General features: G+C 38.4%; 2 protein-coding genes across 3 annotated transcripts in view; both read left to right on the plus strand.

Moving 5' to 3' along the window:
* Nucleotides 1-45,220: 45,220 nt before the first annotated feature.
* RP1 (RP1 axonemal microtubule associated) lies at nt 45,221-96,899 on the plus strand. 2 transcript variants are annotated; one of them, XM_073892775.1, is made up of 5 exons: nt 45,233-45,340; nt 46,910-47,115; nt 87,608-88,246; nt 89,132-89,303; nt 91,264-96,899. In XM_073892775.1, exons 3-5 carry the CDS (start codon nt 87,620-87,622, stop codon nt 96,897-96,899), a joined length of 6,435 nt encoding a protein of 2,144 aa, XP_073748876.1. In that variant the 5' UTR covers nt 45,233-45,340; nt 46,910-47,115; nt 87,608-87,619. The 2 variants fall into 2 exon arrangements, with proteins under 2 accessions (XP_025727213.2, XP_073748876.1); XM_025871428.2 differs by lacking the exon at nt 46,910-47,115 and having other exon boundaries at nt 45,221-45,340.
* Nucleotides 96,900-141,372: 44,473 nt separating this feature from the next.
* LOC141372876 (uncharacterized) overlaps nt 141,373-142,350 on the plus strand; it is a 109,264-nt gene continuing 108,286 nt past the window's right edge. Inside the window, exon 1 of the mRNA XM_073893464.1 lies at nt 141,373-141,456. Coding sequence (XP_073749565.1) covers nt 141,373-141,456 — 84 coding nt within the window. The remainder of the gene's footprint in view (nt 141,457-142,350) is intronic.

The raw sequence follows: 142,350 nt of genomic DNA on the forward strand, positions 1-142,350 counted from the left end.
AATAATCTTTCAAAACAGGAAGCACCAAACCCAAATGGGTTATTTCATGAATTTTATACCAAAAATATAAGGGAGAAATTATGTCAATTCTCTACAATCTTTTTCATAGGACAAAAGCAGAGGAAATGTTTTCTAACTCATTCTATGAGGCCATTGTCATGCTAATACCAAACCAGAAAAAGACATTGCAAGAAAACTGCAGACTAATATCTATGATGAATATAGATGCAAAAATCCTCAACAAAGGATTAGCAAATCAAATCCAACAATCTATAAAATGACACACTCCAACCAAGTGGGATTTATTCCAGGTATGCAAGTCTGGTTCAACATTCAAAAATCAATAAAGCATACACTTGAAACTAATATAACAACATGTCAACTACACTTCAATGAAAACAAATTTAAAAAGTCAATAGTGAAATCTATCTTGGGACACCTGGGTGGCTCAGTCGATTAAGGGTCTGCCTTCAGCTCGGGTCATGATCCCTCGGTCCTGGGATCGAGTCCCACATCGGGCTCCTTGCTAGTGAGGAGTCTGCTTCTCCCTCTCCTTCTGCCCCTGTTTGTGCTCTCTCTCTAACAAATAAATAAAATCTTAGAAAAAAAATAATGAAATCTCTCACATCAATAGGCTAAAAATGAAAAAACACATAATCATATCAATAGATGCAAAAAAAATTTGACAAAATCTATTATCCATTCATGTTAAAAACTCTCAGTAAACTAAGGATAGAGGGGAATTTCCTCAACTTAATAAAGGTTATCTATAAAAACCCTACAACTAATAGCATATTTGATGGTGAAAAACTTGAAGCTTTCCCACTAAGATCAGATACAAGGCAAGGAAGTCTTCTGTAATCACTCCTCTTAAACAATGTACCAGAAATCTTTGTTTATGTAATAAGAAAAGAAAAGAAAAGTAAATAAAGCATATACAGATTGAAAGGAAAAAATAAAATTGTCTTTGTTTGCAGATGACATGATCCTCTATGTAGAAAATCTGAAAGAGTTAGCATAAAAAACCCTTCTGGAACAAATAAGTGATAATAGCAAGGTTGTGGGATACAAGATTAATATACAAAAGTCACAACTGCTTTCCTAAATATTAATAATGAACAAGTGGAATTTGAAATTAAAAACACAATATCATTTATATTAGCACCCAAAAAACAAAATAGATATAAATAGAAAAAATATACATAAAATCTATATGAGGAAACTACAAAACTCTAATGAGAGAAATAAAAAAAAACCAAAATAATTTTAGGAAGACTCAATATTGTCAAGATGACAGTTTTTCCCAACTTGATCATCAGATTTAATGCAAATCCCAATCAAAATCCCAGCAAGTTATTTTGTGGATATCAATAAACTCATTCTAAAGTTAATATGGAGAGGTAAAAGACCCAGAATAGCCAACACAGTATTACAGTATTGAAAGAGAAGGACAGACACTACCTGACTTCAAGAATTACTCTAAGGCTATAGTAATCAAGACAGTGTGGTATTGGTGAAAGAATAGACAAATAGATTAGTGAAACAGAATAGAGAGCCCAGAAATAGACTCCCATAAATATAGTCTGATCTTTGACAAAGGAACATAGGCAATACAATGGAACAAAGATAATCTTTTCAACAAATGGTGCTGGAACAACTGGACATCCATGTGCAAAAAAATGGATCTAAACACACATCTTACATCCTTCACAACAACTAACTCAAAGTGGATCACAAAAATAAACATAAAATGCAAAACTATAAAACTCCTAGAAGGTAACCCAGGAGAAAACCTAGATAACTTTAGGTAAGGTGATGACTTTTCAGGTACAACACCAAAGGCATGATTCATGAAAGACATAAATGACAAACTTGTCCTCATTAAATAAAAAAATTATGCTCTGCAAAAGATAATGTCAAGAGAACTAGAAATCAAACCACTGATTGGGAGAAAATATTTGCAGAAGACACGTGATAAAGGATCATTATGCTAAATATATGAAGAAAACTTGAAAATCAACAGTAAAAAAATAAACCTGATTAAAGATGGGCCAAAGACCTTAACAGACAACTCACCAACGCAGGTATACCAGATGGGAAATAAACATAAAGATAGTCCATGTCACATCATCAGGGAAATACAAATTCCAACAATAAGATACCACTATACACCTATTAAAATTGCCAAAATCTGGAACACTGACAACATCAGATGCCAACCAGGATGTGGAGCAACAGAAATTCTCACTCATTGCTGGTGAGAATGCAAAATGGTACAGCCATTTTGGAAGACAGTGTGGCAGTTTTTTACAAAACTGAACATACTCTGACCATACAATACAGCAATTGGGTTCCTTGTTATTTATCCAATGGACTTGAAAAGATGTGTCCACATAAAACCTGCACATTTATAGCAGTTTTACTCATAATTGCCAAAACCTGGAGCAACCAAGATGTCCTTCAACAGGCAAATGGATAAATAAATTTTGTTACAACCAGACAATGGGGGCACCTGGGTGGCTCAATCACTCAAATGTCTGCCTTCGGCTCAGGTCATGATCCCAGGGTTCTGGGATTGAGCCCTGCATCGGTCTCCCTCCTCGGAGGGGAGCCTGCTTCTCCTTCTCCTTCTGCCTGCCACTCCCCCTGCTTGTGCTTGTTTTTGCTCTCTTTCTGCCAAATAAATAAATAAATAAATAAAATCTTTAAAAACAACAACAACAAAAAAACCAGACAATGGGATATCACTTAGTGCTGAAAAGAAATGAGCTATTAAGCCATGGAAAACATAGAGGAAACTTAAATGCCTATTACTAAGTGAAAGAAATCAATCTGAAAAGGCTATGTAATATATGATTCCAATTATATGACATTCTGGAAAAGGCAAGACTCTGTAGACAGTAAAACAAATCAGTGGTTGCCAGGGTTATGGTAGAGGAGGGGAAATTCTGGGAGGGGTGCATAGGCAGAGCACAGAATATTTTTAGAGCAGTGAAAATATTCCATATATACTACAATGATGGATATATGCATGTTTGTCCAAACTCAGAATGTAAACACCAAGAGTGAACCCTAATGTAAACTATGGTCTTTGAGTAATTTTGTTATGTCAATGTTCATCAGTTGTAACAAATGTACCACTCTGGTGTAGGATGTTGATAAGGGGGTTTGCTATGCACATGTTGGGGCAGAGAGTATATGGGAAATCTCTGTACTTTCCTCTCAATTTTGCTGTGAACCTAAAATGGCTTTAAAATATTATAGTTTAATAAACAAAAACCTGAGTCACCATTTGAAGCTCAGGGTATTTCAAATAAAGATTTAGATTTTCAGTTTCTTTTTCTAAATTAGAGAAGTCTGGTAGCACTGGCCCAGCCTTGGTCATAACTATAATCAGGTGAGCTGAGTAGTGTGTACTCCCTTTAGGGAGATCTGCTCTGTTATGCTCATTTCCCCACTGGCTTTACTCAGTTCCATTTCCTTCTTGGGCTCTATGTGATTAAGAGGCAGACCCATCCCCTGCAGATTCTGAACCAGTTACCCCACTAAGAACTCAGTTAAAGGGAGCACAGCAGGAATTGTGTTGTCAGAAGTAAGTAAAAGGAAGAGACTGAGTGGAAGCAACCCAGTGTCTATTAGCAGATAAATGGATAAACAAAAGTGACATGAACATAAAAGGGGATATCATTCAACCTTTAAAAGGAGGAACATTCTGACACAATATGGATGAAACTTGATAGCATCATGCTAAGTGAAATGAGCCTGTCACAAAAAGGTAAGTATTATAGGATTCCACTTTTAATATGAGATACCTAGAGTAGTGAAAATCATAGAGACAGAAAGTAGAATTGTGGCCAGGGGGCTATGGGATGGAGGCAATGCAGTAGTGACTAATGGGCATAGAGTTTCCAAGAAGAGTTGTTGATTTTTCAGTCTGTTCTACTTTTTACTTGTTGTTTGGGAAGACTGATGACTTCCAAGCTCCTTACATTTGGAACTAGAAACTGGAAATCAGAACTTCCTACTTGGTTTTTGAAAGCACTGACTAAATAAAATGAGTCTGCAAACCTCATTTGGCTGTCAGGCCTTCAGTTTGTGACTTCTACTCTAGGGTTAGGTGTCCAATCTTACTCTCACAGGATTAGTTAGTGATACTTCTGAAACCTACTCCTGACATGGGCATGGGCAGATCTTCTCAGTTCCATTTCCTGGTTGGAGTTGAGAACTGAGCCTGGTGCCTGCTCCTGGGTTCCACACTGCCATGCTCTGACCATAGCAATGAGATCCAGTGCTGGAAAGGTGGACTTGGGGTCACCCCTCAGCTGTGGCATCACTAACTAGAGGTTCCCAGGGGGCATTTTGGAAAATGGAATGAGTGTGGACTTTGAAGTCACATCAAAGAAGAATCCTCTGAAAGTGATAGTCTTAAAATTATGTGTGAAAATTCTTAGTTTAACATCAGGCATCTGGGAAGCACCACTTTTATAGGGATAGTGGTAGTCATCTTTTAAGGCTGGGATAAAGATTACATGAGGTCACATGACAAAAAGCATCCTACACCATGCACTTGACATAACACCCAAGTTCAAGAGAAAGATCAGTTGCTAACTAGATCCTGGTACATGAGCCCTAAATGACTACATTCAGGAATTTGATACATTTCTGAAAAGAAAATGAATATAGTAATAAATAGTTGACAGTTGTTTTAAAAGGGTGACTTCCAATAAATTCATACATATTTATGAATGCCTACTATAAGCTCCCAACTATGATGATGAGAAGAATAATAAGATGCTAACATATAGCTGAAGGTTTAGGTGGGGCAGAAAAAATTAAATATAAAGTACTGATAAACAATTCAAGGAAATACATAGTGAATCTTTCTATCATAGGGTATTTTATGGATTTTGCAGGCTTTACTGTATAACATGAGTGTTTAAGAAATTGTAACAATTGACAACAGCCCTCTTTCTTTCTTTTTTTTAAAAAATATTTTATTTATTTATTTGAGAGGGAGAGAATGAGAGATAGAGAGCATGAGAGGGAAGAGGGTCAGAGGGAGAAGTATACTCTCCGCTGAGCAGGGAGCCCGATGCGGGACTCGATCCTGGGACTACAGGATCATGACCTGAGCCAAAGGCAGTCCCTTAACCAACTGAGCCACCCAGGTGCCCAACAGCCCTCTTTCTAACATAAGAGCTGAATCATTCTTCCAGATTGTATGTTAGGTTGTGATATGCCTGTCAAAAGTAGCACTGTTCAGGGGCACCTGGGTGGCTCAGTCAGTTAAGCAGCCGACTCTTGATTTTATTATCTCAGGGTCTTGGGGTTTAGCCCTGCATCAGGCTCCCTGCTCAGGGGGAAGTCTGTTTGTCTCCCTCTCCCTCTGCCCCTCCCCCCCACCTCTGGTCACACGTGAGCACTCTCTCTCTCTCTCCCAATAATAAATAAGCAAATCTTAAAAAGAAGTAACACTGTTCAGTATGATCAATACTATTATTTATATTTGAGAGAGGAAAATTTTCTTTATTTTTGAGCTCTTAAGTAACATAGAACACTAAATCTAATGAAATATTTAAATATTTTGACTCAGAATTAGGTATGTAACATTTTTACGAGGATTGTTTTTAGTGGTCACATAATATTTCATAGTGTTGCTATCCCATTAATTTATTAAACTATTCCTCAATTACTAAGAAATGGGTGGTTTCTTGACATTCAGAGTTAAATTTTAATACAATTGCAACTGACATATGACTGTTTAAATATAGCACAACTGGGTAGGGTTTGTGGATGAAATATAAGGTGGCTCATCATTAGAAGGTATATTAAACTTATTATATTTAAAATTTAAGGGAAAAATCATGATTATATCAACAGATGACATAAAAAGCAAATAATTAAATTTAGGAGTAAGTTCTAATTCCTTTTTAAAAAAAGGTTTGAGTAAAATATGAATCAAAGAAAATTACCTTGAAAATAAAGAAACACAGTTATTAGGTGGAGATATGACAATATTCCTAAAAATCTAATGAATTCAACAGAAATTGTTAAGCTATTAAGAGGATAAGGTGGCTATATGTAAGACAAAATACAGAAATAAGTATTGCTTTCCTTTTTATTAGTATTGGACAATTAGAAACTGAAATAAGCAAAGTCATATTTAAGATAGAGTCAAAAGTAGTCTGTAAAACACCTAAGAATTTATTAATAAGATAATTATATTTTTATTAAAGGATGTATAATAGGACTAAAATAAATAGATAACAATAATTCCTCATGGAAAGATGAAATAGCTTACAGGTGCTAGTGCTTCTCAAATTAATGCACAACTATAATGCAAATTTGATTAGTATTCCAAGAAATTATTTTGGGAAGTAAGCAAGTTGATTTTTTTTTTTTTTAATTTGAGAGAGAGAGAGAGCACATGCACAAATGGGGGGGAGGGGTAGATGGAGAGGGAGAAGCAGACTCCTTGCTGAGCAGGGAGCCCAAGTGGGTGCTCAACTGAAGGACCCTGGGATCATGACCTGAGCCAAAGGTAGACCCTTAATCAACTGAGCCACACGGGTACCCCAAGCAAATTGATTCTAAAGTTTATTTGGAAGAATAAAGTAAGAGTTTGAAAAAGAAGAATCATGAGGGAAAATTTTCTCTTTAAGATATTAAAATATATAATTATTTAAATCAAAATAGTTGAGTAATGATACAAAAATAGATAAATAGATCAGTGGTACATTACAGAGAACGCAGAAACAGACATATTTGTATATATTGGTTTAATATTATGATAATGAAGGTATTTTAAAGAAAAAAAATTTCTCCTACATTGCACACTGTTATAAAAATTATAGATGAACTGAGCATCTAAATGTAGAAAAAATTATATGGTATTATGTTTAGGTAACTATGTGTAATAGCAAAAACATCTTAGGATCACAGTAACTTAACATAGGAAAGAGTCTTTTTTTTTAAGATTTATTTATTTATTTGAGAGAGAGATTGAGAGGTGGGGGATGGGGCAGAGGGAGAGGGAGAGAGAATCCCAAGGAGACTCCCTGCCGAGTGTGGAGCCCAATGTGGGGCTCAATCTCACGACCCCAAGATCACAATCTGAGCCAAAACCAAGAGTTGGATCTTTTTTTAAAATTTATTTTATTTATTTTTATTTTTTTAAAAGATTTTATTTATTTTTTGACAGAGACAGCGAGAGAGGGAACACAAGCAGGGGGAGTGGGAGAGGGAGAAGCAGGCTTCCCGCTGAGCAAGGAGCCTGATGTGAGGCTCGATCCCAGGACCCTGGGATCATGACCCAAGCCGAAGGCAGATGCTTAATGATTGAGCCACCCAGGCACCCCAAGAGTTGGATTTTTAACCAACTAAGCCACCCAGTCACCCCAAGAAAGGGTCTTAATTAAGCAGAGTCTGAAGTGAATCTGAAGACTCCCCCTTGGCAGTTCCTTCCAGGTAATGATTGTTCCAATGGTTCCTGTGCAATTTGGAATATTTGGTTTTGAGGTGAGAAGAGAGGGATGGAGGGTCAGCCAGAGGTATTCATGGTCAAGAGTAGAAATGACATAGACTGTATGTGTCACTTCTGTCCTCACCCCATTAGCTGACAGTAGTGATCTACTTATAACCTAATTCTAAAACAGGCTGGAAAATGTGGTAAAACACATGGAAATTCAGTCAACATTAAATGTCTCCATCAAAAAAGTATTACAACAAATATAGATAACACATTTTTATAAACTCAGGGTTGGAAGAATTTCTTATGATTGTCTAGGGAAAAAAAGCAATAAAAGGAAAAATAGATTTGACTACAAAAATGTTTAAAAGCATTAAACATTAAACAGTGAAAGATACCTACAACAAACTTAAAAGGAAAGTGACAGATTGAGAGAAGCTATTTGTCACATACATAAATGGCAAAACATTAAAATTCCTAATGTGCAGACTTTCTATAGAAAAAATGACAAACCAATAGAGAACATAGCAGAAGATGTTAAAAATTCAAAGTATGGATGATCAGTCACGTATGCATAAGGAAGTACATTGCAGTATTGTGGTAATAGCATAAAAATTGAAAACAATTTAATTTTTAATAGGAGTCTCACTGAATTGTATATGGTGTATCCATACAATAGAGTACTGTGCAGTCATTACAAGAGAACGAGGTAGTTCTCCACACTGATATGATCACATGTGTATGATACATAAATGAAAACAAAAGAGATGTAGATCACTATAGACAATGTGACTATAGAAATTAGTGACATAGATAGGTGATTGATAAATAATCTAGATAAATAAATAATATAATATGATGAAATAGGGAAGAATATGGACAAAACTGTGAACATTGTTTTTCTCTGAAAAGTAGAGAAGGTGATACTCACTTTGGAAGTCACATAGTATTCTAAGTAGCAGCTTTTATCTTTTTGATATTTACTGCATTATTTAAATTAAAAAAACATCGATAATTTTAATTCATTTATTCATTTATTCCTCCATTCATCTACCTACCCATACATTCAACCATCTACCCACCCATCTATTATTCACTTATGCATCTATCATTCTATCCATTCAGTCATACTCAAGCAACATTCAGTAAGTACCTATTCTCCGACATTGTGTTTGCTGTGCATATTACAATTAATATTGTTTTGCTCAGCTTAGAATAAAAAGAAGGATAACCAAATGTTTTTTCCTCCTTCTAGTTGACTGTTTATTTAAAAACAAACCAACAAAACATCAAGATTCTGGCCCCAGATTCCTTGAACACACCATCTGGCTTGGCTTCCCTAGTTTCTGGCCCTTGTCTGCCCTGTAGATGACAGATTAGTGAGGAACATCCTTTATAGTAGGAAATGGAGGTCAATAAAATTTGCACCAGGCTTTCCAATTTAGTATCATCCCTGGCAGGACATCCCAAAATAAAATTTGTTTCAAAAATAGATCTAGGAGGAGAAAAAGTCAGGATTGAAAACAAACAATTAATCCTCTTATGTCATTGATTCTGTGAGAAAACTAGATTTAAAAAAAAATCAGTTTCTTGTTCAGGTGCAAAGATTCTGTTGGTAGAAAAAAAGCAAAACAAAAATAGTGCAGTCAAAGAGTCCAGTGTGATAAATGATACTATAGAGCAAAACAGGAAGTTGTTTAATGGAAGAGAATAATTGACCTCAGAGCCTGAGACACAAATAGATCCTTGGATGCAAAGGTTTTTGCATTTGCAAAGCATCATATTGAAGCTTTATTGATCAGAATTGACTTGTACACCATGTATTCTTTTGTGGTGATCCATTGACTTACCTACCAGGTGAAGAGGTGGCATCCACAATGTTGAATGATAAAGCATTCCAAGGTCATTACATTACACATTGGTTTCTATTCTAATACATGTAACTTCCAGATACACATATCTGCGTGTGCATGCTAGTGTGCATCATAGGCATGTGAGATTTTTGTGCAATAGGGATTTTAATTGATGTTATGAGCAATTGGACAGGAATCCCAAATCAATCTGATTTTTCTTCTTGCTATAATCTTTAAAAAGTAAGAGCTACATCATAGAAATATATATTTTTTCTTAATTTTTTCAAACTGTTAAGGAATGTATGTTCAAAGTATCTATGCTCAAAAGGGAGAAAATTTTTTCTTCCTGATATTCCATATGATTGGTTCATGTAGTGCTACTCTGGGAAAATACCAATCTAGAGCCGTTTCCTCTGGGAGAACTTGTCTCAATGCCAAGACTGTTACACTTAAAAATTCTCTTCATATAACTTAAATCCATAGCCTGATAATTCGGGCAGAACTTCTCCTTAAATGAGGTAAAGGAAAGTGGTGGAGGCTGCTCCAGAGATTTTTTTAATCTCCATTTCCATTTTACAGGGGAGGAAATTAACATTCACTGAGATTCTGTAACTTGTTAGAGATAGAGCCGTGGTGGCAGCGCTGATCTCAAACCAGGTAACACCAACCCCCAAACACTGGCAAATGTGCTCTTCACATGAGATCTAAAAAGCTTATGTATGAGTCTGTTGACTTGCTGTCTTCTGTGATCCTAGCTGTCTGTAGCGACAGCCTCATGTGCCCCTCAAACTCATGCAGACAGCAAGGAAATAATTCCAAGACTGAGGACTTAGAGTCCTTGGAAGAGAAGAGCATTGTCTTGTTTTGTTAGTTGTTGTTTTCCTGGGATAGGTCCTTGTCAACACGTTCAGATACATAGCGGCTGTTTCCTGGAAGTTGGTCCCTGAAAAGGACCTGCCTTTCTACCCTTTTGTGGGGGCTGCAGGCTGAGCCTCTGCCCCATCCAAGGAGAGCGAGCTGAACAGATGGCAGCTGACACCGAGAGGGCACGTGTAGGAACACCGGCCCCAGCAGGCTTCCTGAGCTGCAGTTCAGAGTCCCTCCCTTGCCAAGGCAGCCGGGGGAACCTGATGACTTGGCTTGGGACCAGTGGACTGGTAGCCAAAGGGCAGTAAATCAAAGTGAAAAAGGGGTGATATTTTAAAAGCAAATGACATATTTGTTTGTTTGTTTTAGAGGGCAGAGAGAAATAAGTTATTGTAGTGGCAAAATGGTAGATGATATAAAACAACACTGTTTAGAAGAACTTAAAGTTGTTTGTAAAAGCCCTTTCTTGAATGAGTATGTGCTATTCTTACTAAGCGAGATTCCTAATATTTCTCTAGATGAGGATGGAAAATGCATACATTCTGGTTTTACCTGGAAATTGGTGATCTAGTGTTGTGAGGTTCTTATCACTCTGAAATAAATAGAATATTCTAGTTCATAATCTCCACCGGGGTACTAAAATGTTTTCTGTGTAAAATTTTTGGCCCCCAAATCTTTCTTTCTTATCCTAATTCAAGTTCTGTTTCCTCTGCCCTTGATGAGTTTTTTCACCTGGACACTCAGACACAGAAAAATGTTCCTAAATTCTCACCTCCTGCAATCAGCTGAGAATGGCTTGGCATCCCCAGAGAAGGATGTGTGGGGAAGTCAGAACTGGAGATCAGAAAGCAATATTACAGGAACACAGATCTGGGGGTGCATTTCCACAGAACCCAGGGGACATCAAGGCATTTGCTTGTTTATCATGATTGTAACTTTAATTGTTTTTACTTAAAAGTATAAAATGTTTCAGAAACATAAAAAATGTATAAAGAATAATATTATGAACACCCAGGTACTCATCAACTTGATTAAGAAATAAAGATTACACTTTAATTATAGGGGAAAAATACCATGTCACCAAAGCATGAATTGAAAGCAATATATCATGACAAAGTGGAAAGAATGCTAGATTTATTGTTCCTTTAGATTTACTAGCCACCTTTATTGAGCTCCTGTTTCTGCCCGGCACTGGGGCTACGATGTGAAAGATACTCTTGCTGACTCAGATGTGATGGGATAATGAAGGAAAAAAGGAAAACCCATAACACAATATACTCTTGGAAGGGCTGTGGCATATAGAAGCTCCTGGAGCTAAGGGCTACAAAGAAGGAGAATCTAGGGTCACCTGGGTGCTCAGTTGGTTAAGCATCTGTCTTCGGCTCAGGTCAGGACCCTGGGATTGAGCCGCACACGGGGCTCCTTGCTCAGCGGGGAGCCTGCTTCTTTTTTTCTAAATTTTTTAGATTTTTAAATTTTTTTAAATTAACATATAATGTATTATTTGTTTCAGGGGTACAGGTCTATGATTCATCAGCCTCACACAATTCACAGCCCTCACCATAGCACATACCCTCCCCAATGTCCATCACCCAGCCACCCCATCCCTCCCACCCCCCTCCACTCCAGCAACCCTCAGTTTGTTTCCTGAGATTAAGAGTCTCTTATGGTTTGTCTCCCTCTCTGGTTTCTCCTTGTTTCATTTTTCCCTCCCTTCCCCTATGATCCTCTGTCTTGTTTCTCAAATTCCTCAAATCAGTGAGATCACATGATACTGTCTTTCTCTGATTGACTTATTTTGCTTAGCATAATACCCTCTAGTTCTATCCATGTCGTTGCAAATGGCAAGATCTCATTGTTTTGATGGCTGCATAATATTCTTGTGTGTGTGTGTGTGTGTGTGTATACACACACACACACACACACATATACATACCACATCTTCTTTATCCATTCATCTGTTGATGGACACCTAGGCTCTTTCCATAGTTTGGCTATTGTGGACATTGCTGCTATAAACATTGGGGTGCACATGTCCCTTTGGATCACTACATTTGTATCTTTGGGGTAAATACCCATAGTGCAATTGCTGGGTGGTAGGGTAGCTCTATTTTCAACTTTCTGAGGAACCAGGGAGACTGCTTCTCCCTCTCCCTCTGCTGCTCCCCCTCCCCCTGCTTTTGTGCACATACTCTCTCTTTCTGTGTCAAATAAATAAAATCTTTTTAAAAAGAAAAAAAAAGAAGGAGACTCTAATTCAGAATGGAAGGTGGGGATAGGGGTGAGTGATCAGAAAAAGTTTCTCAGGGAGAATGATCCTTGAACTGAGTATGGAAGTGGAGGGTTGAGCCAGGCCCCCAGGAGAGGAAGGCTGTGTCAGGCAGGGGAAGTGCCATCTACAGACTGAGGTGTACAGAGCACTGGCATACAGGGCAACTGTTAAGGCTTTGGTTAGCTGTAATAAACTGTGTTAAAGACTGGGACTTTCAAGAGGGGATTTCAAATGATCACATCTGCATTTTAGAACAAGCCCTTTGCTCAGAGACTAGGGTAGGGTTTCCTAGCTAGAAGTGTCTGTGGAGGGCTTTAGGGGTTCTGTGAGGCCTTTGAAATCGTATGCCGTGGGGTAGGAACATCTGAGAGTGGGTATGCACTCATGTATCCATGTTTGCCCCTCAGAAAGTCCAGCTTTCTTTCCATCTTAAAATGTTTCCTTAACTCTCACAAGGGGTAAAAATCTCTACTAGGGTAGAAGACGGTGGTCAGATTGGAAGATGACTGCAATAACTGAGATTACAAGCAATGGAGTCCCGCATTGAGAAAGTTACTCTAGGGGGCCGCCTGGGTGGCTCAGTCATTAAGCGTCTGCCTTCGTTCGGCTCAGGTCAGGATCCCAGGGTCCTGGGATTGAGCCCCGCGTCGGGCTCCCTGCTCCGCGGGAAGCCTGCTTCTCCCTCTCCCACTCCCCCTGCTTGTGCTCCCTCTTTCACTGTGTCTCTCTGTGTCAAATAAATAAATAAAATCTTAAAAAAATAAAAAAAAAAGAAAGTTACTCTAGGGATAGAAGGCAAGGGGAATTTCTGAGACCCCTAAGAGATGACGTGATAGGATTCATTATCCAGTTGGATTTGCAGCAGGAGTGAGGAAGAACAACAGTCCAGTGCAAGGCCTCTCAAACTCTAACATGCACTGAATTACCTGGGGATCCTGCTGTAATGTAGGTTCTGACTGACAGGTCTGGGGAGGACCAGAGATCCCACATGGACAACAAGCTCCCTGGTGACAGAGATGTCATGCTGTGGTTGGGAACTACATTTTGAGTAGCAAGGAATGAGGTAACATACTCTAGGTCCATTTTTCTCAACCGCAGTTGTTGACATTTTGGGGCCACAAATGTCTTTGTTATGAGGGGGTGGGGAGATGGGGAGACTTTGTAGGATATAGCATCAGGCCACTAGATAACAGTATCACTCCCCCAGTGGAACAACCGAAAATATCTCCTGTATCACCAAGTTGCAGGTGGCTGTGGTGATGGGGAGATGGGAATAGGGGGTGGTAGCCCGTCCTGCTCTAGTGGTTCACAGCCCTGCTAAATATTAAAACTATTAGTGCCTGACCTCACCCAGATTGATTATATTCTAATCTCTGGTGGGGGCGGGGCAGGACACCAGGCAGTTTTTGGGAAACCCAATGTGCCAGGAACTTTGCTGTGTAGCCTGGCCAGGGGGCAATGCTGTTCCTGGAGCCAGAGCTGGGAACTTTGCTGGTAGAGGAGCAGTGGGGGCAGGGAGGTGGAGTGAAGGGTAGAGATAAGATTACAGATTCAAATGTTGATGAACTTGGTGCGCCTGGGGGTCCTTTAGATGGAGATGCTTACTTTGATTTTCTAGGTCCTGAAAAGCTGTGTGTCCTTGGGTCAATCAAATATATTTCCAGGTTTTTATTTTCCTCATCTGCCAACTGATAATATTTACTCTATCTTAAAAAGTGATGAAAGGTAAAATAAATTAATGGTGTAGATACAAGTAAAAGACATCTCACACTTTACACACACACACACACACACACACAAACACACACACACACATACACTCTCCGCTCAAGGTAGATCTTAATTTTTTTTTTTTTAAGATTTTATTTATTTATTTGAGAGATAGAGAGCACGAGAGGGAAGAGGGTCAGAGGTAGAAGCAGACTCCCTGCTGAGCAGGGAGCCCGAGGCGGGACTCGATCCCGGGACTCCAGGATCATGACCTGAGCTGAAGGCAGTCGCTTAACCAACTGAGCCACCCAGGCGCCCAAGGTAGATCTTAATTTTATTGAAAAAAATATTTTGAAAGCCTTGGAAAGAATGGGGCAACATTTTATAAAATCACAGCAATGAGTGATTTTTGGGGAAAAAGAACAACAAGCACACAGATCACAAATTGTAATTAATACATTCAACTTAAAAATAAACTTTTAGTGTAGTACTCCCCATTATCAGCTGTTTTGCTCTCTTTGGTTTCATATACCGGCAGTCAACTGCTGTCTGGAAGCAGATGCTTTTACTTGACACAAATCATCAGAAGGTCAGTAGTAGCCTAGGGCCGCAGCACAATGCCTACCTCATTGACTTCATTCACCTCATTCCATCTCTTCGGGTAGGCATTTTACTGTGTCACATCCTCCCAAGAAGAAGGGTGAGTATAGTACAATCGGATATTCTGAGAGAGACCACATTCATATAACTTTTATTATAGTATTTGTTATAATTGTTCTATTTTATTATTATTGTTGTTTATCTCTTACTGTGCCTAATTTATAAATTAAACTTATCATAGTAGGTATATATAGGAAAAAGCAGAGTATATACAGGTTTGGTACAATCCACAGTTTCAGGCATCCACAAGGGGTCTTGGAATGGCTGTATCCCCTGTGGATAAGGAGGGACTATTGTACATCAAAAGGTACCTTCAGCAAAGTTAAAAAACAAAACACTGGAAAAAAATATTTCACTGAATAAATGGACAAAGCTTAACTATAAAAAAATAAGCAATAAATGCCTAAAAATTAAGAAAGACAAACAACCCAACAGAAAATAGGCAGAAGATATATATAGGCAAGTCACAGAAGAGGGAATTGGAATGGCTATAAACATAATACTTAGATGCTCAACCTCCCCGTTTATTAGCCAGTTGAAGCTGTAGTATATAGTATTTCTCACCCACTACATAGGCAAAAATGTACTAAAATTGTAAGGCAAAAGAAACTCATGCTGCTTGCAGGGAGGGGAATATAGATTGGTATTACTACTTTCTGGGCAATTTGATAAAATTAAAAATCCCTAATAATCTGTTACACCATAATTCCATTCTTAGGTAAGGTATATATGCATAAAGATGATCACTGTAGCAAAATAAAAAATTGGAAAGGTTCAAAATGTCCATCAGTAGGAGAATGGATAAGTAAATTGTGCTCCTTTTTATATAATGGAATAATATATACTTTTATGAAAATAAATAAACAGAGCTCTAATTATTAACATAGGTAAATATCAAAGGTGATGTTGGACAAAATGGTAAGTTACAGAAGTATGCAGAGTATCCTCTGTTTAAAGTGTAAAAAATACACAACAGTACTATACTCTAATTAAAATTATATGCATTCTTACTTCAAAAAAAAAAAAAAAGACCAAATGAGTGCATGGGAATATTAAAAACCAAATCCAGGATGTTGATTCTTTTCAAGGGAGGGAAAGAAATGAGACTGGGGAAGGTTGCGGGAACGGAGAGGTTGAGTAATTTGACCCTTCCCCTCCAGCCAATGGTTAGAGAGTCTTGAGCCAGGTTTGCTCCCAGAATTCAGCAGTGGAAGAAGTACTGCTGCTCTTTGCTCTGCATCTCTTTGCTCTATGTGCATCTTAAATTTACACTGTCACCTCCATATCCGGAAGAAGTTTTTCTGGATGAGCTGTTGTGTTCAATCCATTTATGATGATTTAACTGGGGATTTAAATTTTGTGACTTAGTTTTAAAATATTTAAATATTTAAAATATTCCTAGCACAGCATATCTGTATTAGCATATGGTGTAATTATGTAACTACTTCATTTTTTAAAACTATATTTGCTCTATAACATACTGACAAAAATATAATTTTCTATCATTAAGGGTCAAGGATTCAGTACAATTATTCTTCTTAATTTTAATTTTTATTTTTTTAAAGATTTTATTTATTCATTTGAGACACAGAGATACAGAGAGAGAGAGAGAAAGAGCGTGAGCAGGGGGAGAGGCAGAGGGAAAGGGAGAAGCAGGCTCCCCACTGAACCAGGAGCCTGATGTGGGGCTCGATCCCAGGACCCTGGGATCATGACCTGAGCCAAAGGCAGACACTTAACGGATTGAGCCACCCAGGCACCCTGATGCTTCTTAATTTTTAAATCAGCTATTTATTCCTTTTTTTTTCTTAAAAAAAAAAACTAGTTTTCTACTCTTAAAAATTCTAGTTTAATGAGATTACATTTGGTGAGCTTTAAACAAAATTTCTTTATACTAAAGAAAGAGGTCCATAATTCTTGGGTTTGAGCCTATGTTATGGTTGTTTGGCCCCTAGAATTGTTTGAAATAGAAAGCAACAATCACATGGAACTTCACTATTTTGAAAGTTCTCTTGAATATACGATTCTAAATCCTTCAACTTGAGGACTTTTTGGGGTCAGTAAGTGCATATTGCTTCTCTCATCAATTTGCAATTGAGACTAAAGAGCAGTGGTCTTAACTGATTTGCTCGGAGACCCACTAACCTTGTAGGGACTGGAGCCAGCATTCTGATAGGAAGGGCCTGGCATGACTACTTGGGCTCAGTCCATGACAACCTGCTACTTAGCCCTCACAGACCATGGCTTACTGATCTGGTCCCCTCCTCTGAACTGGAATGGCTCTTCCAGGCCACTAGTGGCATGCCCTGCACACCCTCCTTCTGTGTAGAACAGCAACAGCTCTTGGCACAGTTGGTCACTCCCACTTCTGTTCTTGCCCTTTCCTAGTCTCTGCCACTTGCAAACATCTAAATATTGTACATGTAAGGGTGTTATTTTTGAATTGCTCCTACACCTACATGCATTTGTTATTTTCTGATCTCAAAATATCATAAATAAATACATAGTGAATAAAGAAGGGAAGTATATGAAAGATCTTGGCTTTTGATTTGTGTGCCTCACCACTACCATGATGTTGAGAGCTAAATTATTCTCAAAAAACAATCAGTGGCTGATTTTTTTATTATACTTTGGATGATGTCAATGCCAGAAGTGGTACTATAAGAGTCAGACTTAGTGAAGCCTTCGGAAACTAGTTTTTCCCCTCTAGCTGATCCCAACCTCAAGTTACGGGCCAGCTTAGGAGCTGGAATACTAGGCGAAGTTCAAACGGCTGAAATTCAGCAATTTTACCTGCAAGTTAAGGGGAGGGGGGAGAGCATTAAATGAGGCCTTTTCTAAATCTTTGGGAGACTGTGTCTTCACCTTCAAGTTAGGCAGCAGATAAGAAACCTGGAATATACTAAGCACCATTCTAGGTGCTGGGGATACATAGCTAGCAAAGTAGATCAAGTTGGAAGAGACAGACAATAAAATAGGTAAATAAATTTATACTATATCAGTTGATGGTAAGTCCTAAGAAAAACAAATCATGGGATTGACCATGATGGTGTGAAAGTACCATTTTTTAAATAGAGTGCTCCTGGAAGGACTAAAGGTGATGTTTGACAGAAGACTTGAATGAAAAGAGGTTAAGCTAGGTTTGAAATGCCCATTAGACAACTATACCGAGCTTCAGGAGGCAGTTTGACATGCATATCTGGTTAGCAGGAGGGGTCTGAACTGGAGACACAGATTTAGGAGTGGTTGGTAGATAGCAGGTATTAAAAGCAGTGGGGCAAGATGAATGAGGTCACCTAGTGCGTCTGCAGAGGCTGAGAAAAGAACAAGGTCTCCAAGAGAAAAGTGGGGCATCTCAAAGGAAGTGCCCCAAAGCTGACTACAATGGAGGGACCAAGCAGGGAGGTGAGAAATATAAGTGGAGTGTCAAGGAAGGCAAAATAACAGTGTTTCAAGAAAGAGGGCCTAGTTACTTTGTTGTTGCTGTTTCCAGTAAAGTAGAACTGTGAACTAGCCAAAATAGCAGATAGCTTCAAAGATGGCCTCTGTCAATTTCTTCTTTCCCGTGTACACGTGCTTCTCCTTATAACGAATAGGTGGACTTTGATTTCCCATCCCTTGAATCAGGGCTGGCCTTCCTGACTCATCTGGACAACAGAATGAAGGAAAATGAGATTGTGACTTGCAAGGCCAGGTTCTAAGAAGACTTGCAGCTTCAGCCTGGATTTCCTAGAGCACTTGCTTTTGAGAGCCCCCTCTTGGAAGTCAGCTGCCATGCAATGAGAAACCAAAGTCACATGCTGAGGCCACAGATAGGAACTCTGATGGACAGTCACAGTTGACCTTCCAGAGAAAAATCAGCATCAACTGCCAACTTGGTAAGTGAGCCATCTTGGTTGTCCAACCCTGTAGAGCTTTCAGATAATTGTAGCACAACTGCAACTTCATGAGGGACCTCACAGAGAGCCACCTGGATGAGCCCAGTCAGCGCACAGACTGTGAGATCATACGGAATTGTAATTTTAAGACAATATGTTTGCGGGTATTTTGTTAAGCAGAAATACATAACTGGCAAAATATGGTGGCCTAGGGCTTGCAGACCAGAACAATGTCAATGGACTAGTGGGCACCTCGGAGGAGTGGAGTGAGGAGAGATGAGAGGTGAGAAGGTGGAGGCAATAATTCTCTCAAGGATCTTTGCTCTGATGGGAACAAAGAAATGGGATGAGAGCTGAAGGTAGATTGGGGGAAAAGGAGGTATTTCTTTTTTTCTTTTTTAAAATAGGAAGTTCTGGAGTATGTTCGATACAATCGAGAAGGAACAATAGATGATATAGGTTGTCGGTGGAATTCAAAAGTGAAAGAGCACAAGGCCTTTGATGGAGTATTTAATGTTAGTAATAGAATGGAGTGCACAGTATGGGTACAGAAGCAAGTGGATGGCTTTTTGGCAGATGGAAGATGAAGGCTCTCCTACCTGATGATTCCTATTTTCCCCATGAGGCAATGTTAACATCTGTTGGGGAAGGGTATGTATTTTTTTTAAAGATTTTATTTATTTATTTGACAGAGAAAGACACAGCGAGAGAGGGAACACAAGCAGAGGGAGTGGGAGAGGGAGAAGCAGGCTTCCTGCTGAGCAGGGAGCCTGATGTGGGGCTCTATCCCAGGATCCTGGGATCATGACCTGAGCTGAAAGCAGATGCTTAAGGACTGAGCCACCCAGATGCCCTGAAGGGTATGTATTTTTATAAGAGATTTGAGACAAGAGAAACAAACAGAAGGAAGAAAAAACCCCAATCCCCAATCCCCCATTTTATTTTCATCATATGAGAAGCTCAGGCTCATAAAATATTAGTACCCATTTTTATATCAAGCAAAAATATTTGAATTTGAGTCAGAGTGCAGATCCTTAGAATTTCACTGTTAGGTTTTTAAATTTACTTTCCTGTTCTTAACACTCACTTAATTTCATTTTTATGTTCAATGAAAAAATTTAAACACATTCCAAATCATAGTGTTATTAATTTTTTAAAAATATAGCTTATTAAGAAATTATCACATAGAAGTGCTTGTCATTTATGTTTAGTAACTGGAATGCCAGTCCCTGCTCCCCTCCATTTTGGGAAGAAAAAACTATCTTATGGGTCTTAGAATGAGATTTTCATGAGAGCCAACATGGTGTCCATACTTGTTTATGGACATGGTTGAAGTGTGTAAAGAAAGTATCCATTGAGGGGCGCCTGGGTGGCTCAGTCGTTCAGTGTCTGCCTTCAGCTCAGGTCATGATCCCAGAGTCCTGGGATTGAGCCCCACATCGGGTTCCCTGCTTAGTGGGAAGCCTGCTTCTCCCACTCCTGCTCGCCCTGCTTGTGTTCCCTCTCTCCCTGTGTCTTTCTCTGCCAAATAAATAAATGAAATCTTAAAAAAAAAAGTATCCATGATAATTTATCAGGATTTAAAAAAAATCATGTGTGTTGGAAATCCATGGTGGAGTCAGCTAAAACATGCTACAGGACATCAGGTATGTCTTAGGAGTATTGGTTTCCCCTGTTTTGTGGGATTTGAGCTGTAGAGTTTTGTCTGATCACTTGTAAGAATTGGTTAGGGTATAAGAGTGTCAGGGTAAGTAAGAAAATGTTCATGAAACAATATTCATGTCCTTGCAACTTTCTTTTTAAAATGTTTATTAGTAGTGATGAAGAATTTAACATGCTTTATTTTGGAAAGAGGAAAACAGAAAAAATTTATTTTAGATTTCAGTTAGTATTCACAGTGAGGGAGAGTTTTCTGTGCAATTATACTGTTGTGGTCACCAAATAAACTCCTCAGTGAAGAGTTTCATCTGTGCCTGATACTAGAGTCCAATTTTCTGGTGGGCATCTTGTGTTGTTTTTCTTCATTCAGGGATATCCACATGGAGGAGGTTTGAGAAAATCAGAATCGACACAAATGTTCTGAACAGTTTTTACTGCCAGAAGTTCTAAATGTTCTAAAGCCTGTTTTTCCTAGTGTTGATGTTTAGGGGGAAATGGGATAGGGTTCTAGTTTTGACTCCATATGTGATGTTGCACAAGCCATTTTGTAAAACAAGAAGGCAGAACTAATATCTCATGTCTCTTCCAGTTGTGTGATTCTAGTTCTGTATAAATTATGTTTCCATATGTCACTCAAATATAAGAATTAACTGCTAAAGTTATTCTGGATTTGCCAATCTTACTTTATCATAAAGTCACACTAAAATATTAGAAACCAAAAGTTCAGCGAAAGTATTCAAAATAAAAAAGACAATACCTGAAAATGAAGGGAAAAGATATCTTGACCAGGTTCATTAGGGTAGCTCCAGTGTTCCATTTTGAAGGGTATAAAAGGTAATAAAAGATGTCTCACTGATATTCTCTCACATGATTTTGAATTAGCAAAATTAAGAAGGACCCATGTGTCTGACAGTCTATGTACCCAAATGTGACTTCTATAACGTTTCTGTTTGAGAGAAGCAAAGACCATGAAGGCCTACCTCTCACCAGACACATGAGTAAATTGTTCAGAATTTAAATTTACTGACTCAAAAACCTGAGGAATGCACTAATATTGTCCCTGTTTTAATGTTGCAAATAGGAGGATTTCCTAGTATGTTACTTAATTATTTCTTAGTTTTTCATCTGAAAAATTATTGTGAGGCACCTGGCTGGCTCAGTTGGTAGAGCATGTGACCCTGGATCTCAGGGTTGTGAATTTAAGGCACAGAATACAGAAAAAAATTTATCGTACCTACATAGGACTATTTGGAGGACTATTTGAAGATTAAGTGAATATATGTATACTAGGACTATTTGAAGATTAAGTGAATATATGTATACTATAGGTAAGTCTTTAGTATTAAAGTCATTTATTATTATTGACTCTCCCCCAACACTATTTCCTGTGTCATTGCATCATTCTTGTGGAGGCCTTTGTGTATCCATAAATAATAGTATGTGCTTTAAAAATTTATATAGTTGTTATACATTTTTTATAACTTGTTTTCTTTTTTTTTAAGATTTTATTTATTTATTTTAGAGAGAATGAGAGAGAGCATGAGCTGGGGGAGAGAAAGGAGAGGGAGAAGCAGACTCCTCGCTAAGCAGGGAGTCCAACATGGGGCTCAATCCCAGGACCCTGAGATCATGACCTGAGCCGAAGGTAGACACTTAACTGACTGAACCACCCAGGCACCCCATAACTTGTTTTCAGTCTGCAAAATGTTTTTGAGATTTGTTTATGTTGATATATATACGTCTATATTGATATATGTACATTTGTTGATTTTCACTAATGTGTGACATGGAATTTACTTGTTGCCAATTGATGCACATTTAGACAATTATATTTTTTTCTTTTAAAGATTTATTTATTTATTTATTCATTTTAGAGAGATAGAGTGAGAGCATGAGCAGGAGGGGTAGAGGAAGAGGGAGAGAGAATCTCCGGCAGACTTTGTGTTGAGTGCGGAGCTGGACACGGGCTCAATCCCAGGACCCGGAGATCAGGACCTGAACCAAAACCAAGAGTCAGATGCTTAACCAACTGTACCACCTAGGCATACCTAGACACTTTTTTTTTTTAACTTAGTGAGCCAATAATGATCTTATACATTTTTCATTGGGCTCTCTAAGGTGTTTAGCTAGATGTAGATTTCTTGGGTCATAGGAATTATACATTATCAAACATAATAGATACTGCCATATGCTCTCCAAGTTAGTTAAACAAAGTTACAATTCCAACAACAATGCATGTAGGAGAGTTCTATTTTCTCCAACTTTTTGTCAATGTTAGTACTGTATTTTTGCTAATTTGGTAGGTGAGAAAAGACATCCCATAGCTTTATTTTGCATTTTCCTTGGGAAGAGGGAAGTTGCGTATCTTTTCATATTTATTGGCACTTCAGATATTTCTGCATCTTGCCTTTTTGCATACTTTGCCATTTTTCTATTAGATTGTTTATCTTTTCTTTTTGATTTGTAGGTCTTTATTGACTCATGAAAGTACAGCTGATTCTCAATATTTTCAGTAGCTGTGTTCTACAAAGTCACTGTGAGCACTGAATTAGTGAATATTGAACCATTGCTCCTAAGGGGGAATACAGGGTTAGGTTCCTGTGAGTCTTTCACCACTACATTTTTGTCAACTGATCAATATGTAACTTTGTTTTATGTGTGTTTTTGTTTAAAGACACCTTATTTAATATATATTGTTGATTCATTAACATAAATGAGTCAGCACTCTAACCCAAGACCAACAGCATTATAATTTATGCCTGAATGAATCTTCTCTAACACATGTGTTTTCTCCATAAGGCGCATCATAGCCTTCTTGCACTTAGAAACACTAGACAGCACTTCAACACCATGCTCAGGGAACATCTGAAACAATAAAACACCAACAATCCCCAAATTGGGAAAATGAGGCAATAGAATCTCAAGGACACTTATTTACAGTATGAGAGCTGAAGAAAGAAGGCAGAACATAGCCTGGTTGGGAATGTCATGTTGGATGATTCAAAATTTTTACTTCTCTGTGCATGACTGTGAATGACTATGAAAGTGCCACAGGTATTGATTTGGGGTTACAAATGAATTTTAGCAAGCATTGGTGAATTCACAAATGTGGAATCTACAAATAATGAGGATTGACTGTAATTCTTTGTCCATTACACACAATTCAAATATTTCCCCCCAGACTCTAATTTGTCTTTTAACAATATTTATGGTGTCTTTTGTTACATAAAAAAATTTATTTTAACTTTGTCAATTTTACTAATCTTTCTTTTTCTATGGTTTATGGGTTTCGTCTTGTTTTGACATCTTTCCTTACTTGGGTATCAGGGAAATAGTCTCATATATTGTCTTCTAGAAGTTTTGTAGTTTTGCCTTTCCCATTTAGATCTTTAATCTATTAACATTTTTTTTTTTAGTAAAAGATGAATAGGATTCAGATAAATGACTTTCCAGAATTATTTACTAAGTAGAGATTTGATTTGATTTATAATATGACTTCCGTTATATACCACATTCCCATGCTTTGTTTCTAGGCTCTCTTTTGTTTTCCAACAAGTTTGTCTGTGTGTTCTTCCAACAGCCCTAAACTTACAAAAAATATTATGGCTTTATAATAAGTTTTAATGTTTGGTGGGAAATGTTCCTTATTCTTTCTCCCGCTTTACTATTCTTCAAAATTGCATCTTACTTCTTCAAATGAATTATAAGATTTGTCAACTTCCTTGAAAAATATGGTTAGTATCATGATTAGAATAGCATTAGATTTACAGGTCTACTTTGGGGAAATTACCTTTGTAGAGATAGTGAGTTTTCCTGTCCATGAACGTAGTATTTTCCTTCCTAAGTCTTCTGTAATAGCCTTCAAAAAAGTAATTATAATTTTTCTCAATATAGATCTTACACATCCTTTGTTAGATTTCTAGGTACCTTGTATCTTTGGTTGTACTTTGAATAAAATTTTTAAAAGGTGACATTCCTGATAGATTTTTGCAGGTGTATAGTAAATTATTAACCTTTCTCCAGCAACCTTGCTGAAGAACTCATTATTTCTAATCATTTGTCTATATATTCTCTTGGATTTTTATATAGATAATTATATTATCTATCAAAAATAATTTTGTTTTCTCTTCAGCAGTCAAAATTATTTCTTTTTATTATTTTGTTGTGTTGGCTAGTATTTTTATTTTGGTGCAGCTGTGTACCTGCACTGTAGCAGCTCTGTGTCCTTAAATGACCAACTGGAACCAGGTTTATTCTCCATTCATAGTCTGCATGAGGCTTCCCTATTACCAAAGTCTGGAACACTGCCTGGTTTCATATCATGGGCAAATAGTAACCACTTTACTGTCCTTACTATTATAGGCATAATAATAGTATCCTCTTGATGAGGTTGTTTTGAAGACTAAGTAAGTTAACACTTATAATACCCTTATAGCAAGAGAAATGGGGAGCTGTTCTTCTATTGGTATAGTTTCAGTTATGCTGAATAAATAAGTTCTAGAGATTTGCTGTACAACATAGTGCCTATGGTTAACAATATGGTGTTGCACACTTCAAAGTTTGTTGAGGGCAGATCTCATATTAAATGTTCTTAACATGCACACACACACACACACACACAGAGAGAATAAAAAGACTAAAGGACACAAGAAGAGTGGGAAGTGTTGGATATGTCTGTTACCTTGATTATGGCAATGGTATCATGGGTGTTCACATATGTCTAAACTCACCAAATTTTATACATTGAATATGTGCAGTTCTTCATATATCAATTATATCTCAATAAAGCTGTTAGAAAACAACAATAACAATAAAACATGTTATAGTGGTGCCTGAAATGTATAAAGAACTAATAGATTTTCTCAATTAGTACTACTACTACTACTACTACTACTACTACATAAAAATGAGATTGGCTGATGAGCTTCCTTTCTCATACTATTCCATCTGTTTTTGGTATCAAGATTTATAAACTTCCTAAAGTGAGTTGTTTAGTTTTCATTCTCTTTCTAATTTCTTGAATGGGTTAGTGTAAAAAATAGGAATTATCTGTTTCTTAAAGTTCTGGTAAAACTCACATTTAAAACTTTTTAGTCCTGGAAATTTTCTGATATTGATAATTGATTCAATTTCTGTAATGTTTATGTCTACTCATATTTTCAATTTCTTTTTGAGTTATATTTGGTAGTTCATATTTCCCATCCCACTTAAGTTGTCAAATTTATTGGCATAAAGTTGTTCAGGGTATTCTTTTATGATGTCTTAAAGTTTATTTTACCTTTAATGACCTATTTTTTATGGAAAGAGTCATTTCCATCATCATTTTTCATTAAGTCGATATTCAGTGTTTGCCTTATTATATAGATATGTAAGTATTATTCACAGAAGAGCTATGTAGCATACTGTGATTACATTTCCTGTTTTGGTGATCTTTTCCCTTCTTTTTAAAAAGATTTTATTTATTTATTAGAGAGAGAGAGAGGGAGGGAGGATAGGAGACTGGAAATTACCCAGTCAGAGGAGCAAAGAGGAAAAAGAATGAAAGAGAGTAAAGAAAGTTTATGAGCACTATGGAACACAATGAAAAGAAACAATATTCACATTATGGGAATTCCAGAAGGAGAAGAAAAAGAGAAAGGGACAGAAACTATATTTAAAGCGATAATGACTAAAACTTTCTAAACCCTGGGAAAGAAATGAACATCCCCACCCATGAGGCACAAAGGACCCCAAATAAGTTGTGTGCTTGCTTTATAGTTTCTAAAATGTGTGTGTGTGTGTGTGTGTGTGTGTGTGTGTGTGTGTGTGTTGGGGGGTATTGGCAATCTTTTTGTTACTGATTTTTAATATTACTGAATTTTGATCAGATAATGTGATCAATATATAATTTTTAAAATATTTATTGTATTTCCTTTTGATATACTGTGTGTTTTTCTTAATATCTCATGTGTGCTTGAAACAGAGGAATATTTTCTATTCATTGGGGGCAGTGTTTTATATGTACTTCCATTAGATCAAGCCTATTAATGGGGAGAAACACTTTATGCTTCACTAGTGATTTGTCATTTTGATCTATCATTTGCTGGGAGAGTTGTGTTCAGTTATCCCAGCCACATATTCTCTTGTACAGTCTTTTTTTAGTCAACCACTCCTTGCACCCTTAACTCCTGATCCTCTTTCTGTACAGTCTTGCTTTTCAGAATGTCATATAAATGGAATCTTACATTATGAAGTCTTTGGGGTCTGGCTTCTTTCATTTAGGAAAATTCATCTAAATTTTATTGTGTTGTATGAATCAACAGTTGTTCCTTTTTATTGCTGAGTTGTATTAGTCTACTGTGGATGTATCATAATTTATCAGCCACCTGTGGAAGCACATCTGGGTTGTTGCCACTGTGGGGGGTATGAATAAAGGTGTTACAAATATTTACATAGAGGTTTTTAGGTGAACATAGGTCTGTTTAGCTTTGTAAGAAATTGTTGAACTGTTTTCCAAAATGGCATGTCATTTGCGTTCCCACTGATAAAAAATGCAGATTCCTGTTGCTCTGTATCCTTGCAAGTCTTGGCATTGTTAATTTTAAAATTTTAGCCATTCTAGGTATGTGATGGTACCTCTTTATGATACTAATTTAACTTTCTTAATGACCATTAATGTTGAACATCTTTTCATGTGCTTATTTTCCAGCTGTATATTTTCTTTGGAGAAATTTCTTTCCATATGTTTTGCTCACATTTTTAAAAAAGATTTTATTTATTTATTTGACAGAGAGAGAGAAAGCCAGAGAGTACAAGCAGGGAGAACAGCAGAGGAAGCAGGAGAAGCAGGCTCCCTGTTGAGCAGAGAGCCAGAGGTGGGGCTCGATCCCAGGACCCTGGGATCATGACCTGAGCCAAACACAGACGCTTAACTAACTGAGCCATCTAGGAACCTCTGTTTTGCTCATTTTTATAAGGGGGTTATTTGTTTCTTATTGTTGAGCTTTAAGAGTTCTTTATATATTCTACAAGGGTATAACTCCTTTATCAGATACCGGATATATACGTTTTTTTCCTCCAAGTCTGTGGCTTTTCTTCATTCTCCTAACTGTCTTCTACAGAGCAAAAGTTTTTAATTTTTTCAAAGTCCAATTTATCAATTTTTCTTTTATGGCTCATGTTTTTAGTGTCATACCTAAAAATTTATCACCATACCCAAGGTCACACAGATTTACTGTTTTTTTCTAGAAGTTTTAAAGTTTTAGATTTAGAATTAGGTCAATGATTTATTTTGAGTTAATTTTTATAGAAGGTATGAAGTATGTGTCCACCTTCTTTTTTTTTTCCTTTTTTGCACATGGATATTCAATTGTTCCAGCAATATTGTTGAAAAGATAAAACTTTCTCCATTTAATTGCCTGTGTACCTTTGCCAAAAATCAACTGACTATATTTGTGTGGGTACATTTCTGGGCCCTTTATTCTATTTCATTGTAATATGTCTACATCCTTTCACCAATATTATACTGTCTAGATAACTGTAGCTTTATAGTAAAAATTGAAATCAGGTACAGTGAGTCTTCTAACTTTTTCCTTTTTTTCTCATAATTATTTTGGCTTTTCTTGTTCCTTTGCTTTTCCATGTAAATTTTAGAATTAAGTCATGTATATCTCCAAAAACCTTGCTAGAATTTTGATTTGGATTGCACTATGGATAGTGCATAAATGGTATTTATTTAATCATAATTTCTTTTATTAGTGTTTTATACTTTTCAACATCCAGACCTTGCAAATATTTTACTATATTTATACATAAGTATTTCATTTTTAGTGCTATTGTAAATGGTATTTTTGAATTTCAAATCTTGATTGTTCATTGCTATATGTAGCTCATTGCTATGTGAAGACAACTGACTTTTATATATTGACCATGTATCCTGCAACCTTGTTAAATTCACTTTTGTAGTTTGAAGAGATCTTTTGTAGATTCTTCAGGATTTTCTCAATAGACAATGATTTTCCATTTTTAATAGTCTTCATTTCTTTGTGTAGACCCAAGTTTCTGACCTATATTATACTCCTTCTGACTTAAGAACTTTTAACATTTCTTGTGCATTTGGACTGCTGGTAATGAGGTTGCTGCCCACTCCTTGCTCCCATGTCATCTGTAGCCCCCAGGGTTTCAAACTCATTCAGCCTCTGCACTTGGCTTTCAGGAATTCATTAAAAATTTCTAGCCAAATCTTCTTATTGGCTTATATAGCATCTGATGACATCTGCCCCAAGTAGGAAAAGCTTGGGTCCTGTTTCCTCCTGCAAGCACCTGTCTCTGAGGATTTCCAGTTAGTTGTTTGCTCTTGTGACCCTGGCTGTCTCCAAGGGAGATTCAAGGAAAGTCATTAATTTGCAGTTTGTCCAGCATTTTTCTTGTTGTAAGGGTGGGTGTGCCTGTTCCCCAGCTCTCTGCATCTCCATGCTGAATCTAGAAATTTAAAGAATCTGTTTTAAAAATGTCTACATATCTGCTTTTTTCTCAAATATTCTTGATTTTTAAAAATGCTGTCCTGCCTTTTGTTATTGTTTATGTTCCTTTTTTAGTTTATATAAGTTTAAATTTATCTTTTTAATGGTGTTTTTCAGATTTTCCTATTTCGTCTCATTCCTAAGCTCTAATTCCTTTCAAGGTGGTTCCTCATGTAGTTTTTTTTTTTTTTTTTTTTTTAAGATTTTATTTGACAGAGAGAGAGACAGCCAGAGAGGGAACACAAGCGGGGCAGGGGGGGGAGTGGGAGAGGGAGAAGCAGGCTTCCCGCTGAGCACAGAGCCCGATGTGGGGCTTGATCCCAGGACCCTGGGATCCTGACCTGAGCCGAAGGGAGACGCGTAAGGACTGAGCCATCCAGGTGCCCCCCCTCTTGTAGTTTTGATGGTGTTTGCATGTGGGGTTTTGATTATGTCACTTTGAATGTTGATTTATGGTCAGTAAGAGTTCTTCTGTGGGGGATCTATATGCTCTGGGCTACACAAGTTTTCCTAGGGAGCAGTTTTATATTTGCTTTCCCTAGGATCTCAGAATTCAACTCTCCTGAACCAATCTTCATGTTTAAATCTCAAGTTGTGATTCCTGCACCCTGCAGGTGGTGTAAATTCACATTCACACATGAGATAGCCTGATGTTTTGATTTCTTAGAAGCAATTTGCTTTATACAAGGTGGCTTAGACTGAAAGTTTCCTTGCTGCTTTTTTTTTTTTAAGATTTTATTTATTTTATTCGACAGAAAGAGACAAAGTGAGAGAGTACAAGCAAGGGGAATAGCAGAGGGAGAGGGGGAAGCAGGCTCCCTTCCTGGGCAGGGAGCCTGATGTGGGGCTTGATCCCAAGACCCCGGGATCATGATCTGAGCCGAAGGCAGATGCTTAACCTACTGAGCCACCCACGCGCCCTCCTTAGGACAAGTGCACAGAATTTTCTTGACTGATCTTCAGTCTGGCCAGCCCTTCAATACATCTGGACATTATGCAGATGGCACCATCCCAGCTCCCTCCTTTTTTCTTCTCCTGTCCTTCCCTTGGCATTAAGATCCATGTTCTCAGGCCTAGTCTGAAATCCTTGTGGATCCCCATGGCAACAGCTTCTGCACACTGTTTTGAGTCTTCTTTTCATTTCTGGAGTCTAGGGATTTCCATTATTCAAGCACATTGTTAACAAAAAGTGGTATTATATCCTACAATTCTATTAGTGTTTTTTGGAGAACCCCTCCTCACCATTGCCCCAGTGCACTCACTCTGCCAGTCAGTCAGCCATGTTGCTGGAAGGTGGACTAAGCACAACTTCCAAATGACTAGAATTCTGATGTCAGCTAAAATGCAGTGTCTCCCTCCAGTTTCTTTAAGAAAGAGAGCTTTATGTCAAAGCCAATTTTAAACCTCTCCCTCCTTAGTTACTTCGAATAAAGGTATAGAATTTAGCGATATTTTCTTCTTTCTTCTTTCTCACTTGAATGATTTGTAAATACAATGGTTATACTTGATTTTTATTGTTCACATAACAATGAAAAGCCATTTTGCTTTATATTTGAGGAGTTTGGACTAGATCCTTAGTTTATTTGAATGCACAGGCAAACACTACCCATGCTTACTTAAATCAACCAGCTTGCTACTCACATTAAAAAAAAAGTCACCTTCCCAAGATCACTAGCAATTCCTATTGGTGGTGCTTTTTCAAATTCCCAAATAATTAACAGTAGAGGAAGATTCTGAATCAAGTGTCTCAAATTTCTGCTCTTTCGGTTTCATGAAGTTGCTTTGCAGGAGTTTAGGCATGCTTCCTTTCCTTGATAATGTCCTCAGGAGGGATGTGACCAATGGAGATGAAATGGAAGAGAGACAAGATGTTCTTATATCATTAAATCCTTAAATTATCCTAGTGAAATAAAAATATAAATGTTAAGTAGAGACAGTCTCTTTGGTAAGGGATTGAATTTCCTGGTGTTTTACTAATTATTAACATGCTTGACTATATATTTTTACTTTATTGACTTTCTTCCAGTAAAGGACAGACCTCCAAAGGGAGCTTGACTTGGTAAAGCAGTGTGTCTTTAATCTGTAAGATGTGGTTTATTAGGACTTCATATTGTATTTCTCTGGCCCTTTAAAGCAGTCTCATCCAGCAATTAGCTTGGAGATGAGTGTCATAGACAGAAGAAAGTGGAAAGGCTTTGCATGAGGATGCACTGCTTAGTTGGCCAGGGTTTTTCTCATCTGTAAAATAAGGTGCTTTATTAAATTGGCTTTTAGGTTGTTTCAAGGTTAAGAAAGAACTATAGTCATATATCAAAAGTCAGAAGCATTATGGGGTTGAGGTGCTATAATTCTGGAGTTGATAGACTAAATTGATAAAGATTACCAGATAAAATGCCTCCGTTTGGTTCCTGAAAGGGACACCAGGGAGAACTTGCCAGATCCCACTTCTGCCTGCTCTCTCTCTCTCTCTCTCTTTTAAGATTTTATTTATTTATTTGAGAGAGAGAACACAAGTAGGAGTGGGGTGGAAGGGCAGAGAAGGGAGCCTGATGCGGGGCTTGATCCCAGGACACTGAGATCATGACCTGGGCCAAAGGCAGATGCTTAACTGACTGAGACACCCAGGCACCCCTCTGCTCTTGTTTTAGGGAGTCTATTTCAAGAGTTTTAGGAACAGGTTTAATTACTCATTTACATATAGGCAGACAGTAACTTCTGTAGGATTCAGGTCTCATTGTTTTCTTGAGCCTTAAAACTTACCACAGTACATCTTTATTGACTGAATAAATGACAGTACTGTTTTTCTCACATTTGTACTGCCAGATCATGAGTTCTAAGTTTGGTTTGGGAAACACAGTCATACTCCTGATACTGGTAACCCCAGGTGACTATTGCTCCTCATAATTTTCAGCTCTCTCTTACCATCCTTAACCCTAACAGGCCCTACATGTGCACTCCTGGCTGATCCTTACTTTCTAACCCAGATTATTAGTCATCATCATTAAAACCACAATGAAGACTTGTACCTGATTGTGTGTTTGAATTGTTTCCTTGGTCCTAACTGTCTTGCATCCTAGAAGGAAATAGAAACTGAGTCACTTGGGAAAGGCAGCACCACCGTATAGCTGAAGGAGATCAGATCCAGGTGTGGGAGAAGCAGGCCAGAGTGACCAGGGCATCAATGCCAGCATCAGTCAAGATTATGAGGAGGCTGCTTGGCCAGTATAGCATTGCTTCCCTATTTATAAATACTCATATTAAATCCAAGATTCCTTAAAGATAATTTCCAAGGCATGGAAGAAGAGGAATTTTTTCTTTCAAACTGGCAACTATGGATGGAAGAAAGGACTAAAAAAATTTTCTCTTTACCTTTGTAGCTCATTAAAACATTTTTTCCAGGCCACTAATTAAATACAGATAGGGTGTTACATTTATTCATTAACAGTGGTGAACAAAAGGAACAAGGTCAGTCTGATTTTACTTTGAGGCATTATGAGAAGAAAAGCTCCGCTGGGCAGATCAAGAGAGTGATGCCTGTGCTCCCTAAGCCCCTTTGTGCCACTGACCTACCTCTCCATAAATGCCTCCTCTGTTTTCAGTCATTGAGGTGCACTGCACTGATGCTTATGCACCACAAGATGGAGCCTTCAAAGCAGCTTATTTTGCAGTGCTTCCTTCCCATTTCCCCCTTTGGACAGTGAAGATCTGGGTCTGTTTGGGAAAGCAGAGCCAATACAGCAGTGAGTGCGCGCACAGACTTGGAGGGGATCTAGAGTATTGTTCTAGTCATTGTCATAATGAAAACTGATTGGGCCTTGGTGCTATCCTGATGAACATTGTTATCAGCATCTTACAGGAAGATGCAAGAGGCATGCTTAGCAAGCGTGTGATTGACACAAAGCTAGGGAGGATAATTGGTGCATTTGGATGATATTGCAAAGATTCTGAAAGTTTTCAATGGGCTGAAATCTACAAGATGAAAGTGAACAGGAATAAGTCATTCTAACACAGTGTTACTTGGAGTGTGGTCCACAGACCACCATTTGCCGAACTTCTTGTTGCCTATCCTTGACAAGATAAGGAGCTCCTGCCAGGGTGTCAGTGAATTTTATTACAAAGCACATTGTTCAGCAAAGACAAACAAACAAAACTTCCCTGGTGAAGGAAGCGGGGCACCGGCCTACATTCCAGCATGAACTCTTCATCTCATGGAGGGTATGCCCGATGAGTGGCATGTGCCTGGACCAAACTGCCTTGGTCTCTTCATCTGATGGATGGTAACAATCATATTTAACATAAAGGGTTGTCACGGTGAAGGTTAGAAGTATCATGCACATTATGTTTCCTCACACATGGTATGTGCTCACTACATGGAAATAAGTATGACTGTGTTTCTCCTTAAATACTTCTTTGAAGAAAATACTGTTGTTACCCCTACTTTGTAGGTGAGGCACTGAAGTGAGCATCAGTGAAGCTTAATCATGTCCTGTGGTCATGCAATTCCTAGGTGCCAGAGCCAAGACTTGAAACCAGTGATTTCAAATAAGTGCTTATCTGTTATATAGCACATTGCTTGTTTCTGGTTGGACTAGACCATTGGCTTTAAAATTTTTTGACCAAAACTTAATTATGATCATAATTTAGTATGTACATGTGTGCACACGTACATAGAAATGTGCATATATAAATCTGAAACGCAAGTTTCATGAAATAATACTTGCCATTCGTAGGTGCAATGCACTCTGATATGTCTTACTCTATTTTATTTTTGTTTTATTTTTAATTTCAATTCATTTTTTAATGTTTTATTCATTTTTAAAAGAAAAAGCTGGCAGTGACCTATTGATTTCATGGCCCACAAATGTGCTGTAACCCACAATGCATACTAGCAATATCAACAGACTATTTAGTTCTAAAGTTCTCTGATTCTCCTAGAAAACAAACAAATGAAACAAACAAAAGCCTTCCAACCCAATTCCTTTAGTCTAAAACAGAAGACATGGGCTTGGGAGAGGTTCATGTGAAGAAAGGGTAAGGATTTTATTTAATTAATTAATTTATTTTTTAAGATTTTATTTATTTATTTGACAGAGAGAGACAGCGAGAGAGGGAACACAAGCAGGGGGAGGGGGAGAAGAAGAAGCAGGCCTCCTGCTGAGCAGGGAACCCGATGCAGGGCTCAATCCCAGGACCCTGGGACCATGACCTGAGCCGAAGGCAGATGCTTAACGACTGAGCCACCCAGGCGCCCCAAGAGTAAGGATTTTAGCCTAGGTCAGTATATGGAAACACAGCAGCATGGGGGCAAAAAACTCACTTCAAGTCTCTCTCAGGAGTCCTGCATTCCCTCTTGGGTGCTGTACTTTGACAGAAATCAACAACCTGACACAGTCAAGGTGGGGAAGGGTCTGAAACTATTTAAGGAGCCAGGAATGTTTAATTCAATTTTGAAGGAAAAGAGTCTGTAAAGAGTTATTTATATATACACCTACATCTGTCTATCTATCAACTATCAACTATCTATCTATCTATCATTTATCTATCTATCTATTATCTATCATCTATCTATCTATCTATCTATCTATCTATTATCTATCTATCTATCTATCTATCTATCTATCTATCTATCTATCTATATCATCTGTTTATCTAGATACAAAATAGTAATAGATCCCTAAGTTAGTAGAATTATCTTGCAGGACTCAATAGGTCTTGGCCAGTCTGATCATTATCTCACAGAAAGCTTACTTCCATTGCATTTTTGGATTTTGGTGTCTAAAGTGAGAATCCTGCAGAATGATTGTTACTCCACTTCCCTCCTGTAGAGGCCACAAAAGGCAGGAAACTGCTCCTCCCAAGGTGAGAGGAGGAGCTCCCCTGCTTGGGGTTGGCAAGACTTTTGCTCAGCCTTAAAGGGGTTTGCAAGGGTGATGGCAGACTCCAGCCCAGGTTGTGCTTTGGAACAGGGACATTCCTTTGCCTAGAGCTTGGCCTGGCCTTGTGGGAAAGCCCCCAGTTCCTGGTACTTTGAGCTGGTAGGAAGCACTTGCTGGTTGTTTCCCTCCCTTGTCAGCTCTGCAGAGAGCTGATTCTCCATGTGAGTCAGGAAAGGAGGCGCTGAAAGGCTGGAACAGTCCCTCTGCAGGTTGCATGGGGCCTCAGGAATGCCTGGAGCTGGAAATCCCCCTGGAAGGTGGTTACAACAATAGAGGTTTGCACTGCTGCCACTGGGGTAGGGCATCACATTGGAACAAGTAGCAGATTTGTTGGTAGTTTATTCAGGAAGGAAAATTCAGGAAGGAAAGGGGAGAGGGGAGTCAAGAATGACTCAAAGGTTATGTGGTTGGGAAATCAGGGAGCAATGTAAGGTCACCAAAACAAAGTGGAAAAACAGAAGTGGTGTAAATTGTGAGGAGAAAGGATGGATACTTTTGATGGCACTATGTGTGTGATTTAGAGTCAGAGCTGTGTTTGTGAAAGTTTGAAATGAAGCTGGAGGGGTTAAAATATATCAATCTTGCTGTTGAACTGCCTACTATCCAATGTTAAGTTCAGACACTTGGAGCCAAATGTGATCATATTTGTGAGGTGACTCTTAACGATGTTGAAACTGCTTGGATAACATATTAATTAATTCATTCATTCATCCATTCATTATCTGTTGGCATCTCACATTAACTTTCAGAATATATAACTGACACATTCATTTTTGGTGGTTCTTTACATAGAATTAAACAGGCCAGGGGGCACCTGGGTGGCTCAGTTAAGCGTCTGCCTTTGGCTCAGGTCATGATCCTTGAGTCCCGGGATGGAGCCCCATGTTGGGCTCCCTGCTCAGCGGGGAGCCTGAGCTCTCTTTCTTACTCTCTCTCCCTCTCTCAAATAAATAAAATCTTTAAAAAAAATAAACAAGCTAATGAGATGCTTTCTGAAAATGACTGTCTACATTTTATTTCTGATCTCTCAGGCAGATGGAGTCAAATGACACTGGTTATTCTATCTAGACTGAGTCATGTCAGGTGACATGGAGGGAGGGCTGCTGGAGCAGAGGAGGTCTTATGCATGTGTGCCTTGTGGACAAAGTGGGGAGAGATGAACTGATGGATATAATGATGATAAAAGCAGCAGTTAACATTTATCAGGCATTCCTTATATGCTCAGTGGCATTCTAAGCACTATATATAATTATCTAATTTGATGTTCAACAACCCAATTAAATAATTACTATTAATACCCTCCTTTTATAATTAAGGGAACTAAAGCACAGAGAGACTAGTGCATTTGCCCAAGGTTGCAGAGCTGGGATGGCCTGACCACTGAGCCACACCATGAACACTAAGTAGGAAGGTATTGTTTTTGCCTGGCTTGATAAAGTGATGCAACTAGAAGGTCAAGCAGTAGTCAGAAGAGAGGAAAAAACTTTTTTTAAGATTATTTATTTATTTATTTGACAGAGAGTGAGAGAGAGTGCACAAGCAGGGGGAGCAGGAGAGGGAGAAGCAAGCCCAATGTGGGGCTTGATCCCAGGACCTGGGGATCATGACCTGAGCTGAAGACAGATGCTTAATCGACTGAGCCACTAAGGCGCCCCACATAAGGTGCCCCAAGAAACTGTTTTCTTAGAGACAGTGTTGCTTCGAGTACCCAGCTGAAAATGTGTGATTCAGCATTGAGGAGACGGACATTCTCCTCTCTTCCAAAGATCGTAGGCAGGTTGTGGGCTTCCAGCAGGGAAAGCCATAGCCCTTTGAGAAACCGCACACGTACAGAGAGCCAGCAGCCCAGTCTCAGAAGGAGCCTCTTTCAAGTGCTCCTGTGCAGTGATTTCCATTAGGAAGTGAGGATTCATTGATTCGGGCCTGCGTAGCCTTACCCTGGACTCACCTCATAAACCCAAGGGGACCATGGAGGAGGACAGTTAGAAGCTTGCCAAGAACTAAGATTCTGTAGCCACTAAAGTAAGGCCTCCCAAGCTAGCAAACCTCAGGAAAATGCGACTCAATTGTACCCACAAGCAGGTGAAGTCTAGCTGTATGCTGAAAGAATGAAGACTATGCATTCTAAAAATAAATCTTTATTCAATTTTATTCTATTATTCTAAGTTCCTAAAGCCTGTTCAAAAGAACAAATGAGAGACTACTTTCTATTGGGAAAATAACCTTGCCTTAGTTGTCAAATGTTTTTGGAGGAGCAGGAACTCTTTACAGCCTGTTTCTCTACCATGTGTATGTGCCCAGAGCCTAATATGCCATAGTCAATGGCACATAACACGTGCTCAACAAATGGCCATTAGCCTGAACGTTTCACATATAAGTGGAATATGAAATATAGTTGTTTTTTTTTTTAAGTAACCTCTACCCCCAACGTGGGGCTTAAACTCATGACCCAGAAATTGAGAGTCTCACGCTCTACCACTGAGCTAGCCAGGCGCTCCTGAAATGTAGGTATTTCAGGGGACAAATGTAAGGTTCTTCCCTGAAGCTTTTTAGATGCTACACGAGGAAATGCTAATAGGAAACATCTGGACAGTGACCCAACAAGCAGTTATTACATAAAGATGAAAAATTCAGTCACTGTAATAAAATAGCAAATAGAGATGAAGAGACACAACACTTTTAAGCCAGAGCAGGGGGAGAGAAGGCAATAGCACATTTAAATTCTGCAGAGAAATGTCTTTGAGAGATAATTCAGGTTTTAAAGTTTTCACCAAAAATTCCAATCTCATTTTATAGGGGAAAAAAAAGTCCATCAACCAGGATTCTACTACTCCAACACATCAGCTAAATTTAACCATGTTTTCTTACTGGACAGGTGCCCAATCAGTTTGGGTGGAACCTCTAGTTGTAAAATTCTATTTACCTTCTGAGCCAGAATGGCCACTCCTGAAAACCAGGTTTCTCCGTGAAGACAGCAGAACATCTTCAGAAGGTGATGCTGGGTGGCAGAAGCCCCTTCCTGTCTAAGGGCTCCTTGCAACTGCCAAGGAGGGGATAGCTAGGTGCCCCACTGTTTCACTCCCCACCACTGGCAGCTGTCCCTGGCCCCATTTGAGGGAGTGGAGAAGGGAAGCTATTGATTAAATTGGAAAAGTGTCCCTCCTTGAGCTCAGATTAAATTAGTCCACAAGTGACCCAAGGGAGCTTTCTTTTTTTAAATTGTGGCAAAAAAGACACATTGCATAAAATTGACCATCTTAACCATGTTTAAATGCACAGTGCAGTGGCATTAAATACACTGCCATTGTTGTGCCACCAACACCCATCCATCCCCAGAACTGTTTTCATCTTGCAAAACTGAAACTCTGTCCCAGGGAGCCTTTGGTACCACTGTCTCTTAAACTTTTTTTTTTTTTTAACCGAACTTTGCTTTCTGGTTACTTTCAAAAAATCTTGCAAGAAAAGACGGTAGCAATATGAAATGTACTGTTTTTCATAGATGTGGTTATCATGTTTGGAACAAATGTATTTGTTGAGACCCATTTTAAGCCTGCACACTTACAAATGAAACATGATTTCTAAAAAGGCTCAAGGATACCTTTATTAAGAGCCATTCAAAATCAACCAAAGCTTCCAGGGGTTATGGTAGTGCAAATGCAACATTTCCTGTGAAAAGAACTGTGTTATACTAAAAAATTTGTCTGGTCTTTGTCCTGGGTTTCTGATTGTCGGGGGTTGTCTTTGTTATGCTAACGAGATGACTCACAGGAGCTCCTAGAAAGCTTCAGAATGGGGGCTAGTCAGCAGAAAGACCAACCTTCTGATTAGTGGGTTGGGATTCTCAGCCGCCTAACCTCTGGCAGGGAGAGAAAGGCTGAAGATTGAGTTCAATCACATTGCCAATAATTTAATCATGCCTGCATAATGAAATTCCAATAAATAACACTGGACACGAAGCTCGGTGGCATTTCCTGGTTGGTGAACATGGATATGCAGGGAAGGTAATGTGCCCTGACTCCACAGAAATGCAAGGCTTCATTACTTCCTACCCAGAGCTTTACACGTGGTATGTGTATTAGTCTGGGTTCTCCAGAAAAACTGAACCAATAGGAGATTATACATACATACATATATGTGTAATGAAATTTTCTGGAATTGGCTTACATGATCATGTAGGCTAAGAAGTCCCAAGATCTGTAGTTGGCAAGCTGGGTATCCAGGAGAGCCAATGGTATAGTTCCAGTCTGAGTCCAAGTCTGATGGGAGGAGAGAAGACCCATGTCCCAAGTAGAAGACAGGCAGACAGAAAGAGTGAATTCTACCTTTCTCAGCCTTTTTGTTCCATTCAGGCCTTTAATCTTTAAGGTATTGGATGAAGTACACCTACATGGGGGAGTGCGATCTGTTTTACTCAGTCTACCCATTAAAATGTTAATCTTATCCAGACACACCTCACAGACACACCCAGGGTGATGTTTAAGCAAATATCTGGGCACCTGATGGCCCAGTCAAGTTGACTCATAAAATTCACTACCACAGTAGCCAACTGTTTGCTATTGCTGCTGTAATAAATTACCACAAACTTAGTGGCTCAAAACAACATAGATTTATCATTTTACAGTTCTGGAGGTCAACAGTCCAAAATGGATCTTCGTGGGCTAAAATCAAGGTGTCTAAGGACTGTATTCCTGCTGGAGGCTCTAGGGGAGGATCAATTCCTTGCCTGTTTTAGCTTCTAGGAACTGCCTGCCTTCCTTGGATTGTGGACCCTTCCTCCATCTTTAAAACACAGCATCTTCCAATCTCTCTCTGTCTTTGGCCCTCCTGTTTCCCTCTTATAAGAATTCTTGTGTGGCACCTGGGTGGCTCAGTCAGTTAAGTGTCCGGCTCTTGGTTTTGGCTCAGGTCATGATCTCCAGGTCTGGAGATGAGCCCCATGCAGGCACAGGGCTCTGTGCTCAACAGGGAGTCTGCTTCCCCTCTCCCTCTGCACTGCCCCCCATCCCCCACCATGTACTCTCTCAATCTCTCTCTAGAATAAAGAAATCTTTAAAAAAAAAAAAATCCTTGTGATTACACAGGGCTCACCTAGATGACCTAGGATAATCCTCCCATCTCAAGATTCTTGGCTTAATCATGTTTGCAGTGTCTCTCTGGACATCTTTTGGGGGCTATTCTTCTGTCTACCACAGCAATCAATAAATACTGTTGAATTAATGAACGATGAGTATAGTCACTTAACTGGTTTCTTTATATTCAGTTTCACTGCCTTCAAGCTCAACCATATCATCAGAATGGTAGCTATAAAAAAAAAAATACCATGTACCTCCTCTGTTGAAATTCTTTAGTGGCTTCTCAGAGGCTGTAGTATAAATCCAAACTCCCATCATGGGGTGGCCCCTGCTTACCTTTCTAGCAGCCTCTCTCATTGCCTCTTTATATGTAGATAATGTTAAATGACATGAAATTACTGGAAACTGACGATTTTTGACTTAACAAAAATCAGAATTTATACAGTTCAACCTAATACCACCATTAGCCACACTGATATACTGTACTTAATTGTCTCAGTGCACCAAGCTTCTCTGGCTCCCATGTTTTTGCAGTTTCTGTTCTCTCTTCTACCTTCCCTGATATAAATATATCCCAAGCAAATTGCTGCACAAATTATGAGTACCTAATGTGGTAAGATTGTGCATTTTTTTTATTTGAGCTTCAGTACACAATACAGTCTGAGCATTGCTTTATCTGTACTATGTCTTTAAATATTATAATTGTGCCTCCTATGATTACATCAGGACCCTTGCCCTCCTGTGAAGACTGGGGTCAGGCTGGCCTTCAGTAACTATGCAGAGAGCAGGAGGAGGTTGATGGAGTTTTTTCAAGCATCTATAGATCTGTTTGGGAGCCCATTGAATTTGTAATCCTCAGAATGTGTGTATCCAGTCAAACAGGTCCTCAATAAATGTTTGTTGAGTGAAGGAATGAAAATAATTTCCTTTGTCCCATTGTTTACTTAGATCATGAACCGTGACCACGTGGGTATAGTAGCTGCTTTTCAGTGGATTAAACAGTCAAGGCTTTGAGATCAGACTCAGCTACTAAGGGGTGTCTGATCTCAGAAAAAAGCTCTATCTCTCTGGGCCCAATGTCTGTATCCGTGAGGCCAAGTGCCCTTCACTTTAACCCTTTGTATTATTCTTTAGTCTGCCAGCTAGTCAGTGATTTTTTCTGTTGCCTGGAGCTATTGGGGGGTGGGGGGTGGGGGTGTCCCTCAGCACCCTCAGTGCCTGGCTGTTGTGTAACTGGATCCTGAGGAGGGTGGAGGGAGTGGTGTATTTTTGGTCCCTGTGTGCTTTCTTTGCTTGATGGGGTTGTAAGTATAGGCTGGAATGTTTTCTGTGTACACTGCCCCTTGCATCATTCTTTGTTGTGACACACCATTAAGAATCTGACTCTATTGTCTGGCCATGTAGCTGTTTTCTAAAGTCAGAAGTCATGCTTTGTATCAGAGTGCACCAAAACGTATTATTGGAAGCTTTTCCAAATATTCACTAAACTCTAATTCTAATTCATGACGATCTAGTAGGCATATCCTCTTTATGATTGATACTTTTCTGGGAGCTATCAATTATCCTGTCTAAGAATCAGAAAAATATCCTACCAGGAGGGACTATTAGCCCCATTTTAAAACAGAGGTTTAGAGAAATTAAGGGCATTGTCAAGATAAGAGACAAATTCCTGGTGCATATATGTGATTTCTTTTACAATACGTAAAATAGACAAATAGATAAACAAATCAAAAAAATATGTTCAATACCTACCACTCATTAAAAATATTCTTCAGAGGGCGCCTGGGTGGCTCAGATGGTTAAGCGTCTGCCTTCGGCTCAGGTCATGATCCCAGAGTCCTGGGATCGAGTCCCGCGTCGGGCTCCCTGTTCCTTGGGAGCCTGCTTCTCCCTCTGCCTCTCTCTCTCTCTCTCTCTTTCATGAATAAATAAATAAAATCTTAAAAAAAAATAAATAAAATATTAAAAAAATATTCTTCAGAACATCCTTGGAAGATAGGTCAGAAATATATATTTTTTAAGATTTTATTTACTTGAGAGAGAGAGAGAGAGCACAAGCAGGGGCAGAGGCAGGTGGGAGGGGGAGAAGCAGGCCTCCCGCTCAGTAGGGAGCCCAAAGAGGGGCTGGACCCCAGGACCCTGGATCATGACTTAAGCGGAAGGCAGACACTCAACTGACTGAGCCACCCAGGCATCCCAGAAATATTTTCTTCATTCTATAGTTTGTGGGGTGTTTTGGACAAGGTAAAAATGAAATCATTTGTCCACCTGCATGTCAGTTAAAAAACCTGGCTATTTAGAAATTACATTCTTCTAAGTAAATTAGTAATATTGTTTTAGACAGTGCTAAATGCCCCAAATGAAATAAAACAGAGTGACATGCTGTTCAGTGACTGGGGGAGGGTGAGGCAATATTGGCCAGGGTGGCCTCAGAGGAGTGACGTCAGAGCAGAACCTTAACTGGGGAGGAGGCAAAAAGCAACCCAGCATGTGCAACGTCCTTGAAAGAGTCAGGACTAGTAAAGGAGAGGTCAGGCAGAAGGCCAGTGGTGGTTTATTTGTAGTGTTCAGCACTGTCTGAAACAACATGACTCACGAAATGACTTGTAAATTGCCTACATCCCTGTAAGAACATAAACTCTATCTAAATGGCCAGGTCTGTTCCAGCACCTAACACAATGTCGGGCAAGTAGGTATGCAATAATATTACTGAATGAAAGAAAAATATGCTGGGTGTAGGAAAGTCTATCCAATCCAGCTCCTTACTTTGTATACTGGTTTAATAGGGGCAGCAGAGGGGAAACCAGTCCTAGTTTTCGGCCGGTCAGCCTCTGATCATTCTTGCTGCACCATCCTGCCCCCTGCTGCTTAACTTATCAAGAACCGCCAAGTTTTTCAAATGCACGAGTTCTATCAGATAGAATTTCTTGCTCTCTGGAATTGACATTCTGTGGTCACCTTTGAAGGAACTTTGCTTCTTGTTTGTTCCACCTCACAAAAAAGATAATTTTTGCATTGAGGAGAAAACCAAACAGATTGTGTCTTTGCTCTAAGCATTAAAACAATATGAGACTACCACTAAATAGCAAAAATATCCAAATAACCCAATAAAGAAATGGGTAAAGGACTTGAACAGACATTTCTTCAAAGAAGATATACAAATGGCCAATAGGGATATGAAGAGATGCTCAACACCATTAATTATCAGAAATCTGTGAATCAAAACTACAATGAGACATCACCTCACATCTGTTGGGATGGCTATTATTATTATTATTATTATTTTATTTTATTTGAGAGAGAATGAGAGATAGAAATCACGAGAGGGAAGAGGGTCAGAGGGAGAAGCAGACTCCCCGCTGAGCTGGGAGCCAGATGTGGGACTCGATGACGGGACTCCAGGATCATGACCTGAGCCGAAGGCAGTCGCTCAACCAACTGAGCCACCCAGGCGCCATGGGATGGCTATTATTAAAAAAAAAAAAAAAGAACAAGTGTTGGTGAGGATGTGGAGAAACCGGAACCCTTGTACTCTGTTGGTGAGAATGTAAATTGGCATAGCCACTATGGAAAACAGTATGGCGATTTATCAAAAAATTAAAAATATAGAACTACCATCTAGGCCAGCAATCCCACTTCTGGTTATTTATCCAAAAGAATTGAAATCAGGATCACAAAGAGATATCTGCACTCCCATGTTCACTGCAGCATTATTCACAATAGCCAAGACATGGCAACATTCAAATGTCCATTGACAGATAAATGCAAAAAGAAAATATGACACCTATACACATATATAAAATGGATTATTATTCAGCTTTAAATTTGCAACAACATGAACCTGGAGGACATTATGCTAAGTGAAATGAACTAGTCAAAGAAGGACAAATAATGCATGATTCCACTCATATGAGATAACTAAAATAGTCAAACTGATAAAAGGAGAGAACTTGATAGTGACTGCCAGGGCCTGGTGGTGGTGGTGGGGGGAAATGGAGAGTTGTTGCTCAGTGGTGATAGTTTCAGTTATGCTAGATGAATAAATTCTAGAGATCTTTGTACAACATAGTGCCTACAATGAACATATGGTATGGTGCACTTCAACATTTGAGGGTTAAATACTTAACATGAGATCTACCCTCTTAAAAAACAAACTAACAGACAAAAACAAAGGGAAACAAGGGAACTTCGGGAGGTGGTGGATATGTCTGTTCTCTTGATTGTGAGGAATGTTTCATGGGTGTTTGTATATGTCCAAACTCATCTAATTGTGCCCATTAAACATGTGCAGTTCTTTATATATCAGTTATACTTCAATAAAGGCGTTCAAAAACCCCCAGAAAACAATATAAGACCTTCGACCAGGGGTTCTGGTGACCAAAATGAAGGTAATGATGATGACAAGTGATTTGATACATTTATCACCTTCTGGGGCCCCTCCTCCTTCAGCTGTAGCATTGCTCAGAGTCCATCTCTGCCTGGCCAGAATAGGTACTTATATAGTTGTCGAGAGAATAAGTGAAAATAGAGTTAATATGTGCATTTGGTAGTCATCTAGAACAAAAAGTAACTGACTTGTGAACTCTTTGAAGTCAGACTTTTCTTTTTTTTTGGCAGACACATGTCTTAAATGGAGCAGCAACTCACTTATTACGGGGACTTACCTCTACGTCGTAGTGTCTAGATGAAAACATGCTTTTCAAGATAAATATTCAAAATATCAACTTCAAAATAAGGTAAAAAGCTCATAGGCTCATATGCCAATTATATTTATATGCCACAAAAGATCTATTGATTAGGGGCACCTGGGTGGCTCAGCTGGTTAAGCGACTGCCTTCGGCTCAGGTCATGATCCTGGAGTCCTGGGATCGAGTCCCACATCGGGCTCCCTGCTCAGCAGGGAGTCTGCTTCCCCCTCTGAACCTCTTCCCTCTCATGCTCTCTACCTCTCATTCTCTCTCTCTCAAATAAATAAAATCTTAAAAAAAAAATCTATTGATTAGAAAAAGAACAAAATAGTTTCTTTTGTGGCCATTTAATAAAATTGAATTTTATCTAGAATGGGTTATTTACCTGATATTATAGGCAACTGGAAAGACAAGGGAAAACATTTATGTGTGCTGTAGTTTGTACAATTTTTTTTTCTGTCAGAATAAGGGAATCTACTCACTGATCCATGATAACAGTCCTGAATCTCAACCCAGCTCTATCCTTTGTCATTGCGTGGCTTGGGAGTTATGTGAAGTGTTTGCTGTTGCTACAGATTATGCATGTGACAGTGCAAACATTGCTCTTTCCTTTGACCAGCACAAACGAAGATCAGGTTTACTCCTAAGCAGCATCTGAGCAACAGGGTCCCTGTGATGCCAGGCCCTTTGCTCTGATTCTTTTAAACTGTAGCCATCTTGATTAAGACATTCTGGAAGCAACTGATGACTTTCTACATACACTTTGGATGTTACAGGTAAAGTACATGATATTTTTTCTCCGTTGTTTTTTTTTTTTTTTTTTGGTGGGGAATGATAATTAAAATTTAAGTTTTATAAAACTTTATTAGGTTTTTAAATGGGAGGATATCTTTAACTTTTATTTAAATGAGGAAGATTGCTCACTGGTGTGGAAAATATGCCAAAGATAGGCAAAGAAAGCAGGAAAGGCCTGAGCTAAATAATTTTTAGTCTTGGTTGCTGTGGCGGAGGTGAGTGAACTAATTTTTCTTGTGAAGCATTTTTGCAGATGTTTCTGAGATATTCTAGTTTTGAGAGACTGTTTGGACACTTCTCCTTAAGTTCAAGAGCCTGTGGGCTAGCACAGGACTTGGGAGTTAATCCTTAAAGCCCTGGGGATAACTTGGAGTGTGTAAGGCAGAGAAATATTATGAGCAATCTTTGTTTTTAGAAGTAACAACTGACATTTATTAACTATGGAGGCAAATAGGAGAGTAGCTTATGATGGGGCAGGACTAGATATATGCCTGAAGACCACTTAGGAGGCTATCCAGATATGTGCAGATAGTCTAATATGGGATGACAGGGATAAAATTAAAGAATAGGAAAAGAATATTCGGAGAACAAGATGGAGTGGGGTTATATTTAGGAACTCAGTCCCCGAATGGGAGAAGGAGTTTAATATGGCTTCTCACGTGGAAATTTCTAACTTGGTGTGTAACGTGGATGACATTAGTTTCTCATATTCTTGCAATTGCAATTTTTCATGTTCAATAAGTTAACATTCAAGCTGCAAACATCTTCCTAGTTTGCAGAATGGGTAGACTGGGAAGAGAAGCTTGGATGCCTCATGGCAAATTCACAGGAAGTGGAGTCAGAGCATGTGGGCCGGAGCTGGAAGCCCTGGGATGTGACTGCAGGCAAGTCCCTCCGGGCTCCTCACACTCTATAAACTGAAGTGCTGCATGAATGTTAGTTATTATCTTAGTTTTTTTTTCCTTATCAGTTCAGGCGGAAGTTTGTTTTCATTTTGATAAGTGACTAGCTGTTCTGACAGCTGTGGAGGTGGCTGGAACAAGGAGGGTTGCACAGGGGCCACCAGGCTCAGTCCACTTATTTGCTAGATACGCAGGCGAGAAGCCTCTCCTACCTCGCTCAGTGCTGTGTTCCCTGTACATTCTCCCTAGTAAGAAGAATGCAGCTGGCCCCACGGTCTCTGCACCGAGGTTTCGGCTCAGAACGCCTGCTCCAAGTCCTCCAAGCCTGTGCAAATTATTCCACCTCCTCCTTCCTGTTTCCATCTGTAAATTGGGAATAGTAAGGGCAGGGCTGTGGAAGGCCACCACATACAGTGCTTAGCACATTGCGAGCACCCAATATATAAACAGATCAATCTTACTTGTTCTGGGTCTGACATGCTGACATCCTTTGAGCAGGGAGACCCACACTGTCTAGCATATTTGGTGTCATCCCTATGTGGGTAGTTTTCAGTGGCTTTATGTGGGGCTACAGCTGGAGCCTCCATGTAGGGAATGTGGGCACATTGCTGGCTCTGGGCACATTGCTGGCTCTTACACTCCCCATAGCGCTGGAGAGAGGGTTACTCTGTAGCCTCAAGACCTATGACAAAAATTTGGACACTAGAGAGACTGGACCTGATTTCGAGAGGACCACATAGTGAAACTGCTTGAGATCGGAATGGCAGGACCAGATGAGCCCCATTAACCCAGAAGGTGGATCCTCAGAAGAAGGTTCTGTCAGTCTGACCCCATAGACTGAAAACCCAGTCCAGGTAAACCTTTTTACTGCTAAAGCTTCTTAATAAATCCCCAGTCTCCTTATTTCATTTGGTATATTTGAAATTAATGGCATAACATTTTCATAAGAACACAGTGTAACATCACTTTCTTCCTTTTGGACAATCACAATGTATGTATTTAAAATTTGTAATGTAGATTCTGAGGAGACTCAAAGTGATCGCTAAATTACTTGTCATTGGTGCCATAGCAATAGGTGTTTAGTTTCTGTTTGTATTTACTTTATTCAGTATCTAAGAATCATTTAATAGCAACATAACATAAAAGCCAAACAGCACCCTTAGAAACATAAACACGATGAAGACTGGGGCAATACTACAGGGATTCCTTTGGTACAAGCAAACGCCAGAGAGGTTTGGCAGGCATGACTTACCTGGTCAAGTCAGACAGAAAGTGATCAGCACAGACCATCAGCTTATAAAAAAAGAAGTTGTGGTGTTTCAAATATTAGTGCTAGAGTGTATAAAGTCCGGCCAATGGATTATTTTATTCCAGGTTGACTTACTTAGTCACAAAAGAATTTTAGTAACTAGGAAACAGAAAAAGGATCAACAGCCATCATTGCTAGAACAATCTATGTGTACACTTCTGCTTTCCATGCATGGTTGGTGAAAGCCAAATTCCAGTTAATTATACACCCTGATAATACATGAATTAATATCAGAATATCATACATGCAATAACTGTACTCAAAGGAAATACAGATCAGTACAAATGAAAATTTTTCCTTTGAGAAAGCATTTCAAAATTTTATAGCATATCAGGGACATTAAAATAAATATCACTTATCACAACAAAGTACCATAGCTAAGAAGGTATATGAGATTGCCTGTCAAATGAATGGATGGTTCCCAACATGTCTAGATAAAGATGAGACCCTAATTGTTAATATTAAGTAATTTAAAATGAATCTTCCTAAAAAACTCAGCAGCTTTTCTATTATTCACAGGATTCAAAGCTAAGAATTTCAAATTTCTTGTCTTACATTCATATGTAAAACTAGTGAATATGGGTGTAACATTTTTATGCCCATTAAGAAAATGAAGACTGACTGATGAGTGCTTTGTTTTAAAGTATTTTTGTTAAGATTTTATTATTTACGTGAGAGAGAGAGAGAAAGCAGAGGGAGAGGCAGAAGCAGGCTCCCCGCTGAGCAGGGAGCCCAATGTGGGGCTGGATCCCAGGACCCTGGGATCATGACCGGAGCTGAAGGCAGACACTTAACCGACTGAGCCACCCAGGCGCCCCGAGTGCTTTGCTTTAAACAATTGCATTCTTCACATCTGAAGTTACTTGATGTTTCAGAGACGGCTTTCCTAAAGAGCATATTGAAATGATAACATTTACTTATTATACATAAACTGGTTTCTGGAGTGAGTTAAAAGAAACATTTTTAGTAATATTAGGGTTGCTGAATTTAGAATTATTCAGATATCAATATTAATTGATTAAAAAAATTAAAACCTATAGGCAGTAATGTTGGCCATTTCATCACAAATGTGGGTAAATGCATTCCAGGAGGAGCTACCTCAAGATAAGCTGATATGACAGATTCGGTGGCCATGGTGGCTTTTCCTCACAGAAATGATGCCTCTCCCCAGAACATTTCAGTCCTGTGAGTAGGGCTTGGCAGCTTTCCTCCCTGTCCTGGTATTCTTTTTTTTTTTTTTTCTTTCTGTCCTGGTATTCTTGATAGGACTGGTCAGCTCAAGGAACAGATATTTTTCGAGATTGACAGCAGTGGTCTTCAACTTGTGGAGGCCTGTTTTCTTATCGTAGTCTTCTTTACCAGAAGGATTTCTCCGATTTGGTCATGACAGGGTCTGATGGTGATACTAAAATGAATGCTACCAAGTGCCAGGTACCTGCCACGGTTTATGACAGAGGTGGGGGTGGAGTATGGAGCCCAAGCCTGGCCTGGGTTGGAAAGATAGACCCACACTTCATGGTGCAAGCACGGAGAGTACCCAAGCTCTCTAAACCACAGTGTCCTTTATGTAACATGGAGAGAAGAGTAGGAGTGGCCTCAGAAGGTGGTCATCAGGATTGCCTTATTCTTCCCATGGGCATGATGAGAGACAATTCACAAAGTCCTTCAACAGAAGACTTGTGGGTAAGGATTTGAGAGGAACACAGCCCTTCACTGTTACTCTCTGGGGGGCACAAAGCCAGGCTTGGAGGGCCCTGGGCTCTATTTTATTTTATTTTTTAAAATTTTTATGAGACTGATTTTAATTTTTTTTAAAGATTTTTATTTATTTGACAGAGAGAGAGACACACACAGCAAGAGACGGAACACAAGCAGGGGGAGCGCGAGAGGGAGAAGCAGGCTTCCCGTGGAGCAGGGAGCCGGATGCGGGGCTCCTGGGATCATGGAGGGCCCTGGACTCTAAACAGGCCTGACTACTTGGCTTGTTCAGGGCCTGTGTCTTGTTAGTTAGACACCTTCTGTAGTAGTGTCCTAGGGCTGCCGTAATGAAGCACAGTGAATTGGGTTGTTAAAGCAACAGAAATTTGTTATCTCAGAGTCTGGAGACTAGAAGCTGAAGATCAGGGTATAGCAGCGTTGGTTCCTTCTGACCGTTGTAAGGGAGAAGTCTCTTCCATGTCTGGTGCCTGCTGGCAATATTTGATGTACCTCGGCTTATAGACTATCACTCCAATCTCTGCCATCATCTCTGGCGTTCCTGGTTTGTTTGTGTGTGTGTGTGTGTGTGTGTGTGTGTGTGTGTGTGTGTGTGTGTGTATCCAAATTTCCCTTTATTATAAAGTACCAGTTGTATGGGATGAGGGGCCCACCCTATCCAGTATCACTTCATCTTGACTAATTATATCTGCAATGACCCTATTTTCAACTAAGGTCACATTCCAAGGACTGTGTGTTAGGCCTTCAACAATATATGAATTTGGGGGTGGGGACAGGACACAATTCAACCCATTATGCCTTCCCTTTTCTTAACAATAATCTTTGACTCTTTTCAACACAAACTTAATCAATGTTCTCCTGATAAGGGAGGGAGACAGAAAGACTTGAATCTCTACTTCAAGAGGCAGTGAGCTTACCCAAGGCTCTCCTAGAGGTCGGTGAGGATGCTAAAACTTAATATAGGTCCTCTGCATTCCTCTTTCCAAATCAAAGGAAAGCTCATGTGTTTCCGGCTGTGCTCTCTAGGAGAGTGAAGGACCTCACCAGGCAGAGCCCTAACCCTCTTATTTCCTTCTCCACTGTGGGAAGGATTGACCAGAACAGGTGCTGGTCAGATGGAAGCCATTCAGTTTGAGAATCTCCATCTGGTGGCTGCCTTGTTCTGCCTTTCTCATTAAGTGCTGCCTCAGTTCAGTTGGCTTTGCCTCTCCTGTTTGAGCTGTAGTTTATATAACCTAAGGCTGGCTCCAGAGAGCTATGGTCAGTGGGCAGTAAAGAGCCAGAGCTGAGCTCAGAGCTCTTCTATCTCCTCAGATTCTGGCCTCCACCCCACTTGTCTGGAAGTGAAATAAAGGGAAAAGATAAGAGATTTAATGCTAATTATTTACAAAGGGCTCAAACCTGCAACCACTATAAGCCACAAAGACAAAACCACCTTACAGGACCAGGGTCAGTATGCTGAATTTGACAGAACCGAGTAGGGGTGTTCACAGGGCTTGAAGTGCGCTGTGGGGAGCGCTGTCTGAGAAAAACGGCGAAGGTGAAACATTCAAGCTCACTTGGTCCTGCACACCCTCTGGTCTGACTCTACTGGGAGCTCTGGGAAGGAGGGGAAACAGAGCTGACCAACCCTCTTGCAAATCCTGGTTGCCTCTCTGGGTTCACCCTCAGCCTTGGGTGTTCCCGGCTTTTCTTACAGTTGATTTGAATACTTAAATCCCTGTAGCTCAAAAGGCAATCTGACTTTTGCTTTCCAAAGAGAAATCTCCCATCTTCGGTATAGGCAATTATTTTGTCTCCTTACATCTCAATGCCTGTTTGACATATTTTGTCAAACTTCCCTTTAGTCACAGAATGTACTATTGTTATTCATCAGTTAAGGGCTTTAGATTACAGAGGGATGCCTACACTGGGCAAAATGAGTAGAGAACTTCCATTATATTCTTGTAAAAGGGCTAATTTAATATGGGCATCAATATCTAAGCAATTTTTTTTTATACCCTCAGATCCAAATACCCTTCAGGAATCCACAAAAGGCTTTATTTTAACAGCATAATTCAAAGCTTATCAAGGTCACAGACATTTCACTTACTCTCAAGAGGCTTTCTGAGGAAAAGTAAAAATATAGGCATGCAGGCTTCCAGAACTTTATTTTTTAACAGGTAGGATGGAGAAGGAAAAATGTTACCACTGGTTTTGAGGTAATTATTTTCAGCATAATGGTCTTTAAATGCAGTAAGCAATGGGAAGCTAGACCTCACTTTGTAGATTCAGGGAAAAAAAAAACCATTGTGTGTGGCAGAAGAACCTATTAAAAAGTCATGGATTTGAGAATGTTTCACAAAATTTCAGGGTCCTCTGAGCATTTCTGTACAATTTTTAGAAGAAATGTTTAAGGTCAGTGTGATCTATTTGTGATTGCTTCATTAGATCAGGCATTGCTGAAATACCCAAACTTTATTTTCTGTCTGTATGTGTGTATTGGGGGTGGGGGAGGTGGAGGGAGATTTGTTTCTAGTGTAATGCATGGCAAATAGTAGGTGTTTTTCTTAGATTATTTTTGCTGCACATAACTAAAACATGAAAAATAGACTCAAAAGCATTTCTTTCTTGTTAAAAAATGTGACTATACAGTCCAGGGTTGATATAGTAAATCTATAACGCTGAGACTCAGGGTTCTTCTAACTTATCATTCTACTGTGACTGACTACCATTCCCAGGATCACCCTGTGGTCCAAGATGACTGCTAGAGCTCCACCCATTGAACCACATTTTAGGACGGAAAGAAGGAAGGGGAAATGAGTCTTCCTGAAAGAACCATACAACACTTCTGTTTCCACCTCAGTGGTTAGAACAGTGACATGGTCACAGGTGGCCGCAACAGACACTGGGAAATATACTTGAATCCTTTTACAAAAATAAAGGAAAAAATGGATTTGGAGATACAACTAGCAATCCTTGCTCTACAGATGAAAAAATATTTGTTTAATTGGGATCAACCGGCCAGGACTGGGGTACATGAGGTATTTTGTTAACTGATACTCTCTCATGAAAAACTAGGTAGGAAGCTTCTTATCATACCTTGCAGTGTGATAAGCATGGGATTTGGGAGAGAGAATGCTGGTCCTGAACACACCTCGGGCTGACCTTGACTTCCTGTGGGCAAGGAGGTTAGAACTCTTGTGTTCTTTTATTCTTCAAGAAGTTGGGTGTGAACATGAATAGTGTGAGACAAATGCTTTCAAGTTCCATCAAATGAAAATCAAATGCTCTGAGGGTGAATGGGATTCATCTAACCTCTCCAGTTTCCTCCATATAGTCAGCACATGGGACAAAATCTAGGGAAGACTCCTGCTCCCTCATGAATTCAGAGTGTTCTCATCACTCTTTAGAAACAAATTCAGTGAGTATTTAGTGTTCTGTGTATCTTTCCTTTTGTGTTGTTTAAAGTAGTTGTCAAAGTGTTCTTAGCTATTTTTAAATAAACAAGTAAGTACACAAATAAGAACACACCCTCTCATAGGAACCTAATGACCAAAACTTGTTGAAAAGTAAAATGGCTTTGTAGTCTAGATTAAGTCATACGTGCTTATTCATAATTTCCGTTTTCAGCCTACTAAACTCCGATTTTAAATAGAAAACAGAAAGAATGTCATTAGGCCCAACGGAAATCTAAATATAATTGAAGTCAGGCACACAGTAGGTGGCTCATGATGTGAGTCTTGATGGTAGGATTCCTCTGAAACTCACACTACTGCCTCTGCTTTCAGCCTCATCTCCTTAGCCCTGTGTGGTCTTGATGGTCTGTGACTGATGGCCATTGCTGTATCATGCTGTATCATGTTCACTCCTTTACTTGCTAGCCCTCCATTCTCCCCGTTCTGGCTGTCTAGGCTGTCCCTTCCCTTGAGAATGGTGGATGGTGCGAGCCCTGGAGCATGCACACAACATCCTCTCACCCCACCTTTCTTTGTTGGGGTGCTAATCCCTCACCCTCATTCCCTTCTCTTTGTTTGCTCATGGAAGTCTCCCCTGGCCCACACCCTAATCTCATTTTCCCAGGGCAGTCTCTGTGTCTGCATAGCACACATCACACTTGTCATTACTTGTTTAGAGCTGATCTTCCCTGGGAGACTTGGATTCAGGGTCACAGGGACTATGTCTTCTAGTTCATGGCTGTGTTCCATGCTCAGGCTGGTACCTGACACGTAATAAGTGCTTAGTGAGTATTTGTTCATTGTCTGTCTCCCCTCTCATTATCGCAGACAGGTTCCCAGGGCAAGGCATGCACTTGGAGCCCCTGTCCACGCCTATATAGAACAGACATATTGGTCCCCAAGGGCTGGTGAGATCAATTAGTTTGCTCCCTCCTTTTTTCAGATGAAGCAATGGTTTTAGTTTCCTAGGTCTGACAAACAAATTACCACAAGCTGGGTGGTTTAGATGACAGAAAATTATTGTTTCAACAGTTCTGGAGACTAGAAGCCCAAGATCAAGATGCCTGTAGGCATGTTTCCTTCTGAGGGCAGAGGGAGAAGGATTGGTTTCCTGCCTCTCTCCTAGCTTCTGGTGTTTGCTGGCAATCCTTGGTGTTCCTTGGCTTGTGGAAGCATCACCTCGATCTCTGCCTTCATCTTCACATGGTGTTCTCCTTAGGACATGTTAGTCTACAAATTTCCCCTTTTTATGAGGACACCAGTCATATGGGTTGAAGGCCCACACTAGTGATCTTATTTTAATCTGGTCATCTGCACAGATCCTGCTGCCATGCAAGGTCACATTCACAAGTACTGGGGGTTAGGGACACAATTAGCACACAGCAATGACTCAGTGTCCCCACTGTTGAAAGATAGTGCTACTGCCTCACCATTTTTGGAACATGGGGGTTGGGTTATTTTCCAAGGTCTAGTCTTATTTGTTGTCTATTGTGAGCAAGAACAGTATGAGGAAAACTTGGGTTATAAATTAAGAGGTTAGTTCACTCAGGTAATAGAGCTTGTTTGCTAGGTTTGGAAAATGGTCTTCACACAGTGGTTTCAACTGATTGACATTACACCCACTTGGCTGCATATCTACCAAGAAGCACAGGCACAAGAGTTCATTTATTCTCATGGATCAGTAAACAATTATTTAGAGAAAGTGACTTTGTCAACAATTTAATTAAAGTCACCCAACCTTTGAAATGAGAAATAATTCAAGTTTGGCCACATATTAGCTGTATGGCCCTAGGCAAGTCACTTAATTGTCTGGACCTCAGCATGCTATCTGTAAAGCTCTGATACTGGATTAGGTAACCTCCAAGGACCCTTCTGGCTGGAATCTTCTTTGGATTATGTGGTTCTTTTAGTGTTGAGAGCAGAATAGACCTCTAAGGAATTGGGCTGTGCAAAGTATAAAAAGGAATCAATTGTTGAAACATTTTTCCTATTCATTATCATCAGTAGATATGAGGTGGTTCTAGGCTCAGCATAGAAGGAAGAGGGTTGGTCCCTGCCATCAACTACTTTTATGTGCTCATTGTCTAATCTATGCAAGTGACAGACCAGCATACAGGACACATGTCCTCTGCTAACAGGGCATTATTCCCCTGGCCCACCCCAGTGATCACACGCTGGTGGGTTTGTAGTTTCAGAATTTGCATGGGTTGACTATGTCATTTTCATCCCCCAAATAAGTAATTTCCTAAGGGTTTTTATATGAGTGTCTGCTAGCATATTTAAGAACCCGATTAGAGTTTTAGTTACTTGTTACTAGTACAACTGAGTCTTTGGGGTATACACACTCACTTTTTATAATCTCTGCATAAAAACTCTGGCTAATAATAGCATCTTTACTATAAACAGAGATCTTTAGATGCTCTTTCTATTGTCCTACCTCTTACAATACTCAACATATCTTAATTCCTTTTCTTTATTTTGTCATAAAACTGTGACCTCTGATTGTAGGGAGGATATAAAATAGACCAGATGTCTTAACCATGTTTGGATAAATCAGTCATCACCCTTCTTTTTTCCGAGAAAAATGAGACATAGCGCCTTGAGTGAGGGGCGTAGATCCTACTTTCCATTCAGTCTTTCCAAAGCAAACAGAAGAGAGGTGTAAATGTCTGTTAACTGTGCTGTGTCACTTGTGTGGGCATTCAATTTTAAGGATGCAACCATCGTTATTGTGAACAGAGAGGGAGACCAAACTGTCGGTGTTTTGTCTCATTTAATATTGAGACTAAAAATAACCTCAGGAGAAAGAGAATTGATTAATGAACTTAGTTCTAATGTTTGAAAGGAATATAAATTTTTATATGAAGCCAGGGAGACAAGCTCTCAATACAGTAGCCTTTCCCTCAAATTTAAGAATGCTTTGATTTACATTTAAATAGTATCTGATTTCAGAACTTTACTTTTTGCAAAAAAAAAAAAAAAGTCCCCCTTGACAACATTATAATGAGGCAAAGAGTTGATCTGCAGCAACATAACAATAAAGTCAATCATCAAAGTATTTTATCTCAACATTTTATATTCTGTGTTAGGTATCAGTCACTAGGTTAGGTGTTGAGCATACATGATATTTAAAGCAAAACAACTTTATGAGATCGGAACAACTGCATTTTATACATGGAGAAAACAACACAGAGGGAGTTCAATAGTCTGCTCAGGTTCATCCAGTTAGGAAATAGTATACTCAGGATTCATGCATGGAGCAGGACCATTTGACTCAAGCCCTGAGCTCTTTCCAAATACTCTGGAGTCCTATTAACAGGGTCCTGATTTGCACACATGCTGCTGTCACACAGCTTTGAAGGAGTGGGAATCAGATGACTACAAAGGCCTTGTTCTGACACGAATTCCTTTGGCATCATTAATCTAAGCTAGGCCAGTACTGGCGGAGTTAGAAGGAGGAGGACTGGAAGCAGGCACTAATGGGCATGCAGAGATGAGGGAAACAGTTCCTTAGAGTACATTTAGGAGGAAAAAAGTACACATATCATTATGATAAAAGAGACAGTATGAGTGCCATATGAAACTATGAAATAATGCAGTTGAGAGCCTAAGGAGGGAGAGATACGTATGTGAAAGTCATTCCAAACCCCACTCTACCTATGACCACTGATGGTGATGGGCTATATCACTGGGGAGAAGATAAGGAAAGACCTATTTGAGGAAGAACACATGGATGGGCCTGAAGGATGGTTAGGGTTTTGTTAAGAGGAAATTCAGGTGGGAGATGGCATTCCAAGCAGAGGGAATGATATGAGAGAGGCATAAAAGTGGTCCTACTGTATAAGCAGAAAAAGATGCTACTGTAGAATAACATCACTCAGGACAAATACTTGAAAAGCAGCCCAAGGTTTGTAAGCCTGGGGCCTGGGAATATTCCAGTCCAGGGATGTAAAACTCCATCTTGTGGTTCTCTAAGGAGCCTAGGAATGGGCTTCAGTTAGTCCATGAAGTTTTATTTGAAACTTTGAGTATATGTCCATGTTTCAGATCTATTGCTGCATAACAAACCACTCCAAAGTGAATTAAAATTGAAGTGACTTGAAACAACAATTTATTATTTCTTATGATTTTGCAATCTAGGCTGGCTCAGCCAGGAATTAGAAATTTGCCCTAAAGCTCCAACCAGGTGTTTGGGGCCCTATCACCTATTTTTGGGCCTCCTTCATGTTGAGTGCTTGCCCTCCTGCTGAGAGTTTGAGGGAACAGCTACCCCCATCCACAGGTTCCCCATCAAAGGCCGCTTTGGGGGACATTTCCACAATTTACACTGAAACTCCCCTTGCTGTCAAGTAGAGAACTTAGACAAAAGAGAGGACATCTTGAGGATCAGTTTGGCTCAGTATGAATCAGAATTTTCTTATATCTGGACTAACTATGGACCTTGTCCTCAGCCAATGAGTCCTCCACTTTTAGATGAATTGAAGAAGTGAATGCCTAACTATGACTCAGGGATTCTGCAAAAGCAGTTCCTTCACTCCAAGGCAATGGTCTTATGATGAATTGGAATTTAAGGGTCCTGAATTAGTTGTTCCCTAACATAACAAAGCTATTGAGATGCAGAAAAGCCACAGACTGGAAAGAGCAGGGTACTTGATCATTGGGGGCATAGAAAATGTCCATTTCCACAGCATCATGATTAACTTGTGGGAGAGGAGTTCTTTTTCACCCTGAGGGTAGGAGCAAGGAGAAGGAAGTCACCACTTTCTCAATCACTCTTTGCTGCCTTAGAAAGGTCCCAGCCTATGTGCTATTTACATATTCTAAGAAGAAAAAAAAATGAATGAATATGTCAGATTCTTACCACTGATTAATGCTGGTAATCAGCCTTACGACATCTGCTCACTTAACAACTTTATTAGTAGCCATGGGAGTGTACATTTGTACTTCTCTTGCATTACTTAATGACGACCTAATTTACATTGGGCCTCTTCTCACGCTTTAAAGACATTCTTCAAGGGTATGTTAGGTATCAGGAGAGTCATTGTCAGCTATATTGAAAAAAAACAAACCATGTCATGTGGGTCACAAGGAAGAATTCCCACCTGCAGGTTCCCATTTTGATTTGGGATCTGAATGTAATAAATCGCCTTTGTTACAGACATGTAACTGTTCTGGTCATATCCAAAACTGCAGGGAAAATGTTAGAAGTCTGGAAGTAAAAACACAGGGAAGTGATTTATTTCAGGACAAGAGTTAATCTCTTTTCACTTTGGGTCCGGAAATTCATGGGCTTTGTTTCCTAGATAAGACTCCCTACAGCTCTGGCTAACAGGAATGAGGTGGTGAGGCAATCCTAGGTGTGGACAGTGTTATCAATAGCCTAAGGCTAAATTTGATAGCTATTTCTGAAAACCAGGCTTGATTAAATTCATCAATCAGAATACGCTTTAGATTTCTTTATAATGCTGTTACCTGTAGTTGCTCTATCTACTATTCTACAAGTTTAAATATGAAATGAAAACCTTAAATAAAAGAAAGCTATCTGAGTAATGGGAAAAAACTGCCTATTTTTAGTGTTAAAAAATGTCAGTCCCTTATATATGACTTCTACATTAGGGAGAAAATGTTACTGTCACTGTAGTAACTAAAAGATAAATGCTAGAAATCAAGTTTATGGTCTATGTGGTTTTCCTTATAAGTACTTTTTTGCTTTTTTTTTTTTTTTTTTGCTTATTTGCTTACTTTTACTTACTGCAAAATAATGAATAATGTATTATTAAACTCACATTTCCTTCTTACATAGTAAGTATGTCATGGAGCAGTCACATGTGTTATGAATTGCTTATTGGTAATAATTATAGCTAACGTGATTTCTTACTTGGTGCTATGCTACTTTATCTCATTGAATCCTCAAAATGAAGCTGTAAGATAGATATGATGATAACCATATTGTAGATGAGGAGGTAGAGGCTTAGACTGTATAATTATTCAGAACACATAGCTGGAAAGTGTACAGGTGAGGTTCAAATCCAGGTGTATCTACTGTCAACCTATGCACTTCCTCAGGGTACTCCACTGGCTTTTCACACGGTACGTTGATAACATCAGACTTGGATAAATTCCATTGATGAGAAACTTGGTAGACATTTTCAGAAAGGAAAAGTTGGAAGCATTGGAATATTTTCTAAATATAGAGTAAGAAATGGCTCGGAGGAATCAAGTAATTTCTTAAAGAATATTAGTAGACAAAAATTAGTTGAAAGTGTACAAAAGTAATTCCATATTTCATTTCTTTTACCTTGGATTTTTGCTCTGGAAGTGAAATATTTTAAAATTTCTAACAAAAGTCCCAGGATGCTGTGGTTCCTTTCAAATAAAAATATCCTATATTATGGCTTCACAAAATGACTGCTCTGTTCTTTGGTCCAGTGAATCAAAGGAAGGACTCTAGCATTGGTTAAGCACAAGACACTGGACTAAGCAAGTTACTTCATTTGATTCTCACAGCACACTGTGAGCTGGGTATTAGTGTAGGCATTTTTCAGCTGACAAAACAGTCTCAGGAAAGTTCCGTGCCTCAACACAAGTTGTACATGCTATAAGCCATAGGGCTGGGACTCCAACTCGTCTGCTCATGCCCTTCTTAGAAATAGATTTATTGTCCTTTGAAAAATGAGGGAAATGAAATCATTTCCCCAAATAAGCATTCTTTTTTTTTTAAATTTGCATTTATTCTGCAGAATTTACTCCCAGGCCATAAGTTTTTGTTTCTTCAGTTTCTTCTGGGATATCTTTTTCTTCTGTGCAACCTCCTCTTCTGGTTTAGGAATAATCTGCTCTTTTTCAGTAAGGATCATCTCAAGGTGGCAGGGAGAGCTCATGTATGGGTTAATCTGACCATGAGCCCTGTACGTTCTACGCCTCATCTTGGGGGCTTTGTTGACCTGGATGTGCTCAATGACCAGACAATCAACATCTAAACCCTTAAGTTCAGCATTACTCTCTTCATTTTTAAGCATGTGCAGTAAAAATTCAGCACTCTTCTTGGGCCACCAACCCTGTGTCCAGCCCCACTGTTTGGCCTGGGCACACCTACCAACTCTACCACTGTAGCGAGAGAATGGCACACACTGCTTCTGTAAAGTGACGTCTTTCAGATACTTGGTGGCTTTTCGGATATGCATACCCTTGATGGCCTGGGCAGTTTCACTTGTGTTCTTAAAGTGAACACGAAGATTTGAACCTCTTGATTTACATGATTTCGTAGGGTTTTCTGGGTCAAGCAAATAGCAAACCATTTTCAGAGGTCACCTCAGGCCACTTAGGGGAAGAGCCCAAATAAGCATTCTTAATTAAATTTCCAATTCTTTTTGTTCCACTGCTTCATTCCGAAGGTTGGATATGCAGTCAATGAGAGTTCCAATTCAAAATCTGCATCAAGTTTGAAGAGCTGTGTTGGTGTGTTGTTTCAGGAACTGCCAATCTAATCAACATAGCTTTTGTCTAGGAAAGTGAAGTCAGGGGCTCGAAGTGTCCAGATTCCACTTGTGTTATCTCAGTAGACACACAGCTGCAAATCAGTAGCTATAGTCAGGTTTCTTTGATTATTCTCAACATTTCCCTCCAAATGAGGGAGAAAAACTAAGAAAACTGATGTTGAGTCTAGTTGGCACGTTTTACCCATAAAGATTCAAGAAGCTGAAATGTAGAATTAATTCTGAAGGCCCAAGAGCAGGGAGGTGTTAATGACTCACCTTCTTGGGCAGATGTGCTCCTCCCTTGCCACTTTGGTTAAAGTAGGCTTTGGTGACTTGTGGCATATCTCCATCCTTTGTTAATCGGGGGTGTTTGGGATTATTGAGTCAGCTGCAGGAATGAGTCCTACTATTCCTCTTAGGGTCTGAGTCAGCTTCCTGGTCCCATAAGTCTGCTCAGACCCTGATTCGAAGCCTTGGATAGATCCAGAATCCTTGAAGCCACCATGGAATGATCAGCAGTGTACATGTGGTTGCTGAGTATCAGGAACTGCTGTTCCCTGACCCTGGTCATCCCCAGTTAGGGAAGCTGGGAACTTTAGACCCCATTCCATACCCTGGTATTCCCCTAGCCTCTGAGTCTAGGTTCCTCATTCCCACAAGTTAACTCTATTCACCAACCCCTTCCTCAAAATTGGTCTGCACACACGGACCTACAGTGTTCACCTACTTCTCTCTGAGCCTGTCTCCAGAATTGTTAGAGGCGGTTTATCTGCTGGGAAATGTAGTCTGCTGCTTCATCCCTGTCTTCACATTCTGCCTGGATTCTGTTTGGACTTGGAGAGCCCCAGACCAGGTGTTAATACTCTCTGACAATGGTGCAGCAGTAACAGCAGAGGGCAGCAGAAAAAGCAAGGGTTTGAGTCAGATGGACTTAACTGAAATATTGGCTCCAACATGCATTTAAATGGCCAAGGGACCCAAGACAAGTCTCAGTTTCCTCTTACGTAGAATGAGAGAAATAACTGTTGTATGGGGTTGTTGTAAGGTCAGAGTCAGTGCATATAAAGCACTTGGCTTAATGACTGGTATGTATTAGCCATTTAATAACTGGTAGTGTTTATTATGTCTTTCAATGAACTATTTGAACAGTGGGAAGCAAAATGTAACTTAGGCATACTTAAGCCTCTGGCATGGTTTGTAATATTGAAAATAAGGAAACCAGGACTTGAGTTCTCCTGTACCAGCCCAGGGATCTTTAGAGAACGCCTATCCTGGTTTTGGTGAGGTCGCATTCTCACATTTCTCAGGTATTTTAAAGGCAGATCTGACAAGGAAGAGGAAATTCTCCCTCTAGTACTGTATCTGGATGGTGCAGTCAGGGAAGGCCAAGAAAACCTTTGGAACCTCCTGGAAAGTTGGAAATTTAGGCTGAAGAACTGGAAGGGTTGACAACTTATGGAGGTTTGTTAGCAGAATAGCTTTACAAATGAAGTGCCTGAAGCCAAAACTCTTAGGTCATCTAAAATTAGACTGGACAAACACTTGAGAGTGAGCTATGCTGGCAGGGAAATGAACAAGGTGGCCTAAGGACTTTTTCCATTTCTACTTTCTGTGAGTCTATGGAAAGATGTCTTTCTTTTCTGTATTTTCGAATGTATTTTTTTTCTTTAGTCTTCTCAGTGTTTTTTTTCTCCTCAGATACATTTATAAATTCTACTTACAAAGCTTAAAATTACAGCAAAAATGCCATTTCATACTGTTAAGTTTAGTCCATTTTAAATCCTGTCTTGCAAATTTCTCCTCCTACAAAGCAAAGCTGTCCCGTCATGTTGCCTTATGGCCACTGCTATTTTTGAATTACATTTAGAGTAGAGTTAATCCACCTTTGATAAGGAATTTAATATCCATTGGCAGGTCAGCCTGTGACTTTATGTTGCGAATATAGCTGCAGATTATGGAGCAACTTTCATTTTAAATTATTCCCTGGGATGGAAAGCCAGTCCAAATGCAGAATACTTTGTGTTGTATATATTAAAGCAGCAATCTTGCAGAAACAATGGACAGTGGACAACAGCAGTGGACAAGGCTTTCAGGATGGACGCTCACAGAGGAGTGCAACTGGTTGTGAGTGTATGGGAGGGAGTTGTGTGTGAAAAAGCAAATACAAGAATGGAGAAGCAATGGGAGGGACCCAGAGAACTTTAATCATGGCACTGACGTTCAGAGTTGGCTGGGCTCAGAATCTAGACTGGTACAGGAAGCAAGTTTTGAAGATTAGAGCAAGCAGTTGGGCTGGAGTTTAGGAAAGTAGCTGCAGTGTTAGGATCTTACCACGGCAGGAGGCAGGACCCAAGAAGGAACTGGATAATGGGCTTTGGCAACAGAAAAGGACACAAGCTAGTATTTCAGTTTAGCCCAAAGTTTTATAATTGTCATGTTAGGTCACAAGCCAGTGTCGGCAGCCTGTAGGTATAGGTAATTGAGAGTATTGGGGGGACATGCTATTGAGTGAGATTTATAGGAAGAAAGAAGGTTGTTGACTTTACAACAGCTCCAGACATAGGTCTACTTTGATTTCAGCGTCCCTTTGTTTTTAGTTTTTACTCAGATACTGGATCTTCCATCTGGGAAGTAAAATGTAAGGGAATTAAACAAACACTTCTAGAATGTCTACCATTTAAAAAGGACTTGGCTAGGCACTTTGATATGCTACACCTTGAACTGTGACAGCAGCCTATGACATAGTTATTTTTATTTCTATTTTATAGAAGATAGGGAGGCTCAGATGGGTAAGTAATTCACCCCAGTGCATACAATTAATAAGTGGTGGCCTTTAGATCCAGTTCCAGGTCTGCGTGATCCTAAAGTCCCCACTGTTTCCACTCTACCATGCTGCTTCCTATGGAGGCCCAGTGACTCTGGAGGCTGGGCTTGGCATTAAGTATCAGGTGCTGTTGACTTCCTCCCTGCCTGGATCTCGTTCTCCTTCTACTAATCTCTTAAAGATCTATTCTTTCGTTTCCCCCTCAATTAAAAAAAAAATAGACTTCATTTTTTAGAGCAGTTTAAGGTTCATGGCAAAATTGAGCAGAAGGTACAAAGACTTCCCATCACTACTGTAGTAACTATCTAACAAGGCTCCAGTCTTTACAGCAGTTCTAACATCCATCCTCCTCATAGCAGCCAGAGTAGACTCTCTAAAATGTAAATCAGATTACTTGGTAAGTAAACTCCAAACTGCTTACCATGGCCTAGACAGCCCTAAACAATCTGGTCTCTTTCTATTCCTCTGATGTCACCTTTCTTTATGCTCTACTTTGTTCATTTTTTCCAGCCATACTGGCCTCATTTCTGTCTCAGGGCCTTTGCACATGCTATCCCTTCTGTTTGGAACACATTTCTTCTATATCTTTAAATAGCATTTTTTTTTTTGTCCTTCAGATTTAAGTTTCATCTTAAATGTCCCTTCTTAGAGAGGACTTCTCTGAGAAACTGAGTGGCCCTTATCACTTTCTACTAAATTAACCTATTTTATCTTTTTCAAATCACTTCTGTACCTGAAATTATCTTATTTACTAATTTTTTTCTTTCTTCTTATTTTAGCCTTTAATGACATAGAAAATCACCCCAAAGTTAGTGGCTAAAACAATCACTTACTGAGGTCACACTTCTTTGGGTGAGCCAACTGGACTGGGCTCAAGTGAGTGGCTTCTGGGTTAGATTGGGCTTATTCATGCATCTATGGTCAGGTAGGTGGCTCTGCTTCTGAGGGCTGGTTGCCTGTTGGCTGGGGTGACTGGGGTACCTGGACTAGGTTTCTCTCATCATCTAGTAGGCCAGCCCAAGTTTATTCATATAGTGGATAATAGGATTCTCAGAACAGAGTATACCAGTTCTCTTGAGGTTTTGGTGCTGGCATAATGTCACTTCTGCCTAATTCTATTGGTCAAAGCTGTGCAAATTCAAGGGGTGGAGAATAGACATCACCTCTTGATTTACAGATTTCATTGTAATGGGGCATGGCTATAGGTAAATACATAATGGTAATAATTTTTTGCAAACAACCCACCAGTGTATATTTGCAATTCATTTTAGGTTCTTAGCAACTGAATCCCTTTTTGAGTTTGAAAGATTGCCACTTTATGGATCTTCCAAGGGCAAAGATTATTTCTTCCTGTAGTAACCAAACAAGCTACATAGTTTCATTATTTTCCCCCTAAGGCACAGGCACTTGTGCAGGTTGGAAGTGAATAAGGTAGGCCAGTAGGCTCCTTGTGGAATTGATTTTTTGGTTAGGGTGACAGCAGAGGTGACTGTCCTAGGTTGGTCTTATTTGCAGTATAGTTGTTTTCCTGGTAGAAAAGCAACAAGAACGCAAGCTGTAGCACCTCAGGCTCTGTGGCAGGCAGGTGATTTCCTCATCAGGCCAATTCTTTTTATTTATTTATTTATATAATTAATTAATAAAGATTTTATTTATTTATTTGAGAGAAAGAGAGCATGCATGAGCAGAGGGAAGGGGCAGAGGGAGAGGGGGAGGGGAGGGGCAGAGAGAGAGGGACAAGCAGGTTCCCTGCCGAGCAGGGGGCCTGATGCGGGGCTGGATCCCAGGAACCCGAGACCATGACTTCAGCCAAAGGCAGAAGTTTAACTGACTGAGCCACCCAGGTGCCCTCTCATCAGGCCAGTCCTATGAAAGTTTTGTATGTTGTTTCTGGAATCTTAAGTTTGAGCCTCATTCTTTAGACCTCTCACAGAGCCTATGAACCACTCAATATTCTTTAAAAGACTCCTTTTCTTTGTAATCCTCCAGAGTCAGATTTGGTTGCTTTGCCACAGAGTTCTCTTCCAGCAGTTGGTATCAGGAATGGAGTTAATTTTTCTTATGTAACAGGAAAAGTTAGATGGTTGCCAGGTGAGCCCAGCTGCTCATACAGTTATCAGGATTCTCTTTCTATCTTCCTCCTTGGCCATCCTTAGTGTGTTTTATCTTTATGCTGTTGTCTCCTGCTAGCTCCATGTATTACTTTCATGTTTCAGGCAGGAAGGGGTGGCACCAGCTATGTCTGTTTCTTTTATAAAAAAAGCAAAAGTTTCTAGAAGTGCCCCTTTAGATCTTCCCTTACACTGTCTTGGCTTAAATAAGATCCTCTAGTTTAGTTTACTGACTTGAGAGATTGGGAGGTGAGTATCTGACTCTCTAACCTCTCTGAGGAAGGCACAAAGGGAGGAAGCTAGAGAATGTGTGTTGAATAAAGTGATGACCAGTGCCCCTCTCATTTTTAGTCACTCTCTTTATAATGATGGTTCCTGGAGACCAGAGGCTGTGCTTCATTCATTGCTGTCTCTCCAGTGCTTAGAACAGTGCTTGGCAAGTTCATTGACTGAGTGGCAATAGCTGGAGATTCTTTCTTTAAAATTTATCTTATCTTTTGCTTTTGTGATGGAACTGCCATTTTATTCTAGGCCAATTATTTGTTTATTACAGATCTGTTTTTATGCCCTATTTCTCTCGCCAGTCTTTTCCATCCTCTGTCTACATTACATTCTGCTACTAGCATATCATCTTGAATACTATTTTTGTCTTGTCCTTTTTTTCTTCTCAAAAATCTGTGTTAGTTCTGTTGTAGCAGACCTCAATCTCTCAGCCTGGGATTCAACTCCTTGCATTAGCTGTCTGTTAACTCTTCCACATCAGCAACTTAATTGGTAATCGCTCACAAATCCAGCTAATCTTGTGGCCATCTGGTATATGCTGTCACATCCAGGGTATGCAGAGTGACAGACTGCAGGGCTCACGGGGGCAAAGGCAAACGGCTTCCCTGTGAAGTGAATAGGTGAGGTACAGGGAAGACCCTGAATATAGGTTGGGCTGCCATGTCATTTTGTTGAAAGGGGTAGGGACATTTATCATTCACTTTGAACTTGTATTTAGTCTATAGTCTCATTGGTAGACGTATCAGGCAGGGAGTCTGACTGGGTTAAAGCAGGACTGGGCTAGCTCAGTCCAATCAGTGGGGTGCTTGTGGCAGTCTTTTTGAGAAGTGGAGCATGAACCTGGATCAAGAACAGCAGACTGAAACACAGACTGGTCCACAGGGCAGAGAGTACAGGGAAGGCTGAAGTTCAGGGGCATTCAGGTGTCCAGGGGCTCCCTGTCCAGCTGAGCAGGAACCAAGCCATTCCTAAATCTGTAGAGTGGATAGGACCATGGGCAGTCAGCCTTGGATCTTGTTAGTCTGAGACTGGGGAGACTGAGTCTGTAATTTGTTCCTACAAATTTGTTCCTCACCGTTGGCAGCCAGACCTTGTTGGATCATGCAGGGACTGGCAGCATCATCCACTTGCCTTCTTTTCTCTACCTTTACAAATGTTCCACTTTTTGTTAGAAATATGTTAGAAACACTCTTTTCTGGTATGCTTAGAGGGTGATTTTGAAAAACCATTGGGGGGGGCAATTATGATATATCTCAACTTATTTGATGAAAAAATAATTTGAACCATTTTACAATAAAACAGTATAGACACAGATAAATTTGACATGATGTTTTTCAGGCAAAATTAAGAATTAAATTTCAAACTTTGATTAAAACTCCAATCTATGATTGTACATTCATTCATTTCATTAGGGATACTAGGATGCAAAGAACAGAAATAGAGAATTCTAAGACAAATCAAGGGCCACTAGAGACACTGTAATCATTATGGAAGTTGTTCATTAAAGATACATGTACTAAGAATTTAAACTGAATTCAGAAATTTCCATTTTTAGAACGAGTTAAAAAGACCATGCTTGAGATTTAAAAAAAAAATTCTCTAACAGGAAAGGAAAGTTCTTGATGATAGCATTTGGTGCTAAGGATTAGAATAAAACTGCTATTTGGAGAGAATATCTAAATGTCTTCTTTTGTAAGGTAAAAATGTCTAAAAGAATTTCAAGGTATTTTTCTCACTTAAAAAATAACCTATGTCTCTCTTAAAATAAATAAATCCTTCTGTATAGTGCACTTTTATTTAAGAATGTCTGTGTCTTCTAAGCAATAAGGGTCTTCCAAACATTTTAAACTAACAGTCTAATCACATGGATAGATTGAAACTTTTCAGTGTCATTGTTTCATAGCACACTGGAATCTTCAAGCACCTAAATATTTTCCTGTGGCAGGGTGCTAAGAATACACCAGGGGAGTTTACCCTAAATCACTGTTTTCACTGGCAGCTTCCAATAATTGATTTGAAATCCCAAGAACTGCTTACCAATTGAGACAGAAAATTATAAACCTAGGGTCTACTTACCTGATTATTTTAAGCAGACACTGCTTGATTGCTCTGCCAAGTTATTTAGGAATAATTTTGTGTACTGACTTGTCTCTTAAACATAGCTTGGTTATATATATTTTGAAGATAACTGCATTTTCTTTCACTCGTACTGAAGTTATTCCTTTTTATGGTGAAATAAGATATATTCCTTAACACTATTTTGAACACTCTTGAAGACTTTATGGAAGAGGTGATTGATCCCTGACAGGCAAATTTTTTAGAGAAACCCATTTTTTTTTTAATTCAGTAAATACTTATCAAATTCTGACCAAGTGATCATAACTCAATAATTTGTCCTGAATTAAAAAATAAGCTTTGTCAAACCACAGAAATGATAAATTTTAATTTAGTATAGCTTAAATTCTTGGGACATGTAGAATTCTACTTCAATAATACTATTTCTCCATAAGACTATAATAGACTTCAAGACATTTAAATCAGAACCATTTGAATTTTAATTTAAAGTACATTTAGATCAGTTTCATCTGATCAGCCACTAATGGGAATGTGAAATTCAACTGTGATTTGGGGATCTTTCTGTCATCTCAACATGACCTAGACTATCTTGTCCATTATAGGCCCTATCCATATCATAACTGTAAATATATAACTTCTAAAGTTTGCTCATTTCATTACATGAGTAATAATCTTCACCTTTTTCACAATTCTTTCTCTCAGTGATTCCAAGACACAGATTACATCCTCTACTTGAATGCTTCTAATCTCTCTCACTTATTCTGACCTCTCTCCAAATCTCCAGTGTCATATTAATAACTGCTTTTTGAACATCACCACCTGGATGTCTTCCTATGACCCCAACTAAGCATGTTAAAATGGAATGGATTTATAGAATTCCTGACAACATTTTCTCCTCTTATGAGAATGGTTGTTAATGACACTATAATTTTGCTAGGCTTGAAAAATTCGAGTAACTCATTTAAACGAGACCACAGCAAGCACTTAGTGAGAGCCAACTCTTGTCATTTTTGCTCTTCCTGCTTCATGCAAGTTTTGCTGAACTGTGCTCTGTGCTGGATTCTATAGTTACAAAAGATTATTCATTTAAAGGATTAAATAAATTACCTATCTCCTTGTCCTCTGCAATCAACCTATTGTTATGTTATTTTGGGGCTACCTCTGAAATTTTTTGGGAATAATTTCCTTCCTTTCTATTCCTATTTTCATTACTCTATGTCAGGCTCTCAGGAACTCTTGATTTAACTATTTTTAGAGCCATCTCACTGGTCTGTCATCACAGTCTCCTCCCTCCAAATTATCTGACTTCACAATGTCAGGGAAGTGTGCAGTTCTGATGATGTCATTTCCCTGCTCAAAAATCTTCAGTGCATTTCCATGTTCTATAGAATAGAATCAAAACTCCTTAGCCTGGCATTTTTGATCCTCCACACAGATAGGCTTCAACATTAAGTGGAGAACATTACCACGAGGTGGTTAGGACTCTGTACTACTTACCAATTGTGTGTCCTTTGGTAAATTACTATTCCTTTCTCAACCCCAGTATTCCTACCTGGAAAACAGAGATAATAATAATACATACCTCATAGAACTATTTTGAGGATTAAATAAATAATTCATTTAAAGTGTTAAACATGGTGCCTGGCACAAAATAAGTAATCAATACATTTTATTATTGTTATTACAGCAGTGCTAGATGAGTTGATAAATAGATGTTATTCATGGAACTTGGTATCCGTTCAGTTCTACTCTATAAGATTTACAAATGGGGACATGAGTCTGCTATAGCACTGGGAATTATAGTTCCCCACCATTTAGTTCCCATCTATTTCTCATGAGCAATTATTTCCAGATAAAGGGCTATGCCTGTTGTGTTGTATGGAGTGCATTAAAAACCGTAGTGACAACTTGCCTAACAGGATTAGTCATAAAACCCAAAAGTCCACCAACTGGTGAATGGATATACAAAATATGGTATATTCATACACCAGAATACTATTCAGCAATAAAAAGGAATGATGCACTGATATATGCTAAAACATCACTGCACCTCAAAACCGTTATGCTAAATAAATGAACCCAGACACAAAAGACTCCATATTGTATGATTCTGTTTACATGAAATGCCAAGAATAGGCAAATCTTTTAAAGACAGAAAGATTACTGGCTGCTCTGAGCTATGGGTGGAAGTGAGAAATAACTATAAATGGGGACAAAGTGTCTTTCTGTTGATGGAAATGTGTATGTATAGTTATGTCATTTAATCATATGTGTTACCATCACCACAATCAAGACACAGAAGTGTTCAATCCCCACAAAGATCTCCCTTGGGCTACCACTTCCCCATACCATCCCTACCTCTGGTAACCATCTCTCCATATCTATAATTTTGTCATTTCAAGAATTTTATATAAATTAAATCATAAAGTATGTGAAGTCATTTCCATTTAATGTAATTTTTGGTATCTTAGGGGTTAAGCATGCCATTATTATTAATTTTCTGTCTGTTTTTTAATTTTTCTATGTTCTCTTTCATGCCTTCTTGTGGGATACTTGAGCAGTTTTTAGAGTTCCATTTTTATTTATCTATATTATTTTTGAGCATATATCTTTCTGTTAGTGGTTGCTCTAGGTATTACATTATACATATATAATGATTAGTTTACTGATGTAGGCATTTTACCAGTTTAAATGTAGAAAGCTATATTTAACCTCCCCCATTTATAATTGTTTTAATATTTCCTCTACATACATTGAAAATTATATAAGACAATATTATAGTTTTTGCTTCAACTGTCAAAAATCATTTAAAGATTCAAGAGAAGGAAAGTCTACTCTATTTATTCATATTTTTGGTCTTTCTGTTGCTGTTTCTTCCTTCCTGATATTCCAAGATTCCTTCTTTTATCATTTCCTTTCTATTAGATAACTTCCTTTACCAATTCTTTTAGAGTAAGTCTGCTGATGATAAATTCTCTTAGCTTTCCTTCATGTGAGCATGTCTTGGTTACTCTTCGTTCCTCAAGGATATTTTCACTGGATTAGAACTCTAGTTGACAGCTGTTTTATTTTAGCACTTGAAAAATGACTGCAATTTCCTTTTGGCCTTTCTGATTTCTGATGAGAAATCTGCTGTCATTCAAATTATTTTCCCCTTATAAGTAATGTGTCATTTCTCTTTTCTGTTCCAAAATTTCTTCTTTGTCTTCACCTTTCTGAAGTCTGATAATTATCTTGGTGTGAATTTCTTTGAGTTTATTGTCTTTCGGGTTCAATCAGCTTCTTGAATCTGCAGTTTGTCTTTTGCAAAATTTGGGAAAATTTCAAACATTATTTATGGGAATATTTTTTTAGCTCCACCTTCTTTCTCTTTCCCTTTTGCAACTCAGATGACCCAAATGTTAGCTCTTTTGTTAAAGTCCTAGAATTCCCTGAGGTTCTGTTTATTTTTCAAAAAATATATTTTCTCTTTGTTTTTCAGATTGGGTAATTTCTATTTTTTTATCTTCAAGTTTACTGATGCTTTCTTTTGTCTTCTTTATTGTGCTGTTGAGGCCATCCATTAGACTCTTAAATTTTCGTTATTATATATTTTCAGTTCTAGGATTTCCACTTGGTTTGTCTTTATATCTTCTATTTCTTTGCCAAGACCTTTTATTCTTTGTTTCAAGTGTGTCTGTAATTACTTATTACATTATATTTTTATAATGGCTGCTTTAAAATTATTGTCAGAGAATTCCAACCTTTTTTCTTATGTTGGTGTTGGCATTTGTTGACCATCTTTTTCAGTCAAGTGCAGATTTTCCTGGTTCTTGGTATGATGTATATATTTTTTTTCATCCTAGATATTTTGGGTATTATGTTATGAGACTGTGGATCTTGTATAAAACTTGTGTCTTAGCAGATCTCCTTTGACACAATGCTGCCAGGGAAAAGGGAATACCCCTCTTTACTTCCACGTATGGGTGGAAGTCCAGGTTCACCACATTGTTTCATTTTAAACCCTGGGGAAGGAGGACCTCATTACTTCTGGGTGGAGGTGGATTTCAGGTTTCCTCTGTGGTCTCACTGACCCTGTGGGCTGGGGTGGCCTCATTACTGTTGAATGATGGTGAAAACTCTGGCTTTCTTTTGGGTTCCTTCTGACACCTCCTCAGACACTGCAAGGAGGGGAGCAGTGTGGATCCATTACTGCCAGGTGGGGATAGAAGTGCTAGGTCCCTACTTGGTCTTCCCTGATGTCATCTCAGCATGGGAAATGGAAAGATGCCACATTGAAGCTGGGAAAGGATAGAAGTCAAGACTTTCCAAAGCAGGTGGAGGTTTTTTTCCCCTATGCTGTTTGGCTGTGGTTGGCAGGTATTGTTTCTGCATTGCTAGGGTTGCCCCTTTCCTGGACCTTTGTCTAGAGAGAGCTGGCTTCTGTTGGGGCATTTTTTATCTGCTTCCATTGGTGTTTCTGGGTTGCTGGCTTCTCTAGTACCCAGTCTGGATGCATCAGGCAAAAAGACAACTCAGGGAACAGATTGTTGTATCATTCCTAAGATACCTAGTCCTTCTGCCTCCTTTTCTTATCTTTTTAGGGTATTTGCTTTATATATATAATGACCATGGTGTTGAGTTGTATTTAGCAAGAGGAATAAGAAATGGTCTTTTGTTAAAATTCTGTAGGTCCCTGAGATTCTGTACATTTTTTTAAAGACCTTATTTATGTATTTATTTGAGAGAGAAAGAGAAAGAGAGAGAGGGAGAGAGAGCACAAACAGGGGAGCAGCAGAGGAAGAAGGAGAAGCAGACTCCCTGCTGAGCAGGGAGAGGCTCAATCCTGGGACTCCGGGATCATGACCTGAGCTGAAGGCAGATGTTTAACTGTTTAACCGACTAAGCCACTCAGGCACCCCGATTCTGTTCATTTCTTTAAAATATCTATTTTCTCTTTTTGTTCAGGTTGGGTAATTTCTACTGTTCTATCTGCAAGTTCACTGATTCTTCTGTCTTCTCTATTATGCTCTTGAGACCATCTATTGGGCTCTTAAATTTTAGTTATTATATATTTTCAGTTCTAAGATTCCATTTGGTTCTTCTTTATATCTTTCTTTGCCAAGGCTTTCTTGGTCTGCATAATAAATTTTTATCAATTAATCTGAACTTTTTTTTTGCCACTCTGTTTTATAATATAGGAGTATTGATTTGTGTGACCTACAAGGAACTTGTATAATGATAAAACAGGCAAGTAATGAGGTTTATCAAAGATACACCCCTTCACTATGAAAAAATTAAGCTTTGAAATCCCATCATAAGAAAGCAAGGTAAATAGAAAGAAAACCAAAAGTATATTCAAATTGTGGATACGTATAATTTTTCTCTCCTAAAAAGAAATGGTATCACCAAAAACTTATACATAAATGTTCATAGAAGTATTATCCACAAGAATCTGAGACTGAAAACAACCCAAATGCCCTTCAACTGGTGAATGAATAAGTAAAATAAAACAAATTTTAAAAATCCGTAATATGAATTACTATTTGGCAATAACAGGGAATTAGGTACTGATACATGCTACAACATGGATGAACCTTAGAAACTATGCTAAAGAAGCCACATATCACAAAAGACCACATATTATATGATTCCATTTATATGAAAGGTTCAGAACAGGCAAATCCTATTAAAAATGGTAAAAAATAATAGGGGGAAGTTTAGTGAAAATTAGAGTCTTAAATATAGTTACTATGTTAATTGCAAATATCATGACAATAATCTGTATATACTGAAATCTCTGATTGTTTTTTAACTCTTTTATCTCTATGGTAAGGGCCTCCCTGAAGTCTTCCATTCTTTTCTCAAGCCCAGAAAGTATCCTTATGATTGTTGCTTTAAATTCTCTATCAGGCATGTTACTTATATTGGTTTCACTTAGATCTCTGGCAGTGACCTTATCTTGTTCATTTGGGATAAATTCCTCTGTCTTGGCATTTTGTCTGTCTCTGCCCTCTTCTCTGTGTTAGAAAAACCAGTTATGTTTCCTGCTTCTAAGAGTAGTGATTTTATGAAGAAGAGATCATATAGTGGCCAGGGTCTGGTGCTTCAGGGAGTGTCTCCAAAGTGTGCTGCATGCACTCTGCTGCTGTATTTTGGCTGCTCTATCCTTTGGGGCCAGTCATCTGCAGAGTCTCTCCTTGCCTGAAGTGGGCAGTGTTTGGTCCTTGGTCAGTATGTGGTGAGTTTTAACTAAAAGCTTTATGGAGAAGGGCAGCACCACCAGAGTGTAGGAGTGTGAAACTTGGTGTAATCCGGTTAGGCAGCCAGTGTCTGTGCTGGCTGCCAACCTACCATAGGTGGCTCTGTGTTTATGCTGAGGGGCAGCGGAAGGAAATGGCACCAGTCAACTTTTTTGTCCCTGGAGAGCCACCTCCATGCACGTTGCCTCTCAGGGAAGCACTCTGAGAAGAGCAAATAATCTCCCTGCTGTGTGTCCCAGGCATTTTTCAGATTGCTATTTTCACACTCTCTGCCTCTGGATTGTTTGCCCTCTCTCTCTCCAGGAGTGGTGCAGTGTACATTGAGTTCTATCCTAGGCAGCCCGACTTTTATAACTGCAGGGGCCTGCATTGCTCTTCTGGGGGAGGGCCTTGCTGTGCTGGGAATGAAGGAAGTTTGACCAAGAAGGGAAGGGCAATCCCGCAAGAGAGCACAGAGGTGTGGGACTTGGTGTAAGCAGGCTAGGCAGCCAGAGTCAGGGCTGAACTGCTTTCCACAGGTGGCTCTGTGTTTATGCTGAGTTGGGGGAGGGAAATGGCTCCTGTTGACTCCTCTGTCCCTGGAGAGGCATCTGCTCCAAGAAGAGGGAATAATCTCCCCTCTGTGTGCTCTAGGTGTTCTTCAGATCCTTGTTTCCATGCCGTTCCCCGCCCCCCCCCCCAACGGGTGTTGTTTGCCTGTCTTCTTTCCAGGAGCAGGGCAGCGCCCTTAGGGCTCTATCCCAGCCAGCCAGCCTACTGCTAAAACTCCAGTCTTCAAGCTCCACTGCTTGCTAGGACCACAAAAATCAGCTCCTCTGGTTTTCCCAGGCCGTGGTTTTGGGGAAATGTTCTCCTTGTACGATCCCCTGTGCATTCTACTCTTTCTCCTTTCTCTGTGACCGGGGCTCCCTCCTCTCTACAGTACCCATGATCCATTTCTCCCCCAAACCACATCTCCACACTTCCTATCTTCTTCGATGTGGCTTCTTCTCTCCATTTAGTTGTGGAGTTTGTCAGTCTTCAGGTTGATTTCTGGGGTAGTTAGAATGATTTGATAGTTATCTAGTTGTGTTCAAGGGATGACATGAGCCTAGGGTCTTCCTACTATGCCGCCATCTTAGCTCCCTTCCTATACCACATCTGTGTATATTGAAATCTTTGCTGGTTTTCTCTTCCTTCCAGGAAGCATTCCATACTACCACATTTTGATTAGTAAAGTGTATTTGGGCTGAGTTTGTCTCCCCGTTAGGCACTAAGCACCATGAGGACAGAAACTGGGCCTGTCTTGTCCATCATCACATTGCAGAATCCAGCACAGGCCAGAGTTCAGGCTCTTTTGCTTGGTTTTGCAGGACTCTAGGTTATAGACAGGCATGCCAAGGTATGGGAAAAGCTCTGTAGTGGAGCCAGGAATGCCCAGGTTCAGGCTGGGTACAGGCAGTAAACTGTGATGGATATATGTCAGGAAAAATCAAGGTTACAGATCAAGGAATGGTCCCATCCTATCAGATGATAGCAGGTAAGTGCTGTGAGCCAGCTTCTATCATGCTGCTTGGCATCATTTTATGTTTGTGATCGCCAAACTTCAATTCAGCCTGCAAACCTACTACACCTTGTTCAGTCACTCTTCCACTCCATTGGGTGACTATTCCATACATCCTCTCTTCTCATATTATAGCACTTTCCCTTCACTTGCACCCTCAATGGGTAGCCTCTTATTGGACGTTGCTGATATCAGAAAAGTACTCAGAAGGAGGTTTTACCTCTACCTGCCTCTCTGCATCCTTTCCTATTACTAGGGAAGATCTTCCCTGCAAACCCTGCTAAGGTCTGACCTCCACCATGCATTAGATCCCATGTCCCTGTCATCCCCTCAAGGACACTGCTCCAGCAATTCTTCCCTCTTACCTTCTGCATCAAACTTTCCCTTTTGACTGGATCATTCTTACCAGCATGTACACACACATCCTGTATTATATCTGATATTGAGCAGGAAAATCAAACCAAAATTAGCAAAAAAAATTAACTTGACACTGGCTCAAATCCCTCTCCTTCCAGTTGTCTTTCTCCTATTCTAGTGAGGCTTTTACCCACTCTATTCCACCAAAACAGCTTTTGTCAAGGTTAAAGATAAACTCCACACTGCTAAAGCCCATACCTAATTCTCAGTACTCCTCTGAATTGACCTATAGGTAGTAACATTTGACACACCACCTTGCTACATTCTTTTTTGAAACACTAGTTTCCCTTGGCTTCTAGGACACCACTCTGTTGATGCACCTTTCCCCCACCAACTCCTTTGTGGGTTCCTTCCCTTTCTGTGTCTGTTATACTTTGGAATGCCTTAACCTCTTACCTTGGATGATTCTCTTCTCTGTTTATACTTACTTCTTAGAAGTTCTCATCTAGACTCATCCAAATACCATCAGAATATTAGTGACTCCCAAATTTTTCCTTCAGCTTCAACTTCTAGTATACATATATCTGATTGTCTACTTGAATTTCTAATATGCTTTTTGAGATTATGTTCACCACCATCTCCCACCCTCCAGACTGCTACTTCTGAGGTGTTCTCTAACTAATCAATAATTTCATTCTTCCTGTTACAATGGACAAAAATCTTAGTCATCCTTGATAATTCTTTTGCTCTCATCCCTCACAGCTGACTTGTAAAAATCCACATCTAATCCAGCAGCAAATGCTGTCAATGCTACAGTGGAGATGTCCAGCATCTCACCATGCCCACCAACTGCACAGCAACCCTCTTGGCCTGAGCCATGCTAAACTCTTGCTTGGATTATTAATCACTCTCTTAATGGCCCTACCTTTATTTCTTTTTAATAATTCATCTAATTTAACAATCTAATTTATACCAACTTAATTTCAATAGCACACAAAATCTTTGCTTCTGTACAGTTTTGTTTCGCCCTGTTAGTGACATCACAAGTTAGTTCTTTATACCTTTTGAGTGCAGAGATGTTGCTTAACAATTGTTTTTATGCATTTTTATTTTAATAAAATAATAAGAAAATAAAAAGTGGAGGTACAAACCAATATTACAATATACTAGCTTTTATAACTTGCCCATTTATCTTTCCTAGAGATCTTTATTTCTTCACATGGATTTGAGTTACTGTCTAGTGTCCTTTCATTTCAACTGGAAGGACTCCATTTAGCATTTCTTGCAGGGCAGATATCGTGATAATTAACTCCCTGATTTTTTTTTAAGTGGGAAAGTCCTAATATCTAATTTTTGAAGGGTGGTTTTGCTGGATATAGAAGTCTTGGTTGAGTTTTTTTTTTTTCTTTCAGCACTTTGAATAGATCATCCACTGCTTTCTGGTCTCCAGAGTTGAGCAATCAGTTGATAATCTTATTGAGGGTCCCTTATATGTGAAAAATTGCTTCTCTTCTGTTGCTTTTAAGATTCTCTCTTTGTTTTGGCTTTTGACACTTTGAGTATAATGTGTCTTGGTGTGTGTCTCTTATCTTACATGGGACTCACTGAGTTTCTTGAATTTGTAAAGTTATGTCTTTCATCCAATTTGCAAAGTTTTGGGGGGATCCTGAGTGGCTCAGTTGGTTGAGTGGCCAACTCTAGATTTCAAGGTCCTGGGATTGAGTCCCGCATGGGATTCTGTGCTCAGTGTAGGGTCTGCTTGTCCCTCTCCTTCCCCTTCTGCTGCTACTCCTGGCACATACCCACCTGGCTCATGTGCACCCCACCCTTGCCTGCCCTGCTGGTGCACTCGTGGTCTCTCTCTCTCAAATAAAATCTTAAAAAAAATTTTGGGAAGTTTTTCAGCCATTATTTCTTCAAATAATTTCTCTGTATGTTTCTTTCTCTCTCTTTTCTCCTTCTGGGACTCCCCAATGCATATAATTGTCTGCTTGATATGTTACAGGTCCCTTAGGTTCTGTTTACATTTCCTTAATTTATTTTCTTTCTGTTTCTCTTGTCTTTAAGAGGTTCTTTCTTTTGGCTGCCCAAATCTGCTTTTGAACCACTCCAGTGAATTTTTCACATCAGTTATTGTGTTTTTCAGCTCCAGAATTTTTTAGTTTCTTTTTGTATTGATATTTTCATTTTGTTCATGTATCACTTTCCTCTCTTTGTTAATGTTTTTCTTTAGTTCATTGAGCAACTTTAAGATAGCTGTTTTAAAGTGTTTAGTATCTGGACTTCCTCAGGGATAGTTTCTGTTGATTTATTTTGTTCCTTTAAATGGGTTATATTTTCCTGTTTGTATGCCTTGTATTTTTTTTTTTTTATTGTTGAAACCTGGACATATGAGTCCTATGTTGTGATAACTCTGGAAATAAAATTCTCCCCTTCCTCCAGGGTTTGTAGGTTTTCTTTTAAATTGTTGTACAGCATCTCTTTGCCAAAGATCAGCCTGGGGTGAAAGCTTAAGGTCTTTTCAGGTCTTTTCTGAGCCTGTTTTTCTCCCAGGGCATGCAAGGTGACATTCTAAATCTTCCCATACACATTTACTTCTGAATATGCTAGCCTTTAATGCCTGCTCCCAAAAAGGGGAAAAGGGAAGAAAGAAAGGGAAAAAAATTGCAGGTGCTGTCCCTTTAAATCCTGTTAGCCACTTCAGCCAGTGGGGGTGCAACAATGGGTACCCACCTCTGTATGCACCTCCATGACCAGAAGCAGTAATCAGCAGTTAGAACACAGAACTGCAATATTTGGAGGACAAGGTCACTATTGCCCACCCTGGCTCTCACAAGCTGCTCCAGGAATGCAGGCTCTTGTCCCCATATTTGTCTGCTGCACAGGGCTGGGGGACAAGAGATGGGTAGCCACTACCATGCTAGTGGCTGAAATAGATCAAAATTAACTACAATTTTACCAGCCAAACCTTCTCCTAGAAGCTGCAACCATTCAAATAGAATCCAGAGGTCCAAAATAGTTGGCTTCAGACAGTTTCTGCCAGTGCAAGTGCTGTCCAGGTATTCAGAGTCCTAGCACTTTCTACCCCACCATCTTCCCTCTCACTTATCCCTATGTTTAGCTTCAGTATTTTTTTTTAAAGATTTATTTATTTGAGAGAGAGCACGAGAGAGAGAGCGAGCGAGTGCATGAATAGGGGGAGGGGCAAAGGGAAAGGGAGAAGTAGACTCCTTGCTGAGCAGGGAGCCCAAAGCCAGGCTGATCCCAGGACACTGGGATCATGACCTGAGTCAAAGGCAGATGCCTAACTGAATGAGCCACCCAGGTGCCCCTTAACTTTAGTTTTTAACACAATATCCAAAGTAATAAAGTAATACTTCACAGTAATCTTTGAAATTACTCCTCTTCTCAAAAGCCTCCTTTGGGTTCTCATGTCAAAGGAGACATGTTTAAGTCAAAGTCTTTACCAAAGGGTACAGGGCCTTATGTAACTTGATGTCCTGCTGCTCTAGCCACTCTGGCCTTTTTATCACTTCCTAAGTACTTCACATACCTCCCGCACACTCTACTCTTGACTCAGGATGTTTGCACTCTCTCTCTAGGAAAACTCTTCTCTCAGATACCTAAATGTCTTTTCCCCCATCACTTTGAGGTATCTGCTCACACATAACCTTCTCAAAGAGGACTTCCCTGATGTCCAGCACTACTCTTTCTACTTTGCTTCATTTTTCTTCATAGCACCCAGCATTGTGTAACATGTTGAAGACTTGTTTGTTCATAGTTTGTCTCTGTTGGATAATGTAAGCTCCATGAAGGTAAAGATATTTTCTGTTGCATTCACTTCTATGTGTGCCTGGTGCACAATGTGTGCATTCAGTATCTGTAGAATGAATGAATGAATAAGGAAGGTTGTGTGAAAAACCCCAAGTCTATGGGGCAGTGCTGCTATGGACTGAATTATGTACCCCCCAAATTTGTATGTTGAGACCCTAACCCCACAATGTGATGCTATTTGGAGATGGGGCCTTTGGGAAGTAATCGGGTCATGACGGTGGAGCCCTCCTAATGGGATTAGTGCCCTTTTAAGAAAAGACATGAGAGCTCTCTCACTCAGCTAAGCGTGAGCACTCTTACACTGTCTCTCTCCCCACCTCACCATGTGAGGACATAGTAAGAAGCTGGCTATCTGCAAACCAGGAAGAATGCCCTCACCAGCCACCAAATTGGCTGGCACTTTGACCTTGAACTTTCCAGTTTCCAGAACTGTGAGAAATCAATGTCTGTTGTTTAAGCCACCCAGTTTATAGTATCCTGTTACAGCAGCCTAAATGGACTAAGACAGATCCCAATATCAAAGTCCAGGATATGTGTAATGTGAGGAGTGGTTTCCAAGACAGAGACCACTCAGGTTCAATATCCAGTAATTTAATTTCATCAGAATGGATGTCTCATGTGGGTTGGATGGAAATGACAAAGGGTGTGTTCCATGCTAACTGCACAAAATGATTACATATCCTGATAAAGTCTGATATGTGCCCTGGGTTCCTTGGGTCTGCCTGGAGAGGTAAATTCTAGCAGTTAAGATAAGGCAGGGTTCTTCAGGTATATATACCTCTATAACATACTGTATTAAACACAAGCAGAGGATCATTCCTTTAGTCAATATTTATTGATTGTCTACTGTATAGAAGGCACTGCGCTGTTTCTGGAAATTCTGAGGTGATAAATAAGTTGCACTTCTGGTGCTTAATGAGCCTACTGACTAAGAAGATACCAGTTGTAATGCAGTATGAAATGTGTAGGAGCATATATTTTTACAGATAAGAAATTACAGTGGAGGGTATCTATTTCACCAGAGAATGTTTGTGTAGTGGGAAGGCAAGGGTTCAAGAAAGGTTTCTGAGATGAACTAAGTATTGGAGGAAGAAATGCAAAGGTGGATGGTGATGGAGGGCAGGGAGTTTGGGCTAGGAGAAGGCATTCCAAGTAAAAGAAACAATATGTGCAAAAGGTTGGAGCCACATTTAAGAAGTATCAAGTATTCAAACTAGAGTAAGACACATGGTTGAGATGACATTAGAAAGGTAAGCTGGTGTCAGATCATAAATGGTGTGGCAGGGTAGGGTGTGGGGACATTTTACCAAAGTCTGCAAGGACCATGGGAGTGCTTTAAAAGATTAACATTGAAAAAATAATAATTTCCATTAATTATTAGGACATTTAGGCACTCTGCCAGACATGTAATATGTATTATTCTATTTAATCCTCACAATGAGCCTATGAGGTAGGTATTTTCTCACATATTATAGTGAAGGAAACAGGCACAGAGAAACTAAGTAAATGGCCTGAGGCCACCCAGCTAAGTGGAAGGAACAGATAGGATGTGAACTGAATTCTGACCAACTTCAAAGCATGTATGCTTAACCACTGAGCCCTGGACTCCCCATGATTTGCCTACTCTGTCAATAGTGACCACAGAATTTAACAGAGTTTAGACATGTCAGACAGGTCACCTCAGAGGTCATGGCTATGGAAGCCATTAGCAGGGAAGAACCTTAAAATGAGCTGTGTCATAGAGGCTTCTGGTATTTCTTAGACTCAGTATAATCAAAGTGTAGTCTAATGTCAGCAGCATCAGCATCAGGGGATTAGAAATGCAGGCTCTCAGGCCCCACCCCAGACCTACTTAGTTAACCACTGCAGCTCAGCAAGATCCCCAGGGGATGTGTGTGCAAATTCAAGCTTGAGAAACAGTGGTGTGAACTTCCCACAGGGGTATGTGCCAGTGACAAGTGATGCCAGGTGGCATGATTGAGGCAACAGGTGCACTCGGTCCCTCTTCTCAACTGGAGTTGTGGGAGGGGAGCATGTGTTACTGGAGACGCTTAGAAAAGGAGAGCTCCTTTGTGCTGATGCATGAAATTTTACTTTTCCTAAAAATGCCCAAAGGACTTACTTTAGTTGACATTCCTTCACTATTGAAATAGAACCGATGGATGTCAGTTGTTTATCAGACACAGATTACAGGATTCAAAATAAAGTCAACAGAAATGTCATTAGTCTGTAACTATTTAAGGGCAGGTTATATCTAATTCCAAACTTTTTAAAATGTGCACTTCGATTTGGAGCTAGTAATGATGCCATTCATGCCAATTGGTACCCTGTAAACATAAGCTTTTTTATTGAGTCAATAACCATGTCTTTGTGTGAACACTGATGATTATAAATGGAGGTTTGTGTAGAAGTTAAACACTACTGTTTCTCTTATCTACCCCTCCCTCCCTCCATCTTTCCTTCTGTCACTCAGTGACTCTCTCTCTCTCCCCTCCCTCCCTTACTCTTTTGTACTTTTTAATAGGTGACATGTTACAAAGTCAGTATTTACCAGGCATAGTGTGCCATTTCATAGTCTTTTTCCTTTTGTGATCTGTCCTTTTGTGATCTGTTTGAAGACAACATTCGAGAGCATATGTTTGACTCTGATCCTTTTTTCCTGGAGGACCCCTTATCTTGTTTTTTGTGGTTCAGAGCTGAGGCAGGAAGCCTGGTAAGAAATCTGATTAGGTGAGCTACCTTCAAATCAGGTTAGATTACAGGTAGCCATTAGAGGCGGCAGGTGTCATCTGGGGACCTCATGTGTAACAAGTCCTGAAACATGCTCAAATCTCATCATGATGAAGCAAAGCGAAAGAGTGCTGTGTATGCAGAAGCATAAAATCACTTCGTTGTGTGGTGCCTCTCTTATTTGTCTCATGTTATGCTGAGCAGCCAAACTGTTCACATTTATAGCCATTTTCATTAGAACTACATTGATGGAGTAATAAACAGGAGTGCTTAAATGACTACCATGAACAAATACTGACTCAGAATTACTTATCAAAGAATGATAAAATGTCAAACTATTTCATTTTTAGCAGCATAACAACCTTTTCTCTTTAACATAAATAAATGAGAATTTAAGGCTGTCTGAGAGAGAAAAGCTCATGAATTGGCGATTTTCTCCTGAGAAAGATACTGGGTAAGCAAGACTGTAAAGAGTTCACAACTGTACAGCGTGCTAGGAACTGGTTTGTTTCTGGCTGTGGTCCCCTTAAGGTGAATTCTGTCTAGTGATTAGCATCACCTTGGATTAAATTAATTGGCTGTACTCAATCCCTGGGTAAATATGCTAAGAATAAATCCAAAGACATTAGTTTCTTTGCATGACATGAGCAGGTTTCATATCCAGCAACATTATGTGAATTATATAAATGACCTAAAACAGCTTTTTCTTTAAAAGGGAAGTTTCAAGTTCTGGTAAGTATAAAACTATTTGAAATCTTTATTTTGAAAACAATCTGCGTTTAGCCAGTTGTATTTTATTTTTCATTTTATATCTAGGTTACACAGTTCTATTTTTAACCATTAGAAAAAGGATTAAATATTGCTAATAATTATCTTTTATCTAAATATGCTACAAACCTCCACAATTTGCTGATATTGAAGTAGGAGGGAGCTTCAGTATCAGGATATCAAGAAATCCTAGTGTATTGAAATGGGGTAAAGTTTTTTTTTTCTTCTGATTATAAGAGCACTATTTACTTATGCATTAGAGGAATTTGAGCAATCCATAAAGAAGGAAGCTGCTTTTAATTCAACAAGGCTGTGACCACCATAGGGGAAAATTGGTGTATTTCCTTTTTGAACTCCCACCCTCAACCCACCTCACAGAGTTATGATAAAATGTGAAATGAATGAATTTTTCTTGTAATGTCAAATCTCTGAATTGCTACAGAACTAACCTTATGCATATACCAATGAGGTAGAAGTCTACTTCATTCTTTATGAATTGCCTGAATTCCTAGTGTGTAGTAGAAAATTAAATTTTAAAATGTAATCAGTGAAATGACGCACATGCATCTTGTTATTCTGCAATGTGTTCTGTCAAGTGAATGGTGGTAAGAAGGTACAGCCCTCTTGGTAGAGCAGTTGTTTAGCTCTGAGCAGTACAGGTATTGGGAACAATGATGGCACAGATAAGCAGAGTCATGGGTAAACCCAGTGAACCAAAAGGTGTTAAAAACATCTGCTTAATCTTAAAAAGCAATACAAGTATCATGATAGTTCCACGATCTGGCTTTTGGCAATGAAGAGAATGCCGAGAAGAGGGGAAGATATTGGCAGCATGCTGTCAAGTCACAAGTCACTTGAAGTAGATTTCACTATAATGTAGGCTGTGGGGAAGAGATTTTGCTAACCAGGTCCTTTGCTACTTCTAGGAAAGTTAGCCGTGAGAAAAGTGGAGGGCCTTAGGAATCCAGTTTCCTCTTGTTACTTCTTTGCACCTCTACTTCTCCTTCAGCCTAACCTGCTGGGAGAATTTGGCCACTTCAGGCTACTTTGTTCCCTAGATATCCCTCCCCTAAGAATATTACTGCCTTATTCAACTTCAGAGGGCATAGAATAAACCTTACTATTTAAAAAGTATGGAAAGAGACATTTTAACATTTCCATCCATATTCTGATCAGTTTTTAAAGCTGATTAAGAAGAGCACACAAATGGGGCGCCTGGGTGGCTCAGTCGTTTAAGCGTCTGCCTTTGGCTCAGGTCATGGTCCCAGGGTCCTGGGATCGAGCCCCACGTTGGGCTCCCTGCTCAGCGGGGAGCCTGCTTCTCCCTCTCCCTCTGCTGCTCCCCCTGCTTGTGTTCTCTCTCTCTGTCAAATAAATAAATAAAATCTTAAAAAAAAAAAGAAAGAAGAGTGTACAAGTAAGATGAGGTAACTAAAAGTTGTGGAGGGCTCGTAGCTCTGTTTCACAAAAAGGTACACTCTACTGTCCAGACTCACTGACCACGTCGCTGGTCTTGCTCATGTCTGGCAGAAGCTGCACGAATCCCTGCCTTCTTTCTGAAGGGCATCTTTACCATTCTGCCTCTGGCATCTCAGCTTCATACAAGCTCTCCTGTGGAAACTGCCATTTCTTCCCACCCTCAATGCCAATCCCTCAGGCTGGGCTATAGATCCTTCTTTGATATTCTCATGACACCCCTACTCTTCCTTAACTGTGCTATTGAATTTCTCAGTGAATTTCCCATAGAAATTGTAGTAGATACATATAGATTATATCAAGGCAAAGTTGAAACATTTCTTCTGGAAGGAATCTGGCTTGCACTTTCTTCCCCAATAATGATATTGTGTACTGTATGCACACAGATCCTTTTATTCAATGATAATACTGAATCTTCATCATGTTCTGTATTACATACAAAATGCCCACCTTACCGTAGATTCTTAAACCTTACTTGCATGTATACAAAATCTCGACACTAAAACTTTCCCCAGTGATGTTATGCATTCCCAGAGATCCTCTTACCTGCAGTGAGGACTATATGAACTTATGTCGTTTTGTTCTTGCTACAGCCTCCTCCTCAAGGAGCCTGGCAACCATCCGATAGGTTCTTTCTCTATAAATGCTCCTCCACCACTGGGCATATGGCATCTTCCTAGGACATGGTACCTTCAGTTCAGGGTTGGGCAGCAGTAGGATAGCATACGGGGGCCACCTCTTCCCTCCAATTGTCCTTATCTTCTATATTTTCCTTCCTGGTCCTAGCACAAAATGTCCATTCTTTTATTTGAGGGGAAAAAAAAAACACCCCAAAACAAACCTCTTAGGCTATCAGCTTAGGTAACTGTGTCTTAACTTGATCACCAGGTCATTGGCTCTCCACATTGTGAGATCCAGGCAGAAGACTATTATAATTAAAGGCCTCACTTTCAGGCACCTGGGTAGCTCAGTCAGTTAAGTGTCTGCCTTCAGCTCATGATTCCTGGGTCCTGGGATCAAGTCCCACATCAGGCTCCCTGCTCAGCAGGGAGTCTGCTTCTCCCTCTGCCTCTGTCCTCCCATCCTGCTTGTGCTCTCTCTCTCATGCTCTCTCTCTCTCAAATAAATAAAATCTTTAAAAAATAAAAAAATGAAAGTCTTGCTATGCATTTACATATAGATAAATAAAAGTTCCCCAAATTAGGTGAAAAATGTGTTTCAAACACTATTAATGGAAACTATTTTAAAATATGTATGTAGGTAAGTAAACCAACCTAAAAAGTACTTGGAGGCAAAGAGTTCTGAAGTTTTTATTAAATACTGAAAGAATTCATCCCTCTTATAGTTAGTGAGGGCATGGAGATTAAGCAGCATGCTCAAGGTCAGACCATGTTTATCAGCTGAGGATAAGAAGAGGCGCAGTTTTGCTGACTCCATTGCAAAGGTGGATTCCCAGCTCCTGAAGCACAAACCTGCTACAGCTGCCTTTATTGTCTTAAGTACTATAATTACTTTAAACTGCTTGGAGAGGGGAGTAGGGGAGACATATCTAACTTCTAGGCTGATCTCTGAATGTATTTCCCTAAATTATACATAAAAATTTGCAAATCATGTTGGAGATATATGAAGAGTCTTAGACAACAGTTTGCAAACATTTAAGTAGATGATTTGGGCCAAACTTACAGCTGATTTATAATGACAAACATGCCTTTTTCATTTCTATAATACTGATCACTTTTGTTTAGTTTGTTCAATTTGTCTTCAGGGCTGTAGGGCATTCTTACTCTGTCAAAAGACTATGAATAATTACATTCACTTAAAATAGTAGAGAATAGCTACAGTATGCTACAAATGAGAAGTGAACCCAGAACCAGATAAACCCTTCTATGAGCTGCTCACTTGTCAGTCAGACTCTGGCTTCACTTAGAAAGTAGAAAAGAAAAACCTCAGTCATTGGCTGAAAATGGCTCTTAAATTCCCTCCCAGTGGTTAATTTTAGAACCACTAATGGGAGCTGTACCTCCATTTTTAGTAGTTCATAGCAATGCTGTCATTCATTCAAAATATTTGTTTAATGCAGTTAGTGTTCCCCAATTGGTGAGTTAGATAATTTACCTGCATTTTTTATAATCTGTAATGGAAACATTTTACATTATCTTAATAAGGCCTCTATTTAAGGATTTACATGATACATTCCTTCTAAAATTTAATGTCAGGAAACATTTTACTCTAGATGAACTTGTTTGGTTCTACCCTTTTTCCTTGACTGCCAGGACATGCAGAACTAAATGGATCAATTGCAAAACTCTTATTTTTCTCATTGGATGGCTTTTGATGTGCGTCTCTTTTGTTATTTTTTTTTAAAGATTTTCTTTATTTATTTGAGAGAGAGAGACACAGTGAGAGACAGAACACAAGCAGGGGGAGTGGGGGAGGGAGAAACAGGCTTCCTGCTGAGCAGGGAGCTGATGCGGGGATCAATCTCAGGACTCCGGGATCATGACCTGAGCCAAAGGCAGATGCTTAATGACTGAGCCACCCAGGCGCCCCTCTTTTGTTATTTTTTAATTGTTCAAAAATTAATTTTCAAGATTCACAAAATTTAGCAATGTATAAGAAACAAATATTTATCTATAGCTTTGCCACTCAATGATAATTACCGTCAACATTAGGGCTATATATACTTTTGGATTTTTTTCCCACTAGTATAATATATATATATATATATATATATATATATATATATATATACTGGCAATGGCATGACATACGTATTTTATAAATTGCCTTTTCACTTAGTAATAGATTATGATCATTTTTCTATTCCAATAAATACAGACTTACAATGTCATGTTTAATGGTTGCATAGCTTCCCAGTGCATGGGTGTATACAATATAATTTATTTAACGACACTTTATTTGTGTGTTTAGATTGTTTTTAATTTTGAATTATAAATATCCTTATTTATTTCACTTATGTCCTTTTATTGTAAACCCCTTACAATTATCATTCAAAATAGGCAAGAATAACAAATGAATAAATGAATGAATGAAATGCTAGGAATAGCCTAGATACCTAAAACTGTAATTAGATTGCAGTTGCATTATCATGTATTCTTTATGGTGCTGTCATTGTGAGATGAATAATTTTTTCCCCCTCTAGTTCTCAGCCAAAATGAGCGAAACTTCTTCCACTAGTTTTTCCATGATTCATCGGACTTCTTCTGAAGGTCAAGTTCCTTCCCCTCGCCACCTGAGCGTCATGCATCCTGTTGTGGCCAAAAAGATCAGCTTCTATAAGAGCGGAGACCCGCAATTTGGTGGGGTCAAGGTGGTGGTCAACCCTCGTTCCTTCAAGACATTTGATGCTTTGCTGGATAATTTATCAAGGAAGGTGCCCTTACCTTTTGGGGTGAGAAACATCAGCACCCCTCGGGGAAGACACAGCATCACACGCCTGGAGGAGCTAGAGGACGGCGAGTCGTACTTGTGCTCCCACCGCAGGAAGGTGCAGCCAGTGGATCTTGACAAGGCCCGCCGGCGCCCACAACCCTGGCACAGCAGCCGGGCCATCAGTGTGCAGGCGCACCACTCCCCTCCAACTGGCGCAGCTGCCGCTGCCGCTCCCGGCATGCTGCGCGCCGCGCGAAGGCTCTTGGTCTTTAGAAATGGCGACCCAAAGATGAGGCGTATGGTGGTTATGAACAGAAGGGTTGCGCAGAGCTTCCAGGCCTTTCTGCAGCACCTGACGGAGGTTATGCGGTTCCCGGTGACCAAACTGTACGCGACGGACGGAAGGAAGGTGAGTGTTCGGGGGTTTCTCACATCTGAGCTCGCGTCGTGTGGGACATGGATGGAGGCCCCAGAGAAAGGAAGGCTTCGCGTGTGTGCGTGTGTGTGTGTGTATGTGTATTCCTACCCGCGTGGGAGGGCGCTAGCTCACCTGGGTGGGTGGCCCCACTGTTCTCTGGTCGGAATCTGAAGAAGCCACTGCCAAGAGGGGCTCTTTTTAATCTCACACTCCCTCCCCCGTTCTGCCTTCCTTGAGCACGGAGTTGTATAATCTTTTGGCACAGAATGCAATCGCGACAATATTTCTTGAAAAGCCATGGCCAAGAGTGATATTGTTAGGTAGAGAATGCATTTTTTTCTGCCATCCGTGCTGGGGGGTGGGTGGGGGAACAGGAGAGAGCTTCCCCTGCAGCTGTCAGCGTGTCCACCAGGCCCTTTCTCAGCTGTCTCAGGGTAGACGTTTGGCTACAGCTGGATATTTTGGTGGGGAAGGCAGAGGCAAGACTGCACACCTTTTAAAGATTTCTTAAGTTATGGCAGAAGACTGATCTCTCTTCAGGTAGTATACAGGTTGAATAAAGATGTTGGTCTAGCCACCCCCACCTTGATACTTGGTAACTTTGTATACATTATTGGTGCCTAATGAACACTTGGTGATTATCCCTTTCAAGGCCTGAATTGATTCCACTCACTACAAAATTAATATATGGAAAGGGGGTGCTTGGTTGACTGAGTCCACCTGACTCTTGATATCGGGGTTGTGAGTTCAGAGCCCCACGTTGGTTATAGAGATTACTTAAAAATTAATAATAAAATCTTAAAAAAATTATCATACGGAAAGAACAAAAACTTCATGTTGCTCATGTAAGGACCTTAACTCTTTGGTTTCTTCTAGGTTCCCAGTCTGCAGGCCGTGATCCTCAGCTCTGGAGTTGTGGTAGCAGCAGGAAGGGAGCCATTTAAACCAGGAAATTATGACATCCAGAAGTACTTGCTTTCTGCAAGATTACCAGGGATCTCTCATCATTTATACTCCAAGGGAAGTGCTAGGTCAGAAGGCAGAAAGAGTAAGTCCCTTAAATATGAAGCTCTTATTTTTAGCCTTGAGTTGTGTTTTTTTTTCTTTTAACCACAACATTCAAAGAAAAAAACAAAACAAAACCATGCTTAAAATGGCCAATTTCTTTTGTCACTTGAGAAAAAATGAGGGGATCAAAAACATTCTAAACTGGAATTGGTTATATGTATAGTTGGAAAGAGTCATAGAGATTGTATTTTTTTTTTTTTTTTAGATTTTTTCAAATCAGTCAGTGATTAAATTGAGGGGTTATGCCTTTATTTATGCGTGTGGGGGGCATATAATACCTAGATAAAAAATAAAAATACCAGCATTTCTTGATTTGGAGGGGAATTCTATGGAATTGGTATAAGTGACATCTAGTAGTTATAAAGTTTTCTCCAAATAGTACCATGCAGCATTATAGCTGAGCTCAGCAGGTTAGTTGAGTGACTGTGCTTTTAAAAATCTCTAAGTGCATATGAACTGTACCTTCTGAAGTTATTCCAGTAAAAATCACAGCCCTTGGATCCTTTTTTTTATTTATTAAAAAAGTTCACGTAGTCAGTTCATGCTGGTTAATAATAATCTAGGTTGATAATTCCTTAGGAAATGCTGCACAATATAGCATAATCCTTTGGGTAGGGAAGAAGGAGGGCTTGTTGATGCCCAAGAGTATAGGATGGGCTATAAATTCTCTATGCAGGCATGGAATTGTAGTATTCATTGTGCTCAGTATTTTAAGCTCATTATTCTTTGTGCACAGTGTTTTAGCTCTGTGCTGAGGAATTGATTGCCACTTACAGTTAAATTTTGGTTTTTATTTAGACGTGGAATAATAAACCCTTTAAGTAGTATTAATCCCTCTACTTATTGCTAAAGTGGGTGAAACTCATCTACTATGGATATACTCAATAGATATCTATTAATGTTTCTATTTTGTAGGCATTAGCTGCCAAATATCTGTTAAGCACGTGGTAGTACTGTTTCACTGTGCTTATTTTACTAAAATGATTTTATTATTTTGTGTGATATGGGTTGTGAATATGATTTTTGATGGAGTTAGGGAATCTGAGGGCTTTGTTAAATATTTAAAAAATTTTAAGTGAGGCCTTTTCATTTGTCATTTTGGTAAATGCATACAAAAAATAAGAGAAAATATTTCCAGGTTTGAACTCTGAAATGTTGAAGGTGTTTAATTGATGCCAAGTATATATAAATCTATACAAACTACTAATAAGAATTTGAGTTTAAGAAGCTAGAGTACTAAAGTTATCTTTAGAGACAGACAATAAAAATATAACTAGATATGTTGGTCTATTGTCTAGCTCTGTTCTCTTTTGTGCCCTATATTACATTAAATGTACTAATTATACAAAGTGAATGCTAAATTAATAATTATTACTCGATTAATGTTGACTTCTAAGTAAATTCTAAAAATGTTTTAACTTTCAAAATATTTTAGATGTCTTTCTTAGATATGCACAGACAGGAAAATGAATATCACTGTAAATTATTACTCACTTTGTTTGCATAGATAGGCAGCACTTAGACTCCAGTTTCAGTACTAGTAAACAAAACAATAAAACAAAATCCCACAAAAATCTTTTTATTTTTGCTAGAATCCTTAGCAATTTCTACTTGATACTTTCCTTATTAAAATTGCCTAATTAAACTCACAAAAATTAAAATTCTGTGAATTTCTTGATTGAAGTAAGATTACAGGTTTTCTTTTTGAGAGTAGCTTGTAGAAATGTACCATATATTATAGTGAATTCAAATAACCAATGAATACATAGAGGTGAGAAACATATTAATATCTTACTATGAAATTTAGAAAATATGGTATTTTTCATACTAATTATTTATTTTTCTTTTCTTTCTTTGCTGCCTCTTCTATTGGATATTTATAACTTCTCTGTCTTCTACATTTTGATGTGGGGCATCTTTTACTCTTAAAATCTTGAAAGTGAGTACACATGTGCCTTCAAGTACAAAGTCCCAGATTTATTCTGTTTCTTCTGACAAAATGCATAATATTGATTGCTACTCAGACCATTCTTTTGCTTCAGAAAATTACTTGGCCTTAGATAAAAATGATTCTCAGAATTTATTGATATATCCTTCTGAAGATGATATTGAGAAATCAATTATTTTTAATCAAGATGGTACCATGACAGTTGAGATGAAAGTTCGATTTAAGATAAAAGAGGAGGAAACCATAAAATGGACCACCGTCAGTAGAGCAAGTCTTTCTCATAACAATGAAAAGAATGAGGTAGGCAGTTTTCTGGGAAGAAGAGATGATCGGTCTTCTGGTTTAAAAATTGCAGCATGCTCATTGTCTGCAGATGTCTCATCTCTAGAGAAAGACAGTAATCAAGAGGGCAGTTTGGCAGAGGACATAAACACTCAAATGACAGATCAAGACACTGAAACTTGCACTTTTGCCAGTAGGCAGAATGCTGCTATGGATACAAACATCATCCAGGAGACTATGGATCAAGCAAAGCATCATTTTTATAGGCCCCCTACACCTGGACCAAGAAGAGCGAGACAAAAGAAATCTGTGAGAGGGAGTGTGACCTTGGTATCTGAAACTGAAGTTCAAGAGGAAATGATCTTTAGTGAAGAGAGGGAAGATGGGAAAAACAAATCTGAATATCATATGTTCACACATTCTTGCAGTAAAATGTCATCAGTATCTAACAAACCAGTGCTTGTTCAGATCAATAACAATGAGCAGATGGAGTCATCTTTAGAAAGAAAAAAGGAAAGCAGGCTGCTCAAGTCAGGTGCAATACATGCTGGTGTTGTAGAAATTACAAGTCAGAGGATGTTAGAGATGTCTCATAATAATGGCTTGCCACAGACTATATCAGAAAACTCAATTGTGGAGGAAGGTATAGTTGATAGTGGAAGACCAGGCAACAAAACTAGTATCAAAAACTTAAGACCTTGTGGTGACACCAGTGATAGATTCAGTCCTGTTTTGGCAGATACAACTCATTCTTTAAGTAACAACTCTGGAGCTGACAGAACTATTTCTGAGACCCCAGCTTCAATAAGGTCTTCCACTGTCACCACAAGAATTGACAGACTACGTAATGAATTTGCTCAGTGTGGTTTAACAAAATTTCCAGCAAATGAAAAGCAGATTTCATCATCTGTTGCCAGCAAAAAGAAGATGAAACCTCAGCAACAAATGATAAATTCCAGGTATCAGGATGGAAAGATTGCAACCAAAGGAATTCTTAGTAAAAGTAAGAGAATAAACACAGGAGGTAGAATTACACAGGAAGTCATATTGGAGGATTCAGACAGTTCCCTTAAAGGAGGAATACTTTGTGAGGAAGACCTCCATGTAAGTGATATGGTAATTGAATCAAATTATTGTTGTTCCAAAAGTAATCTCAATCCCATGAATTCCAAGAATTTCCATGTAAATAAGTTAAATACTCTTCAGAATCCTAAGAAGTTTCAAGGACTTTTAGCCAAAAGGAAGTCCAGACCAGTAAGTTTAGGAGGACCTACAAAAAGAGAAATTGGTCAAGACAATAAAGTATTTCCCCATAATGACTTTAGGTGTTACAAAAATAATTTTGAAGATCAAAATTTATTTCATGTTTTTAACTTCCTTGAGCAAAAACTCAGTGCTTTTTGTGGACCACAGGCTCAAGCAGAAATAGCATCTTGGTATTTGAGAGGAATGACCAAGAAAAGTTTAGTTTCAAAAGTTAATAATTCACACATAACTTTAAAAACTCAGAAAAAACAAAAAGGGGATAAGTTGAAATTAAGTACTATTGTAAGTAAACAACATGTTACAACCAGGGCAAATTCCTTAGCTTCTTTGAAAAAAGCTGTTTTTCCTGAGGATATTAGCCATCATTCAGTTCAAAATTATATACAGAGATGGTTGCAGAGCATAAAACCGCATTCAGCTCCGCAACCTAGAAAATCAGCTCCAATATACAAAAAAGAAAGGAGTGTGGTAAGTTGTAACAACAATGGTTTTGCAGGAACCAATTCCCACACAAGTTCTGGAAAAGGAAATAATTTTGTTATGGAAAGTAATAAACACATAACTAAAAGTGCCAGTTCGACAGAAAATCTAGACAAAAAGGTGGGTAAATCTTTTAACAAAGGTAACGGTGAAGAACTTTCTAAAGATCTCTGTGAGAATCAAGTTGAATCTCTGAATGATGCTTGCTTTCTTCCCTTGCATGAAAATTGTGCTTTGTCACAGTCATCTATCGATGATCATAATACTAAAATCCAGTTATGTGCTGAAAAATTAGGACCAGAGGTAAGCCTTATTTACCAAGAAATAAATCTCGCTACAAAAAGGCACAGTGTAGAGGCTGCTATTCAAGTAGATCTTATGGAAGAAAACACTCCAAAAGACCTTTTACCAGTCTTGTTGCTTCGCCAACTGCAAGCTTTAGTTCCTAGTATTCATAAGACTCAGAATGGAATTATTCAAATGCCAGGTTCACTTGCAGATGTTCCCTTCCCTTCCCCAATATGTAAGTCCTATACTAATGTCCTTCTAGCTTGGCTTCTAGTGCTCAGCTTAAAGGGAAGTATAAATAGCTTCTGCCAAGGTGATGCTCACAAGACTACCAACAGAGCTTCAGAAATACTTGGATTATTGGAGGTTCTAAAGCATACTGCCATCACGGAGGAAGCTGATGATTTGAAGGCTGCTGTTGCCAGTTTAGTGGAATCAACCACAAATCACTTTGGACTCACTGAGAAAGAACAAGACATGGTTCCAAGAGGACTTTCTGCAAATTGTTCCACACCCAACACTCAGAGAGTTCCTAAGTGCATTGAAAATGAAAAAACACAGAAAATCTCTTTAGATGGAGGCTACTCTGCCAGTGAGGACTGTGGTCCTGAAGTCTGTGTTTCAGAGTTGACTTGTTCTTCATGTCACATGTGCACTGTGAATAAGACCTATCCTCCAAAAGAGACTTGTAACCTCAGTGACATTTTTTCCCCTAGTGATGGCTCTACCATTGATCAGACTTCCGTGAATAAGGCTTGTTTCCTAGGAGAGGTCTGTTCACTTACTGATGTTCTGTCTTCCCATAAGGCTTGTGCTCCTGATGAAAACCATAGTTATGAGGCAACTTGCCCAGCTGATGAGACCTACATTCCCAACAAAGTCTGCAATGCCAGTGACTTTTTAAATTCCAAAGAAAACACATGGGCTGATAATTTGGAATTGACTGAAGAATTAGAAAGGAATGATGAAGTTCAGAAAGACTTAAATATTTTGGCAGACCCTGGGTGTAAACATGGCTTTAATGTATTGGTGTCACCCCAAAATACCAGCAATTTAAGCCACTGTGGCTTTACCATAAATGAAACTGAACCGGAAATTGATAAGGGACATAGTTCTGTAGCTGAATTTAAAAATTGTTCATTAAAGAAATTTCAGGGTAAAAATGCATCTACATCCTCTGATAAGGAAGACTCAAAGACTTCTGAAGAACCAGGCTCAATAACCAATAGCATGACATCAAGTGAAAGAAACATTTCAGAATTGGAATCTTTTGAAGAATTAGAAAACCAGGACAGTGATATCTTTCATACAAAGGTAAATGCAGGAGAGCAGGCCACTGAAGAATTGATCCAAAAAGAGTTAGAGACCAGTAAAAATTTGGAATTGATAGAAGTCTCCAGCAGGAACATTACAGAAGAAGAAAAAAGAAGTGGTGTAATTTGTGAGGCAATCAATAGGAAGCTGGCAATACCACCATCTTTAGTGTTTTGCTATGATTCTAAGCAAAATACTGAAAAGGAACTCAATGAAGGAGAAACTAAAATGAGAGTAAAAATGATGGTGAAACACATGGAAATTGGAAGTTATTCAGAGTCCTCTCTTGATTTTAAAAATAGTTTCACAAGACCAGTGATTTCTGATGGGTCAGAATTTAGACTAGACAGTGAGAATGAGCAGCCATATAAAACATCCAGTGATGGCCCCAATAGCAGTTGTGAGGAGATTGCCCAAGAGAAAGAATACAATAAAGGATTTGTTAAAAGGACAATAGAAAAACTTTACAGTAAAGGAGAAATTATTAAACCATCTTTTTTTTCTGGGTCTGTGCATAGATCTCAAGTTTGTCCTTACAATTCTATGGAGTTTCAGTGTGTGAGGAAAGTAGGTCTTTATGATTCTGAAGGTCAGTCATTTGGGTCTTCTAAACAGGTATCTAGTAGTTCATCTATGTTGCAGAAATTTCCAGAAGGTCAAGATAAATGTGACTTTAATGATGTGAGGGCCGGTTATCATGGGGGAGACATTGTAGGCTATAGTACAAAACAAAATGATTGTAACAGAATCGTTAAAGACCTAGAGGAAGGAGTACTGATTGATAAAGGAAAGTGGCTCCTGAAAGAAAATCATTTGTTAAGAGTATCATCTCCTGAAAATTCTGGCTTATATGGCAATGCAGACACCACATCGGTGGATACTTTGCTTAATAACAGCAATGAGGTACCATATTCACATTTTGGAAATTTGGCTGAGCTATCCTCTTCAGAATTGGAGGAACTGACTCAACCCCTTGAAGTGAAATGCAGTTATTTTAACATGCCTCATTGTAGTGACTCCGAACCTTTTTGTGAGGATTTGCTAGATGTTCAAAATAAAACTTGTGCCAAGGAGAGAATACCAGATCATCATGCAGAGGAGAAGGCTAGTCATAAGTCAGAAAGAGTATGCACATCAGTCACTCATGTCTTTACATCTGCTGGTAACAAAGTCCATCCTGTCTCTGATGATACTATTGAAAACCAACCATTGCCTGGTAATAATGTAATTCGTGCTGCACTTCAGGAAGGTGACTCTCTGGATAAGCTCTATGCTATTTGTGGCCAGCACTGCCCTATACTAACTGTTATCATCCAACCTATAAATGAGGAAGACCGAGGATTTGTATATTGCAAAGATTCTGATATTGAAAATTTCTTGGGTCTCCATTTATGGATGAAAATACACCCATATTTACTACAGTCAAACAAAACCATGTTCAGAGATGAGAACAATAAAGCAAGTGGTAGAAAAGCATTTATTGATAATGCCATTGATGATACATTTGATCAGCTTTATTTTAATAAGACATTTGACTTGATGGATAAAAGAAAATTAAGAAAATTAAAAGGAATTAACTCTTTGAGCTTAGAGGAAGAAAATAATTTAAAGAAATTTCAATTATATTTAAATAAGTTTTGTGTGAATTTCTTGGACACATCATTGTTGGTTTTGGATGATTTGAATTCAAATACACAGGACCTCACCAATCAGACAAATGAAATCTTTGAAATAGTTGATGAGAATAACAACTTACTAAATAGCAGATTTCAGAATTCATTAACAAATCTCAATCAGGTAGTAAGAGAAAATAGCAACTATCATTACTCCTTTGAAATGCGTGGTCAAACCTGCCTATTTTACCAAGTTGAGACATCCTTAAATATTAGCAACAGAAATGTATTAGAAATATTTTATATATTTGAGGATGAAAATCTTTTTATTTGGGAAGAGGAAAGCCAAATTGATCTTGAAAACAGTGATGAACAAGACTTATAATTTTAATATCAGCACAGCCTTTTTAAATCAGTGTGTTTTTTCCTCATAATGAGATGAAACACATGGGATGGATATAGACTAGATAACCTCTAAAAATTTCACACTTTAAAATGAGCTTATTCTAGAAAGTTTGCACTTGGATAATCTGATTTGACTTTCATTATTCGTCTGTTCTTCATTTTTCCAAAAATTACAGACTCAGTTTTTATTCTGTTATTTTTGAAATTTCTGTGTGTTTTCCCCTGAACATATGTAATTTCCTGGAACTGTGATTTTTTTTTTTTTTAGGACATCATAAAAGTTCCTAAGGACAGGAATTCTTTTTTCTCCCTTTTTATGTTGTTCATTTTAGTGCAAAATATGTATTGATGAATAAATGGAATAGACATAGTCTCAAAGTGTACTTACTAATTTTAACTCCGATTTAATAAAGGTATGAAGATAAGATCTCCACAACAATCTCGTAAGTTTCTTGTTCCAAATGTGTTGAATCTAGTTTCCTCAGAACATCTATCTAACGAACTCACAAGCATTTCCAAGGGACAGAATTCACTGTTTTTCCTCATGATTAGAAAAAGATGCTTTACTACTATGCTGCCTCTTCGTACTTTGCCTAGAAATTACAATCTTTTAAACAGTAGTAAAATGTCAAGAAATCCAAATAGGTCAGAAAAAAAAAAAAAGGAAAAACTTAAGGCATGCTCTGTGAAGAAAAATTAAAGGAGCTGGAATGATTTGGGAAAGAAAATTTAAAATTTAAAATTCTCAAAATTGAAGAAAAACTGCTGTGTAGAAGAACTTGACATTTTTTGTATGTTCAACTGCATTGATAAAAACTTAATTAGATATAAGGAAAAACATATTGCCTAGGAGAATAAATACATTTGATTAGACTATAAATTGCCTGTTTTGAATCCTTGTGGTATTTTGCCTGGGATTTATCCAGGGAACCTTTTAAGATTCCTCCCACTTTGTGACTATATCACAGACTATATTGATGGTATAGAAACAAGTCTTGTAACATTGAAATCTATGTCTCTTGTCTGGAATGGACTTAAAGTAGAACAATTAATTTTTTTGGAGCCACAAATGGAGGTGTTAAAAACAACAAATTTGGTATTGAGTAACTAAAGGTAACTAATTACATAAAAAATACCTTTGGTTTCAGTTTAACATGAGTTATAAATCCATAAAAAATTATAAGTTGTTATTTATTTCACCAGATGAAGACTTACCTCTATGTACAGTATACTTTTTCTACATTAAGTGATACGCTTTTCTCATTGAAAAGTAAAGTTTGCCATTTTACATAAGCCTCTGTAATGACCAGTGAGAATTTTGTTGAAATAAAGGGCTAAAATTGTGAAGAAATAATAGAAAAGGGGGAATTTATATTAATTTTGTGCCTACTTTGTAGTAGGTCTCTGGTAGTCTTACAGATCTATTAAATGTAATCCTTCCTCATAAAGACACTGAGTTTGGCTTTGCTATACTCCCTTTTTGTAGGTGACAGAACCTAGAGGCAGGGACATAAAGTACTTTCATCGGTGGTGCATAGTACCACTGTCAGAATTTGAACCCAGACCTTTGTGCTTGAAAATCACTGTTATTTTTATTACACCTTTATTATTTTTATGTGAGGAAAAAGTGATAAAATATTTAAAAAACTGGGCACCTTGCATGGCTCAGTCAGTTAAGTGTCTGACTCTTGATTTCAGCTCAGGTCATGATCTCAGGATTGTGAGATTAAATAAAATAAATAAATAAATAAATAAAATAAAATTATCTCCTTCTCCCTCTCTGCCCCTCATCCCCCTCTACCTTTCCCTCTGAAATATTTATATTTATATTTATAATTTATATCTTATATATTTAAAAAATTTAAAAAATTAGTGCTCTCCCCAGAGAAGAGAGAAGGAAATTAATCTGGAAAGAGAATGATATTTAGGTGTATCAAGGAGGTTGGGAAAATCACAACAGCCAGGAGCTTATAGGAAAATATGGCATGTAGCATATGGTTTTTTAGCAATTATACTACATGTGTTACATTAATACAATAACACTGCTAGGTGGCCCAGATGATATTGGGAAGAAGAAATTGAGAGTGACATAAATGAATTAGTAATTCATGACTGTGTAATGTACTTATTTAAGTTGAATAGATTCATATGCATTGAATTCTGAGATTTGGATCCACATCTTATATCATGTTTCTATCCCAATTCTAGCATATTGCTTGGGACATGGTAAGCAACTAGTAAATATGTGTTGAATGCTTACCCCTTATTATCTTCAAATACATACAGGGAGATATGCAAAGATGCTGAGGGATAGAACTAAGTTTTTTGTATTTTATGAAGACTTGCATTAAAAAATATCTTGCAACACCATGAAAGAAGACTAAATGAAACTTCAGAGGAAATTTAAGAATTTTGCATAGACCTGGCTTTTGCTTTAAAGATGAAGTGCGCTAGGGTTGAGGAAGGGATCCTAGCCTATTGTGTTCTAGAGAATATAGCCAACTTGAGAATCTTGGAATCCAGGTGGAATGGTGTAATTATTTTTATGCCCACAAGATGTCACCTGCGCTATGCATTACCAGAAGTTCAATTGCAGCCTTCAGAAGGAGCTTTGCATGACTAAAGGGAATGCAAGGATTGAGACAGTCTCTGGGCAGTTTGCTTCTGCTTCAAAGAAAACTGAGGACCCAATTGTACAGGCAAACCCTCCTCCCCACCCCAAGTATTAAACCCAGAGGGCATATCAGTACTCAGAATTAGAGGAAATAGTCTGTTAGTAGCAAGGAGCTGAAGTTCAAAAGTAGAGGGGATACTAAAAAATGCAAGCTATTTAATAATCATCAGAGTTGATCCCAAGGAAAACTGAGTTTGGAGAGAGAGGGGACAACTCAAAATCCTAACTCCAGTTGAAACTAAGTTAATGAATCATTGGCTCAGTGGGTAGGGGTGATTTTTCCATGGTTCACAGATATTTTATGTCTTGTCTTTTCAGTGACGTAAAACACATCCTGCTTTCAAGGTTTAAACTGAGGTATCAAAGCCGTGTTTCATGTTTGTAGCACACATTTTATTAGTTTCCTCATCTGTAAAATGGGGATACCACTTTATTTTTTAAAATTTTTTAAAAATTTTATTTATTTGTTAGAGAGAGCACAAGTGGGGGGAGCTGCAGAGGGAGAGGGAGAAGCAGACTCTCCGCTGAGCAGAGAGCCCAGTGCAGGGCTTGATCCCAGGACCTTGGGATCATGATCTGAACTGAAAGCAGATGCTTAACCAACTGAGCCACACAGGCACTCCTGTGGCTACCACTTTAAAGGTCTTATCTGTAAAATAAATGTGCCTTTTAAGTTACCTTATAAGATTGTTGTGAGAGGATCACTTCAGAGAATGTTGGTAAAAGCTATTAGCACAGAACTTGGTACACAGTGCTTAATACATTTTAGCTGTTTTGTTTTTTATTTATAATTTAGTTTTTTTTGCCCTTCAAAAATTGAGGTATAGTTAACATGCAGTTACATTAGTTTCAGGTGCACAATCTAGTGATTTGACAACTCTACATGTTATGCTATGCTCGCTATAAGTGTAGCTACTGTCTTGTCACCATACGATGCTGTTATAATACCACTGACTATATTCCCTATGCTGTACCTTTCATCCCTGTCACTTATTCATTCCATAACTGGAAGCCTGTACCTACTATTGCCCTTCACCCATTTTGCCCATCCCCTCACCCCTTGTCCTCTGGCAACCACCAGTTTTTCTCTTTGTTTATGGGTCTGTTTCTGCTGTTTTGTTTTGTTTTTTAGATTCCACATATAAGTGAAATCATATGGTATTTGTCTTTATTTGCCTTATTTTACTTAGTGTAATACCCTCTAGGCACATCTATGTTGTTGCAAATGGCAAGATCTTATTCTTTTTTTATGGCTAAATAATCTGTTCATATACATATGTATATATATACACACCATTTCTTTATTCATCTATTGATGGATATTTGGGTTGCTTCCATATCTTGACTATTGTAAATAATGCCGCGATAAACATAGGAGTGCATATATCTTTTTGAATTAGTGTTTTTGTTTTCTTTCGTGGAATTACTAGGTAATATGGTATTTCTATTTTTAATTTTTTGAGGAACTTCCATAATGTTTCCCATAGTGGCTATACAAGTTTATATCCCCACCAATAGTGCATGAGGCTACCTTTTACTCCACATCTTTGCCAACACTTGCAATTTCTTCTCTTCTTGATATTAGCCATTCTGACAGGCATGAGGTAATATTTCATTGTGTGTGTGAGTTTTTGAAGATCTTATTTTTAAGTAATCTCTGCACCCAACATGGGGCTTGGATCTACAACCCCAAGATCAAGAATCCCATGGTGCCCCTCATTGTGGTTTTAATTTGCATTTCCCTGATGATCAGTGATGTTGAGAATCTTTTCAAGTATTTGTTGGCTATCAGTATGTTTTCTTTGCAAAAATGTCTATTAAGGTTGTCTGCCCATTTTTAGTCAGATTGTTTTTTGGTGTTGAGTTGTATTATAAGTTTTTTATATATTTTGGATATTAGCCCCTCATTAGATCTGTCATTTGCAAGTATCTTCTATTCACTGTGTGGCTTTTGTGGTGTGTTGATGGTTTCCTTTACTGTGCAAAAGCTTTTTGTTTTGGTGAGGTCCCAGCAGTTTATTTTTATGTTTGTTTCCTTTGCCTGGGGAGACATATCTAGAAAAAATGTTGCTAACAGCAATGTCAAAGAGATGACTGCCTTTTTTTTTAAGGAATTTTATGGTTTTTGGGTCTCACATTTAGATCTTTAGTCTATTTTTTAGTTTATTTTTGTGTGGTGTAAGAAAGTGGTCAGGTTTCATTCTTTTGCATGTGGCTCTCCAGTTTTCTAACACCATTTATTGAAAAGACTGTCTTTTCCCTATGGCATATTCTTGCCTCCTTTCTTGTGGATTAATCGATCATATGGGTGTGGGTTTATTTTTGGGCTCTCTAGTATGTTCCATTGATTTATGTGTCTATTTTTGTGTCAGTACCATAGTATTTTGATTACTTTAGCTCTGTAGTATATCTTGAAATCTGGAATTGAGATACTTCCAGCTTTGTTCTTCTTTCTCAAGATTGCTTTGGCTATTTGAGATCTTTTGTGGTTCCATACAAATTTTAGTAGTATTCTAGTTCTGTGAAAAATGTTATTGGTATTTTGATAGGGATTGCATTGAATCCATAGATTGCTTTTAGTAGCCTGGACATTTTAATGATATTAATTCTTCCAATCCACGAGCATGGAGTATCTTTCCATTTGTGTTTTCTTTCATTTCTTTGATCAGTGTTTTATAGTTTTCAGATTTTTGTATATTATCTTGTATCTTGCTACTTAACTGAATTTATTCATCAATTCTAATAGTTTTTTTTTTTTTTTTTTACTGGAGACTAGGGTTTTCTAAATATAGTATCAAATAGTGACAGTTTTACTTCTTATTTACCAATTTGGATACCTTTTACTTATTTTTTCTTATCTGATTGCTGCAGCTAGGACTTTCAACACTATGTTGAATAGAAGTGGTGAGAATGGGGGTCCTTGTCTTATTCTTGATCTTGAGGAAAACTTTGATTTTTCACCATTGATTATGATGTTAGCTATGGGTTTGTCATCTATGGTCTTTGTTATGTTGAGGTATGGTCCCTCTAAACCCACTTTGTTGAGAGTTTTCTTTTTCTTAAAATATGAATGGATATTGTGTTTTGTCAGGTGCTTTTTCTGCATCTATTGAGATGATCATATGGTTTTATCCTCTTGTGAATGTGATGTATCACATTGATTTGTGAATATTGAACCACCCTTTTATCCCTAGAATAAATCCCACTTGATCGTGGCAAATAATTTTTTCTAATTTATTGTTGAATTTGGTTTCCTAATATTTTGTTGAGGATTTTTGCATCTATGTTCATCAGAGATACTGTCCTATAATTTTGTTTTTGTTGTTGTTTTTTGTAGTGCTTTTGCCTGGTTTTGGTATCAGGGTAATGGTGGCCTTATAGGACAAATTTGGAATTTTTCCTTCTAGCTTTTGGAGCAGTTAGAGAAGAATAGATATTAACTCTTCTTTAAATGTTTGGTGGAATTTGCCTGTGAAACCATCTGTGGTCTTGGACTTTTGTTTGTAGGGAGATTTTTGAATACTGATTCAATGTCATTACTAATAATTGTTCTCTTCAAATTTTCAATTTCTCCCTGATTTGGTTTTAGGAGATTATATACTTCTAGGAATTTATCCTTTTCTTCTACGTTGCCCAATTTGTTGGCATATAAGTTTTCATAATATTGTCTTATAATCCTTTGTATTTCTGTGGTGTTTTTTCTCCATTTTTTATTTATTTGAGTCCCCTCTCTCTTTCTCTGTGTGTTTTTATGATGAATCTGCCTAAAGGTTTATCAATTTTCCTTGCCTTTTTAAAGAACTAGCTTTTGGTTTCATTGATTTTTTTTCTATTATTTTATTTCTGTTTCATTTATTTCTGCTTTAATCTTTATTATTTCCTTCTTTCTACTAGATTTGGCTTTGTTTATTCTTCTTTTTCTAGTTCCTAGAGGTGTAAGATTAGGTTGTTTATTTGAGATTTTTCTTGTTTCTTGAGGTAAGCTTGTACCACTATAAACTTTTCTCTCAGAACTGCTTTTACTTCATCCAAAAGATTTTGGACCATTATGTTTTCATTTTCATTTGTCTCCAAGTATTTTTTTGTTTCTATTTTGATTTTGTGGTTGGCCCATTCATTGTTTAGTTGCATGTTGTTTAGCCTACATGTGTTTGTGTTTTTTCCAGATTTTTTCTTGTAATTGATTTCCAGGTTCATACTGTTGTGGTCAGAATAGATGCTTGATAAAATTTTAATCTTCTTAAATTTATTGAGACTTGTTTTGTGGCCTAACATGTTATCTGTCCTGGAGAATGATCTGTGTATACTTGAAAAGAATGTGTATTCTGTTGATTTTGGATGGAATGTTCTGTATATATTTTTTTAGGTCCATCTGGTTTAATATGTCATTCAAAGCCACTATTTGTTGAATTTCTGTCTTGATGATCTGTTCATTGATGTAAGTGGGGTGTTAAAGTTCCCCACTATGATTGTATTACTGTCAGTTTCTCTTTTGATACCTGTTAATAATTGCTTTATGTATTTAGGTATTCTTGTGTTGGGTGCATAGATATTCACAATTGCTATATCTTCTTGTTTGATTGATTTCTTTATCATTATCTAGTGCCCTCTTTGTCTCTTGCTACAGCCTTTGTTTTAAGGTTTATTTTGTCTAATAAACATTGTTCCCCCAGCTTTTCTTTTTGCTTCCATTTGCATGACATATGTTTTTCCACCTCATCAGTTTCAGTCTGTATGTGTCTTCAGGTCTGAAGTGAATCTCTTATAGGCAGCATATTGGTTTTTTATCCATTCAGTCACAGTATGTCTTTTGATTTGAGCATTTAGTCCATTTATATTTAAAGTAATTATTGATGGGTATGTACTCTTTTCCATTTTGTTAATTGTTTTCTGGTCATTTTCATAGTTCTTCTCCATTCCTTTGTTATTATCTTGCTGTCTTCCCTGTGGTTTGATGGCTTTTTTGTGTTGTGCTTGGCTTTCTTTCTCTCTATTTTTTGTGTATCTATTACAGGTTTTGATTTGTGGTTACTGCCTTTATTATATATTTGTTTTTGCCTGTAAAATTTTTTCCTTTCATAATTTTCTTCTAATTATGGCCTTTCCTTTCCATTGAAAGAATTCTCTTGAACATTTCTTGTAAGTCTGGTTTAATGGTGAGGACTCCTTTAACTTCTGTTTGTCTAGGATCTTGCCTCTAATTCTGAATGGCAACCTTGCTGGGTAGAGTATTTTTGGTTATAGGTTTTTTTCCTTTTAGCACTTTAAAATGACACTTTCTTCTGGCCTGCAAAGTTTCTGCTGAAAAATCAGCTGATAGTCTTATGGGGTTTCCCTTGTATGTAATGCTTTTCTTTTTTCATGCTGCTTTAAAAATTCTCTATCATTACTTTTTGCCATTTTAATTATTATGTATCTTGGTGTGGCTCCCCTTGGGTTCACCTTCTTCGGGACTTTCTGTGCTTCCTGGACCTGGATGACTGTTTCCTTCCCTAGATTAGGGAAGTTTTCAGCTATTATTTCTTCAAATAAATTTTCTGTCCCTTTCTTTCTTCTCCTTTTGGGATTCCTATAATGTGAATGTTACTATGCTTGATGATGTCACTGACCTCCCTTAACCCATTCTAATTTTTTATTATTTTTCTTTCTGCTGTTCAGCTTGATTGCTTTCTATCAGCCTGTCTTCCAGATTACTAATTTGTCTTTCTGCATCTGCTAATCTGCTGTTGGTTCCCTCTAGTGTATTTTTAAATTTTAGTTATTGAACTCTTCAGGTCTGACTAGTTCTTTTAAATATTTTCTGTCTCGTTGAGGTCCTCACTGAGATCATCCACTGTTTTCTCAAGGCCAGTGAGTATTTTTATGACAATTACTTTGAATTTTTTATTGACCATATTGCTTATCTTTGTTCCATTAGCTCTTTTGCTATGATTTTGTTTTATTCTTTCATTTGTGACACATTTCTCTATTTCCTCATTTTGTCTAACTCTCTTTTTCTATGTCTTAAGTAGAATCTCCTGGTCTTGAGAGTATGACCTTGTATAGAAGAGGTCCTGAGGTGCCATGTAGCACAATCCATTCTGGTCTCTAGAATCAGGCACTCCAGGTATCCTGTGTGGGCTGCATACATGCTACTATGGTGGCTGAGCCACTATTCCGTCAGCCTAGTCAGTTGCTTTGACCCACTTTGCTCACTGTAGGTGTGCTGGCTAGGGTTTGGTCCCTGTGCTATTGAGAGGCCTGTCTGAGGTCATTGTGAGCTCATTGGTAGTTGGGACCAGCAGTCAGACTAGCTGTCTGCAATCTGCCTTTCCACCTCAGCTGCAGGTGCACCAAAGGACAGGGCTTGCTCTCTTGGCAGCCAGCTAGGAGGCTGGGCTATGAGAACTGCAGGCTCACTGGTACCTGGGGTTATCTATTCCCTCCCCAAGGCAAGAGTCATTTTGCTGGTTCCTGTTAGGGATTCTTGCAGTGTGGCTGGGAAGGAGCTGCTTTGAACAGATGCCTGCTGAGGCAGGTAGGTTGGATGGAGCAGGTCCACAGGAGAACACTGGGTTAGGGCATGGAGTGCTAGCAAAGTAGATGGAGAGTGTCAGCACTGGCTCCCACAAACATCTGGCTATCTAGACTGGGGGAGGGAAAGAGAAATGGCATCTGGTAGTACTTTTGTTCCTGGAGAAGTCTCCTGAAGATCCCTACCCCTCCAGCACACATTCTAAGATTAGTCAGTAAATCTTTACATATACCCCAGGTGATTTTCAAACTGCTGCTGCTTTGCCGTGTCTCAGGCTGAGTTATTTATTATGCTGGCTCTTTAAGAGTGGGGACTCAGTTTCCTATTGCCCTCCAGCTCTTCTGGCATTAAGCTCACTAATTTTTAGTGTTACCAGAGTTAAGCCCTGCTGATTTTTAAAGCTCCTGAAGTTAAGCCCCACTGGTTTTCATAGCGAGATGTTATGGGGACTCATCTTCCCAGTGTAGGTCCCCAGTGTGTGGGATGCCTAGTATGGGGTCTGATCCTTTTGCTTCTCTGTGCTTGGGGTGTCTCTCCTGTTTGTGGATAGTCCTGCCAGGGGTTTAGTTCCTAACTGTATCTTTGCACCTCCTACCTTTTTTGATATGGCCTTCTCTACACAATTAATTGTAGGTCTGTTCTGTCAGTCTTCAGGTCATTTTCAGAGTTAGTTGTATAGATATAGCTGTTATCTCAGTTTGTCCATGCAACAAAGTGAGCTCATGATCCTCCTAATTTTTTATTTTTCACAACTTTCTCATTTTAGCTATTTTTAAAAAAGCCATTAGTTTTGGGGCACCTGGGTGGCTCAGTCAGTTGGGTGTCTGCCTTCGGCTCAGGTCATGATCCCAGGGTCCTGGGGTCAAGCCCCATGTTGGGCTCTCTGCTTGGCAGGTAGCCTCCTTCTCCCTCTCCCTCTGCCTGCTGTTCTCAATGCTTGTGCTCGCTCACTCTCTCTCTCTCTGTCAAATAAATAAATAAAGCCATTAGTGTTAATGACTTTTAAAAATATGCTTTAAAAAATTTGGTGTTTTTATCAAGCAGTTGAGTGAACCCTGGCTGTTGGCATGCACTACTCTGGCTGCTGGGTCTCACCATAGATGTACAGCAGTGTAGGCCTGGCCCATGTCACAAGTCAGGCTGAGAGCATGCAGATACACAGCTGGAGTGGCTTGCTGTGAGCCCAGTGGTGTGCGCCAGTGACAGAAAATTGGGTTGGAATTAGGCCCACAGTCATCAGTGGGGTCTGTCTCTTGGTGTGTACCCTTGTGGCCACAGGGTCTCCCTATAGGCATGTACATAGCATGGAGGCCAGTGATGAGCACCAACATTCAGGGGCACAGCTGGCTGGGCTAGCCAGAGGTGAGCCCAGTGGTGCAGGCCAGTGACTAGAAATAGGGCTGAATCTGGGCCTATAGGTAGCTGTGGAGGCCTTGGCAGTCAATTTGTACTGCTGTGGCCCCAAGATCTTGCCATGGGCATACACATGGCGGTAGAGGCTGGTGATGAGAGTTGGGCTGTTGGAGTACAAGTACACAGCTAGAAGTACTGGCCTTGAGCATGCACAGTGGTAGAGGTCAGCTACAGATGTCTAGGCTAGCATCTTGCACTTGCAGAGCTTAAGAGGCCTGTGCATTAGCTGCTGGTGTGGATCCCGGTCTTCAGAAGGGTGGGTGGGAGCGAGAAGGAAGGGAATCAGGTGGCTGATATCTTTAAACACAAATACCTGAGGGGCAAAACTGGTGAAATCTATAGGGGCCTGTGGTGGCTGTGCTGGCCATTGATCTTTTCAGTAGTGAAAGCTGCTAACATCCTCTGCAGAGCAGGTCAATTAGAACCATGGTCATTCCTGCTATGAGGCTTATCCTAGGAACCCCTTCTCTTATTCCTTGTTCCTTGCCATCTCTATACATCTCAGCCTTGCCAGTCTCTAGGTAGGGTGAAACGAAGTGGGTCTTTTATGTGGTGCCCCAAAAGGCTGGGGAAGTTGTTTGCCCCGCTCTCCCTTTCCTAGTGAGGGAAATTCTTTGTAGCTGTGGTGTTTCCTCTTGGTGCTGAGCTGTGCTGTGCTGAGTGCTGAGATGATGTAGGCCAAAGGAAGCTGTATTTTCCCTTTTGTGTGGTTATTTTCACATGTTTTTTTATTTTTCCACTCTGTTGCTAAAGTTTCTTAAGTGGATTTCTGAGCTCTCCCAGAGCTGTTTTTGTTCTTGGATAGCTGTCTAATTGTTGAAATTCATGGGGGGATGGAAACTGAGTTTCTCCTACTCCACCATCTTGGTGTTGTCTGTCCTGTAAGAGAAATATTGATAAATAGCTGGAATCTGTCCTATGTTTCATACAACTTACACTCCCTGTTTTACTCTTTCAGAAAGTATGGTGTAGTATAGCACTCTATGGATTCAGGCTGGTACTCTATTTCTTCAAAAGATTATTGTTGGAGTCAGCCTGATGATGCATCCTGTTTGGCAGTCCATCAAGTATAATTATAATATAGACCTTGACCTGGCTAAATTGGGTTAACATAAAGTGCGTAATTGATATGAAGTATGTGGAGTGATATGGAACATCTTCAGAGGGCTGGCTTAACCCTTGAGGGTCTTGAATGAGATAGGAATGGGATCCTTGGTGACTGCCTAATTGGCAGATATCTGCAGACAGTTTATCCACTAGTTTCTGTAGGGCATTAAGAGCTAAAACCAGACAGTGGGCCTGCTCTGGTAGGTTATCCAGTTCAGAGGTTCTACTTCTTTGGATGGTGAATCCTTCCCCTTGTATTTTGATTTTTTATTAAAGTTATACATGTATAACTAGTTTTGAAAAATTGGGTAGAAATACAAGGTTCAAAGTAAAAAACAGTAAATCAGTTTCTGACCCTTTACTCCGCACAGAGGCAGTCACCTTTGAAACTTTTAGCTCTTCCTTCTATTTATTTTTTTATTTCTAAAAATATATTTTTAAGGATTTTATTTATTTATTTGACACAGAGAGAGAGAGAGAGAGAGAGAGAGAAAGAGAACACAAGCAGGAGGAGCAGCAGAGGGAGAGGGAAAAGCAGGCTCTCTGCTGAGCCGGGAGCCCAATATGGGGCTTGATCCCAGAACCCTGGGATCATGATCTAAGCTGAAGGCAGACACTTAACTGACTGAGCCACTAGGCGTCCCTCTAAAAATATTGATATATTTTTTTTCAATTTCAGATTTTGTTTATTGATCTCTCCACCTCCTACCTTCTACTTCCTGTCCCTGCACTCTCTATTTCATTGATCTTCTCCCAATAAGGTTATAATTTTTAAAAATCACCATTGAGAGGTTTTATTTTAATTACCATGTAAATATTGTTTCTAAATTGAGCTGCTTTGTGTGTTTTTAGTACATTTCCTTTCTGGACAACTTTTTGTGTTCCCTGAAGTTAAAAACTGATTATCACTCATTCATTACTAAACCATTCCCCATGGCTGTAAATCTCTATCAGCATAGATATGTGTATCAGTTCTTCTGTTGGACCAATTTTTTTCCCTTGGGGATATTAATTGTCTTGGAGGCATTCTTCATAAAGTTCCTTGCTACTCTACCCCACCCCTTTCCATTCATAATGGAACGTTTGCTCTCCAGGCTTTGCTGCACTTCTGTCATCCTGGAGCTTTTCTTCAGCAACATCCTGGGAATCTTCTTTCTCTCTCTATATTGAATGTCCTATTTCTTGAAACCCACATCCTACCACTTAGGTCTTAGTTTTGATAGAACAAATTCTCTGGTAGGTTATAAGGAAGAATGCATGGAAGGTAAACTTCTGGGGATCTTAAATATATGAAGCTACCTTTTTTCTATTCCCATACTTAACTGACAAAAGTGATGCAGCATTGTAGGTTGGAAATATGATTTTTGAAAGCTTTCTTCATTTGTCTTTATCTTTCAACCCAATGTGAAAAGGGCTAAGCCATTCTCATTTCTGCTTCTATAATGACTCCCTTTCCCAAAAGCTTTTAGGACCTTCTGTTTATTCTGATATTCTGAAACTTCACAAAGATGCACATTGGTGTAAGTATATTTTTCATTTGTTATATTAAGCATTCAGTACCCATATTCTTCAGTTCCGGAAATTTGTTTTATAAATATTTCTTTTTTTCTTTCATTTTTCTTTCCACTATGAATATAATCTGAAGATGATGAGCCTCTGAATTAAGCCCTTAGTCTTCTTTTCTATTTTCCTTGTTTCTATCTTTTCTAAGAAAAACCTTATTCAGATTTAATTTACTTAATAAAACCTCCAATTTCAAGTGTATATTTTAATGGTTTTGACAAATATATAGTCCCATAACTGTCATTACAATCTAGATAGAACATGTCCATCATCCCAGAAAGTTTCCTCATGCCCCTTTGCAGTCAGTCTCCTCCCCCTTTTGCCAATCCCTTGGAAACCACTGATATATTTTCTGTAACCATAGTATATTTTTCCTAGACTTTCATGTTAATAGTACATGGAATGTAATCTTTGATGTCTGCTTCTATCACCTAGCAAAATGCTTTTGAGATTCATTAATGTTGTTACCTGAACCAGCAGTTTGTTTTTCTCCATTGTTGAGTGGCATGCCATTATATGGATACACCACAGTTTGTTTACCCATTCACCAGTTAAAGGACATTTGTATTATTTCTAGTTTTCAGCTATTATGAACATAAGCTATATAAACATTCATATACGAGTCCTTTTATAGGATATTTTAAAAATTTCTCCTAGGTAAATACCTAGAAGTGAAATTGCTAGATTGTATGTTTAACTTTATCAGAAATTACCAACTCTTTTCAGAAATGGCTGTCGCTTTTCACATTCTCATCAACAGTGTATAATTCCAGTTGCCTCTATTTTTGTTTGTACTTGGTTAGTATCAGTCCTTTAAATTTTAGTCATTTTAGTGTGTGTTTAGTGATGTCTCTTTGTGTTTTGTGATTTTTTTAATTATTTTTTTTTGATGTAGTGTTCCATGATTCATTGTTTGTGTATAACACCCAGTGCTCCATTCAATACATGCCCTCTTTAATACGCATCACCAGGCTAAGCCATTCCCCACCCCCCTCCCCTCTAGAACCCTCAGTTTGTTGCTCAGAGTCTACAGTCTGTCCTGGTTCATCCCCACCTCTGATTCCCCGCCCTTTCATTTTTCCCTTCCTACTATCTTTTTTTTTTTTTTAAACATATAATGTATTATTTGTTTCAGAGGTACAGGTCTGTGATTCATCAGCCTTACACAATTCACAGTGGTCACCATAGCGCATACCCTCCCCAATGTCCACCCAGCCACCCCATCCTTCCCACCCCCACCACTCCAGCAACCCTCAGTTTGTTTCCTGTGATTAAGAATTCCTCATATCAGTGAGATCATATGATACTTGTCTTTCTCTGATTGACTTATTTCACTTAGCATAATACCTTCTAGTTCCATCCACATTGATGCAAATGGCAAGATTTTGTTTTTTTATGGATGCATAATATTCCATTGTGTATATATACCACATCTTTATCCATTCATCTGTTGATAGACATCTTGGCTCTTTCCATAGTTTGGCTCTTGTGGACATTACTGCTATAAACACTGGGGTGCACATACCCCTTCGGATCACTACATTTGTATCTTTGGTGTAAATACCCAATAGTGCAATTGCTGGGTCGCATGGTAGCTCTATTTTCAAATTTTTGAGGAACCTCCATACTGTTTTCCAGAGTGGCTGCACCAGCTTGCATTCCCACCAACAGTGTAGGAGGGTTCCCCTTTCTCTGCATCCTCGCCAACATCCATCGTTTCCTGACTTGTTAATTTTAGCCATTCTGACTGGTGTGAGGTGGTATCTCATCGAGGTTTTGATTTGGAGTTCCCTGACGCTGAGTGATGTTGAACACTGTTTCATGTGTCTGTTGGCCATTTGGAGGTCTTCTTTGGAAAAGTGTCTATTCATGTCTTCTCCCCATTTCTTGATTGGATTATTTGTTCTTTGGGTGTTGAGTTTGATAAGTTCTTTACAGATTTTTGATAGGAGCCCTTTATCTGATATGTCATTTGCAAATATCTTCTTCCATTCTGTCGGTTGTCTTTTGGTTTTGCTGACTGTTTCCTTTGCTGTGCAAAAGCTTTTTATCTTGATGAAGTCCCAATAGTTCATTTTTGCCCTTGCTTCCCTTGCCTTTGGCGATGTTTCTAGGAAGAAGTTGCTGCAGCTGAGGTGGAAAAGGTTGCTGCCTGTGTTCTCCTCTAGGATTTTGATGGACTCCTGTCTTATATTTAGGTCTTTCAAACATTTTGAGTCTATTTTTGTGTGTGGTGTAAGGAAAGGGTCCAGTTTCATTCTTCTGCATGTGGCTGTCTAATTTTCCCAAGATGATTTGCTGAAGACACTGTCTTTTTTCCATTGGACATTCTTTCCTGAGTTGTCGAAGATTAGTTGACCCTAGAGTTGAGAGTCCATTTCTGGGCTCTCTATTCTGTTCCATTGATTTATGTGTCTGCTTTTGTGCTAGGCCCATAACTGTCTTGATGATGACAGCTTTGTAATAGAGCTTGAAGTCCAGAATTGTGATGCCACCAGCTTTGCTTTTCTTTTTCAACATTCCTCTGCCTATTCGGGGCCTTTTCTGGTTCCATACAAATTTTAGGATTATTTGTTCCATTTCTGTGAAAATAGTGGATGGTATTTTGATAGGGATTGCATTGAATGTGTAGATTGCTCTGGGGAGCATTGACATCTTCACAATATTTGTTCTTCCAATCCATGAGCATGGAAAGTTTTTCCATTTCTTTGTGTCTTCCTCAATATCTTTCATGAGTATTCTGTAGTTTTCTGAGTACAGACTCTTTGCCTCTTTTGTTAGATTTATTCCTAGGTATCTTATGGTTTTGGGTGCAACTGTAAATGGGATCGACTCCTTAATTTCTCTTTCTTCTGTCTTGTTGTTGGTGTATAGAAATGCAACATTTCTGTGTATTGATTTTATATCCTGCCACTTTACTGAATTACTGTATGAGTTCTAGCAGTTTTGGGGTGGAGTCTTTTGGGTTTTCACATACGGTATCATATCATCTGCAAAGAGTGAGAGTTTGACTTCTTCTCTGCCAATTTGGCTGCATTTTATTTATTTTTGTTGTCTGCTGTGGCTAGGACTTTTAGTTTTATGTTGAATAGCAGTGGTGATAGTGGACATCCCTGCCGCATTCCTGACCTTAGGGGAAAAGCTCCCAGCTTTTCCCCATTGAGAATGATATTCGCTGTAGGTTTTTCATAGATGGCTTTTATGATATTGAGGTATGTACCCTCTATCTCTATACTCTGAAGAGTTTTGGTCAAGAAAGGATGCTGTACTTTGTCAAATGCTTTTTCTGTATCCTTTGAGAGGTTCATATGGTTCTTATTCTTTATTTTATTAATATATTGTATCACATTGATTGATTTGCGAATGTTGAACCAACCTTGCAGCCCAGGAATAAATCCTGCTTGGTCGTGGTGAATAATCCTTTTAATGTACTATTGGATCCTATTGGCTAGTATTTTGGTGAGAATTTTTGCATCCATGTTCATCAGGGATATTGGTCTGTGATTCTTTTTGATGGGGTCTTTGTCTGATTTTGGGATCAAGGTAATGCTGGCCTCATAAAATGAGTTTGGAAGTTTTTCCTTCCATTCCTATTTTTGGAACAGTTTCAGAAGAATAGGTATTAATTCTACTTTAAATGTTTGGTAGAATTCCCCTGGGAAGCCATCTGGCCCTGGGCTCTTGTTTGCTGGAAGATTTTTGATTACAGCTTCGATTTCCTTAGTGGTTGTAGGTCTCTTCAGGTTTTCTATTTCTTCCTGGTTCAGTTTTGGTAGTTGATACATCTCTAGGAATGCATCCACTTCTTCCAGATTATCTAATTTGCTGGCATATAGTTGCTTATAATATGTTCTTATAATGGTTTGTATTTCTTTGGTGTTGGTTGTGATCTCTCCTCTTTCATTCATGATTTTGTTGATTTGGGTAATTTCTCTTTTCTTTTTGATAAGTCTGGACAGGGGTTTATCAATCTTATTCTTTCAAAGAACCAGCTCCTAGTTTTGTTGATCTGTTCTACCCTTCTTTTGGATTCTATTTCATTGATTTCTGCTCTGATCTTTATTATTTCTCTTCTTCTGCTGGGGGTAGGCTTTATTTGGTGTTCTTTCTCCAGCTCCTTTAGGTGTAGGGTTAGGTTGTGTATTTGAGACCTTTCTTGTCTCTTGAGAAAGGCTTGTATTGCTCTGTACTTTCCTCTTAGGACTGCCTTTGCTGCATCCCAAAGATTTTGAACAGTTGTGTTTTCATTTTCATTGGTTTCCATGAATTTTTTTAATTCTTCTTTAAGTTCCTGGTTGACCCATTCATTCTTTAGTAGGATGCTCTTTAGCCTCCATGTATTTGAGTTCTTTCCGACTTTCCTCTTGTGATTGAGTTCTAGTTTCAAAGCATTGTGGTCTGAAAATATGCAGGGAATGATCCTAATCTTTTGGTACCAGATGAGACCTGATTTGTGACTAGGATGTGATCTCTTCTGGAGAATGTTCCATGGGCACTAGAGAAGAATGTGTATTCCATTGCTTTGGGATGGAATGTTCTGAATATGTCTGTGAAGTCCATTTGGTCCAGTGTGTCATTTAAAGTCTTTATTTCTTTGTTGATCTTTTGCTTAGATGATTGTCCATTTCAGTGACTGACAGGGTTGTTAAAGTCCCCACTATTATTGTATAGTTGTCAATGTGTTTCTTTGATTTTGTTATTAATTGGCTTATATAATTGACTGCTCCCATGTTAGGGGCATAGATATTTACAACTGTTAGATCTTCTTGTTGGATAGACCCTTTAAGTCAGATATAGTGTCCATCCTCATCTCTTATTATAGTCTTTGGTTTAAGATCTAATTTACCTCATATAAGGATTGCCACCCCACCTTTCTTTTGATGTCCATTAGCATGGTAAATGGTTTTCCACTCCCTCACTTTCAATCTGGAGGTGCTTTGTGTCTAAAATGAGTTTCTCACAGAGAGCATATCGATGGGTCTTGTTGTTTTATCCAATCTGATAGCCTGTATCTTTTGATTGGGGCATTTAGCCATTTACATTCAGGGTAACTAGAAAGATATGAATTTATTGCCATTGTATTGTCTGTCAGGTGACTTTTACTGTATATTGTCTCTGTTCCCCTCTGGTCTATGTTCTTGTAGGCTCTTTCTTTGCTTAGAGGACCCCTTTCAATATTTCATGTGGGGCTGGTTTCGTGTTTGCAAATCCCTTTAGTTTTTGTTTGTCCTGGAAGCTTTTTAATCTCTCCTTCTATTTTTAATGACAGCCTAGCTGGATGTAGTATTCTTGGCTGCATATTTTTCTGGTTTAATGCTCTGAATATATCATGCCAGTCCTTTCTGGCCTGCCAGGTGTATGGGGATAGGTCAGTTGCCAATCTAATGTTTCTACCGTTGTAGGTTACAGACCTTTTGTCTCGAGCTTCTTTCAGGATTTTCTCTTTGCCTCAGAGACTCGTAAGTTTTACTATTAGATGTTGGGGTGTTGACCTATTTTTATTGATTTTGAGGGGGGTTCTCTTTGCCTCCTGGATTTCGATGCCCATTTCCTTCCCCAAATTAGGGAAGTTCTCTGCTATAATTTGCTCCAAGATACCTTCTGCCCTTCTCTCTCTTTTTTCATCTGGGATCCCAATTATTCTAATATTTTTTCATCTTATGGTATCACTTATCTCTCGAATTCTGCCCTGGTGATCCAGTAGTTAGTTATCTCTCTTTTTCTCACCTTCTTTATTCTCCATCATTTGGTCTTCTATTTTGCTAATTCTCTCTTCTGCCTCATTTATCCTAGCAGTTAGAGCCTCCATTTTTGATTGCACTTCATTAATAGCCTTTTTGATTTTGACTTGGTTAGATTTTAGTTCTTTTATTTCTCCAGAAAGGGTTTCTGTGGTATCTTCCATGCTTTTTTCAAGCCCAGCTAGTATCTTTATAATTGTCATTCTGAACTCTAGTTCCGACATCTTACTAATGTCCATATTGATTAGGGCCCTGGTAGTTGGTACTGCCTCTTGTTCTTTTTTTTTGAGGTGAGTTTTTCCATCTTGTCATTTTGTGCAGAGGAGAATAGATGAATGAGAGAACAAAATGCAAACAGGGTAACAATGACCCCAGAAAAATATACACTAAGCAAATCAGAAGAGATCTGAAACCAGGGGAAAAGAAAGGGAAAGAAAGAAAAAGAAAAAAAAAAAGGAAAAGAAAAAGAAAAAAAGGATATGATCAAATGTGATCAGGCTTGTGAATACATCAGTGCCACACATTAGATTTTGGGCATATTTTGGTCTGTTAGAAGGAAGTGCATCCCAACATTTTAAAGAAAGAAAAATATGTATACAAAAATAAGGGTAAATATGATGAAGGGATGGAATATGACTGTAAAGTTGAAAATTATGAAAAATTTTATAAAAGGAATTGATAAAGATGTTGGTTGAAAAAAAGAAGAGAAATTTAAAAAAAAAAGGGAGAAAATGTGGTCAGGCAGGAGACTAGAACAAAGCCATACACTAGAGATTTAGGGTATATTTTTGTCTGTTAGAAGAAACTGTATCCCAGAATTTTAAAATGAGAACAACTTATATGTATACCAAAAATAAGGTTAACTACAATGAAGGGATAGAATATGACTCTAAAAATGAAAAATAAAAAAGATTTTTAAAAAGGGGATTGGTAAGATGTTGGTTGAAAAAGGGAAAAAGAAAAATTAAAAAAAAGAAAAACAAAATTAAAAATATTAACTTTGAAAGACTAAAGAATCATGGGAAAACAGGCATGAATTCCATATGCTGCATTCCCCTTGTGCTGGAATTCTGCCATTCTCATTGATAGGTAAACTTGGTATTGGCTGGCTGTTGTTGCTGATCTTCTGGGGGAGGGGACTTTTGCAGTGGGTCTCAAATATCTCTGCCTGAGGCGGAATTGCCCCGCCCTTCTCGGGGGCCAGGCTAAGTAATCTGCTCTCGGGGTTGCTAGCTTTTTTTCCCTGAAAGCTTTCTGTACAGCTTTGGAGGATGAGAGTGAAAATGGCAGCCTCCCAATCTCCACCCCAGACGAGCCGAGAACCTGGGGCCCCACTCCTCAGTGAGCCCCCAGAGAAAAGCAGTCACTCCTTGTTCCTCCTCCTCTCTTTGTGGTTTTAATTTGCATTTCTGTAATGACTATTAACGTTTGCCATTTATCTGTCTTTTATGCTATGGTTTCTTTTCAACTCTTATTTTCTTTTGGGTGTTTTTAGTCCTAGGGTGGTAAGAGTTCTTCATGTATTCTGGGCACAACGTATTCAGATACATGTTTTTCATATATTTTCTCCCAGTCTATAGCTTGCCTTTTCTTCTTCCTCTCTTTTTTTTTAAGTGGTCAGACTTTAAATGAGCAAAAGTTATACATTTTGGTAAGGTTCAATTTATGTTTTTTGTGGTTTATGTCTTTCAAATTTATCTAAGAAATCCTGCCTAGCCCCATCACAAGATTTTCTCCTACATTTTCTTTTAGGAGTTTTGTAGTTTTAATTCTTATGTTGGGCCTATTTGACCCACTTAAAGTTATTTTTTTAATATGGTAGGAGGTAAGGGAAGGGGCTTGTTTGTTTCATATGGATATCCAGTTATTCCCTCACCCTTTGTTTAAAAGAGTATCCTTTTCCCATTGAAATACATTGAATTGAAAAGGATAGTCTTTTGTTGAAAATCAGTCAACCATATATATGTGGGAGTATTTCTGCACTCTCTGTTTCATTGATCTATGTGTCTGTTTATGTGCCCAAACACATGGTCTTGATTACTTATAACTTCATAGTCTTGGTTCCATGGTCTTGGAACCAGATAGTGTAAATTTTTCCAGCTTTGTTTTCTTTTAAAATGGCTTTGGGGGGTGCCTGGGTGGCTCAGTTGTTAAGTGTCTGCCTTTGGCTCAGGTCATGATCCCAGGGTCCTGGGATCAAGCCCCACATTGGGCTCACTGCTCAAGGGAAGCCTGCTTCTCCCTCTCCCACTTCCTTTGCTTGTTTCCCTCTCTTGCTGTGTCTTTGTCAAATAAATAAATAAAATCTTTAAACAAAAATAAAATGGCTTTGTTTAGTCAACATTCTTTTGTTTCCCTCTTCTTCATACTCTGTTCAACTGACAGCTGGAGACCACAGCCCTTTGTGCCTAGCTTAGAATTTTCTCTCACTGCTGAGTACATAGCCATTGAAGTAGTCTTGGCCCTTATAGTTCTTGGTGAAAATAGAGACCAAAGAAAAATGCAGGAGTTGAGTCAGCCTAGTGCATAGAGGCAGAGTGCAAAAGAGTGCAATAGAGAACCATACTCATTGACACTGCCCATTTGTAAGGCAGTCCATTATTGTCTTGGACTTTCAAATTGGTATTTTGCCTACTTTAAGAGGGAGAAAGCAAAAAGAAAGGCTTTTCTGGCATGATTAAAGAAACAGTTCTTTTCTTTTAGTTCTATATCTCTTATTAAGAAGTTATTTATTTTATGGCTACTTCTAATTTTGCTCAATCTTCTTCAAACAATTGTAGCTAAGATTAAACCCTCTTTGCTTGTTGCCTTGCTTGGAATAAGATTTCCAGTGGTTTAATTCCAAGTATTTGTGATTTATATTTGGCTAACACCCACCAAAATAAATTTCCTTATAGACACTGCTGTCATCCAGTGGCTATATAACTATGTCCTAAAGGCTGATCCCCTTTCTTTTATGTTTCTTTTAATTGTTGCATATATGAATTGCAATCATTCAGGTGGGTAGACAGGAACAGGCACTATTTCTCTAATTTTGTACTTCAGGATATTAATTTTCATTTACATAAACATTATAGTCTTTGAAATTTATAAAGCTGATAACAGTATTTGTATATAATTCTTAAGTGAGAATTCATTCTTTCTTAACTTTCATTATTGCCTTTTTTTTTTAAGATTTTATTTGTAACTAATCTGTACACCCAATGTGGGGCCCAAACTCACAACCCTGAGATCAGAAGTTGCATGCTCCATTTAAAGAACAATTAATACCTATTCTGAAACTGTTCCAAAAAATAGAAATGGAAGGAAAACTTCCAAACTCATTTTATGAAGCCACCATTACCTTGATCCCAAAACCAGACAAAGACCCCATCAAAAAGGAGAATTACAGAACAATATCCTTGATGAATATGGATGCAAAAATTCTCACCAAAATACTAGCCAATAGGATCCAATAGTACATTAAAAGGATTATTCACCACGACCAAGTGGGATTTATCCCTGGGCTGCAAGGCTGGTTCAACATCCGCAAATCAATCAACGTGATACAATACATTAACAAAAGAAAGAACAAGAGTCATATGATCCTCTCAATAGATGCAGAAAAAGCATTTGACAAAGTACAGCATCCTTTCTTGATCAAAACTCTTCAGAGTATAGGGATAGAGGGTACATACCTCAATATCATAAAAGCCATCTATGAAAAACCTACAGCGAATATCATTCTCAATGGGGAAAAGCTGAGAGCTTTTCCCCTAAGGTCAGGAACGCGGCAGGGATGTCCACTATCACCACTGCTATTCAGCATAGTATTAGAACTCCTAGCCACAGCAATCAGACAACATAAAGAAATCAAAGGCATCCAAATCGGCAAAGAGGAAGTCAAACTCTCACTCTTTGTAGATGATATGATACTGTATGTGGAAAACCCAAAAGACTCCACCCCAAAACTGCTAGAACTCATACAGGAATTCAGTAAAGTAGCAGGATATAAAATCAATGCACAGAAATCAGTGGCATTCCTATCCACCACCAACAAGACAGAAGAGAGACAAATCGAGGAGTCGATCCCATTTACAATTGCACCCAAAACCATAAGATACCTAGGAATAAATCTAACCAAAGAGGCAAAGGATCTGTACTCAGAAAACTATAAAATACTCATGAAAGAAATTGAAGAAGACACAAAGAAATGGAAAAATGTTCCATGCTCATGGATTGGGAGAAGCAACATTGTGAAGATGTCAGTGCTACCCAGAGCAATCTACACATTCAATGCAATCCCTATCAAAATACCATCCACTTTTTTCAAAGAAATGGAACAAAGAATCCTAAAATTTGTATGGAACCAGAAGAGACCCCGAAAAGCCAGAGGAATATTGAAAAAGAAAAGCAAAGCTGGAGGCATCACAATTCCGGACTTCCAGCTCTATTACAAAGCTGTCATCATCAAGACAGTATGGTACTGGCACAAAAACAGACACATAGATCAATGGAACAGAATCGAGAGCCCAGAAATGGACCCTCAACTCTAGGGTCAACTAATCTTTGACAAAGCAGGAAAGAATGTCCAATGGCAAAAAGACAGTCTCTTCAACAAATGGTGTTGGGAAAATTGGACAGCCACATGCAGAAGAATGAAACTGGACCGTTTCCTTACACCACACACAAAAATAGACTCCAAATGGTTGAAAGACCTAAACGTGAGACAGGAGTCCATCAAAATCCTAAAGGAGAACACAGGTAGCAACCTCTTCGACCTCAGCCACAGCAACTTCTTCCTAGAAACATCGCCAAAGGCAAGGGAAGCCAGGGCAAAAATGAACTATTGGGATTTCATCAAGATAAAAAGCTTTTGCACAGCAAAAGAAACAGTCCACAAAACCAAAAGACAACCGACAGAATGGGAGAAAATATTTGCAAATGACATACCAGTTAAAGGGCTAGTATCCAAAATCTATAAAGAACTTATCAAACTCAACACCCAAAGAAAAAATAATCCAATCAAGAAATGGGCAGAAGACATGAGCAGACATTTTCCAAAGAAGACATCCAAATGGCCAACAGACACATGAAAAAGTGCTCAACATCGCTCGGCATCAGGGAAATCCAAATCAAAACCTCAGTGAGATATCACCTCACACCAGTCAGAATGGCTAGAATTAACAAGTCAGGAAACAATGGATGTTGGCGGGGATGTGGAGGAAGGGAAACCCTCCTACACTGTTGGTGGGAATGCAAGCTGGTGCAGCCACTCTGGAAAACAGTATGGAGGTTCCTCAAACAGTTGAAAATAGAGCTACCATATGACCCAGCAATTGCACTACTGGGTATTTACCCCAAAGATACAAATGTAGGGATCCGAAGGGGTACGTGCACCCCAATGTTTATAGCAGCATTGTGCACAATAGCCAAACTGTGGAAAGAACCACGATGTCCATCGACAGATGAATGGATAAAGAAGAGGTGGTATATATACACAATGGAATATTATGCAGCCATCAAAAGGAATGAGATCTTGCCATTTGCAACGATGTGGATGGAACTGGAGGGTGTTATGCTGAGTGAAATAAGTCAATCAGAAAAAGACATGTATCATATGACCTCGCTGATATGAGGAATTCTTAATCTCAGGAAACAAACTGAGGGTTGCTGGAATGGTGGGGGGTGGGAGGGATGGGGTGGCTGGGTGATAGACATTGGGGAGGGTATGTGCTATGGTGAGCGCTGTGAATTGTGCAAGACTTGAATCACAGATCTGTACCTCTGAAACAAATAATGCAATATATGTTAAGAAAAAAAAAAGAAGAAGATAGCAGGAGGGGAAGAATGAAGGGGAGTAAGTCGGAGGGGGAGACGAACCATGAGAGATGATGGACTCTGAAAAACAAACCGAGGTTTCTAGAGGGGAGGGGTGTGGGGGATCTGTTAGCCTGGTGATTGGTATTAAGGAGGGCACGTTCTGCGTGGAGCACTGGGTGTTATGCACAAAGAATGAATCATGGAACACTACATCAAAAACTAATGATGTAATGTATGGTGATTAACATAGCAATAAAAAAAAAAGAAGTTGCATGCTCCATCAACTGCATCAACTGAGCCAGCAAGGCACCCCTCATTATTGCCTTTTACTTTTTTTTTCATTATTGTCTTTTAAGGAGATAAATTAAATACGAAGGAATAGTATTTTATTGGGTAGAGTTGAGTTTAGAAGAGCCACAGTCTATTACAATATTTAAGCTTTTTGTGCTCTAAGAACGAATGTTCTTCCTTTGAGAGTAATATTGCCCCATTGAGAATGCATGGTCTACTTGAAAGAAAAGGTGATTCAATGACAATTACAATGATAATAACTTTCCTTTATTGAGTCACTCTTATGTACCAGACACTGTACCATGTGCTTAACAAATGTTATCTGATATAGTTCTCATAAAAATCGTATGAGTGTATAATTTCTATTTTTTGAATAAAGAACCTGAGACCTTTTCTAAAACAGAGTTTCAAAGTGTAGATCTCAAGATAGTTCTGTGACCTCAAAAATCTCCTTCTACTTTCCATTCTGCATAATGATGCTATTCAAATTAATTGAAAAGTCATGCTATTCTGTGGCCAGAGATACATAATTTATTGTGACACTTAAATTTCCAACATATTTACTTCTAGGAATGGTTCTGTCCTTCCTGTTTGGCATTGTTTGTAGGTCATCAAATAATTTTTGGTCTGTGAGTTGCTTATAGTTTACTGGGAAGAACAATGAGTAAGTGATTATAAGGAACTCTGGAAGTAAAAAATAATTCTAGAGAGGATTTTTATAACCACAGAAAACATTATTTCTGAAAAATGTATAGTATGCAATTCATTATTTAAAATTCTATTTTTTTCCTTTTGTATATTTGCCCATTTTTAAAAAGGTGAAAATAATATGGTACATGATAAAAATTAAATAGTATAGTGAAATATAAAATGAGAAGTTAGCCTTTCCCCAGGTCCAGCTTCTAAACTCTACTCAAAGAGATCTTCAATTTTTCCCCTAAATTTTAAATGCATATGTCACTATGTATATATATATATGTATACCTACGGCTATCATTTTTATAAAATTGAGATTACAGTATTCAAATTGTGTCATATTTTGCTTTAGTTATTTTTTTAAAATCATTGCATTGTGTAACATCTCATTGTGGCTATTTTGTGATTTGTCTCATTCTGTATTAAGAAATACATGGTTATGTCCAAATATCCACTATTCCAGGAACCCTGAAGAATGTCCTTTGTACACATAGTTTGGCATCTTTGTGAGTATATTTGTACAGTAAATTTTAGCAGTGAAACTCAGATGAAAGGGTATGTGTTGTAAATTTTCATAGATACTGCCAAATTGCCCTTCAAAAAGGGTTTAAGGAAGTACACTGATGCCAGACAGTATGGGAAGGCCCACTCTCACGGCACTAGATATTCTAAAACTAAAGATTTTTGCCAATCTGATAGGTGAAAACTAATGCCTTGTTTTGATTTGCCTATCTTTAATTATAGGGAGGGTGAGCATATTTTCTATTTCTTTGCTACTCTTGTGTGTGTGTGTTTTAATGAATTGCTTATTCATATTGTCCATTTTTCTATTGTGAAATTCATGTTTAGCTTTGTTTTATTGATTGTATGAGCTATTTGCAAATGAAAGAACTTAGTTCTTTTTCATCTGTGTGGCTTTTTTCCCCCCAACTTAATCAGTTTCGGTATGGCTTTTACAAGTTTTTATTTGATGTTTAAAACAATTAAATGTATTGAGGCATTTATATAAACAAAATGCATGCATTTTAAGTCTACAGTGTGATTATTTTGACACTTGAGCTTACCCTATAACTACTACGTTAATAAAAATATAGAATAATTATATCATTCCAAATAATTTCTTTATACTTTTGCAGATAATTCCACCACTCCTGGCCCTAGGAAAGAATTTATGTGCTTTTTGTTACTGCAACTAAGTTTGTCTTTCTTAGAAGTTCTTATGTGGAATCATATAGTGTATACTCTTTTGTAACTAGGATTTTGATCAGCATGAAGCTCGATATTAACTCAAAATTTTTGAACCTGTAGTTTATGCCTTTTAATTGCTGAGTTGTATCTATTTATGTAACACAATTTGCTTATGTACTCACTTTTTACGTTAGTTTCCTAGGACTACTGTAACAAATTATGATAGACAGGGTGGCTTGAAAAAACAGGAATTTATTCTTTCACAGTTCTGAAGCCTAGAAGTCTGAACTCAAGATACTGGCAGTGTCATGCTCTCTCTGACAGCTCCAGGGAAAGAGTTTTCCTTGCCTATTCTTAGTTTTTGGTGGCTGAAGGCAGTCCTTGGCATTCTTTTATTTGTAACTAGACATTTCTTATCTTTGCCTGGCATTCCTCACTCTGTCTCTCTCTCTTTATCTCCTTTCCTCTTTTTATAAAAACACCAGTCATAATTAACTAAATATATCATACTCAAGTGTGACTTCATCTTAGTTATATCTGCAATGACTGTTTGCAAATAAGGTTGCATTCATAGATACCAGGAATAAGGACTGGAACGTATCTTTTTGGGGACACAGTTCAACCCACAACAGTTCTTCTCTGCCTGGAAAATTCATATCCTTCACATATGGGAAATGCATTTACCACACTCCAAAATTCCCTAAAGTATTAACCATTCCAGCATCAACTTTAAGTACAAAATATCACCTAAATGTAATCATCTCAAAAAGTTTGAAATTTCATCTTTGATTTCATTTAAGTCAGGTATAGGTGAGACACTGGGTATAATCCATTCTGGGACAAAATTATCCTCCATCCACAGACCTGTGAAACTAGAAAAGAAGTTATCTACTTCTAAAATACAATGGGACAGGCATAGATAGACACTCCCATTCCAAAAGGGAGAAATTTGAAGGAAAAAAGAGGTCGTATGTCCCAAGCAAGTCTGAAATCCATCAGACAAATCTAATTCTATTAGATTTCAAGGCCTGAGAACAATCCTCTATGGCTTACTGCTTTGTTCTCTGGGCCCTAGTAAGGAAGTAGCCCCATCTTCTTGACCCCCAGGATGGTGGCCTTGCCCGAGGGCAGTTATTCCATCCACTTTGGCCCTCAGAGTCATTCTTTGTTTATTTCATTCCATCTCTGTCCTTTTCATCTGCTGGAATAAAATTCATGAAAACCTTGTTGATCTTCTGTGGATGTCATGGGAATTCACATCATTAGGCACAAGAGTACTCTGTAGAGTCTTCCTGGACAACTAATTTTTACTCCTGGCTTCTGCTGAGATAGTTGACTGGATCCATAAATCACATGCCTGATCTCTTTAGCAAACAATTTTCCTGCCACATCCTAGGCTCTGTAGGTTGAGAATTTTCCAAATAATTAAGTGCAGGATCCTTTTTGCTTAATAATTCCTGCCTCAATTTATCTCTTTCCTCTTGAATTTGACCATAAGCAGCAAGGAGAAACCAGGCCAGACCTTCTACATTTTGATTGGAAATCTCCTCAGCTAAATTTCCAAGTTTATCGTTACAAGTTCTATTTGCACTACTGAACAATAGAGCACAATTCAGCCAAGTTCTCTGTCACTTTCAAAATAAGAATACCCTTTACTCCAGTTTTCAACAACATGTTACTCATTTCTGTCACTTTCAATAATAAGTTTCTATCATGAATGGGTATTTAATTTTCCCAAATGCTTTTTTTGGTCTATTGAAGTGGACAGATACATGTTCTCCTATTCTGTTAATATGATGAATTACATTGATTGATTTCTAAATGTTAAAAAGCTTTGAGTTCCTGGGATACATTTGCAGGTTGTGGTTGACTTGATTTCCTAATATGTTGTTGAGAATATTTTCATTTACATTCATGAGGGTTATTGCTTTGTAGTTTCCTTATTATGCCTTTGTTTTTGGTATCAAAGTAATGCTTATCTTACATCATGAGTTGGCAACTATTTCAAAGGGTTTGTATAGGATTGTTTTTTTTTTTTTGAGTTTTGGTAGAAAATTCACATCTGGGCCTGCAGTTCTTTGTGAAAAGCAATTAACTATAAGTTTATAATTTTTTGGAATATATAGGGCTATTCAAATTGTATAGTTGTTTTGTATCTGATACAGTATTTGAGTCTTTCATCAAGCTATCTGTACATTCCCTGCATCCTATTTTTCTCCAGTCTATTTACTCACCCCTTCAACCTACTCTTTTTCAAATTGGGGTCTAATGGGATATGAAGATTAAGAAGGTTTTTAGAATTTTATCTCCTCACCTTTTTTCTCCCATAATATTGCTAAGCAAGCTGGGTTAGGTGCCCTACAAATTCCTAAAATCTGTGTCATTCTTCTCTTGGCTTGAACTTTACAGAGATTACAGCATGAGTTTTTGTACCTTCTTCATTTAATTTCTGCAATTTTTTGCCAGCTTTTTAAATTAAAAAGTTATTTTTCATATTTGTTCTGTTAGTTTTTCTGTGATCTGGTCTCTCTTTTCCAAAATCTTACAATAAGAATGTCCCGATTTTTTCCCTTTTTGTATTTTGGCATTAGTACCTCATATAGATTATAAACTGACAGAACAAAGACATCATTTTATGTTTTCCATCTACTCCTCCCCGTGACACCAGACACCTAGTGATGATTCAGTGACTTGTTAGCTATTGATTGATTGAAGTGTAAATTATAAACTTAAAGATGAATCTTGGTTCATGATCTTTACATTCTACTCCAGCTTTTACAAGAGCCCCTTCCAAGGTTAAGGTTTTAATGATTTAAAGAGGTATAAAGCCCTATGGTAAACTGATATCATATTTCATTATCTTCTTTTTTATTTCTGTTCCTATACTTCTTATCCTTTTCCATCTTAGTTGTTGGAAAATAGAATTTCTTTCCCTATTGATTTGGTCCTTGTACATTTAGCAAGTATTGATTCTCCCCTGAACTCTTTTGCTGCATTTCTAAGAGAGTAGAAGCTGAAGAGCTTTATTTCATTTTATACAAACAAGCACTAACATACTAGTCTACAGAAAACAGCTAGAATTTTCCCAGTTCTGTAGTTTGTAGTTGCAATTTAACTATTTTTCCATTGTTAAAGATAGCCTATTTTCCTCTTTCAGTTTTTAAAAATGAGGTTTTTATTTACTAACTGATTGTCTACCAGGATGATTTGGTAGCCTAACTTGGCTTTTTGCCATGTGTTGGAAAAATAAAGTAGAATTTCCTGTTTCAAAGTAGATTTTAAACACATGCATTAATTTAACATATATTCATTTTACCATATAAATATAATTTAAACAGAATTTGATTAGTATTTGAATGATCAAAATGAGAAATGAACTTTAGTTAAATATGGGAGAGAGAAAACCACAGTCTAAAGAACAGAATGTAATTTAAATCCATAGTTCTGAATTTTATTGCCTCACATTCTTTCTTCTTTTATACAATATTGAGTGTATTCCCTAATTTCTCATTATTTCAATTTTCTTATTGATCAACTCTTGATGTTTTTTCCAAAGAAACCTAAGAAAATTAAATTGAAATCCTAGGAAGTAACATCATACCACTATCAGTGTGCTATAATGTTTAGTTAATCTCAGTTATATTCACTATGAGCCATATATTTTCTAGCACTGTGTTTATTTGTTGCTGGGATACAAAATTTATTTAATTTTATTTAATTTTGTACACAAAATTCCACAAATGTGGAACTCAGTTACTTCATCTATTAATTAGGGATACTTAAAACAATAAGTGTAGAAATTGCCAGATGACTTCTCAAATTCCTTCTAATCTGATTCCAATTTTTATGATTATATAAATTATTACATAATTTTTTACTTTGGAAAATAAATATCTAAACTCAGAAGATCTTAAAATGTATAATTCTGAATGCACATATTACATATCAGAGCTAACAATATTGGAAATATTTTGTCAAAATGCAGGGAACTTTAGAGAAGTTATATAGCAGCTCTCTTGGAGTCCAAGCATGACCAAGTATAACAGGATAATTGTATCTCTCTAATTTTATTATTAAAGATCTAGGAAATATTCTCAAAGTTACATTGTAGGACATAGTAATTTTATTGAATATCTTAAAAACCAAGTCTAAATCTTGTGTTACAGTACTTTTCCAAAGGATACGGAGAAGAGTAAGTCATGTCTTTCTGAACTCTCCTGGCTTTACGATGACCAGCTCTTCTGAGTCTTCTGTTTTTATAAATTGCTTTAATGCTGTGTGTTATTTGTGCTTCTATAGGTGGTAACTGGAAAGTTTCCATAATCACCAGTGACTTGCCAAATTCAGGGACCAGCTCACAGATTTATATTATATTGTATGGACAACATAGAAGTTCAGCTCCTATATATCTTTATGGAACAGGTGGATCTCAATTTCAGGATGGGCATGAAGACATATTTACTGTAAGTAATAAAACTGAGTAAAACCTGTTAATATAAGTGATACAGATAGTTGTACTTTGGAATGAATGCAGTCTATCAAATTGGTGCTTTCTGTTATAACACCATGTGTCCTGTAGAAGATCAATCCAAAGTAATTCATGGCAATTTTTGTTCATGCAGATTATACAAAAGGAAAACTGCAATACAATAAGAGACAATAGCTGGAGAGAAATACTAGATGGCCAACTTTAATTGTTTCTATACTTGTGGCTGTGGGGAGCAAGGGCTTATGCCTTTCTGGCTGGGGCTCAAACAGATAAAGCTCAAAATCAAAGTTGCAAAGGAAAAAATACAATTATCAAAAAAGGAGAGCAAAGAAGTTATAATCAAATTATTAATTCATTACTAGACATATTGAGATCAAGATTAGAGAGAAACAGAGGTAGCAGGGGAGACCAGTATCAGACCAGTTGTTAAACTAAAGTCAGAAAGATTAGCAACCAAAGGAAAGATTTGAAATGAGTCAAGCACTTTGCACTTTATAGGTATTTAATAATACCTGTTGAATGAATGATTGGATGCATAGAGGGATTATTTTGGACTGGGTAGAAATAGAGACTAAAATCACAATCAGGAATGAGTATCATTAAGTATCTCAAATCATTATAGGATACTCACTTCCATGTGATCCTGGGTGTTTGGTTTACTACAGTCTGTGTAACCAGCTGACATATGTCACAGAAGAGGCTGAATCATTTGGAACCAAACTAACGGTTTAGTTTGAACTGTTCTTTCCATAGTTTCTATATGAGTCAATATTTAAAGAAACTCTTTCTTGTTTGATGGGCACTACAAGTAGCACCCAGTGCTCCATGCAATACATGCCCTCCTTAATACCAGTCATTTCTGCACCCCCCTCCCCTCTAAAACCCTCAGTTTGTTTCCCGGAGTCCATAGTCGCTCATGGTTTGTCTCCCTCTCCGATTTCCCCCCCTTCATTTTTCCCTTCCTTCTCCTAATGTCCTCCATGTTATTCCTTATGTTCCACAAATAAGTGAAACCATATGATAATTGTCTTTCTCTGCTTGACTTATTTCATTTAGCATAATCTCTTCCAGTCCCATCCATGTTGATGTAAAAGTTGGGTATTCATCCTTTCTGATGACTGAGTAATATTCCATTGTATATATGGACCACATCTTCTTTATCCATTCATCTGTTGAAGGGCATCTCAGCTCTTTCCACAGTTTGGCCATTGTGGACATTGCTGCTATGCACATTGGGGTGCATATGGCCCTTCTTTTCACTACATCTGTGTCTTTGAGGTAAATACCCAGGAGTGCAATTGCTGGGTCATAGGGTAGCTCTATTTTTAATTTTTTGAGGCACCTCCACACTGTTTTCCAAAGTGGCTGTACCAACTTGCATTCTCACCAACAGTATAAGAGGATTCCCCTTTCTCCACAACCTCTCCAACATTCATTGTTTCTTGCCTTGTCAATTTCTGCCATTCTAACTGGTGTAAGGTGGTATCTCAATGGGGTTTGGTTTGAATTTCTCTGATGGCTAATGATGATGAACACTTTTTCATGTGCCTGTTAGCCATTTGTATGTCTTCTTTGAAGAAGTGTCTGTTCATGTCTTCTGCCCATTTTTTGACTTGATTATTTGTTTTTTGGGTGTTGAATCTGAGAAATTCTTTAAAGATCTTGGATACCGGCCCTTTTCTGTAGTGTCATTTGCAAATATCTTCTCCCATTCTGTGGGTTGCCTCTTTGTTTTGTTGACTGTTTCCTTTGCTGTGCAGAAGCTTTTTATCTTGACGAAGTCCCAAATGTTCATTTTTGATTTTGTTTCACTAGCCTTTGGAGATGTACCTTGAAAGAAGTTGCTGTTGGCAATGTCGAAGAGGTTACTGCCTATGTTCTCCTCTAGGATTTTGATGGATTCCTGTCTCACATTGAGGTCTTTCATCCATTTTGAGTTTATCTTTGTGTATGGTGTTAGAGAATGGTCAAGTTTCATTCTTCTGTATATAGCTGTCCAATTTTCCCAGCACTATTTATTGAAGAGACTTTTTTTCCATTGCACGTTTTTTCCTGCTTTGTCAAAGATTATTTGACCATAGAGTTGAGGGTCCATATCTGGGCTATCTATTCTGTTCCATTGGTCTATATGTCTGTTTTTGTGCCAGTACCATGCTGTCTTGGTGATCACTGCCTTGTAATATAGTTTGAAATCAGACAAAATGATGCCCTCAGCTTTGTTTTTCTTTTTCAACATTTCCTTTGGCGATTTGGAGTCTTTTCTGATTCCATAAAAATTTTAGGGTTGTTTGTTCCAGCACTTTGAAAAATGTCATTGGAATTTTGATCAGGATGGCATTGAAGGTATAGATTGCTCTGGGCAGCATAGATATTTTAACAATGTTTATTCTTCTGATCCATGAGCATGGAATGTTTTTCCCTCTGTGTCTTCTTCCATTTCTTTCATGAGTGTTCTGTATTTCCTAGAGTATAGATCTTTTACCTCTTTAGTTAGGTTTATTCTGAGGTATCTTATGGTTTTTGGTGCTATTGTAAATGGAATCATCTCTCTAATTTCTCTTTCTACAGTTGCATTGTTAGTGTATAAGAAAGCAACTGATTTCTGTGCATTGACTTTCTATCCCGTCACATTACTGAATTGCTGTATGAGTTCTAATAATTTGGGGGTGGAGTCTTTTAGATTTTCCACATAAAGTATCATGTCATCTGTGAAGAGAGAGTTTGACTTCTTCTTTGCCAATTTGAATACCTTTTATTTCTTTTTGTTGTTTGATTGCTGTTGCCAGGACATCTAGTACTATGTTGAACAATAGTGGTGAGAGTGGGCATCCTTGTCATGTTCCTGATCTTAATGGAAAGGCTCTCAGCTTTTCCCCATGGATCATGATATTTGCTGTGGGTTTTTTATAGATAGATTTTATGAACTCGAGGAATGTTCTCTCTATCTCTCTACTCTGAAGAGTTTTAATCAGGAAAGGATGCTGTATTTTGTCAAATGCTTTTTCTGCATCAATTGAGAGGAGCATTTGGTTCTTCTGTCTCCTCTTATTAATGTGTTCTATCACATTGATTTGTGAATGTTGAACCACCCTTGCATCCTGGGGATAAATGCCACTTGGTCATGGTGGATAATCCTTTTAATGTATTGTTGGATCTTATTAGCTAGGATTTTATGGAGAATATTGGAATCCATATTCATCAGGGATATCTGCCTGAAAGTGTCCTTTTTGATGGGGTCTTTGCCTGGTTTGAGGATTAAGGTAATGCTAGCTTCATAGAATGAGTCTGGAAGCTTTCCTTCTGTTTCTCTTTTTTCAAACAGCTTCAGGAGAATAGGTATTATTTCTTCTTTGAATGTTTGGTAGAATTCCCCAGGGAATCCATCAGGCCCTGGACTCTTGTTTTTTGGGAGGTCTTTGATCACTGCTTCAATCTCATTACTGGTTATTGGCCTATTTAGGTTGTCAATTTCTTCCTGTTTCAGTCTTGGGAGTTTATACGATTCCAGGAAGGCATCCATTTCATCCAGGTTGCTCAATTTATTGGCATATAGTTGATGATAATAGTGTCTAATACATGTTTCTATTTCCTTGGTGTTAGTCGTGATTTCTCCCCTTTCATTCATAATTTTATTAATTTGGGTCCTTTCTCTTTTCTTTTGGATAAGGCTAGCCAGTGGTTTATCAATCTTATTAATTCTTTCAAAGAACCAGCTTCTAGTTTCTTTGATCTGTTCTACTGTGTTTCTGGTTTCTAATTCATTGATCTCTGCTCTAATCTTAACTATTTCTCTTTTAATGCATGGCTGAGGCATCGTTTGTTGCTTTTTCTCTAGTTCTTTAAGGCATACAGTTAGTTGGTGAATTCGGGATTTTTCTGTTTTTTTGAGTGAGGCTTGGAATGGCTATGTGTTTCCCCCTTAGGACCACCTTTGCAGTATCCCATAGGTTTTGGACTGATGTGTTTTTGTTCTCATTTCTTTCTATGAATTGTTTAAGTTCTTTGATTTCCTGGTTGACCCAAACATTCTTGCTAAAGCTAAAGACCACTTTAGCTTCCAAGTGTTTGAATTTCTGCCAAATTTTTTCTTGTGATTGAGTTCCAATTTTAAAGCATTATGGTCTGAAAATATTCAGGGAACAATCTCAATCTTTTAGTATTGGTTGAGACCCGATTTGTGACCCAGTATGTGGTCTATTCTGGAGAAAGTTCCATGTGCGCTCGAGAAGAATAAGTATTCTCTTGTTTTAGAGTGGAATGTTCTTTATATATCTATGAGGTCCATCTGGCCCAGTGTGTCATTCAAAGCTCTTGTTTCATTGTTGCTTTTCTGCCTAAATGATCTGTCTATTGCTGAGAGTGGAGTATTGAGGTCTTCTACAGTTAACGTATTAATATCAGTATGACTCTTTATTTTGGTTAACAGTTGGCTTATGTAGATGGCTGCTCCCATGTTGGGGGCATAGATATTTACAATTGTTAGATCTTGTTGTTGGATAGACCCTTTAAGAATGATATAGTGTCCTTCTGTGTCTTTAACTATAGTCTTTAGTTTAAAATCTAATTTGTCTGACATGTATCATATGACCTCACTGATATGAGGAATTCTTAATCTCAGGAACAAACTGAGGGTTGCTGGAGTGGTCGGGGGTGGGAAGGATGGGGTGGCTGGGTGATAGACATTGGGGAGGGTATGTGCTTCGGTGAGCGCTGTGAATTGTGTAAGACTGTTGAATCACAGATCTGTACTTCTGAAACAAATAACGCAACATATTTTAAGAAAAAAGAAAAAGAAGAAGATAGCAGGAGAGGAAGAATGAAGGGGAGTAAGTCAGAGGGGGAGACGAACCAGGAGAGATGATGGACTCTGAAAAACAAACTGAGGGTTCTAGAGGGGAGGAGGGGAGGGGGATGGGTTAGCCTGGTGATGGGTATTAAAGAGGGCACATTCTGCATGGAGCACTGGGTGTTATGAGCAAACAATGAATCATGGAACACTACACCAAAACAAATGATGTAATATATGGTGATTAACATAACAATAAAAAAATCTAATTTGTCTGATATAAGAATTGCTACCCCAGCTTTCTTTTTTTTTTTTTTTTCCCCCAGCTTTCTTTTGGAGGTCTGTTGGCATGGAAAATGGATCTCCATCCCTTCACTTTCAGTCTGGATGTATCTTTAGTTTCAAAACGAATTTTTGTAGACAGCATATGGATGGGTCCTGTCTTTTTATCCAGTCTGCAACCCTGTGCCATTTTATGGGAGCATATAGGCCATTCATGTTGAGAGTGATTATTGAAAGATATGAATTTATTGTCCTCATGTTATGTTGCCTGTGAAGACCTTGTTTTTATAGATTGTCTCTGTAAATTTCTGTTCTGTATCACTCTTGGGGTCTTTCTCCTTTTATAGAACCCCCCTTAATATTTCTTGCAGGGCCAGCTTAGTGGTCACATATTCTTTCAGTTTCTGTTTGTCTTGGAAGCTCTGCATCTCTCCATCCATTCTAACTGACAGCCTTGCAGGATAAAGTATTCTTGGCTGTATGTTCTTCTCGTTTAGTACCCTGAATATGTCTTATCAGGCCTTTCTGGCTTGCCAGGTCTCTGTGGATAGGCCTGACATTATTCTGATGTTCCTCCCTCTGTACGTATGGAATCTCTTTCCCCTAACTGCCCTTAAGATGGTTTCCTTGGTTCTAAGATTTGCAAGTTTTACTATTACATGCCGGGGTGTTGGCCTGTTTTCCTTGATCTTGGGAGGGGTCCTCTCTGCCTCTAAGACACGAATGTTTGTTTCATTCCCCAGTTTAGGGAAGTTCTCAGCATGATTTGCTCAAATATATCTTCTAATCCTCTCTGTCTCTCTACACCCCCTCATGGACCCCAATAATTCTGACATTGGAACATTTCATGGTGTCACTTATTTCTCTGATTCTATTTTCATGGATTTTGAGTTGTTTTTCCCTGGCCTCCTCTTTTTCCTTCTTGCCTATTAATTGGTCTTCTAGAGATCACTAATTCCCTCTTCTGCCTCGCTTGCCCTAGCTGTTAGATTATCTAGATTAGATTGGATCTCATTGATAGCATTTTTAAGTTCTGCCACTTCAGCTTTCATTTCTGTCTTTAGAGACTCTATGTTGCCAATAATTGATTTCTCCTTTCTAGCTATTGTCTTCACAATTGCTACCCTGAATTCCGTCTCTGACATCTTGGTTATATCTGTGTCCATTTGTAAATCTGTGGCATAAGTCATAGTGTCTGAGTCTTTCCTATTTTGGGGGTTCCTTCTCCTAGTCATTCTCTTGAGGGGTGGTTGAGGGAATGTATAGAGTCCAAATTATTGACCACAACCCAAGCAAGATACTTGCTGTTTTATAGGGACCTTAGGGTTGATGGCCTCTTGTTCTCCCAGCCTGTCTTCTGGGGGAGGGACCTGCCACACTGTTATTCAGGCAACCCTGTTTGGGCAGAGTTGCCCTGCCCCCTGTGGCGGGTGATGGGCTTACTGAGAACTGGCTTTTTGGGGCTTTTGTTTTCTGGTTGCTTTCTCTTGGCTTTCTGTGTCTCTTCCAAGAGTCAGAGCAGAAGAAATTGTTTCCAATCCTCTGCCTCAGAGTGGAGAGATCACAGTCTGTTCTTCAGTGAGCTCTCCAGGCCACACTATCTCCATTTCTGTCTGTGCTGCTATAAACTGCCGCATCCTGGGTTGTGTGCCCCTCAGCTATGCTCCCAGTCTTTGCCTCCAGGTAGGGGCATGTCTCTGCCCTTTGTGCTTCTAAAACCGCCGGCCACCCCCAGTTTGCATGCATGGCCCCACCGGTCCGGTTTCAGTCCAGGGTGGTGGGCTGCCCTAAAGTCCTTTCCCCGTCACTACTGGTCTGTGAGTCTGTGCCTGGTCCCCAGCGTGGGAGGCTATCACTTACCAGCGGTGTAGGATCCCAAAGGCTTGGCTCCCTTACCCTTCCGTTTATCCTCCGACATCTGCCTGCACAATCACAGCTCCCCGTTTCATACCTCAAAATCAACCGCCTGTGATATTTTGTTTGTAGAGATCCAGATCTATCTTCTTACATCTCAGGTTGATTTCGTGGGTGTTCAGAGTGGTCTGGTAGATACCCAGCTCAATTCCAGGGACTGGTTGGAATAGGGTCTCCTACTCCTCTGCCATCTTTTCCAGGTCTCCAATGTTTAGATATTTTAGACAGAAAATCAATAAGGAAATATTGGCCTTAAATGGCATGGTAGACCAGACAGACTTAATAGATAAATACAGAATATTTCATCCTAATGCAGCAGAATGCACATTCTTCTCAAGTGCACATGGAATATTCTGCAGGATAGAATATTCTGCAGAATAGGCCACCTACGTGGCTCAGTTTGTTAAGCATCTGCCTTCAGCTCAGGGCATGATCTCGGAGTCCCTGGATCAAGATCTGCATTGGGCTCCCTGCTCAGCAGGGGGTCTGCTTCTCCCTCTGCCCCTCACCCTGATCTTGGGTCCTCTCTCTCTCAAATAAATAAATAAAATCTTTAAAAAAATATTCTGCAGGATTGAATATTCTGTAGGATAGGAATATTTTGCAAGCCACCAAACAGGTCTCAATGAATCTAAGTAGATTGAAATCATATCAAGCATCTTCACTTACCACAATAATATGAAACTAGAAATCAACTAGAAGATAAAAATCTGGAAAAATCACAAATATATGGAGATTAAATAATAAGCTACTGAATAAGCCATGGGTTAGTGAAAGGAGAAATTAAAAAAAAATATCTTAGGACAAATGAAAATAGATATACAACATACCAAAATATATGGTGAGTAGCAGTAGTAGTTCTAATAGGTAAGTTTGTAGCACTACAGGTCTATCTTGAGAAACAAGAAAAATCTCAAATAATTTAACTTTACACCTAAAGAAACAAGAAAAAGAAGAATAAATTCCAAATTTAGTAGAGGGAAGGAAATAATAAAGACCAGAGGCAAAATATATGAAATAGAGATTAAAAATACAATAGAAAAGATCGGTGAAACCAAGAGCTGGTTCCTTGCAAAGAGAAAATTGGCAAACATTGGTGAGACATACTGAGAAAAAGAGAGAGGTCTCAAATAAAATCAGAAATGAGAGAGGAAAAGTTACAACTGACACACACACATACACACAAAAGAAAAAGGATCACCAATGATTACTGTAAACAATGATACACCAACAAATTGGACAACCTATAAGAAATGGATAAATTTCTAGAAATATACAACCTTCTAAGACTGAATCATGAAGAAATAGACAATCTGAATAGACTGATTATTAGTAGGGTGCCGGGAATGGCCAGCAATACCTGTACTGATGGATGAAAGATTACTCCAAACTTTGCTGTGGAAGAAAGGAGATGGCAAGGGGGTCAATGCTCAGAGACGAAGACCCTTTGCTCTTCTTGGCTCCCGCTTTTATTGGTCCTTCAGGATATCCTTATCACTGTTTCTCAAGCATTTGATGTGCGATAAGGGGTCTTACTGAAACTGAGAGGATTTACGGGAAAGATAAAATATGCTAATCTGCAGGTTCTACTAAACATAGCCTAAGGGACAATGCATACATCTCTTAGATCACAGGGCGGCTGTTTGGGCTAAGAAGGCTTAGGGAAGGCAACTCCCCATGGCATTCCAGTGGCAGAGTGGTCTTGTGGGCCCAGGCATTACAAAGGCACACGCCCTTCTCTGTAACCTTCCCTCACCCCCAGCAGCCTCCGTGTTCCATTTTAGCAAGCCAGGTATTATGGCTGATTTCAAGCTCTACATTAACCCCAACAGTAGGAGAGTGAATCAGTAATCAGAAAACTCCCAGCAAACAGAAGTCCAGTAATAGATGACTTCATAGGTGGTTTCTACCAAACACTTAAAGGAGAATTAACACATGTCCTTCTCAAAATATTCCAAAAAATTGAAGAAGAGGGGATGCTTCCAAACTCATTTTTTAAGGTCAGCATTATCCTGATATCAAAACCAGATCAAGGAACCACAAAAAAAAAAAAGAAAAGAAAAGAAAAAAACTTACAGGCCAGTATCATTGGTGAATAATGATGCAAAAATTCTCAACAAAGTATTAGCAAAACAAATTGAACAATACATTACAATGATCATGCACCATGAGCATGTGGGATTTATTCCAGGGATGCAAGGGTGGCTCAACATCTGTAAATCAATCAACATGATATACCACATTAACAAAATGAAGGATGAAAATCATGTCCATCTCAAAAAAGACAAATTCTTTTTTACAAAGTCCAACATTCATTTATCATAAAAACAAAGTGGGTATAGAGGGGACATACCTCAACATAATAAAGGCCATGTAGGGAAATCCATAGCTAACATCATACTCAGTGGTGAAAAGCTGAAATCTTTTCCTCTAAGATCAGGAATGACAATAATGTCCATTCTTTCTTGCCACTTTTATTCAACATAGTATTAGAAGTCCTAGCCAGTGCAATTAGGCAAGAAAAAGAAATAAAAGTCACTTAAATTGGAAACAAGTAAAACTGTCACTATTTGAGGATTACATGGTTTTCATATATAGTAAACCCCTAAGAATCCACCAAAAAATTGTTAGAACTAATAAATTCAGTAAAGTTTCAGGGTACAAAGCAATATACAAAAATATGTTGTGTTTTTATATATTAACGGTGAACTATAAGAAAGAGACACAAAGAAAACAATCCCAGTTAAAATTGCATCAACAAGAATAAAATACCTAGGAATAAATTTAACAAAGGAGGTGAAATTCCTGTACACTGAAACCTAGAAGACATTGATGAAAGATATTGAAGAAGACACAAATAAATAGAAAGTTATTCCATGCTCATGGATTAGAAGAATTAGTATTGTTATAATGTCCATATTAGCTAAAGCAATCTATGTATTAAATGCTATCCCTCTGAAAATTTATGGCATTTTTTCACAGAAATAGATTAGTCCTATAATTTGTATGAAACCACAAAGATCCCAAGTAGCCAAAGCAATCCTGAAAAAGAAGAACAAATTTGGTGATATAATCCCAGATTTGAATATACACTACAAACCTGTAGTAATCAAAACAGTATGATATCAACATAAAACAGACACATAGATCAAGGGAACAGAATAGAGAGCTCATAAATAAACCCGTGCATATATAGTCAATTCATGACAAAAGGAGGCAAGAATATACAACAAATAAATGGTGTTAGGAAGGAAACTGGACAGCCACATGCAAAAGAATGAAACTGGACCACTATGTTATACCATACACAAAAATTAGCTTAAAATCAATTAAAGTCTTGAATGCAGTGTCTACAACTGTGAAACTCCTAAAGAAAACATAAATGGTAAGCTTTTTGACATTAGTCTTGGTGATGATTTTTTGAATCTGACTCCAAAGGCAAGGGCAAGAAAAGGAAAATAAACAAGTGGTAGTACATCAAATTAAAATCTTCTGTATGAAGGAAACCATCAACAAAATGAAAAGACAACCTACTGAATAGGAGAACATATTTCCAATCATATATCTAAGAAAGGGTTAATATCCAAAATATATAATGAACTCATATAACTCAATGTCAAAAAAAGAAATAATCTGATTAAAAATGAGTAGATCTGTATAGATTTCCCAAAGAAGATATATAAATGTCCAACAGGCACATGTAAAGATACTTAACATCAATAATCATGAGGGAAATGCAAATCAAAACCACGTGATACCACCTCCCAGCTATTAGAATGGCTATTATCAAAAAGATAAGGAATAATAAGTTGGCAGAAAGGAGAAAGAACACTTGTGCACTGTTGATGGTACTGTAAATTGGTACAATCGCTGTGGAAAACACTATGGAGATTTCTCAAAAAAAAAATAAAGATAGAAATACTATATGATCCAGCAATTCCACTTCTGGAATTAAAAAAAGTGAAAATATTATTTCTAAAAGATACATGTACTCCTGTGTTCATTACAGCATTATTTACAATAGCCAAGATATGGGACTAATCTTACGTGTCCATTGATGGATGAACTGATAAAGATGTGGCATAAATACACAGTGGAATACTACTCAGTCACACAAAAGAATGAGATCTTGACACTTGTGGCCACATAAGTGTACCTTGAGGGTATTATACTAAGTGAAGTAAGTCAGAGAAAGACAAATACCATATGATTTCACTTACATGCAAAATCTAAATAAAACTCAAGGAAACAAAACAAAACTAACAGATACCCAGAACAGATTGGTAGTTGCCAGATGGGAGGGGGATTGAGGGTATAAATAAGTTACAGGGATGTAATATTACAGCATTGCTATAATTAGTAATGTTGTATTGCACACTTGAAAGTTGCTAAGAGAATAAATCTTAAAAGTTCTCATCATAGGAAAAAAAATTGTACAACTCTGCATGGTGACAGATGGTAACTAGACTTACTGTGGTGACCATTTCATAGGTTACACAAATATCACATCTTATACATGAATCTAATATAATGTTATATGTCAATTATAGTTCAATAAAAAGAACATTATATATTAATGATAAAAAAAGTATTTGGTAGAATTTACCCGTGAAGCCGTCTGTTCTAGGCCTTTTTTTATTGGGAGGTTTTTGATTACTGCTTCAATCTCTTTACTTTCTATAGGCCTATTCAGAATTTCTGTTTTTTTTCCTGAGTCAGGTTTGATAATCTGTGTGTTTCTAAGATTCATCCATTTCATATAGATTATCTAATTTTTTGGCCTACAATTATTCATGATATTCTTTTTTTATAATCCTTTTTCTTTCTGTAAGGTTAGTGGTAATGTCTCTATTTTCATTTCTAATTTTAGCAGTTGGAGTATTCTTTCTTTTTTCTTTAGGGAAGCTAAATATTTGTCAATTTTGGTATTTTTTTGAAGAACCAACTTTTGGTTTCAGTGATTTTATTTTCTATTTTATCTCCATTCTAATATTATTTCCTTTCTTTGCATTTAGTTTGCACTTCTTTTTCTAGTTCCTAACATTGTATAGTTATATTATTTATTTGAGATCTTTGTTCTTCCTCTTTTTCTTTTCTCCCCATCTGTTTTCTCTTCCCACCTCCTTTTTCCTTCCCTCTCTCCCCTTCCCTCTTTCCTTCCCCCCTCCCCCTTTTTCCTTCTTTTTGCTTAGAGCCTCTGTATTTATTAAGTCAGAATCTCCAAACAAGTTTTTTCCTAACAGTAAGCTTGCCAGCTTAGCTTATGGGCACCCATCTGAAATGATTTCCTTCTTTAAGTACATTCAAACTTTAAGGGATTAAAGCTAAAATTTCCCTCTGAGCTCTGCTTTCACTTTATTCCCTATATTTTTATATGTAATTGTTATTTTTCATTCATCTCAAATTCTTTTTTAATTTCGCTAGCAATTTCTTTGACTCGTTGGTTGCTTAAGAGTATGTTGTTTAATTTACACAAAGGTGTGGATTTTCCATTTTTCCTTCTTGTAGTAATTTCTAGTTTTATTCCATTGTAGTTAGAAAATATTCTCTTGTGATTTCAGTCTTCTTTAATTTTCAAAACTTTTTTTGTGGTATAACATACAGTCTGCCCTGAAGAATGAATATTCCATGTGTATTTGAGAGAACTATATTCTGCTGTTGTTGAGTGGAATGTTCTATAACTATGTTAGTTGGTCTATAATGTACAAGTCCTTACTTTCCTTATTTATCTTCTGTCTAGTTATTCTACACATCATGCAGAGTGGGCTATTGAAATTTCCAACCATTATTGTAGACTACTTCTGTATTCAGTTTTGTCAATTTTTGTTTCATATGTTTTGGCACTTTGTCATTATGTATATACGTGTTTATAATTATTATATTTCTTGATGGATTAACCCCTTTATTGATATATAATATCCTAATATGAGCTATTTTTAAATGGATTTTGTGAAATTATATTGAAAGATATTTTATTGGTTCTTTCCTAGATCATGGTTGGAGATATTGGAATACTCTTTAAGATTCGTATTGGTCATACTAACTCTGGATCTTCCCCTTCCTGGCACTGTAAAGAGGTAAAGACATATCAACACTCCCATCCTTTGCAAAACCCTCTGCAAATTCTGTTCGGGAATCAAACCTCAAAGAGGCATTTCACACCTGTTATAAATTGATGGAATCAAACCTAGATCTTTTTAGACAGGATATTTCTCAAAACAACAGTATCATATCCCCTTATAAATAATTTAATTCCTAATTTATTGAGGGAAGCACCTCAAGTAAAAATCCTTTTACCTCTTTGCAAAGAAAAGAAAGTACTTGGGACTCTGTATAAACTCCCATTACTTATTCTTTTTATTTTAGTTTTAACTCTTTTATTATTATTTTTATTAAGTATAGCTGAAACAGTGTTACATTAGTTTCTGGTATATAACATCGTGTTTTGACAATTACAATGCTTCTTGATATGGTTGCACTATTGATGAAAAGGTGACTAGGTAAATGTTATCTGTTTCGGAAGGATTGTAAAAGTAGACCATTTGTGTTGGTGAAATAATAATCTGCTAGATTTGAATGCCAGCTCTCAAATTTGGTCTATTCATGCTAAGCAAATAATGCCACTTGAATACTTTTAGTAGCAAAAAAAAGGCTTACATTTTCTAAATTATTCAAATTAAAAATTTTACTTATTACCATAATTGCCAACAAACGATCTTCAACATTGAAAATGAAAAATCATGTTATCCATTTTTGTGTATGGTATATTTCCAACTTTTGTCATTTCAAAATAAATGAACTTATGTAAGCAAGTTCTCAAAGTGCAAAGAACATTTAAACTCCTGATATTCTTGGCAGACTTGTTCTACAGTTTAGTAGTATGTGAGAAAATTAATGAAAAATTTGTGGAAGATGAATAATCCCTTAAAAATACTTTTATTCTATTAGCATATATATGCGTGTGTGTGTGT

Source organism: Callorhinus ursinus, unplaced genomic scaffold (assembly GCF_003265705.2).
Source record: "Callorhinus ursinus isolate GAN/ISIS: 27379988/994484 unplaced genomic scaffold, GSC_fseal_2.0 scaffold5, whole genome shotgun sequence".
Lineage (NCBI taxonomy): Eukaryota > Metazoa > Chordata > Mammalia > Carnivora > Otariidae > Callorhinus > Callorhinus ursinus.

Coding starts and splice junctions, on each gene's coding strand:
- RP1 (XM_025871428.2), top strand. Junction 88,247..89,131: donor ACGCGACGGACGGAAGGAAG/GTGAGTGTTCGG, acceptor GGTTTCTTCTAG/GTTCCCAGTCTGCAGGCCGT. Junction 89,304..91,263: donor TAGGTCAGAAGGCAGAAAGA/GTAAGTCCCTTA, acceptor AAATCTTGAAAG/TGAGTACACATGTGCCTTCA.